At 45.0% G+C, this 130,975-nt stretch overlaps 22 protein-coding genes across 22 annotated transcripts; 12 read left to right on the plus strand and 10 right to left on the minus strand.

Annotated features, from left to right (window-relative positions):
* Positions 1-11,490: 11,490 nt before the first annotated feature.
* LRP88_02254 (uncharacterized protein) lies at positions 11,491-13,890 on the plus strand (the record flags this gene model as incomplete). The annotated part of the gene is made up of 5 exons (XM_083238921.1): positions 11,491-11,521; positions 11,804-12,327; positions 12,379-13,017; positions 13,075-13,433; positions 13,812-13,890. The coding sequence occupies 5 exons, from the start codon at positions 11,491-11,493 to the stop codon at positions 13,888-13,890; spliced, it is 1,632 nt and encodes a 543-aa protein (XP_083105516.1).
* A 1,404-nt stretch (positions 13,891-15,294) lies between these two features.
* On the plus strand, positions 15,295-16,226 carry LRP88_02255 (uncharacterized protein; the record flags this gene model as incomplete). Its single annotated transcript, XM_083238922.1, has 2 exons — positions 15,295-15,520; positions 15,583-16,226. 2 exons carry the CDS (start codon positions 15,295-15,297, stop codon positions 16,224-16,226), a joined length of 870 nt encoding a protein of 289 aa, XP_083105517.1.
* A 4,993-nt stretch (positions 16,227-21,219) lies between these two features.
* On the minus strand, positions 21,220-22,756 carry LRP88_02256 (uncharacterized protein; the record flags this gene model as incomplete). The annotated part of the gene is made up of 4 exons (XM_083238923.1): positions 21,220-21,642; positions 21,694-22,174; positions 22,233-22,369; positions 22,448-22,756. The coding sequence occupies 4 exons, from the start codon at positions 22,754-22,756 to the stop codon at positions 21,220-21,222; spliced, it is 1,350 nt and encodes a 449-aa protein (XP_083105518.1).
* Positions 22,757-28,969: 6,213 nt separating this feature from the next.
* Positions 28,970-30,067, minus strand: LRP88_02257 (uncharacterized protein; the record flags this gene model as incomplete). Its single annotated transcript, XM_083238924.1, has 2 exons — positions 28,970-29,830; positions 29,882-30,067. The coding sequence occupies 2 exons, from the start codon at positions 30,065-30,067 to the stop codon at positions 28,970-28,972; spliced, it is 1,047 nt and encodes a 348-aa protein (XP_083105519.1).
* Positions 30,068-30,908: 841 nt separating this feature from the next.
* LRP88_02258 (fungal specific transcription factor domain-containing protein) lies at positions 30,909-31,712 on the plus strand (the record flags this gene model as incomplete). The annotated part of the gene is made up of 1 exon (XM_083238925.1): positions 30,909-31,712. One exon carries the CDS (start codon positions 30,909-30,911, stop codon positions 31,710-31,712), a length of 804 nt encoding a protein of 267 aa, XP_083105520.1.
* A 2,114-nt stretch (positions 31,713-33,826) lies between these two features.
* On the minus strand, positions 33,827-35,333 carry LRP88_02259 (uncharacterized protein; the record flags this gene model as incomplete). Its single annotated transcript, XM_083238926.1, has 6 exons — positions 33,827-33,943; positions 34,005-34,227; positions 34,292-34,569; positions 34,628-34,840; positions 34,895-34,975; positions 35,091-35,333. 6 exons carry the CDS (start codon positions 35,331-35,333, stop codon positions 33,827-33,829), a joined length of 1,155 nt encoding a protein of 384 aa, XP_083105521.1.
* A 583-nt stretch (positions 35,334-35,916) lies between these two features.
* On the plus strand, positions 35,917-36,467 carry LRP88_02260 (uncharacterized protein; the record flags this gene model as incomplete). The annotated part of the gene is made up of 2 exons (XM_083238927.1): positions 35,917-36,341; positions 36,455-36,467. The coding sequence occupies 2 exons, from the start codon at positions 35,917-35,919 to the stop codon at positions 36,465-36,467; spliced, it is 438 nt and encodes a 145-aa protein (XP_083105522.1).
* Positions 36,468-44,286: 7,819 nt separating this feature from the next.
* On the plus strand, positions 44,287-45,304 carry LRP88_02261 (uncharacterized protein; the record flags this gene model as incomplete). The annotated part of the gene is made up of 2 exons (XM_083238928.1): positions 44,287-44,999; positions 45,052-45,304. The coding sequence occupies 2 exons, from the start codon at positions 44,287-44,289 to the stop codon at positions 45,302-45,304; spliced, it is 966 nt and encodes a 321-aa protein (XP_083105523.1).
* A 10,445-nt stretch (positions 45,305-55,749) lies between these two features.
* Positions 55,750-57,222, minus strand: LRP88_02262 (uncharacterized protein; the record flags this gene model as incomplete). The annotated part of the gene is made up of 4 exons (XM_083238929.1): positions 55,750-56,627; positions 56,677-56,784; positions 56,838-57,062; positions 57,117-57,222. 4 exons carry the CDS (start codon positions 57,220-57,222, stop codon positions 55,750-55,752), a joined length of 1,317 nt encoding a protein of 438 aa, XP_083105524.1.
* Positions 57,223-59,715: 2,493 nt separating this feature from the next.
* On the plus strand, positions 59,716-60,456 carry LRP88_02263 (uncharacterized protein; the record flags this gene model as incomplete). The annotated part of the gene is made up of 1 exon (XM_083238930.1): positions 59,716-60,456. One exon carries the CDS (start codon positions 59,716-59,718, stop codon positions 60,454-60,456), a length of 741 nt encoding a protein of 246 aa, XP_083105525.1.
* A 1,079-nt stretch (positions 60,457-61,535) lies between these two features.
* Positions 61,536-62,232, minus strand: LRP88_02264 (uncharacterized protein; the record flags this gene model as incomplete). The annotated part of the gene is made up of 2 exons (XM_083238931.1): positions 61,536-62,053; positions 62,106-62,232. 2 exons carry the CDS (start codon positions 62,230-62,232, stop codon positions 61,536-61,538), a joined length of 645 nt encoding a protein of 214 aa, XP_083105526.1.
* Positions 62,233-63,042: 810 nt separating this feature from the next.
* On the plus strand, positions 63,043-64,620 carry LRP88_02265 (uncharacterized protein; the record flags this gene model as incomplete). The annotated part of the gene is made up of 1 exon (XM_083238932.1): positions 63,043-64,620. The coding sequence occupies one exon, from the start codon at positions 63,043-63,045 to the stop codon at positions 64,618-64,620; it is 1,578 nt and encodes a 525-aa protein (XP_083105527.1).
* A 6,205-nt stretch (positions 64,621-70,825) lies between these two features.
* Positions 70,826-71,968, plus strand: LRP88_02266 (uncharacterized protein; the record flags this gene model as incomplete). Its single annotated transcript, XM_083238933.1, has 3 exons — positions 70,826-71,267; positions 71,454-71,581; positions 71,633-71,968. 3 exons carry the CDS (start codon positions 70,826-70,828, stop codon positions 71,966-71,968), a joined length of 906 nt encoding a protein of 301 aa, XP_083105528.1.
* A 22,349-nt stretch (positions 71,969-94,317) lies between these two features.
* Positions 94,318-95,709, minus strand: LRP88_02267 (flavin-containing monooxygenase; the record flags this gene model as incomplete). The annotated part of the gene is made up of 1 exon (XM_083238934.1): positions 94,318-95,709. One exon carries the CDS (start codon positions 95,707-95,709, stop codon positions 94,318-94,320), a length of 1,392 nt encoding a protein of 463 aa, XP_083105529.1.
* Positions 95,710-100,388: 4,679 nt separating this feature from the next.
* Positions 100,389-101,164, plus strand: LRP88_02268 (uncharacterized protein; the record flags this gene model as incomplete). The annotated part of the gene is made up of 2 exons (XM_083238935.1): positions 100,389-100,695; positions 100,797-101,164. 2 exons carry the CDS (start codon positions 100,389-100,391, stop codon positions 101,162-101,164), a joined length of 675 nt encoding a protein of 224 aa, XP_083105530.1.
* A 2,550-nt stretch (positions 101,165-103,714) lies between these two features.
* On the minus strand, positions 103,715-104,329 carry LRP88_02269 (uncharacterized protein; the record flags this gene model as incomplete). The annotated part of the gene is made up of 1 exon (XM_083238936.1): positions 103,715-104,329. One exon carries the CDS (start codon positions 104,327-104,329, stop codon positions 103,715-103,717), a length of 615 nt encoding a protein of 204 aa, XP_083105531.1.
* A 2,025-nt stretch (positions 104,330-106,354) lies between these two features.
* On the plus strand, positions 106,355-107,408 carry LRP88_02270 (class I SAM-dependent methyltransferase; the record flags this gene model as incomplete). The annotated part of the gene is made up of 6 exons (XM_083238937.1): positions 106,355-106,411; positions 106,465-106,492; positions 106,553-106,565; positions 106,625-106,714; positions 106,764-107,106; positions 107,175-107,408. 6 exons carry the CDS (start codon positions 106,355-106,357, stop codon positions 107,406-107,408), a joined length of 765 nt encoding a protein of 254 aa, XP_083105532.1.
* A 1,156-nt stretch (positions 107,409-108,564) lies between these two features.
* On the minus strand, positions 108,565-109,356 carry LRP88_02271 (uncharacterized protein; the record flags this gene model as incomplete). Its single annotated transcript, XM_083238938.1, has 1 exon — positions 108,565-109,356. One exon carries the CDS (start codon positions 109,354-109,356, stop codon positions 108,565-108,567), a length of 792 nt encoding a protein of 263 aa, XP_083105533.1.
* A 3,792-nt stretch (positions 109,357-113,148) lies between these two features.
* LRP88_02272 (uncharacterized protein) lies at positions 113,149-114,597 on the minus strand (the record flags this gene model as incomplete). Its single annotated transcript, XM_083238939.1, has 1 exon — positions 113,149-114,597. One exon carries the CDS (start codon positions 114,595-114,597, stop codon positions 113,149-113,151), a length of 1,449 nt encoding a protein of 482 aa, XP_083105534.1.
* Positions 114,598-116,628: 2,031 nt separating this feature from the next.
* LRP88_02273 (uncharacterized protein) lies at positions 116,629-117,066 on the minus strand (the record flags this gene model as incomplete). The annotated part of the gene is made up of 1 exon (XM_083238940.1): positions 116,629-117,066. The coding sequence occupies one exon, from the start codon at positions 117,064-117,066 to the stop codon at positions 116,629-116,631; it is 438 nt and encodes a 145-aa protein (XP_083105535.1).
* Positions 117,067-118,826: 1,760 nt separating this feature from the next.
* Positions 118,827-120,937, plus strand: LRP88_02274 (uncharacterized protein; the record flags this gene model as incomplete). The annotated part of the gene is made up of 3 exons (XM_083238941.1): positions 118,827-119,248; positions 119,305-120,111; positions 120,175-120,937. The coding sequence occupies 3 exons, from the start codon at positions 118,827-118,829 to the stop codon at positions 120,935-120,937; spliced, it is 1,992 nt and encodes a 663-aa protein (XP_083105536.1).
* A 5,611-nt stretch (positions 120,938-126,548) lies between these two features.
* LRP88_02275 (uncharacterized protein) lies at positions 126,549-128,636 on the plus strand (the record flags this gene model as incomplete). Its single annotated transcript, XM_083238942.1, has 5 exons — positions 126,549-127,416; positions 127,469-127,651; positions 128,090-128,239; positions 128,296-128,482; positions 128,534-128,636. The coding sequence occupies 5 exons, from the start codon at positions 126,549-126,551 to the stop codon at positions 128,634-128,636; spliced, it is 1,491 nt and encodes a 496-aa protein (XP_083105537.1).
* Positions 128,637-130,975: the final 2,339 nt, after the last annotated feature.

Raw genomic sequence — 130,975 nt, forward strand, 5'->3', positions numbered from 1 at the left:
TAGCTCGCTTATTATATATATTATCTTTTAATATAATCTTCTTATTTATAGATTATTTCTTATATAATAAAAATATTAATTTCTTTTTATAGACTTTTTATTACTTAAAAGTATTTCTTAATAATATTATTAAGTAATTAAAAGAATTAAAAGATATATTTTTCCCTTATATTATTATTATAAATTTTAATATTATTATATATTTTACTTTTAGCTTTATCTTTCTTAATATCTAAAAATAATTATATATATAATATATTAAGAAAAATATACTTAAAATAATAAAAAAATAATAAATTAAAAAGTAAAGAGGTATTTATATTAATATAAAGACCCCTCTTAATAAAAAGTAAATTAATAATATATCTAATATATATAATAATAACCTTAATTAATAAGACTTCCTCGCGGCATAGAGGTATATAATATTTACTAAGACTAAGAAAGAATATAAGATATATTAATAAGGTCTTATAATAGATTTTATATATTAAGATTATATAATATAACTCTCTCTTCTTATTTTCTTTATTAACTTTTTTTTTTAGCTTTTATTAATTATCTTTAATATAACTAAATAAACCTCTATACTTAATAAGTAAAAATAATATATATAATAAGCGAGCGCCGCAAATAAGTAAGCGCTATACTTTTCTTAACCCTCTTTAATAAGATCATAATAAAAATAAAATAAATTAATTAATTAATTAAACTACTCGCTATACTCTTCCCCGGAGGTCTTAATCACTACTTAATACGTTCTAGCATTATGACTAGGCTTACCGCATACTCTATAGTGCCAAACGCCTAGTCGCGCTAACCTTCCTTGACCATTACTTCTCGACGATTTAGCTATTACTTGCGCATTAATATCTATCTAATTAATTACTTACCTTCCTTCCTCTACCGTTATTACCCCTCTCTTTTATAGCCGGGTTCTTTTTGCCCTCTAGCGCTAGCTTAGTATCTTATTCGCCTATCAAAGATCCTATACCTTAGCCCTTAATAATGCCATCTCATATATAATTACCTTTATTCCCTTAGAAAGATACTTTAATGCCTTAAGAATTAACTCTAAGGAGCTACTTTAATATCTTTTAATTTATCTTTTAAGGTATTTAAACTAAGATTTAGCCTTAAGTATTATCCTTAGGGTCTTTAAAGCCTAAGGGGTTAAGGGCCTAGCCTCCTTCTTAATTAGCATTAAAGTCTATAGCTATATATTAAGCTTTAAGACTATACTTTCTGGGTTAAGAGAGATAAGTCTAGCCCCTTTAAAAGTAGACCTAATATTTTATTCCGTTATAGTAGCTTAATAAGTGGCATAAAAGGCTAGGAAGAACTTAGTCTTAGAAATATAGGTAATAAAGTATTTAATTAAATACTTTATTTCTTAATTATAAGTCTTTTTAAGTAAGCTAAAATACCTAATATTAAGAGGCTAAAATAGATAAGATAAATAAGGCGGTATATAAAGTATAATAATTTTATTCTCTTTATAATATCTCTTAAAGTTAATAAAGTAATAACTTTTATAGCTATTAAGGACTAAAAGATAATAGCGATTATTTAATTACTTAATTATATACCGGCTAAAGTGCTTTAGCTACTTAAGACCAGTCTCGTTATTAGTCTAGCTATTTTAGGAGGTTATAATAGTCTAATCGCCCGGGAGGTTACTTTCTTTATACTAGTTAGCGAGGTGATATTAGCCCGCACCTATAATAAACGGCTAAATCACTTAGCCCTCCGCATTAATCGCCTAAATTACTATAATTTATTCCTAGCTTCTAGGCTATATTAATTTTAGTTAACTATGCCTTTCTACGCTAATAATAACTATTCCGCTTAGAATTATACCTATAAGGAAGCTAGTCTTATTAAAGTTCTAGATATTATTTAATTAGATATTATACTTTATGATTATATTTGCTATGAGTTAAAACTACTTCTAGATTTCCTCTAAATCTTTATACTTAGCCCTCTAGTAGTTATATTTATAAAAAAAATATATCTTTAGCTTTTCTTATCGCCTAATAAAGTTAGAAGCCTAGCGCTTACTAATAGGTGGCGCGTTATAGTTAGTAAGTAGTTAATTAATTATTGCTTTAATAGCACATAGTCACGGGGGAAAACCTCGCGTATCTAAGTCGAGAATAAATTAAACTATAATCTATTCCTCTAGATTAGATAGTCGGCGTAAATTTAGGATAGTATTACGTCGGGATTAAATGCCCTGCTAGCGGCGATATAGCCGCCGCTTATTAATCTTATATATCCCTATAGCGCTTTAGATGCTTAGTTTTAGGTTATTTTAAAGGGCTTAAAGGGTAAGAAGCGTTTTAGCCTTAGTATTTAGGTTTAATATATTTAGTGGTTAATAATTAATTAATTAAATAAAAAGTTAGGTATAGGAGGGAAAAGTGCGGCGCTCGCTTGTCTATGGCGCTTGCTTATTATATATGTTATATATAAATAAATATTATAATTATAGCTATTATATAACCTCTTTTTATAAATCCTTTTATATTAATATAAAGTCTCTTTTATAATATATTTCTTAGAATTAATATTAGCTATTCTAGGCCTAGCTTGAGTTTATTATTAAATAGACTTATCCTTAGTATTAATAGAGGAAGTCTTAGTTTATTTCTTTAGCCCTTTAAAATATAATTAAATACTATAATAAATTAGGCTATACTTAGAAATCTATTAAAATAGCCTTAATAGCTACCTTAGGGCTACTAATAGACCTTATGTCCTTATAAGTAGCTTATAGACTTAGATTAAATTATATTAATTAATATTATATAAATAGCTTGAATTTAAACTTATTACTAATATAAGATTAGTTAATTAATAAATAAAAATAATAAAAGTATTTTTATTAAATTAAGAAAGTTATAAGCTTATTTCTTAATTATTATTAATAAGAGAGTAAAATCGCTATTAAAATCTATAAATTAGGCCTAGTTATAGTCTCTATATAGTAATAAGAAGATATTATATAATGGCCTAAATAGTACCCTTAAATAAAGCCTAATACCTAATATAAAATAACTAAAAATAAGTAAAAGTATATATTATATAGAGTAATATATTTAGTAATTATTAAGGGTTTTTATATTATATAAGTATTAATTTTAGATATATTATAGCTTTAATAAGTAAATAATAAATATATTATAAATACCTTAATTAAGCTGTTTTAAGATAAATCCTTAAAAATTAATATTACTTATATATATAAGGTAACGTATATGATAAGCAAGTTGGCTATGCAAGCAAGTTGGCCAAAAATCCCTCACCTAACATCTTCTCGATTTAATCAATTGATTCCTAATCACCTAGCATGTCATCTACGAATTATAAGGCTAGAATGCTTCTTGCCCTTCAGGCTTATCAAAATCAACCAAAACTTAGCTTCCAATAAGCTACAAGAGCCTATAAGGTCAATCGCAATACTCTTATTAATCGCCATAAAGGGATCTAATCTCGACGCGATACTATCTAGAAATCACGCTGGCTATTTAATCTAGAGGAATAGATCCTTATTTACTTCATTCTTGACCTAGATTCACGAGGATTTCCCCCTTGGCTTTGTGGTATTAAAGAAATAGCTAATTAATTGCTTGCCGACCGCGACGCGCTATTAGTCGGCACGCATTGGGCTTATAACTTCGTTAGATGATACCTAGAGCTTAAGACGCATTTTTTTTAGAAATATAACTACTAAAGAGCTAAATATAAAGATCTAATTATTATCTATAATTAGTTTTAGCTTATAGTAAATATAATCGCGAAGTATAATATTTAATTAGATAATATTTAGAACTTTAATAAGACTAGCTTTCTTATAGGCATAATTACAAGCGGAATAGTAATTATAGGCATAAAAAGGTATAAAAAGCTAAAATTAGTATAACCTAGAAACTAGGAATAAATTATAGTTATTTAAGTGATTAATATAAAAGGCTAGTTAATCTCGCTATTTATTATTAGTGCGGGCTAGTATTATCTCGCTAATTAGTATTAAGAAAGTAACCTCCCGGGCGATTAGGCTATTATAATAACCTAAAATAGCTAGACTAATAATAAGACTAGTCTTAAGTGGCTTAAGTACTTTGACTGGCATATAACTAAGTGGATAAATAGTCGCTATTATCTCTTAATTCTTAATAGCTATAAAAGTCACTACTTAATTAAATTTAAGAGATATTACTAGGATAATAAAATTATCTAGCTTTATATATTACCTTATTTATTTTATTTACTCTAGCCCCTCGATATTATATACTTTAGTATACTTAAGAGGGCTTATAGTTAAGAAATTAAGTATTTAATTAGATACTCTATAAATTATATTTTAAAGACTAAGTTCTTTTTAGCCTTTTATAATATATTTTAGGCTATAATAATAGAAAAAAATATTAAGGTATCCTTTAAAGGAGCTAGGATTATTCCTCTTAACCTAGAAATTATAGTCTCGAAGCTTAATATATAGCTATAGACTCTAATGCCTACTAAGGAGGAGGCTAAATTATTAAACTCTTAGGTTTTAAAGACCCTAAAGACTATGCTTAAGGCCTAATCTTAGTCTAAATACCTTAAGAGATAAATTAGAAGGTATTATAGTAGCTCCCCTGAGTTAATTATTAAGGCTATAAAGTTAATTACTAAGGCACTAAAGGGAAATATATATAAGATGGCTCTAGTGAGGGCAGAGGTCTGAGAGCTTTAACTAGTAAATGAGATATTAAGCCGGCGCTAGAGGGCAAAAAGGACCTGATTATAGAAAAGAGGGGTAATAATAATAGAGGAAGGAAGGTAAGTAATTAATTAAATAGATATTAATGCGCAGGTAGTGGCTAAATCGTCGAGGAGTAGTAGTCAAGGGAGGTCAGCGCGACCAGGTGTTTGGCATTATAGTGTCTATAGTAAGCCTAGTTATAATATAAGGACCTATTAGGTAGTTATTAAGATATCTAGGGAAGAATATAATAAGTAGTTTTAATTAATTAGATAATTTATAGTGTTTTTATTATAATTTTTAATCTTTAAGGTAAGGAAAAGTAGCTAACTTGCTTATATAGCTAACTTGCTTATTATATATATTAGCTAAAAATATATCTTATATTAAATATTATAATATATATATATAGCGAGTGCACCAGACAAGCGAGTGTATTACTTGTATTTTTATTTAAAAAGAGAAAATTAAAAAATACCTTAAAATTTAAGATCTTACTTAAATTTAATAAGATTTTAGTAAAATACTATTTATATATTATATAATCTTATATAATTCTCTAAAAAATTCTAAGGAAATCCTTTATAAGGTAGTTTAGAAATAAGCTTATTTATATTATATACTTAGCTAGTTCTCTATAAAGGGACTTTTTTAAAAATCTAAAAAAATTATCCTAAGATTTCTTAAAATATTAGGTTTATAAAAATACTTTTTTTATATTTATAGCTATTTTATAGAAAAAGTTAGGAAGTCTAGGGTAGGCTATTTTTAGCAGTATAGTATAGTAGTGCACTCGCTTATACGGTGCACTCGCTATATATTTTAACTGTGGAGGAATAACAACACAACACACAGACCACCCACAGCCAATTGAGGCTGCGAGGGCTGCTTAATAAGCAGTTGAAAAAGAGGTAAATTAGAAGGTAAAGATGAAAAGGATGGCTAGCTAAGAGCTGCGGCGGAAGATGCCTCTTTTGATCAAGTGGTCACGTGTTCAAGCACGTGACTAACAGGCTCGCCCGAGCCCCAATTTAATATATACGTTATAAGTTATTTATTAATATTTCTTTTACTATATAAATATAAGATATAGCTATATTATACCTTAGTTTAGCCTTAATTAAAAATTAATTAAAAAAGTAAATATTAATTAATTAAAAGTTAAAATAGTAATTATTAATAATAATTAAAAAATTAATCTTAGTTAGACTTTTAAAAAGTTAATTACTTTTTACTTATTAATTAAAAAGTAATTAGTTTTTAAGTTATAACTAAATTACTAACTAAATTATAACATATATAATAAGCAAGTTAGCTATGCAAGCAAGTTAGCTAAAAATCCCTTACCTAATATCTTCTCGATTTAATTAATTAATTCCTAATCACCTAGCATATCATCTATAAATTATAAGGCTAAAATGCTTCTTACCCTTTAGGCTTATTAAAATTAATTAAAACTTAGCTTCCGATAAGCTATAAGAGCCTATAAGGTTAATCGCAATACTCTTATTAATCGCCATAAAGGGATCCAATCTCGACGCGATACTATCTAGAAATCACGCCGGCTATCTAATCTAGAGAAATAGATCCTTATTTACTTTATTCTTAACCTAGATTTACGAGGATTTCCCTCTTAGCTTCATAGTATTAAAGAAATAGCTAATTAATTACTTATTAACCGCGACGCGCTACTAATTAGCACGCATTAGGCTTATAACTTTATTAGATAATACCTAGAGCTTAAAATATATTTTTTTTTAGAAATATAACTACTAGAGAGCTAAGTGCAAAGATTTAACTATTATCTATAAGTGGTTTTAGCTTATAATAAATATAATCACAAAGTATAATATTTAATTAGATAATATTTAAAACTTTAATAAGACTAGCTTTCTTATAGGTATAATTATAAGTAGAATAGTAATTATAGGCATAGAAAGGCATAAAAAGCTAAAATTAATATAATCTAAAAACTAAGAATAAATTATAGTTATTTAAGTAATTATTATAAAAGGCTAGTTAATCCCGCTATTTATTATTAGTGCGGGCTAGTATTACCTCGCTAACTAATATTAAGAAAGCAATCTCCTAGGCGATTAAGCTATTATAATAACCTAAAATAGCTAAACTAATAATAAGACCGGTTTTAAGTAGCTTAAGAACTTTAACTAGTATATAACTAAGTAGATAAATAATCGCTATTATCTCTTAATCCTTAATAGCTTTAAAAGTTACTACTTAATTAAATTTAAGAGATATTACTAAGATAATAAAATTATCTAGCTTTATATACTATGTTATTTATCTTATTTACTCTAGCCCCTCGATATTATATACTTTAATATACTTAAAAGGGCTTATAGTTAAGAAATTAAGTATTTAATTAGATACTTTATAAATTATATTTTAAAGACTAAGTTCCTCTTAGCCTTTTATAATATATTTTAGGCTATTATAATAGAAAAAAATATTAAGGTATCCTTTAAAAGAGCTAGGATTATTCCTCTTAACTTAGAAATTATAGTCTTAAAGCTTAATATATAGCTATAGACTCCAATGCCTACTAAGGAGGAGGCTAAACTATTAAACCCTTAGGTTTTAAAGACCCTAAAGACTATACTTAAGGCCTAATCTTAGTCTAAATACCTTAAGAGATAAATTAAAAGGCATTATAATAGCTCCCCTAAGTTAATTATTAAGGCTATAAAGTTAATTACTAAGGCACTAAAGGGAAATATATATAAGATAGCTCTAATAAGGGCAAAGGTCTAAGAGCTTTAACTAGTAAATAAGATATTAAGTTAGCGCTAGAGGGTAAAAAAGACCTAATTATAAAAAAAAGGGGTAATAATAATAGAGAAAGGAAGGCAAGTAATTAATTAAATAGATATTAATGCGTAGGTAGTAGCGGAATTATTGAGAAGTAGTGGTTAAGGAAGGTCAGCGCGACTAAGAGTTTAGCATTATAGTATCTACGGCAAGCCTAGATATAATATAAGGACCTATTAGGTAGTGATTAAGATATCTAGGGAAGAGTATAATAAGTAGTTTTAATTAATTAAATAGTTTATTATATTTTTATAGTAATTTCTATTATAAAGGGTAAAGATTTTTAAGATATATACTTATCTAGAATGTAAGCTTATTATATATATTAATTTATAATATTTATAATAAATATTAAGACTTTTTATAATATTTTAATTTTTTTTTAAAAAGTCTTATAATTAATTAAGATTTAATTATATTAAGAAATAAAAATTATTTAAGTTATTAATATTATAAGTTTATTTAAAAAATTATTTCTTAGAATTAATAATAAAGTTTAAATTTAAAAAATATTAATATTAAGGCTTAATATTAAATTAATACTTAATAATAGATATAAATATATAAGTTTAATTAATTAAACCTATTTAATTAAATATATTATATATAAATATTAGCTTAACATATATATATAGCGAGTGCACCGGACAAGCAAGTGCACTACTATACTATACTGCCAAAAATAGCCTACCCTAGACTTTCTAACTTTTTCTATAAAATAGCTATAAATATAAAAAAAGTATTTTTATAAACCTAATATTTTAAGAAATCTTAAGATAATTTTTTTAAATTTTTAAAAAAGTCCTTTTATAGAGAACTAGCTAAGTATATAGTGCGAATAAGCTTATTTTTAAACTACCTTATAAAGGATTTCCTTAGAATTTTTTAGAGAATTATATAAGATTATATAATATATAAATAGTATTTTACTAAAATCTTACTAAATTTAAGTAAGATCTTAAATTTTAAGGTATTTTTTAATTTTCTCTTTTTAGGTAAAAATATAAGTAGTGCACTCGCTTGTCCGGTGCACTCGCTCTATATATATGTTATATAAATATATAAATAATAATAATTTTAATAATAATTTTAATAATAAGACTTATTAATTATATAATAAAGTTATTAAATGAAATATAAATAAATTAAAATAAAATTACTTATAATATAAAAACAAGGTCTTTATAGTAAAGAAATATAACGTATATGCATAACTTGCGTGACAAACAAGCATGCGTGACAGCATATTGTATTACTAAAATCCCACTTATCCTAGACCTCTTAACTTTTTCTATAAAATAGGTAGAAACCTAAAAAGAGTATTTTTATAAACCTAGTCTTTTAAGAAACATTATAATAATTCTTTTAGATTTTTTAAAAAATCCCTTTATAGAGAAATAATTAAATATATAATGCGAATATACTTTTTTTATATTACCCTATAAGGAGTATTATAAGATTTTTCTAAAAAAATATATATAAAATAATATACTATATAATAAGTCTAATATTAAAACTTTATCTATTTTAAGCTTTATCTTAAATTTTAAGAGCTTTTTTAATTTCTTTTTATAAGGTATAAATACCTATATTATGCATACTTGTTTGTCACGCAAGCTATATATATATGTTATTAAATAATATTTTATATATTAAATTAATAATAATTAAAAAAGAGTTATAAATCATTAATAAAGCTTTAAGTCTTAAGTTCTCTTTTTAAAAAGAGGGCTTCTTAAGGTAATTAAGGAAGTATATATAATATTTATACTTTAAGACTTAACCTTATAATTTAATAATTAATAAAGCTAATTATATAATAAAAAGCTTTATTATTTAATCTATACCTAGCGTAAAAAATAAGGATATAAGAGTTTTAAACTCTAATTAAGCTAAAGTTATCTATTAATTAATATACATAATAAGTGAGCGCCGCAGATAAGCAAGCGCCGCACTTTTCCCTCTTATACCTAACTTTTTATTTAATTAATTAATTATTAACCACTAAATATATTAGACCTAAATACTAAGGCTAGAACGCTTCTTGCCCTTTAAGCCCTTTAAAATAAACTAAAACTAAGCATTTAAAGCGCTATAGGGATGCATAAGATTAATAAGCGGCGGCTATATCGCCGCTAGCAGGGCATTTAATCCTAATGCGATATTATCCTAAATTTACGCCGACTATTTAATCTAGAGGAATAGATTATAGTTTAATTTATTCTCGACCTAGATATATAAGGTTTTCCCCCGTGATTATATACTATTAAAGTAATAGCTAATTAACTACTTGCCGACTGCGATGCACTACCTATTAGTAAGCGCTAGGCTTTTAACTTTATTAGGTAATAAGAAAAGCTAAAGATATGTTTTTTTTATAAATATAACTACTAAAGGGCTAAGTATAAAGATCTAAAGGAAATCTAGAAATAGTTTTAGCTTATAATAAATATAATCACGAAGTATAGTATTTAATTAGATAATATCTAGAATTTTAATAAGATTAATTTCCTTATAGATATAATTATAAGCGGAATAGTTATTATTAGCATAGAAAGGTATAATTAACTAAAATTAATATAGCCTAGAAGCTAGGAATAAATTATAGTAATTTAGGCGATTAATATAGAGGGCTAAGTGATTTAGCTATTTATTATAGGTGCGGGCTAATATTACCTCGCTAATTAGTATAGAAAAAGTAACCTCCCGGGTAATTAAATTATTATAACCTCTTAAAATAGCTAGATTAATAATAAGACTAGTCTTAAGTAGCTAAAATACTTTAACTAGTATATAATTAAGTAATTAAAAAGTCACTATTATCTTCTAGTCCTTAATAGCTATAAAAATTACTACTTTATTAACTTTAAGAAATATTATAAGAAAAATAAGATTATTATATTTTATATACCACCTTATTTATTTTATTTATTTTAGCCTCTTAATATTAAGTATTTTAGCCTATTTAAAAAGACTTATAATTAAGAAATAAAGTATTTAATTAAATACTTTATTACTTATATTTCTAAGACTAAGTTCTTCCTAGCCTTTTATATTACTTATTAAGCTATTATAATAAAATAAAATATTAAGTCTACTTTTAGAGGGGCTAGACTTATCCCTCTTAACCTAGAAAGTATAATCTTAAAGCTTAATATATAGCTATAGACTCTAACGCTAATTAAGGAGGAGGCTAGGCCCTTAACCCCTTAGGCTTTAAAGACCCTAAGGATAATACTTAAGGCTAAATCTTAGTCTAAATACCTTAAAAGATAAATTAGAAGATATTAAAGTAGCTCCCTAGAGTTAATTTTTAAGGCATTAAAGTATCTTTCTAAGGGAATAAAGGCAATTATATATAAGATAGTATTATTAAGGGCTAAGGTATAAGATCTTTAATAGGCGAATAAGATACTAAGCTAGCGCTAGAGGGCAAAAAGAACCTAGCTATAAAAGAGAGGGGTAATAATAATAGAGGAAGGAAGGCAAGTAATTAATTAGATAGATATTAATGCGCAAGTAATAGCTAAATCGTCGAGAAGTAGTGGTCAAGGAAGGTCAGCGCGACCGGGAGTCTAGCACTATAAAGTATGCGGCAAGCCCGGTCATAATGCTAGAACGTGTTAAGTAGTAATTAAGACCTCCGGGGAAGAGTATAGTGAGTAGTTTTAATTAATTAATTAATTTATTGTGTTTTTATTATGATCTTACTAAAGAGGGTTAAGAAAAGTGCGGCGCTTGCTTGTCTGCGGCGCTCGCTTATTATATACGTTAGCTCTTTTTAATAACCTACCTTAACTCGTGTGCTAGGTGGCTCTTTTTGCCACTTCACCGCCTTCCTTTCTCGGCGCATAAAAAAGAGCTCTTACCTCTCTCGGGGATCGAACCCCAGCCCCGCCGTGATCGCGATCTTGAAGGTGCTCCTGAAGGCCGCGGCAAGCTGTTGTTGAAGGCTGTTGTTGAAGGCTGTTGTTGAAGGCTGTTGTTGAAGGCTGTTGCAGGCTTTTGCAAGCTGCCTTTGGGGGCCGTTGCAAGCTGTTCCAGGCTAGATGTGAACCTTAGGTCAAAATCGGATTCGCTGGCCTTTGACAACGGGGCTGACGTTGGCAACGGATATTCCCCAGTAAGGTCCTCGTGCTCGTCTCTGTCTTAATAACCTTATGTCCCGACGGCGACAGCGACAATATCGCATCCAGAGACGTTTATGACTTGGCAGAGCAGCAGCTGATCGGTCGCGAGGCCTCGGCTATGCACATCAGCTTCGTGACCTTCAAGATGACCTCAACCTCGACATTGGCACTCAAGACGACTCCCGCGTGACCTGCGACTCTCACGACTCTCCCGACTCTCCCCCGCCCGCCGAGTTCCATGTCCATCGACAGACACTGCACCAGACTGGAATCAAGTTCTCAGTCCAGACGGGCCCTTACGTCGATCCCCTACCGCTCGAGCTCTACATCTCTCCGGACACCCTCAACGACTCTCGAGATGCCATCGACAGGAGCCAGTTCACCCGCATCCGACTGTACTCCCCCCTCGCTGTCTCCTCTGGCCGCGCCCTGAAGCGCCGCACACCGAACGAGCCTGATGACGACCAGCTTCCCGCCAAGCGTCGCCATCTTGACACTCCCTACGACCTCCAAGACTCTCCCCCGTATACGAGTTCGGAGCCGCAACGTGAGACTTATGATAGTTTCGAGGGCGCCCCAGAGTCACCGACCAATACCTACATGGTGGACCTTGGGCTGGTGAGGGCGTACCTGCTGGACCAGCAAGAGGACTAGCAAGAGGATTATTAGTCACTGGCCTCTGTTGACTCACCCGCATCCCAAGACTCTCAAACTGATAGCCAAGCCGATGCGATAGACACCAACAAGGCCAATAGCGATGCTGACACGTCAAGCACCGACGAGCTCTATCCCGAATTCGCACCCGTGGCTCCGTATCCCTCCCGCCTTGTCATCCACAACACGGTCGTAGTTGCAACTGTGGCCATTGCTTTCCTCTTGGTTGTGCAGCTCGTCGTCTTGATCGTCGTTCTCATTCTCAACTCGGCCACAGACGCGCTCTTTGCCTCCAGCTCTGACCTTGCCCAACTGCCCGATTCTTCCCTGCGACCCGTCGACTGGTTCCAACAAGGCATCGAGATCAACATCGCAATTGCCACCATCCCGGGCATCGTCTTACTTGTCCCGGACATCGTCTTACTTGGCGAGGTCTCTCAAGAAGAACCTGCCTGGCGATGCCAGCCGGGACTTCGGCCTGATTCTGGGCCTCTTCACTCTTTGAGGATGCCCAACAACCTCACGCATGACAATGAAATCGTCATGCCCTACGTCGACTTTGATTCTGCTCTGTGCCCTCGCTATAAGCCCTGGGAAACGGCTGCTGATGGTCTCTACGTCCCGGAAGAGAACCTTATACAAGATCTTCGTCGGGTATGTAACTCCGCCCTCTCTGCCAAGTGTCTGCTCTTGCGGTCTAACGATGGATAGATTCTCGAAACGACCTTGAGGGACCTCGACATGATTGCCGACCACGGTACGCCCTCATTTCGCTTTACTCGAGGATCCAGCACTCAATTCCGCTGGTCTACCTCGTCTAACCGATTTATGCCTCCTCATGCCTCCCCCTCGACGTTCCAGGCTGCCATTGATGACTTACTCACAGCGGCATCTACAGTTCCTGGTATGCCCTCTATGACTGGTGACCAACATCCATCTCCCACTGCTCGTCCTGCCTCCGTCTTTGGTATCTATAACCTCGACCCAGCTTTGACCAGGCTGGGCCGTGATATTACCAAGTCTCTTGAGCTCGTCTGGATGACAGAACTGAGTTTTGTCAGAGATCTCAAGTTCGAGTTTCCAGGGGCATCCAGAATAACTGCCGCTGTAATAGTAGCTCACCTCTCGCGTCTCCGTGAACAACACCGAGATGGGAACGGCACAGAAGCGTGGGGGTCCGATCAGCAAAGAATCGACTGTATGTTCCCCCACATCACGATCGACCTTGGTAGCTCGCCCTCGGCTACGCGGTCGACACGCCTTCGACCAGCAGGGTCGACAGACATTCCCTCAGGGATCCCACGTCAGTATTTAGAGCGGGTCTTTGAGGCTCATGAGGCGGGGATTTCACGATCTCGAAGCTTTGCCGAGTCCGCTTCAGCTACCTGTAAGTTGCTTGACGTTTCTTCCTTTGGTTATATTTCTCTCTAACGTGTCTCAACACATAGCCTCGTCTTCGTCTTCTTCCCCGGCATGCGCCTCCCCGTTACTACACACAGCTACGGATTGGTCCTGGGCACAAGCTGATAACCAAACTGCACGCATACTCGCTAATATCCTCGACATTTCCCTCGAAATGGACCTTCGGAACCCGGGCAGGGTAGGAGAGCCTGATGACTCTGACTACTCCTCACATCTCTTCCGGCTTGCCCCTTACACCGACGCAGTGGAGGATGTATGTCGGAAGCTGGAGGAACTGGACGAGCGAATACAGCAGGTGCTAAGGTCGATGAAAGACCATGACTGGCCCCGGACGAGGAAGGCGGTTACTCGGCTCCAAGACGTGGCACCGTTCCTGAACGAGATCGCGCGGATTCGCATCTGCGAGATGGGTCGAAGGGCTAGGCGAGGACTGACTCTTCTCCAAGAGACTGACTTACTACTCGAGAGACTCTGCAACGAAATTCAACAAGTCTACTTGGATGGCTGGACCGGTCCCCTTATCGACGTTAGGCGGGCCGGCCGGCAGCTCAGCCTGTTCCATTTTCCACACTTGGACAGTTTGATCCAACAGTGGGAGACGGCTTTCAAGTGGATTGAGGATGAGGCCCTGAGCTTGCGAGACACGCATCGCGCGCGCAGCTTCTGGTTCTATCACTTGCGGGATAAGAGATGGAAAGATGGCACGCCGGATTGTGTCTGGTCACGGTGGGATATGAGGGATGCTAGGAAGGATCCCTTAGGTTCGGAGGCTTTTTGCTGGCAGCGGACGGACTGTGGTGGTGATGCTTCTCTGCGGCATGGGAAAAAATGAGATTGCGACGCGTCCGGAAGAAGCATATTGGGTCATGGCTTGACTGATGTCGATGCTAGGTCGTCATCTCCCAAGATCATGTTTACGCTTAGCCCGGACTTGCTCAATATAGGCAGGAGAGATCGATCGCGGCTGTCGGAGCTGTCCCAGATTCTAATCCATGGATCTTGGCGCCGGGGCCATTATACTCTGGCTGAGAATATGCTCTAGGCTCTACCTGGCATTCCGCCATCATCACGATCACGGCATTGCCTGGACTGACTGTGTGATGTTTCAAAACCCTGTGGCCTAAGAAAGGGGAGCTCCTAATGCTGGCTGACGATACAGGTGTTGGTGCCTGGTTTCTTTGTTCATTCATCTTGTGCAACAGTTAGTTGCCTGACATGCGTGGCGAATGTGACTCTGCGTTACACGAGGAGGTCGGTCATCTTGAACAAAGGGGCGATCACAACACGACGCTTCTCCTCCTCCTCCTCAGAACGATCCGATCCTTTGTTGCGCTATAGCTTACTACAGCCGACGAATTCCTCTTGGACGACCACCCTCGTTCGGATTCACTCAACTCTGACGCCACAACCTGCCTCCCTGCCTACCTACCCACGTCTGGCCCAACTTCTCGCTCGGAGCTCCCGACACTTTAGCCTGACTCACCAAGCGCACCCCTCACCGAAAGCGCCATGGACGGCAACGATATGGATGGCAACGATCTGGATGACATTTGGGGCATTGGTGAGGAATACGGCATGTCGCCGAGGCGGGCCGCTCACGTTCGAGCTGAACGATGGTCGAGCAACCATACGAGCCTTCATGACGACGACCCATACGGTCCAGATGGCAAGCCATCAGCTCGCCCGAGAACCAGTCGGCACAAGCAAGACAAGCAAGAGTCCAGCCCCTCAAATGGTAATGCATGTCTATAATGCTCCGGCAATGTCCAAACTCGCTGACAAGTCTTCTCTTCACAGACGACTCGCCCAATGTCGATACCAACCCTCCTCCAGTCGTTGATACTTTCGTACAGACAAAACACGCCATCTCAGCCGGCATCAATGGGGCCTGGCGAATCCTGTCGGTCCTCCTTTTGAGCCGCCCTTTTGCGTACATCATAGGCTTCCTAGCGCCTCCGGTCCTAGCCTCCTTGATTCTTAAGTATCTCATCATCTTGGGCCCCGTCGTCCTAGTCAACAAGGCCGTTTCGAGCATCGTCAGCGGCTTCGCCCACGTAGAGCAGTCTGCATCCCAGTGGCTGAGGACCGGTGGCAAACGCGCCGACGACCTGCCTAGGCTGATCTTTCGTCGTCCCGTCACCAAAGCCGAGTCTGAAGTCTTGCCAAAGGCTCTGGATAAGGCGCGCAATAGTCTTGTAGGCCTACTTCCGCGCGAGTCGTACGACTTACAGGCCGACTTTGACCATGCCAACGCCGTGGTGGGCAAGCTGGAGAAGCTCAACCAGGACTCGATAGAGCAGCTAGAGGCACATGCTACCAGAGTCTATCAACAACTCATCGTCTTGATCGAGGACCTATCTGAAGTCCCTGACGACGACGGCCAAGGCCCATCGGCCACGCATTGGTGGCCGTTGCCTTGGCACGACGCCTCGTGGTTCTAGGCCAAGAAGGCGAAGCGGTACAAAAACAGACTCTCGTCTATCATCTAGGGCGGCATGAAGGACCTGGAAAAGGACCAGGATCGCATTGCCCAAGCCCTTGGTCATGGCTAGGGCCGAAATGGCGCGGTGGCGAGGAAGACTCAGGTATTTGTCGATCGAGGGAGGCTCTACGTGAGTTTCCCGACGCGTCATGGGCTATTCGAGATATCATTGCCATAGCAGATATCACGTGTAGCTCTCAGGGCCGAGTCCAAGACCATTGGAAAGACGTATTCATCATCATCGATCGCGTAAGTGAGGATTCTACCTTTTGGATGATAGTACTGACCTGCTCCTCTCCTCGTGCAGTTTCGAAAAGAGCTCAAAGCCTATCACATAGATATCGACGATCCAGATGCTGATCAGGCAGACGCCGTGCTCAGGCGGATCAAGCAGAGGGCGGTGGAACTGGCCATGGCCTACCAGAGGTTTGCAGCTCTGGAGCAGCTCTTGTGTCAGGGTCTCCGTACTACAGCAAGTTGGAGGCTCGCAGATTCCTCAATCGCGATTCATGGCCAAGCCAGAAACAAAGCGCTCACGGCGCGAATGGTATATTTTTAACCATCTTATGACCTTGTCATTGTACCATCTTTACACGCAATGTGCCCCTGTTGCTGACATTGAGCCTCACAGCACCGCCTGCCGGGCTCGTCATCTCAAATGTGAGCAGATACTCCTCGCCTGCCCATTCCCCAGCTCCGGCGCCGTCGAAGCTACAGCTATTAACGGTTGGGTAATTATCTAGGCGATGAGGTTTCTCCGGTCTGCCAGAGATGTCGTGAGAATGGCAGGGAGTGTGAGCAAGCTCCCCCGTCGGAGCCGCAGTCGGTACCACAAGAACTCCCGGACTTATCAGTTCTCAGCCACGGAGAACCCTCTCCACCTTCCAGTGCTGAAGATGACTCGAGCCTCTCTCTTAGTTTGGTACCAGTGTGGCCTTCTGGGTGGAGGCAATGGGCTGGTCCACAATGACAACATCCTTCCTTGATCTACAGTCACTCGATTGCCTGGCATCCTTCGACAATTCATCTTACCTTCCGAGCGTGACCAGTGACGACGATATGCGTAAATTACGCCAAGCCGCAGACAGCAACGTCTATGAACCCACAAGAGCCACCGTGCAGCATGCTCCAAGCGACACCTCCAACATAGCGAATGACAAAGGCAGTGGAGGCTTGAGCTACGACGGCTTATCGTTGGTCAGAGACAGAACCGAGGCTCATTTACTGCGACATTATCGCCAGACACTGGCTCCTTTGGTATGATTACTAGTCTTCCGTCCCGTCACCGTGGACACAACTAACTCCCTGAACACCTAGTTCGATGGAACGGACGCAAATAAGCATTTTCAACTCGGGGTTACTAAAAGAACTTCGAAATGCGAAGTGCTCCTCAATTCTATCTTTGCCTTGGCTGCTCTACACCTTTCCCGCACATGCTCCTTCGACGCCTCTATAGCTAATAAGTGCCATTCACGGTGCGACTCCATGCTTGATGCTTTGTTGAGTAGCGACCAGCCAGTTGTAGATGAGAACCTGCTGGCGACCGTGATGGTTCTTCGAAAGTACGAAGAGATGAATCGTATGTCTAATTAGCTGCTTACGCTGCTACCTTGGCTGACACAGTACCCGACCCCAGTCACGACAACCGGAAAGGATTTCGAGCGGCACTTGGCCAAGTCTGCGGCCCTCTTCAGCTCTCCAAACCGCGAATTAGGCGGCGGTCTTGGGAAAACCGCCTTCTGGCAACTCGTTCGCTAAGATGTTTACCTGTCACTGCTAAAACGAGCACCGCCACAGACGGATATCTCTATCGAGTTGCCCTTGACCATCGAGGCAGGAGCGCCTGATTGCGTGTGGCAAGCCTTTTAGTTTTCAGGCGTCTAGCTGAAGCCCGGCAGGACATGGATTACTTGTTGATCCGAAAAGTATAGAGGTCTCAGGATGTAAAGATTTCTCTCGACAAACATGAGACCACTAAACTAGGTGCGATAGCAGTACTCGCAACTAATATCCGCCATCCCATTCCATTTTGCAAAACCTGACTGTTTCAAAGCTCCAAGCGGAGCCTAGGATGCTGCCTGAGCACCTCGCCGTACTTGAAAAAGACCCATATCATAGGAGCCATAGCGACTACGAGGGCTGCCAACAGAGTGTTTCCCCAGCCAAGACCCAAGGTCTTACAAACTACCACCAGCCAATGGGATGAACACTCCGCCAATGCTACGAAGGACAGTCGTGGCGGCCGTTGCGCTTGCTGCATAGCTAGTATAGGCATCAACTACGTAGATCCCGATCGGCAAGAAGGTCCAGATCATGCCAGCTCCGACAAGCGCCGTGCCAAGGATGGGGACCATGAAGTGAACCTGATACTCGGCCGACCATCCGTAGACGAGAAAGCCGAAGGGAATCAGCACCGCTCCTGGCCAGAGGAGGGGGAGACGATACTCAGGTTTCATCTCGCCAAGGGAGGCGAGCTTTTGAAGCAGGCTGTCCGATAACCGGCTGAAGATGGCAGGGCTGATGAATTGGCCGATCCCAAGACCAAGAAAGACCACACCAACAAGACTGCGGTTGAAGCCATACTGTTTAAGAAAGACGTTGGTAATTTTGTAGTGAATATGAGATACATATAGCCATATCCAACAGCCACATAACCAGAATACGAGGGGCGACAAGAGCAGAAGCTTTATAGGACGTAGGATGGAGACTAGTAGCAGCTCTCGAGCTGTCTTTGCAGTGAGCTCCAATGCCGAACGGAGGTTTTTGTCGCCCATCTCTTTCTAGAGACGACGGACTTTTCTCTCTAGTAACAAGGGTGGGAAGGTTTCGTCTTGGAAGATGAGAGCCAGGATGAGATATATTCCTGTCTGTAGAGCCTGTTAGTTACTGCCGTTTACTCTTCTTGTCACACTTGACTCACACAGGCTGCTAAGATATAGAAGTCGGATCTCCAACCGTATGCTTCAGCAACGTAGGATCCTGCTACCGGGCCCAAGCTATCATGTCGAGTTTATCGAGGCCAGAGATGAGAGAATTGGTGGGTGCAAGGGTCGACCTGGGTCGGAATAGGATCGAAAAAGGCCATAGCCCCATGACTCTGCCTCGCTCTTCCTGTATGAATGTATCTGCGATTGTGCCAGATCCAACGGTAATGGGGCACGATCCCGCGATGACTGCAAGAAATCGGAAAAGCGTGAGCATCCAAATATCGATTGACCAAGCGCACGCAAGGCTGAAGACGAGAGATAGGAAGGATGTCACGAGGTATACGGGTATTCGACCGTACAGCTCGCTCATGGGCGCGATGAGGAGGGGTCCGAATGCGTAACCAAGGACGTATACCGAAATGACGAAGGATGCAAGGTATTTACTGTCGATGCCGAATTCTTTAATGAGCTGGGGCACTCCAGGCGCAAACATGGACGAAGCAAAGGTCTGCCAGGAAGTTGGTCAGCGGACGGATGCGCTCCAAGCAGTAACTTGTGAACCTACGTCAAGAAGGTCATGATGGACAGAAGAACAATGCTGATCCATTTTCTGCCGGTACTCCAGTTCTGAAGATTCTCAGGGTCGCCAAGGCCGTCCCAGCTCACCACCTGCCGGTCATCTTCACGGATGCTAGCCAACAACGGCGCTGTTTCGACATCGCCATTGCCAGGCCTGGGGCATCTTGTCGCATGAGACGCCGGCATCTTGGACTTAATCACAGGAATTAATCGCTGGAAGCTGGTCCTTTCACTGTTGTCGTCACACACAAAAACGCCTGACGTGAAGATGGAATTTTGGTGAGAATACTTTGAGAGAGCATGCTGGTTTTCACAAGCACATTAAAACAAGACCAAAAAGGCACCAAGAAAAGACAGACTCCACAGCATGTAGCCGGCAATTTCTCTCCATCCGGATTGACGCGGACTTAGGCTTCTACAATGGTCCACTGGGCTTCCATTCCTGGCTTATTACCCGGGTGGACGTGGCCTCGGGACAGGACTAGTACCTGGCATGCGTCACCGGTACGCTCAGCCATGCCGCCGCCGCTGCAGTCAATTCTAGGCCTGAGGGCCAACTTCATGGTCAGGACCGGACATGGCTCTTTCAGGTGACATGGCGGTATAGGTTTATCCAGAGGCTCTGCAGCTCCGTGAACGCCAACATTAGTTCATATCGCCACGGATAAGCTTTGGTTCTAAATCAATCTTTGGCATGCTGGCAAGTATCACGGGCATGAATCAATTTTATTGGGCCAAGTTTCTCACCGAATAGGAGGTCCAGATACCCCTCAGGTCAAATATTCAACAGACGAGATTCTAAGAGGGATCAGATGTGATTCAGTTTATCTCACAAACAAACGGGGTGAACCGTCGCTCAGCGTCTCGAGACGGCTCACCATCCGTTTCCGTTCCAAGTGGTTGTTCAATCTATGCATTCGCCGTCTTTCTCTGGTGTTTAACCAGCTCCCTGCCTTCAAACGCCGGAAGTGCTGCCTGACTTGATATGCCTCGGGTCTTCTGCCTCGGGTCTTCTGCCTCATAACCTAGTTCTGCAGCGCACTCTTGCTTGAAGCTTTCCTTGCTGATCAATGCCTGCACAAGGATCTCATCAGCACGCTCGATGAATTGAAAGCCCATGCCGGATTCTGAGTGCCAGATGATATGGCAATGGAACATCCATACCCCCGGATTGTCGGTTTTTAAGCCGAGCACCAGAGACCCTAGTTTTTCGTCAGATGCCAGTCTTCTTTCTGCAGTACCTCACCAGCGACTCAACTCCTTGGTCGTGATGGTTGATGTTGCCAACCACTAGTGCTATATCTCTCCGTTGGGGGTTGTCGAAATTCAGCGTTGAGATATAGGCTGGATCCCAGTTGTCCGGGCTCTGCCCAAGTGTAGCCATGCTTCAAAGGGGGAGAGTTAGTGAGACAAAAAGAGCGTAAAAATAGTCAGATGTGCAGAAACTCACTCGTGGCCGTGTACATGCATGGGATGAGCAGCGTAGAATAGGTTCTGGACAATGAAATACACCCAATGGCTCTTTTGCGGAAGAACAATCTGGTGATCTATCGACTGATCGTAGGGAGGAACGCCGTCGGCGAGTGCTTGAAGCGTAGGTTGAGTATAGTTGACCACGACGCCTCCCATGTTCAAGCGCCAGCGCCAAACGGTACCGTCGTTGCTGAAGGTGACACGATCGCGGTCACCGCTGGGGAGGATCGAGACGGTAGCCTCAAATGCGGTACTAGATCCGGCGCTCTTCTCGACCCACGGTCGGAGCGAGCCCAGTGGCTCGTCTGCGCAGTACGGGAAGTCGGCGGTGGTCTTGCCCGCAGTTGTAGTAGGGCGAGTTGACGGCGCGTCCTTGTAGTGCAGGATCCCATTTGCCTGTCCCAGCCCATCGTTTTGGGTCTCATCGGGACAGCCTTACTGGGCGACGGCGCGGAGAAAGTAGGTATCTGATGGCTGGTTCATCTCGATAATCACTTCGTATCTCTGTCCATTGCCAATATTGAGCCAGTCGGTCTTGTACGGAGCTATGGGGACCAAGTCGGCTGCGATGACAGTCATGTCATGGTTGTCCAAGTGAACCGCCCAGGCGGATTGTACTGCAGAGTTGATGAATCGGATGAGGTACTTTTTGCCTGGTTCAACAGACCACAGAGCCTGTCTACCCAGTTTGAGGTCGGGAGAAGTATTTGCGCCATTTAACATGTAGTTCCAGAAGCCCGTCCCGTTCACGTGGAGGACTCGGGAGGCGTATGCCGCGGTCGAGATCGGATGGGAGCTGTTGTCGAAGAGGTTGTCGATCATGATGGTGCCCATATCCACGTCGTAGTTGGCCGTGGCGGGCCCGTGAATGATTATAGGGCCACGCACACCGTCACCGAATTGCGACAGTGCGTGGGAGTGGTACCACCTGCTGAGAGTGAGGGAGCTGTTCTGGACTGGAAGGCCATAGGTTCAGGTGTACTTACGCTGTGCCGTACTGGGTCAGCTTGAACTGATATCTTCGAGTATAACCCGGCGGGATGGCGCACTCGGTTACTCCAGGCACACCATCCTGATCGTTCGTACCGTCGCGCTGGCTAAGGCCGTGCCAAGGCATTGCCGTCTGGTTATCTTGTATGCTGTCGGTGACATTGACGGGGAGGATGTCGCCCTAGTTGCATTCGATCGCAGGACCGGGAACGTGCCCGTTGGCAGCAAGAGCAAAGAGTTGCACGCCGTCGACATCCTTGGTGGTGTTGGTTATGGTCAAGTGGTAGTCGCAGAAAGTCCCAGTGGTCGGCCCATCCTCATCATAGTCTGTGTCTGTCGAAAACCCATCACACCAGATGTTTCGCTGCCCCGGCGAGTTGCGGCTTGTCTCTGGCAGAGGCTGGAAAGGAGCAGTAAGCTTGGGAGAGGTGAGCCGGTGTCCGTGGGGGGATAGGCCAAGCGTCGTCTGGGGTGGATCGACAAAGCCAAAGTAGAGCAGGAATGTCTCAAAGAGGTTCATCTTGACAGTTAGCTTTCACATGTGATCAGGAGGATACGAGACGACCAGGTTTGGCATGATGGTGAGGAATCATGTTTGCTTACTGTAGACTTTGTTAATACCGAGACTAAGCTAGACCTTCTAGCTAACAAGGAGTGGGAAGTTTTGCCGAACAGCCAGATAGGCCTTGGTCCAGATTGGCAAACCTTCCGAGCGCACATACGGATTATTCCCGCCTTGGTTACTCCGTAGATATGCATCAACGGAACTTGACTCCGAGCGAGCCGAGGTGACCTTGAATGTCTAATTGCCATACACATGCAAAACCAAGATTCTCAAAGACTTTCTAATTTTCTTGGGCTGTCTAAGTCATTAAGATTGTATAGATCTATCCAGGTATATGCTAGGAAGCAACCTTTTGCATGGAAGTGAAATGGTCGAGATATAGTAACCGTGTGTGCTTCTGCATCCTGGGCGTGCACCTAACATCTCGACGATACGAGGACCCAATTCCGCTTTCTTGCAGTGCCGAAATCTACCCTTGTGCTGCCATTTTCAGCGGCCCCATGTCCTACATGCCACAGTTAGCTCAACGGCTATATGACAAATAGAAAGGGGTTGGCCTGCAATATAGATGGTGAATAGAGAGGGCCTCCCTCGGGCTTGTTCCAGGAGTTGATTCGTCCACCACCACTCTCGCAGCGAACATATTGTTCACAGTCTGGCCTTTCTCAAACTCAACGACTCGTTCCCCTACAAAGATGAGGTTGTCGACCTTGCCAGTCTGCGAATAGACCCGAGAGATGATGTGATGACGGCTCTTGGTAATTCGGTTGCCAGGCGGTTTGGCCCGCTTTAACACTTTAATATCGCTGCAACCAAGGCTCAGCGTACTAACCCTGCACCCGGTTCCTGTCGAAACCAACCTTCTCTGCCCTCAAACCTGTACGTGCAGTGGTCAAGGACACCGCCGTGGGTAAAGATCTTCTGGGCCATCTTTTCACTGGTATCAGGAGTATCTGTGTCTCCAATTTCCAGAAGTCTCGCAATTAGTTGCTTCGTGACCGTTGGCACTGGATCATCTGGCCAGATTGTCTCTTCGATCACGTAACTTATTTCGCTTGGCGTAGATGTCCTGGTTAGCTCTGTTAAAGTATCAATTGATCCGTTGATACACTCAACGTGAAGAATATGGAGATCAGGTTCGGATGCTTCGCCTTTAGACAGAAGATTATGAAGGAAGAAAGCCACCCCAAGGAAAGCAAAGAAGGGGCAGGCCACGTAGGTAGGCACTGAGACCATTAAGGCAATGGTTCCGAATCAAAGAAGTTTGGCTTTTTACGCGCTGCTATGGACTTGGGATACCCACATCTTCCAGTGATGGGGTATTTCCCTATCATGTTTAACATTCTGGATTGGGTTTCTAGCCTCCAGCGTCTGGCAACAACAGTTTGGTTTCGGAGACATCCACCACTTAACCCCTTTTCACGGCCAGTCAGATGTATTTAGCCGTTAGTCGTGATATCCTTTCCTTAGTGACAATGGCATACCTGATCCATCTTCTAGCGGCGATCTTAAGCTCCAAGAGCCCATCCTAAGAGTCCCAAAACTGGCGAAACCCACAAAGTAAACAAGGGTTTAAATGAGCGTAGTCGCCAAAATCGCAAGCCAACGAACCCTCCCGCTGCCAGTAAAATCCAGAAGATGAATTTATCAGAAGCATTTTCAGGCCCTCTGGTATGGCTCCAACGCCAGTTTAAAACAGCTATTGCTTCCGCTCAATACTGCCTATGCATGCACGCATGGTAGGTGGTTCTTACCGGCGATCAGAATTGTCGCATTCATATAATCCCAACCAACTATAGCGCTCTGTTCGCCGATCTTTAAGTTGGGGTTTGTGCCAATTATCTGAACCGCAGGATTGAAATGTTCAATCCCATATTTGATGTGGCCTGGTACTGAGATGGCATTCAAAAAGGCGGCAGCCTTGAATAAGATGGAACTGACTGATTGTGCATTGAACATATTGGGCAAGTCAAGTTCTTATGACATGAACGTACAACATATGAGGCGGAAAGTCTGGGTTGCGACCTTGATATATCTCATTGTCAGCTGGCGCTGATTAATGCCCTGCCGGAGAAGCCGAAGGCAAATAGACCCGGACATCCCGGTCACGTCCTGAGGAATAACTCACTCTCGACTGACACAGGTAAATTTAGTGGGGCCTGTTGATTAACGTTATTTGTTGTAGATTTATAAGGAGCAGACCGAACTGGGGAGCCCACACCTTAATCAAACCCCTTCTCGGCCAAGGTCCCTGCGAGAGTGGACCTCTCAAGATCCCTATCGACGGATCCTCGACCCTAAGATCACGAATACTCTCCGTGGCAGACCGAAGAACACTACATGGGCTGCTCCGACGCGGCTAGCTATCGGTACATGCAGCCAGTCCAGTACATATTCAACCAGTCAGTAAGCTAGCAAGCCAACCTTAGCCAGGCGTCGGAACAGGTCGAGGCTTGCTAGACTTGCCCTAGATGAGAGCCATCAGGTGAGAGATAATTGAGCCAGGAATGATTGTAAACCCCTAGACTTATATACAATGATAGAGGCCCCGATAAAATTTTCCAGGGACAAATGAAGCCGGTTTGACCGACTATCTGACTACTCGCTACCAACCTCGCACAAAAAAGCCTCTCGTCCGCCGGCCCAAAATAAAACCCATGGTTTTAACTGTAGCTTCAAACATAGTGGCGAGAAAGGGAGTGGACCTTAATCTGATTAATCAGAAGAGTAATCCTACGCTTTACGGCTCATGCTCACTATCCATGCCAGTGGGACATACGATGCCCGGTTTTAAGCCCGCCACTCACGGGTAGCTGCGGTTGACCAAGATCAATATCATTGACAAGTTTGGTCAGGTAATGCATGCCATTGACCCCTTACCAGAGGATCGTCCAGTAATTTACCCAACAGTGGGTGAGTTCTATGCTATTGACAGAGTCTCAAATGAGCCTGGTCAGCCAAACGTGGTTAATCCAAGTCGCTCGACACTCAAAGCCACCGAGTATATCCAGCTGCCGCCGGCCATTATCCGGCCCGCTCGTATCAACGCTCACTTCATCGTCAGTGATGAGCATATGGTTAGAGTGGAAGACAAATGGCGACCAGCTACCGAGTTCGACGAGCCTATCTAGGCATGGGCAGTTATCAACTATGTCGACCAGGACCTACGGTTCTTCTTGCCCAACGGTACATTCTATCGTGAGATCCGAACGACCAAGAGTGATATTACTTGAATATCATTTCCAAAGGCCGATAATCCAATTCAGAACGAGTAACTTGATACGTTGATGAAGCAGCTGATCTCCTCTCCTAAGTACTTTAGGGCATTTATGGACATGATCATGTCGGCTCTCCAGAATACCGTCCCAACTCCGAGTACGTACAGCCAGTTTCTAAACTCACTCGTCAGGAGACCCTTGGCACTTGAAAACATGGGCAGGTCATCAGAACTAAACGCCTACTCCAAAAAGAACGAGTCCACTGTCGACAGCCAGTTGAAAGCTGCACGGGATTGGGGGATTTTAGACGGTGACGCTGAACGAACATACCCATTCCCTCTCAAGTTTGGGGGCGCTTCAGCAAACTACGATGGCATCGCGGGGTATTTCAAGTGTACTGGCAAGAAGCTAGAGCCCAAGAACCCCAAGTATGAGTGACGCAAAATTGACGTGAGCAAAGTCCAGACCTACTTTCACACAAAGTCCAGCTTGGACAGTAATCTACTGACACCGACCGATGAGCCAAGCTACATTCACCTTCAAGCATTCTAGGAAGATTCCAAAGAATACAAGATAGAGACCACCAGCCCCACGAGCAACAACATCTTGGCGGGTAGTTTCGAGCGAACGAGAAACAATAGACTGGAGCCCATCACCGCCATCTGTTACCCGTCCGCCGCCGTCACAGGATACGCCTGAATTTTACCCATTCGCAAGCTTACTCTCCTATCCTGCACGTGAGAGTCGGCCTGGAAACGAATCACGACGTTTTCCCACGCTAGGCCGCTCGTCATGGCGGAAAACGTGCCAGATTTCGACTCACAATACAAGCTTGAGAAAGGCCCGTACGAGCTTGAGAAACATTCTCAGGGACCCGCCTCAGCATGCCAGCACTTCAGACGGCTGACTAGGCTTGTCTGCAACCATATGACGTGGGCAGCACATCTGAACCCCTGGCAAACATGAGTCTAGATGTGGCGGGAGATGCCGATGAGAAGCCAAAGTGGAAAAGCGGGCCATTGACAGCCGTAGACGGGTTTATGCAACTGAAGAAACCGACTGAGGCCCGGCACAGACTAGAATTCGTTAGTATATTCCCAGTTTTTGGTGAAATTACACATCTGGATCAATGTCGTGTTCAAAGAGGGCTGGGGGACGGGTCACAATCTTGTCCGCTCGGCCTAGACTATCGCAGTTCATTGGAGCAAAAATCTTAATTCTTTACGGGGCAATGATCCGAAAATCGCGTTTGAAATGTGATTGATCATGGGATGACTGATCACCGGGGCTGTCGGAACTAATTTGCCGTCAGCTGAAATGCCAATTGCGGTATTCCGGCGCAGCAGAGGGAGATCCTAAACCATCTTGGACACGTGCCAAGGCGTATAGATACTAGACTTTGTCGTTGGCTGCGTCACTAGGACTTCTAGAGTACTCTTACAGGTAGATTGCAGCCTGGTCTCATGGCATGTAAGCCCATCGAAACCTGTGAGGGTTTTACAACGACACCGCTGCACCCGTACACAGCGGTCCTGAACTTGGCCTACCCTGATCAACTTGAAAATCTGTCCACCCAGATTTCACCTCCGTTCCATTGCTTCTTGACTGTTGTTCAATATGCGCCCACCATGTCCCTCCCTAGACGACGATTCGCAAAGCCATTAACTACACAGCGATATCTCCCATTACGGCATAGGCGGGAAGAAGCTAGGAGGCTCGACAGTAAAGATGTTCAGCTAGAGTGGAGGTTCAAAGAGCTCTTCTCGTTCGAGAGGCTCGGCATCTTAGCTAGAACGCATGTCATCCAAGTGACACAGAAGATTTCAACAGACCCAAGGGACGACAATCTTCGAGCTCAGTTAACCCATCGAGGGCCTGAGTGCGGGCCGGCAACCCACAAATTCATCTTGGCCGATCTGTATGTCGTAGCTGGTAATCAAACTATTTTGCCAGATTAGTTGGAAGGTGAGTCTCCTCAAACGATCTCGGTGCTTGCTCTGCCAAGTTCCTTCTCTCGTATGACCCCAGCCAACACCCTCCCAATTCAATCATTAAAGAGTGAGTCTCCCACGACAGTTAAAAATGACAGCGCCTGTTCAATAACAACCCTGAAGAGCCCCCGGAACAAATCAAAGAGTGGCTGACTCGACATCATCACGATCGAGTTGAGGAGCTTCTGGATGGATTTGTAGCTTCGATTCGCTCTGCGGAGCCAACAATTTAGATCCTGGCAGTCTGGTACTGTTTTGGCGGAAAACACGCTTTCCATATGGCGAAGAAACATGTGGTAGCTGCTGCTTCGTTCTGTCCGGTAGGCTGCCGACAACTTGCTTGTAGAGTGCAACTGACTGTTTGGGCCTCAAGAGTTTCGTCGTCGAGGATGACATCAAAGAGATCAGAGCTCCCGTCTTCATTGGTCTGGCCGAAGAGGATGACATGGTGCCGGAGACTCTTGCAGAAGACACGGAGACTTAGACGACAGAGGAAAATGTTCAGGGTGCCTTTGGATCGTATCCAGGTGTAGGACATGGCTTCGCTGCTCAGCCTGCTATTCAAGGTACGGTTAGTCGCAAGCAGTATGAACGCGCTTTCGACGCAGCTCTGACATGTTTCTAAAAGTACTAGGTAGCCAGCAATATAATGCTTAACTACCTTACCAATTAATAATACTTGGCGATATCGATTAGTTAATGAATATGTTACTCAATGTAACCCTTCTTACTTCGACTTATAAATCACCCTCGCCTACTAACAAGAAACTCATAGTTTATCCACGGTTAGAACCTAACTGTCATATATGCTATAGTTTAATACCCTCTGGCAAAGCATCTCTATCTAGAATCGCACCATACTCTCGTAGGATGCGCTGGACCTCCTTTGCCTCCGGCAGAAATCCTCGACAAGCAATAAGTGCCGCGGTAACCCCTGCGGCCTGGCCAGTCGCTAACCCCTAACCCATCGCCCTGGCTGCGCTGCCTGCCAACCGATCGCCGTCGAGACAACGTCCCGCAGCCAAAAGGTTCCGCGTATCTATACTCTTGAGGCACCGCAGGGGATTCTCGAACACGCCATGCGGTGGCAAGGCCAACATAGAGCCCCAGTTCTCCGCCGTCTCGTCGTGCCACTCCATGCCCCAGCCGCAGATGGCGATGACGTCGTCGAACCGGGTGCAGTTGTTGATATCTTCAACGCGCAGTTGGTACCGGGTGTTGATGTGGCGTGATTCGCGGGTGCCAAAGTTGGGCCCGCTTGATACCAGGTGCATGTTCTCGTGGCCCGGGAGCTTACGCAGGATCTTAAGGTACTCAAACGTTTGCTCCTTTCCGAGCTGCTCCGCGCGAGTGATGCTGCTAGAATCTCTGGCGTCATACGGGGCGGAGGCAGGGCAGGTCGTGACATCTCCGGACTGGGGGAGGCACAGGTGCACACTCGAGACCTTCGGTATCTTTTGCTTGAGCTTGTGGTACTTTTCCTTGGCGGCGAGTGTGGCCTGCTTCCACAGCTCGGCCGAGGGATTGGCGTCTTTGAGGCCGCCGAAACGCGTTGACAAGGTGCCCAGGTTGATCGATCCATTGTTCCCATACCGTACACAGACGCCGCCATGGAAGCCCAAGTCGCCATCGCCCGATGCGTCGACGAAAGCACGGCCGATGAAAGTTTTGGGCCCCCGGCGCTCCTGTATCGTAACGGATGTGATTTCGCCCGTCGCAGACCTGGTGGTAGAAACAACAGGCGAGTGGAGGAGAGCGTCGATCTTATGCTGAGACAGTAGCACATCAAGAACATGTTTCATGCCCTCAGGTTCGAAGATCTAGATCCCCAGTTAAGCGTCGCTACCTTGCGCCGGACCAGAGGGTCCTACCTGAAAGACTTCACGGTGCCGGGTGGGCTTTTCATTGCTGGCACCGATCTCTAGCAGAGGAGTGCGCAGGGTATCCCATATTTTGCCGACGGTGCGTTGGGGGCGATCCGTACAAGTGAAGAGGCGGCAGAGGGAGTAGACGCCGCGATGGGTGCCAGCACCTCCTAAGCAGCCCTCGCTCTCCAGGAGAAGGATGTTGCGCTCTGGAAAAGCCTGCCTCGCCACGATGGCCGCTCCCACGCCCGCAAACCCTCTGCCAACGATAATGACGTCGTAGCTAGGGGGTTGGCTGGGTGCTGTTGATTTGGCCGCCTCTGCCGTCCTGGTCGAAGGGGAAGATGTTGAGGCAGTTATACTGAAAGGGATGATGAATCCGAGGGAGGGTTATGAGTCCGGTGAAGCTGTGTAGCTATTGTTGGTATTCAGCCAGGAGACTGGAGTCCTCCGAGGGGTCAGAATAAGCAAGTCCTAATGAGATAGATATCCTGTGCAGGGCCGAAAATGTCGAAGGGAACCGCCCCTGGGTTGATATCCACAGTCTGTCCCTTACAGTCCATGGCCAATTGGTAGCATATCCGTTCGAAATAGGCGCCATTGACCAACCAGGTCTAATTCCGCCAACGGCCCCGACTGAACCTCGGACATCGCCACCACCAGTTCCTCGGTCTTCCTTGTTCTCCTTCCACTGTGATTTTAATCACCGAGATCTGCCAAATCCACACGGGACTCCCTCCCCGACAGTGCCACTTCCCCCTCTTCTTCCGACCGCCATGGAGTCTCAGGTGACGGGAATGCTTCCGATCAAAATACTGAGGGTTACGACGACGCCTTTCTGCTTTCCCCGCCCACCAACACAGCTTCACACAGCTCACGTCTTGGGGACGACTGCCCTTCCAGTCCCGCAAAAGAAGGCTGGTCTCATACGCCAACCCTCCTGCCAAGTGTCCGGCTCCCTGTGCTTGGAGACGATACTTGGTACGGAGATGTTGGTCGGACTATTGAACAAGCACTCGGACGACGCGGGCAGTTGGGCTTGCTCGGCACCGCCAGTGTCGCCCCCTTGGCTGCCAATATACAGAACATAAACTCCCAAGACTCTGACCCGGATCTGATTGCTCAAGATCAGTCGACAGATCCATTCCAGAGCACGACAATCAATCGCCATACCGATCTCATCTTTCGACCCACTGGTCCATCATTCATCAACGAATCCGACTTCGAGCTTCCCAGACGCAGTAAGGCCGATGATCTTTTCGCCATTTACTGGAAGTCTTTCTACCCTATCTTCCCGACGTTGGAAGAAACCGAGACTCGAGATGCCTATGCGGGCCTTTGGGCCAGTGAGGGTTCCGCTGCTCCTAATCAGATCTTTCTCTGCATCGTGAACATGATGTTTGCTCTTTCTTCCCGCGTTGACCTTGCCGTCGAACCTGATGCTCGAGAGGAAGCGTCCGCCAGATACTGCGGCAGGGCTTTGGAGCTGTTCAACCAGCGCCGCGCACACACCGTATCCTTTGCCTCCATCCAGGCCGCACTACTCATCGCCGAGTACCTCCATACAAAGTACCCCGAGCAGTGCTGGATGTATGCCGGCATCGCGATCAGGATGGCACAGTCCATGGGCCTGCAGAGGCTCCGCAGCAGCAGCTTTCTTCCAGGCTCTCGGGGGCTCCAGCTTTCGAGGAGGGTCTGGCACCTATGGGTGGCATGGGATAGGATCCTCTGCATGACCTATGGCCGCGCCATGATGATTAGCCAGAGAGAGGCGGCCGCGGTTCCATTCTCGGAAAATGCCGATCCAAGCGAATTGACCAAGCTGATGCAGTCATAAAGAAATTTCTCAACAAATCAATCGAGTTATACATGGCCGTAGGCCGCGCTCTGCAAGACTTTTCAACCTGGGACCTTGAGGCCCCCGACAACGACAATTCTCCAAGGCTCCATGGGTCTCTAAACTGCATCACGATTGATCGCGTGCTAGCCCATGAACGATCTGTGTCGGAGCTCCAGTTTTCGTTACCCGCTGTCCTTGCAATACCAGCCGTCTTCGGCATCTCCTTAGACCCTCTTCACCACCGGCACGCCGTCGTTCTACACCAAAGGTCCAGAGTCATCGAGATGACCCAATAGCGTTTCCGAGCTGACTTTCATAGATTCTTGCAGTCGCGCATCATAATCCTGCGACCACTACTCTCTTATCTCGTGAGGACTCGCGAGCCCCGACGCTCGATCGAAATACACGCGCTCACCTACCAAACCATGATCCAATGCTCTATCGTCTGTGTGACAGCAGCCAAAGAAGCCATCCAGACCCTACAGATCTACGGCACTGATGATGATCTCACCAACGCTTGGCGGAACAATGCTCTGTACCTTTATAGTGCGGCAACCGTCTCGGTAGCAGCCCGGGTTTGTAGCCAAGTTGCTGACTCTATCGGCCGCGAGGAATTGGAAGCTTCTTGGGCCCTAGCAGTTCAACTGTTGCAGGGGTACGAGGGGAATGGTCCCTGGGCGCGCCACCTGTATCATCTCCTGCAAAGACTGGCACATACGGCTCAAAAGGCCCTGGACACTACGGCAAACAAGCAGAATGAAGATCAGGTATCTGGAGGCGGGGAAGTAGGTGACCAGTTTGGGAATGACATTTCGACACAAGACCCTGGCTCCGTCGTACCGGAAAACGCCTCGTTCAACGACAACGACTTGAGGCTTGCTGCCATGTTCTACTTTGGGAACGATCCGTTTGCTACTGTAGGCGAATGGTCTTTCGGCGTATAACTTGGTCACAAAGCCGAGAATAATACTCTCTCTGATTACGTGACAGGAAGTATGCACAAAGTACAGCGCAGCTCGAAACTCAATTTTGCAAAAGAGGAGGCTTTACTAGCCTGATTATGTACTTGATTACAAACAGTCTTTTAGAGCAGTGAACAGTCTGCTAATAAAAGGGAGTCACTGCCCTGGGCATCTACAGTTCGGCATCGATATTGATTGACTGCTTGTTAATATAAAACTTACAGGGGCTTGAGTTGACTCGTAGGCTCTCGCAGGGTAGAAGCTAAGATACTGATCTTATAATAACTGTAGGCTTGTGGTTCTGGGTTGTTCTACTGTAGGTAGGCCTTTTCGCGCCTGCGCATCCTTGTGGTAAGGTACAAGGAGCCCGATGTGTGATTCTGAGGGTAGCGGGACGGATGTACTGCCAATTAACTCTACGGATTCCGGCTCCGTAGACCCTCTAGCGAGCAGATACTCTCCTAAAACGGTTCCCTGACCGGTGCCCAATCTCCTGAATTAACTATCTTTTATATACCTACATCCCTGGGACTGTTGTCTTGTCAAGGACCACAGACTCCTATCAAGTGCTAATTGACAGAGAACTCTCCCTAGAACGTTACGGATGCAGATTAAGGCGAAGAAAATAGTCAAAGTATGCCGAATAGTAGTTTCACACACACGCATGATGATATGAAAATAATTCCGTGGGTGGAAGGTTAAAGAAGTGTAAGCTAAGGGCGCCTTGTGCATGTGTACAAGACATCTCGCTCCAAGCGGATCGGATAAATAGATGATAGTCCAATCTCAACAATGACACCAGCAGTAGAGATTTCTTCGCAGACGAAATTTGGACTAAAGACCAGAGAATAAATGCCCGAGGTAGACATGGAAGTGAGCCCCCGAGCTTGCTATTGGCCAGTTCTAGATTGTGTACCTGAAGCTGGGATCGCCCTCAATCACCTTCTTACCTTGCTCTGCTAGTTTATTTGCGCGCCGAAACACTATGGTGTTGATGACGACAATGGTAAGCATGAGAAGGTTGCAGGCAATTCCCGCGTACACGCCTGGCCTGTAACCCGGTGAGTCTTGATGGCGAAAGACGAGGGACCCTGCGATACCGCCGATGCCACCGAAGCTAATTAGAGTTGCCGAGTAGAAAGCGCGCTTCTATTGGCCTCGAATGTTGTTTGCTTGATATGCCATGCAAGTCGGGATGCCTCCGGGTCCGCTGACGCAGATCAGGAAGGTGCTGAATAAACGCAAAGCCGGATTCGTGGCAAAGCCCTGGGAAAGCTTTAGCTTGTGACAACAACTATGCGAGTAGAGCAGGATAATGGGATCGTACCAGAAGAGGTAGGCCGATGAGTCCAAGTGCACAGTTGATCAGAAGTAGTGGGCCTCTGATCTTGTACTTGTCGCCGACCCAGGCTATCCCGTACATGAACGCTGCAGCAAGGAAGTAGGGAGGAGTGGAGAGACACTGGGACATTGCCACCGACATGCCCATGTTCTCCCTGAGAATGATGGGAAGGAAGAAAGAAAGCGCCGAAGTGATGGTAGTGCAGCAACTAGACGATTGTTTTAGAAAGCGGCCAGTGAGATGAATGGGTTGGAAGACTTTGGGTCACTTACAACAGACAGAGCGCAAAGCCCCAGATCTTCAAGTCGAGAGCCGAGGACGCCCAAGCCTTGAAGCTCCAAGGCTCACCATCGGCATCGCCGCGGTCCTGGTTGATACGGCGGATCACAGACGCAATCTCTCTCTCCGAGATGAAGCGCCAGTACTTCTTTCCCAGCGCTCTGTCGGGAAAGTCGACCATGAACACCCACCCGGCAAACCCGATGCAGATGGTGACGATTCCTTCGATGATGAAAATCCATCTCCAACCCCTGTACCCAGCTAAACCATCCTGCAACATTCATCAGCGGATCTTCATGCATCGGATTTTGTGGAAAGCCACCACTCACCATCTGCTGGAGACCATATGCCAGAACGCCGCCTAATCCGGAGGCAATGGTGCCCATAAGATAGAAGACGGCGTAGCGCTTCTGCATATCGAATCTGGAGTACCAGGTCGAGATCAAATAGACACATCCTGGAAAGAAACCGGCTTCAAAGATGCCCAAGACCAGGCGCAGGGCCACGAAGTGTGACCGGTGCTGGACGCAGCCAAAACCAATCTGAAATCACATTAGTAAAGAGATATTTGTGCATTTCAAGTTGCCCTCACGCACCATGACGACGCCCCAAGCCACGCAGAGGGAAAGGAGGAATATTCTAGGGCCGATCTTCCTCATAAGAATAGTGGCAGAGGGCTAGAAGACGGTATATGTAATGAAGAAGACGAGGGTGGTGATCGACTGCGGCACTGTTAGTGACTAGAGAGTGACTTCAACTGAACTAAGGCCAACTTGCATATCTGAATCCCACATTGAGCTTCAGCTCCGGCGTCATCCCGGCGATTGCAGCGTTCGAGAGGTTGGTCCGGTCGATCAAGCTGACGCAGTGGATGAGGCCCAGCATGATCACCAGGCGTCGGTCGACACGGTGAATGATTCGGCGCTGCTCTTCATGAGAGAACTCAGGGTCGTCGAAGTTGGCTCCCGGTCGCATCCCGGCATATTCGACATTCTCCGTGCTGTGTGTGCCAATCTCAGTCTCCTTGGATGCCATTGTAGTGGTAGTGGTTTGAGGCAGAACAAAGGATTACGTTGAGATGGTCTCAGTCGCAAGCAATGACTTTGGGCCAGGGAGATACGGCCATGTTTATACCTGGGGAGGTCTCTCCGACCAAGCCGCGCTGAGTCGTGTCTCCTCAAGACTCTCGTGAACCCCAGGATACGCGGGGGAGTTCCCCAGGTTTCCCCACAAATGTGCTCCAGGAAGTCAAGGCGAGATTGCTCAATCGGATCGACTTCCTGGACAGGTGCCATGGGGAACAGGTATTGGTGTGCAGCCTAGTGCCATCCTTGCGGTTAGGGGCTCCAAGATGGGCCAGAAACTTTGTTATTTGTGATCATTGATGGAAGTGCACTTAGACGAGGCTCTAGCGCGTCGGATATTCCGTTCATTGGCTTATTATCGAGGACTGCGGGCTCGGACATCGGATATCTTTCCGATTAGTCCATTGGAGATTAAGCCCTCGCTGCTCTTTCGTACAGTACCTCACGTCAGCGCTGGGAACATAACTTAATCCGCCATCCCCAAGGCTTTTATCCCACTCTCGCATGGGGAGCTTGAGACCCTGGGCGGGGAAATGATTGACTATGCTCCTCTGCTCCAGCCTGACAAGGATATCGCCATCCGCATCGCCGACTTCGGCGACGGCTTTGATGACTCGTGTGCTATGAGCCCACGGGCGTGCTTGTCGAGACCAATGTTGATTCCCGACGGCGTGCTGAAACTATGGCTAGCTGCTTGGTATGGACGTGTGGCCAAGTTCGCGCCGCTGCCTGCTAAGGATCCGGGTATGTTGGTGAACTTGCCCTTCCTCCGAGTCCTTCTTGCTGTGTGCGAGAATTGGGAGCTATGCTTTGCCATCGATAAGGAGAATGAGATTGAGGTGTGCGGCTCGCTCGAGATTGGTACCACCGTTATCGTGGATGGCTTATACCGCTTGCTCGCGGTGTTGCGACTACTGGCAAGCTGGATGAACCAAGAGTTCCGTGGATGGGTTGAGGGGTGTGTCTCGTTGTGATCCAGCAAGACAAGTGCATGATTGGTATCAAGGACGTATATGTCCAGGAGGAAAGGTCGAAGACAATATTAGAGAGCAGACAGCTAATCCGTCATAGGGTTAACGACTAAGAGGCGAAGAAGACAATGTGCTAGACGATAGAGCTCAAAGATGGAAATTATACCGAGTTTGCATCTCGCACTTTTCATTTATATTGCTTGTCATCATGGCCAGGTGAGTCAATTAGTAATCTGAAACACTTGGATAGAATCAAAAACAAGGCAGGCCCGGATGTAGGAAAACTTGGGGGAGCAAACGTCAAATCACAGCGGTAGTTGTGAAGCAGTGGCGGCACGACAGTCTGCAACCTTTCTGGAAAAGGAATATTAGTTATGGACAGAACTCAGAGGCGAAACGGCTTGATTATATGAGGGTTGGAAAGATATTCTAAAGGTTTGATGAAGCTTAAGGGGACAGTCATGTCGGGAAAATGCGAAACGGCTTGATTAATCTGTTGCTATAAGTAGCTAATATGCTCATCAACACAAAGTTTATGTCCGTGATAGAACAATGTCTACTAGTATACATGACATAAACTTAAGGGCCGAGTAAGAGAAACAAATGTGAAGTTTCATCATTCTCATGATTTAGCACAAGTCCCCATCAATACATTGCGAAACGGTCACTTTTACACGCCCACGGCTTTTTCCTCCATTACCTGCCGCCTCACGGCCAGGCAGTTTTACCTCATAAATTTGCAATAGCCCCTGCACGCTGGACCATGTTTTAAAGGCTTGAATGGTTTGGGCTTAAGGGGGCTAGCATTACACCCGATACAGGGGTTAAAATCGTCGAGCGCACGCTGCCTATATGTACCTAGCTTGGACAATGCTGCAGTTGAACTCAATGACGCGACAACTATATCTACTACAGTATATCTATACGCTTTTGATTGCCCCAGTACTCGATCTCTTTCAGACCGGTCATGAGCCTTAACTAAGTTCTTTCGGACCGACCATGTAGATATGCACCGTTCAGCGTTTCCTTTTCCTTTTTATTAAAGCCGTGTTTAATAGAGGATACCAGCCATAATAACAAGAAATGCAGTCATAGATACGCGACGGCGTAAGATCTCCATCGCTATTTTTCCTCACTCAGAATCGTTCCAAAACATGCCAGATCGGCCAGCTTCTAGCCTAGTCTTATTTCCTATAGAAGCTATACTACCTGATCACAATCCACTACGCGCAGTCTTTCTGATTCTTTAATCCCGACACTTTACAGGTGGGCCATTTCCAGAAGCAGGATGAACTGGTGACTCTAAAATAACTGTGTTTGTTTTCGGCGGATAATAGGGGGATCGGACCGGCGTGTCGACAAAGCCAGGGCCGATGATCTTGCCTCTGCAGCTGACGAGCTCGGTGCCGGCCGGCGCGACGAGATCCCTGCTGATCCTGGCGATGCGGCTGGCCTGGATCAGGATGTCCGTATTGAGGAGGGGGTTCACGTGATCCTTGTCGTTGTGTAAGAGGAGGGTGCCGCCTCGGAAGAGGATTCAGGGTGATGCCCCCCCCTGATGCAATGTTTGCTCGTCTGAGATCGTGTCAGGCTGTGGCTGCGTTGAAGGTTGCCCGTGACACTGTCTACAAGATGTAAGAGTCTCCTCCGTTAAATGGGGACTTGTGGTTAACTCCCGAGTAGATGATGATGGGCGTGTTGGGGAATGGACACAGTAGCTGAACAGACCTAAGCAGCGTCCACGGCATGCTAACTGGGCGGTAACGTAAGTGGACCAGGGAAAGTGATGAGCTCTTGGTTTTCTTGGCGGCGTGCAATGGGACCTACAATTGGAGGACAAACTTGTGAAATCTCGGGATTTTGTAACCTCCATTTGAGGGCATCAATCAGTTCAGAGCGTGTTCTAGCACTCTCATAGCTTTAATCAGCACAGCTAAGTAAGCTGGACTGGAACATGGCTTCGGAGTTATCATGGCATCATCAGAACCCTAATAACTGTCGCAATATCTAGAGCGAAGCCCACTAGGCTAATTTCCGATTTCTTGGCTTCCAAACTAGGGTTATTGGTTTCTTCCCCCCCGCAACCTGTAGCCCAGCATCGCCGATCCATGACTTTGACGGGCCGCGCGAAGGAAAGGTGGTCAGTGTCAACGGCCAGCTGAGAGAGGAGACGAGTCTGATCTACCCGCTGGAAGATGGAATTCTGGAGCCCAGTGTGGTTTCTAAGCCGGTCATGTGGAACACCCGGGATGACAAGAAGCGACCGGCGAGTTCCAGCGCGGAAGAGATTTACCATCCAAGGTACACAAGCTAGGTCTACGGATTTGAGGTTAACGTGGACATGTTCCAAGAGGTCTTTGATTGGTATAGCAAGACGTTCGACATGAAGAGGACGGATACCTCGTTCCAGCTGCGGAGCAACAGGACGGTCATTATCTTCATTCACCTCGGTAAGGGCAAAGAATATGTCAACAACCATATAAGTTGCGCCAGTCTACTTCTGACTCATGATTCACCAATAATCCAGGAAGAATATTCTCATAGCCGGCTCACCTGAACTCAAAGAGGGCATCAAAGCGCACCACACCAGCTTTGAACTTGACGATGCGGACAGCCAGGTCATCGGCATCATTAGTTACGCCGCAAGTGCTGCATCAATGTTTTCGGAATAGGAAGACACGTTCTTGACTGCCAGAGTGTTAATTACTAGTACGGCGAATGCCTTTGGAGAAAGAATTCCAGTTCTAATGGTGATGCAGGCTTGACACATCCAGATTCATCGTGGAGCACTACGTTGAATTCGATCTGGTCAACGAAGACTCGCCATATGCGGATGAAACTGCCGTCGCTGCTACGGTGTCAAGATGCAGTTCAGAAGTTTCGTGTGCCTTCAGTGCCAAGAAGTCGGAAAGTTTGCCTAGCATTACAGATATTGATTGCAGTTGTTCTTATCGAGGCTTGAGACGTACGCAGGACACATCCATTCCTGTGCTCTGAGTGTGATACAGTTCTGCTGGATAAAGCGCTACATATAATTCCTAGTGATAGCTATTTCATCACCAATAGCGGTGCAAGAACTATCTTTGTTGCTACGCAGTAGGCCAGGTGTTGTTGCAAGCTATTATCCTCCAACCCCAAAGAGCGCTTCGGCAAACTGAATCCTTGCCTCCTTTGGGCTCGTAATGTACCCCTTACGACGATCCCAGTCTACCGCAAAAATACTAATAAAGTAAAAACATGACATGATTGTTCCTGTCGCCCAAGCCTTGCGGTTGAGTATTTTATATCGGGGATTCTCTGTCCGCGCGGCTCTTGCGCGGTCACGCCGACTGCTTCGAAAGCAACTTCCACAACACATCTCCATCATCATAAAGATAAGGGGGTTTGTCCACATGCAAATTGCAACCCAATGCCGTACTGTGTGTTGTGCCATGAAGGAGAATACTGTCGCGACAAAGGCCAAGATTACAATGCCACCCAGAACAAGAGTAGCTAGGATACGCTTCCAGCTCCAGTCTGACGATGCGACTGGACCTACTTCCCGGGAAGTTGAGATTTCTGCTTGAGACCTTTCGCCATCTTGCAAGATTGGTGCTTGGGTGGATGTCCTTTCTTCAGTAGTGGTAATATGTCGAGAGTTATATTGCTGCAGGCTCCCTAGTCTCGTCGTTTTCAAGGCGTTTGCAAAGTTGGTGTAGTCAATGGGGAGTTGAACGAGAGACAGTGTCAGTCTAAGGGACAAGGTGTGTCTTTGAGGATGCCGAATAAGGTTCACGGAGGAGAAGACCATTCCAGCCAGTGACCATAGCCCGAGTACCATAGACGTACAGGCAACAAAAACACCCCATCTAGTGACGGGCTTGTCGACATAAGCCCACCCCCGCCAGTAGAATGTCAAGTATTTGAAGGGCAGAGGACCAATGGCAAATGCGATATCGAGCACACAGATGGTTGTGGGCAGCCAGGATGGGATTTGGTTTGCCATGGTGAAAAGCGAAGGTGACAATAAGAGGGAGCGGATATTGATTGGCATCAGCTACCGCTTTCAAGTCAAGCTCCCCTTTTTGTATATTGGGCTCGGCTTATGAGGGGTCTTTCTCGGGTGCCCAAGTGGCGGAGGCGCAGTGCAATAGTGCATCATATGGTAATAATGAGAGCAAGTGATTAGTCGCCTCACTTTCAAATGGCTGCATGCATAGGTTGAAAACAGGCTGAGCAAAATTATTTGTCATAATTCTAGGCTCTGTTTAGCTCTTGTGTTCTCATATCATGTCATTTCATAATATCCCATGTTGGCTTAGGTTTATTTGTGTCGTTGAAAATGGACCTACTCGCTGCTATTGTTGGCGTCGCCCATGTCACGGCTCGCACCAGCACCGGCTTCTGGTAGCTTTGCGAACAGTGGCGATATGACTTGATTTAGGCGAATGCCGTCGTTAATCAAATTTAGAAAAGCTTGACTTTACAACAAGCCAGGGGAGTCATCACATCAACATGGCCTCCAGAGTGCATCCGCGAGTTGGAGTGGCTCCTGCAGGACGGTCAAGCCCTCACTCTGGGGGTCAAGAAGATGGTGGATGAGCTGTTGAACCAGGGAATTGCTGCAAGTGAACAATCTTACCAGTCTCTGCACTATGAGGACACGTTTCTTCACTTGCAATGGGCGAGAGTGACTTGAGAACAAGGTTTATTCAGGCTGTTGCGATGATTCAAGTGACTCTAGGCTATGGTCACAAAGGCTAGCGGCCAATGCAATATAAAATAAATGTGAGTCCACGACATACCATGTTGGAACTACAAATTAAGGACTAGTAGTGTGCATATGCTAGATTCGCCCTGAATAAAGGTATAGGTCGGATCCAAATCCTCAATTACCAATCCAACTGCCCAATAAACTCGCTCCAGCGTGTCTGCGCCCATTGCGAGCCTTTGCGATGTTAGTTTTAGCTTGGCTAGGCTGAACTGCCTCTCGCAGTCGGTTGCCATAACCGGAATAGCAAAGACATTCAAGGCAAAGCTGCTTAGCACTGGGAATGAAGGCTTGTGCTCCCTCCACCATTCGATTGGCTCTTGCCCATCTTGTGGCTCAAGACGGAGGTATATGTCCATCTCGCTAACATTGTTACTCATTGCAAATGCCTTTTCCGTTCTGCTGATGATCCATTGGGTGTGGTGATCATCCTATTTACCCCTGTTTCTTAATGATGAAGCAGACTTCGACTAGAAGTCGTCCATCCGCTTGTTTGATTGATACCACCGCGCCAAGTAGTCATTCATTCGTGCCTTTGCATCGCGAACCCGGCCAAATTGCTCCTCAGTGGCCTAAGTAGCCTCCAACCAGCTAATGCCAAATCTCAGATGATGGATGACAGTTGCCGCAATCAAGGGAGACTCTCCGAGCTTGCTGTAGTACTCATCTAGTTTTATCCAGCCGTTGTTGATCGATGCCCGAACAGATGCTCGGTTGTCTGCTGGTGATGAGCGCTTCTTGGATGTCGTAGACGCTGGTGACTTGCCAAACGCCGTATACTCAGCCCGAGAACGCTCTGTGAAAGTTGGCGCTTGAGTTTGTTGTTAGGATACATAAGCCTCTTCCCATCGAAGCGAGCAAGGCGACGACGGTAACGGGCCGACCGGATATTATGTCCCCCTCAGAGGTGCAGATACTCTTCCAATTAGTTCAGGTTCCCTTAGATTCGCGTCTCATTCCACTCACTAAGCACGCGCGAATCCTCGCCGGATCAGATGCCATAAGCAGAGGTGCGTTCCTCTTCGTCTTTCTCACCTTTGAGTGTAAAGATATAGGCCCTAATTTCAGTCTACTCCCGCAAAGCCCTCTCCATCATCATTTAAGTAGAGTTCCACTGCGTCTCGTTGTTCAAGATGCCCTGAAGCTCGGCAGCTGATTACTCGCAAAGATGGTACACTTCCTCCTACTCATGAGCGATGTGGTGGAAATATTCGCTGCGCTGAGGTGAGGATCTAATCAACTTGACAGTATTAGGCGGCTTCCCAATTGGGCCATTCGAACGCCCCATGTCGAACATCCAGTACCTGAAGACCTCTCATGCCGTTGACTTTTGACTCTAGCTCGAAATATTCGGCGTCTTTACTGAAAAGAAACGCGCGGGTAATAAAGTTAACAATGAAGCCGTAGCAACGCATGCAACGGGCCTTGATATCAGCAGGCTGGATCGAAGGGTCGATCTGCCGGTAGGACTAAGAGAGACAGGTATAGTTCGCGGTCACGTTGCCAGAGATGACAGTGCCAACCTGTCCTAATATCCCATAGTTGAACGATTTCGAACAGTGACTCGGCAAGATTCTCCACCACTGTGAATACTTAGCTCACGGCGTAGAGCGAACAGCCTGGATTGCTGGTTGCCAACTTTGTCGATGAAGATGCAAATACTACTATCATCGCAAGACGGTTCAGTCATTTTCCGAGATCAAAGCTGACGTGTATTGTCGTTAGGGCACTGCCCAGCTCTGTCTTGATGATATCCGCCTTAGACTCGAAGGTCTTCTACAGATCTCTGGTGACGCCATTCCAAGGTATTTGGAGTGCTAATTTGTGGTCGAACTGATAGAAGAGCTCTTTCAGGAATTGCGCTCGGATATTGGGGAGGGCACATCACTATTAATAGCAAACCGAACACTAATTTCTTGTACAGCCTTGACCTTTGCCTTTCTTATCATGCTCTGGTTACGCCGCGGTCGTTTTGGGGGTTACATGGGACTGAAGATCGATCGCGTCATCGTCGCTGGGGCTCGATTGAGTCGCTGGGGTGACCCGATAGGCTCTGTGCAAGTCAGTATGTGGTATATGTTCATATGGAAGACGAGTCTACACTTGTGAAGATGATCTGTTGCAGAAGATGTCGCTTGTACTGAGACTGATTCTGGCCGATCCTTCGTGTCACATTGGCCGCAGCACCACATATGAACGATGGGCTGAGCCTGGTGATTCAATTCAATGAAGAACGTGCCGTGCGCTCTGGTCCAATTTTTTGTGCCTTTCATGCCTTTCCGGCCTAGCGAAGGTACTTGAACGAAGCGGTGAGGTTATTCCAGACGACCTTTAATAGATCGACACAGTCTCGAGACCGCAGAGGGAAAAGGTGGCGTGGGGCAAGGTGTCGAAATCACTGGCGAAAAGCTCACCAGTGTAGCCATCTTGTCGCTGGTGCCATGTCTTATTGACAACGAATTTGACGCGTCCCGGTATGGTGTAGAGGGGGCGCGTCAAGGGCTGGTAGGAGTTAGGCGGCGATAGCAGGTACCAAGGAGGCCCCGGCTTCAACTAGGGCTAAGGAGTATCACCTATCTGTGGCCATCTTGTACAGGGTAGGACAAGACGGAGGGTCTTTGGGCAGTTCAAATATAACATGGCATACCTACGTATGTTGGGTTTCTGATGGTAGAGAAAATATACTCTCGTGTCTTTTTAGCAACTAAACCTCTAGAGAGGGTGGTTCAAAATAAGGAATCTTGGCTGCACTGTTGAAAGCCCACGCGCTGGTTCCCCCGTGGAGTTGGCCGGGATTTCAAATCTCGGGCTGCCTACCTCTAACGGGTAATGGCAGAACCAACACACATCACCACCGCCACGCCTTAGCGCCAGCACAGGCACAGCCCTCTGGGGCTTGCTGGATTTGGGTCTCTTGTGACATGGTCCAAAGGCATGAGATAGGATTGGATACCCGGCAAGAACGGCAATGAGGATGGGGCTGAGTTGGGCGGACTTGGACGAGATAATACCGGCCCGAGCCTTTTTCCGCCACACAGCCCAGTCGGAACATAAGATGCCAAGAATCGCCTGTTATCCATTCAAGCTCCAGCTCAGCTCCATCGTCAGTAACAGTGACAGCAGCAATTTTCATTACAAGACAAGTCATCTTGCCCGGTCATTTTTAAATACCATCCATCATAATGTCCGAATTTAACGTGGACGAGCTTCGAGAGCACATCATGATCGCTTTAGATGAGGAACAAGCCAAACGCCAAAACGGCTGGTTCTCAGCCATAACGACACGATTGAACGATGGAACAGCCAGGGAGGCCGCTGAATGGACTGCATTTGCTATAATGGCGACAGCTGCCCTCATATCTTTCAACAAAATCCCCTGGAGCAAGAGGAGCAAACGCCGCTTTCACATTTTCCCCTTCATCGCTACGCTCACTTCGGCCATCTGCTACCTACTTCTTGCTTTGGGTTATACGGGAGAACACACATGTAAAGAATACCATCTCGCGAATCCCAATGCCACAGATGAGCCAGATGACTGGCAACCCGGTTCTCTTGAAGGCGGGACGAATCTCAAAACCTGTCGCCAGTCCGCCGGCCTTGATCAACCCGAGTGGAGCCTTCTCCTGATGCTCTGGATATGCCAATTTGTCACTCAGGCTGTAGGCTCGCTCTCCAGCGGCTCAGCTGCATACAGCATCATGACTATCCTGAACAACGACAGATCATCGGACTTGGACGAGTGGAATCTTGTCCTCAAGTTCTGGCCATACGCAACAGCGGCCTTCTTCATTGCTCGGAGCACCTACCAGATGATTACGCACAGAAACGCCGAGGCGCGCAGATTCTTCTTTTCCTTGGGTGCATATGTGTGCGCACTGTATGGCATACGCATGGCGTGAGTTCACTGCCCCTATCCATCTTGCGAGCGAAGCTAACATTCTAACAAGCGTCTTCTGGTGGGCAAACAGACGTGTCTTTCCCTCAAACATTGAGTACATCATTTACACCATCATTGATGTTTTGCTCCATTCTGCCACTTCTCTATGGCTCTTGGAAGTTGAGGTGCCCAACGTTGGAATCGATTATGATGTTGACGTGATCCAACACGCTGCGCCGGCTTTTGACCTGAGCCAGGCGTTTTTGTTCCTGCGTATGGCACAGGTCGCGATATGGTATCATAACCAGGGTTACAAGTCCTGATAATTGCACCAAGACTGACCGTGTAGAGAAATTGAACCACAATAATCTTATTGAATCAATGATGGTTGTAATGTTGAATAGCAACCCAGAGGCTCTCATTGCCATTCACACCGAGCCACACTTCCACATGACCAGCATGAGGTCCCTGAGGGTTTGCATCTTCTCCAAGTGTCTGCTATAGATTTTTAATTCGAAAACATCAGTGTAGCACGTTGTCTCTGTGGGCAGGGCGGTAATCTGTCCATGGGTATAGTCTAGCACTGGCCGAACGAGCTTGGTGATCAAGCCTTGAAGATTTTAAAGCTTTACCTGTTTGACCGATGCTTGGATGCAGTTCAACTCGGCTGGCTGAGAATCGAGCACAATCTAACCAGTGCTGAACTTTAGGCCATGGTTTCGTGTAATGAAGTTAAAGATCGGCGGCGACACCATCTTGTCAGGGCATACGGCGTAGTCCGGCGATGGTGCTAGTCGGCTCATCAGTGCCACCGAGCGATATCTCAAGTTGCTCAATTACCACGGATGGGTAAGTAGAATGGAAAGCCCAGGAGTCTTGAATGCATGTTTATCGGAGCACCACTGGAGTGTTGCCACTAGACCAATGTAGACCAACCTCAGCGCCTCGAAAGAGAGGTCGCCGCCAGTTAGAGTAGGGACAACGTTTCTCACTTCGCCATAAACAACATCTGGTCCAGTATCAATCAGGTCGTGAAGGGCACAGCCAAGACCGCCTAGTATCATCCCTTGCTCATCGCTAGGGCTATCATACCACGCAGGAGAAAAGCTGCGTAGACCAGTCTGTACCGCGCCCAGGCGGCCAAATCATGCCAGACTCTCCTGCCAAGGTCTGGATCGAAGCTGCCAATCGAGTAGTCATACATGAGTCTCGCATTCATGAGATCCCATACACCGAAGACAGTTCCGCCGTAGACTCCTCTACCCTAAGAAAAAAACATGGCGAGGACGCTCGTGTTACGGCTTGCTCTGCAGACACGCTCACGATAGCACATGCCCTCATAGGCAGCCACTGAGCTTTGGTGGCAGGATATGAGCCTTGAAAGTAACCTTGGGAAATTAGCATACCTTATGGATGTTCGTTGCCCGCCGACTTTGGTATCGAGGCCAGTGGTCATGGTCTCATCCCTCATCTCCAGCAGTCTAGCTGCAGTATAGTAGAGCTTGATGCAACATATGACGACGCCCAGGACCCTAATCTTTCGAAGTGCTGCGATGGAGAACAGCTGAAAGTCTTGGGTATTCCCTTGGATGGGAATTTGGCCCTGATACCTGAAGGTTCCCATCATGCCGTCGTCCGAAGACGCTTGGTGGCATTGAGGCTCGATGATAGTCTGGCTGTCTCCATATTACATCTCAACCTGGCGCAGATGCCAGGCAGGAGCAGTCTCGGCATGAGACACTGTGTCTCGAAGTCTTTTTCGGGAGTCGTCTTGTCTCATGTGTCCATGAGGACGAAGTCTTGGGATGGCGGGCGTGCGAGGAGCTTGTAAATGTCGGGACTGGGAACTGGCGCCACAAGGCGTGTAAATCACAAACTTGGTCGCTATCGCGTCCTAAGCAGGTGATCAACTGCAGCCACCTGATTGTTAAACGCCCAAGAAAAGCACCTGCGTCGCTAAAGCTGAGCCTATCACCGCACTCCTCTCAGGTGAAGTTGCTTTCAACTGGGATACCGATTCAAGAAGATGCTTAACACACGAGTTGGAAAGACTCCTGCACTCTCTTATGTACTTGAATCGCTAGGCGGCTCGAGTTCGGGGCGCAAGAGCACCGGCCTGCTCAACCGCTTTGGCAAGAGTCACAGCATCTGCACAACTGTTGTCGTTCAAGAGAACGGCTTGCTGTCCGTCAAATATGGAGGCACTTTCTACCGTAGTAGCGCTGTGGAATTTCTAGCCTTGGCTATCATAAGTGGTTGCCATTGGTAAAGAAAGGTAGAAAAGGGAGTAAAGACAAGTAGAAGAATAAGCACGCGTGGATAAGCCCGCGAGTTTCTCTACTCTTATTAACAGAGCCAAAGGAGAACAATGCTCGATTCTTTTTATTTTTTTCGTTTCTCTTCTATAGACGATCAAGGATTCAAGTCAGCTCGTATGCTAAGCGCTCAAGCTGATCTAATCTGGTTCCCCAGGCGTAAAAGCGCGTCGATAGGATCCATGAAGACCTGGAAGACAGATTGACCGCAGAAGCGAACTGCTTCGCGCACTGGAACATATTACAAAGGCACCGTTAAATGCCATATAACCTTCACCCTCAGGGGCCAATTTGAGCTTAATCGAGTTCATATGGCTGCTGATCGAAACTTGACCCTGAATCTTACCAGTACAAAGCTAGTAACGATAAAAGTGTTTGATTTGCTGATTGGGTTGCTCGTTTAGGACTATGACGGCTCGCTACTCGTTCATGTAGTGTATCATTATGATATCTGCTATCGTCCGTCGACTACTCGTTGCCATGGCAATTACGTCGCCATCCGTCACTGAGATCGTCTTGCCCACTATTTTATTGTTGGCCTTTCATAAGACAGGTTTCGTTCGGAGCAATAATGTTTAAGTTCCTCGCAGAACTCCCATAATGTATTCGATCCAGGACTGTGGTCGCTAAGATCAGCCCCCCCTCCATGTATCACTACCACACATTTTATTCACTGCGAGCTATAATAAGCCTGGCCGCCAGGGGGTATTGATTGCAATGACATTCTCTGCCGAATCTTTTGCTGCAGTTACCTAGTAGAAGAACTGAAAAAAAAGACGACTGTGTTAGTATTGGGATGTAATCCTATGATCTATTGACATTGGTATTATCTCTTTCTCATGTAGTTGAAGGCCGGCCGTTGATGGGACATAGAGCTGAGCCAATAGATAGAAAGATCTCTTCAAACCTATTATCAAGACAAGTCCCCTGGGAGCATTCAAAAGTGTCGCAAGCGCTCTGGCAAACGCCTCTGACTATCATCCCGACATGGTCCCGCTGACTTGGGGGTTAGTGCAGTCCCCGCCCAGGTATGGCTTCACCCCAGGTCAACTAGAATGTGTGCGACGAAGTCCAGTTGAACACGAGTAGAATTCCTTTATGCACGAAAAGCTTCAATGTCTCAGAACTAATTAGACGAATGGGAAGGTGGTGAGTTGTGTGGTTCGAACATGGCCTCCAACTGAGCCTGAAGATGTTTTTTAACCGTCTAAAATTAACTAAATAGATAGGTTCAATCCATTTCGTAGGTTCACCTGGTCTGACGCTCCTCAACAAAAACTAGCAAGTGACAGGAGGGACAAGAAAAAACGGTTGATCCTCCAGATGCTGTCTAGTTTATGTAAAACTCTCTAAGTGGGTTTGGCACAGCATCCTACGCGAAGTCATGACCTTTGGTCTTGGAACGTTATTCAGAAGGCGTCATGATTGACACTGCACCACGCTGTGGTCTAGGCCCATGCCCATGCGAGGGCTTCCGGTCGAACCCCAGAGGAACACATTGAAGAGGTCTATTCTTGACATGGCCTCAATGTTATATTACTCACCATTCGGCCCCGCACTCCCTCTAGTCGATATCATCGGTAACCAACAGTGTTGAATAGAAAGCCTAGAAAAGGCCAGTGGTACATTGAGAGGCTAGCTGGTTAATACCTTGACATTCGAGGGCGTGCTGTCGAGTAATTAAGCAAAAGAAATACAGTATTCCAGCTCACCACTAAACCATGCTCTAGTCAAACTTATAAGGGGTCAAAGGTAACTTGGCTTTAGTGAGCTGTCCATCTCGCTTCGATTCTGGGACATGTAGATTGCGAGATTTGTTCGAGGCAGGGCATCTAGTTTTGAATTGTGTAAGGAGTGATTTGTGCCATTTGCTGACCGGACAATAAGACGACCCCGTTCCCTCTGTACGTGATACTTGGTCCCACGCGCTCATCCGCCTCCACCCGAGCAGGATGTAGATTATGTTATTATTCACGGTGATGGGTGGGATCATTTTGATTCCCTTGGGCGAAACGCTTTGTTTGAAGTAGGTCATATAAACTTACATCCTGCTAGAATTAAATCGTCTTAATTTACATTTAAGATGACAACATTGTGAAATCTCTGCTTATTATTGAGGGACTTGACCCAGTGTCATATGTCGGTCTTCGGGCTCAGTTAACCCATCAAGGGCCGGGTTGCAACTATAATAAAGAACTGATCTTCAACACATTAAAACATCGTAAGCCGATGTTAACACAGTGGCCTAGGTCTCATAAATCAACTATCTAGCAAGGGGTTCTGCATCACCAAATTTAGGCCTACAAGAGGACTCTATGTGCCGTCAAGGATTACAGTAAAGAGGCACTAAAGGTGTTGAAAGTCACTAACCAACATCTTGAGGCACGATGTACAGAGCACTAGCCCTTAGACGAACTTAGAGTAGGGTCAGTGGATTCATTTAAATACTAGCAACAACTTGACTGGGTTGAAGCTATGGTTAGCTCTAATATCTTGCCGTGAAAGTTGTGGACGACAGGCGGCTCACCACTCTTGTTCACTAACCGGGAATGGCTCGAGCTGCTGGAGTTTGGGATACCGTCGCCATCGATCACAGCTTGTGATTCATAGAGACGACCTTTTAATAAACCAACCCCAATTCTGGGGAAAGCCCCTGCGTAACTCCGTTCATTCTGGGAGGAGTAAGAGACATACAATCATTACGGTGTTTTGCAGCATTGGGTTCTGATATTGTCGTGTGTCTCAGTGTGTTTTTTTATTATGTGCTTGACAAGTATGCTATTGAAAAGAAAATAGAAAGAGATATAAAATGTGAAGTCCCGGGGCAGTTGGTTAATGGGGAATGCTAGCTTTACATTGCACTGATCACCTTGTTCTAAAGCCGGACTCGTGAAGTAGTCTCTGATTGGGGGCGATGTTCAACGGACAGGATTTAAACATGTGACTCTCCTCTGAAGATAAACAAAGCGGCACATTGTTTATTGCAAGAACGATGACTGTGGCTCCGTCACTGTTGGACCCCCCACCGCGATACTCGATAGGGAAAAAAGCGAGCCAGACTAGTCTGGGCGTTTCTCAAAGTGGTTTGATTGATAGACTGCGTCACCTCCAGTTCAGGGCTCAGCTGTACAAAATACATTCGCCATTCCCTTGGACAATGCCAGAGGTTCAAGATAAAAGTTTACTGTCAACACATATGCTCTATGACTTCAGATGTGGAGGCAGCAAGTAATAGCACCTTTAAATTGACATGGCAATGCATAAAATTGGGAACTTCAATGGGATATTGAGTTAGAATAGAAGATAGAAACTATATCAAGGGTAAGCCAGACTGGCTCATCGTAGTCTGTTCATATGTTTGGTGAGTTGCTTTGGATCGGCCATGGTGAGATGAACTACCCGTTGAGTTTATTAGTGTCGGGCTCGAGTTTGTTCACCGTCTTGGCGTGGGCCTTCCATATAATATCTGTGAATACGACAATCGCCATGAGCACTCGAGGCCTTTATATAGCTCTAGGCTGTATGGCCTTTGTGCTGATCTAACTTTATGGCATTATTGTTATTATTGCAATAATAACGAGTTCACCAGAGACCTTCAGCCACAGCAGCAAAGACACAATTACTGATACATGACAGTATTAAGGCACCCTAGAGCCTCATTAACTTTGTATATACCGTATTTAGTACCGTCGACCAAGGTAGACCCAGCCTTGATGGCTTCAAATGCTCGTTGCGTGTAGAATCCCGCTTAGCTGTTGCTGCAATGGTCTCCTTGTCCGCGTGCCTATGCCGTCAGCCACTTTGATAAGATCCATTCCCAGCTTGGGATTATCTCTTACAAAGGACATGTAATTGTAGATGCTATTAACCATTAACTGTTTGTCATCGACTTTGGGGGCTAAACCGATCTGTGAGATTTCGTAGGAGATAGATTAGAACCAGTACCGTCTAGATGATGTTCCACTCATCTCAGAGCATGCACATTCACATTTTCGGGCTTCCAATAGTCGTTGAATGATATGGCACCACCGCCTCTGAAGCTGTGCAATCACATTAGCAGGGTCCGCGTCCTCAGTGGCCTTTGGCTTCGGAGTCTCCCACTTGATGGTCCTGGGACTTGGGCGAGGAGACTCATCGATGTCCACTGTACACGTATCGTGAGACCACCCGCTACCTGGTTTCTATGCATGCCTTGAGTGTTGCCTGTGGGTAAACAAACCAGTTTAGTACTAGACCAGCTCTGACGTTCACCTTTCAACATTCTCTCTTGTACTATAGTCGATTATAGCAGATTAGAAAGCTTCCCAAACTCAACTGTACCTGCTGGATTGTTCCTGGCATCGGTCAGTTGAAAGGTGCCGCTGTTGTCAATTTATGTACTCTCAGGTCTTGGTACCATGAACCGGGGAGTTATCTGCCGTCTCTTACCATACTGAGTGAGCTGCGCGACCCAGTGTCATTCCCGTCTTCATCTTCATTGAAACTACATCAAGAGACATAAGCCGACAGAAAGTACGCATCCATGATGGCACAAGCTATATCATTCACCCATCTGCTGAAGCTAAGTCCCAATCGCAGTCTTGCAATCCTGCTGTCATGACAAATGATCGAGATGACGAAGTGGGGAGGTATATTCCTCAATGAAAGGGATTGACAACACAAAGTTTACCGTGCTTTGCAACATTGGGTTTTGATGCTGCTGTACGTTTTGAAGTGTGTTTTTTAAAGACAGTGTGCTTGTTGATTGTGTGATAGACACTTATGCCATTGAGAAAAATAAAATAGACGACGCAAAGTCAATCCAAGCTTTTCTAAAGCCAACTTTTCCTCTTCTGAACGCCTACGAAAGTCTGCCATACATCTTACGCTCAAGTTGAACGGCGCTCCAGCCCAGCACACTCGAGAAATCCGTAGCAATATGGTCTACCCTGATGCTGCCGTGGCACAGCGGACGTTAAGTACGAAGAGATCTTTAGTTAAAAACAATATACTCTCACATGAGAGTTCTTTAAGAGCTTTAGATATCGGTATTCTGTTGAGGACCCTGAAAGAGTTGAACGCAACAAGATTGCACTTCGCCGAATATTGTTCCGCTGATCTGGGCATTGCTCGTAACGCACATCCATCTTTTGGATCAGTTGTCCCGTCAAGGCCGGGCTTCAACTATGAAAACACTCAAACGGATCGTAGTGTACCTCTTATGACGTAGTCGCACATGATAACACCGACATACGCTTCCCCGATCGCGAAAATTATGCGGCTGTGGCTGTAGAACCATGTGCTGCCATAGCCTCTCGCTAAAGACACGCTGTGGAGCTATGACTAGAGGACAGATAGGTATACGCTGTGAGAAAGTGAAACTTCAATACCCATTACACCGTTATATCTAGGGGCGTACAAAAGTTAGAAAGACGTTGCATCTTGGTGTGATGAATCAAAAAGGTTGCTTTCATCCACGTGAACATGACAACTACCATTACCACCAAGACAAGTTCTATAGTCATTCTAAAATCTGGTAGGTAGTGTCAGTTTACTTGAATGATACACTTTGAATGACCTTTTAGATAGAGACAGGTGCAATAGTATCATGTAGAAAAGTAACTTGACGGGGCCAGTTTCATTTACGCAGGGATACACCAGCCGCAGGCATTGACACGCCGCACACCAATGCCGCAATCTCGCCACGCTTGTGCCAACGGTCTTTTGTACCCACGGCAAGCCCTGCTGCTGCCGTCGCTTGAACTTTCATGTCACGGTCTTCTGGCGTAGTTACCTGATCAAGGGCCACACTATAGTTCTGATAAACAATCTATAATAGCCGTACATCAAATTATTGGCATACCGGCTTCTTCTTGGCCTTTTACTGCCTATAACATAAATCTTATCCCTACCTACGTGATAAAAGGCTAGACGCTTTAGGGCGTATTTAAGTGCTCTAACCTTCGCATAAGAAAGAGGACGGTGAGGGTGAGGTTGAATAGGTAGCTCGAGTGTACTATACTGTCGAGTTACCAAGCTTCAGGTTGCACATATCAGCTTTCAACACAACACTTCCATCTCAAGCTATTTGAGCCCACCACATATTTACCTGAATACTCAAATATCTTCGGGGTGTCCTCTTTGAGATAGATTTACGTGGAGTAAAATAGCACTCAATAGTCATATTCGGGTTGTTGAGCACTCACCAGTAACGTACATTGCTCGACCTATGCACCCGTCACAGAGTATATCTTCATCTCTGAGGTCAGCAACGTCATCTGTGCATACAATCTGATCAAACGTGGTTTCATGTAGTGCGTGTCAGCCTGCAGCAGTCTTGTAAAGCAGGCCCAACATCGGTTTACTCACCATGAACGGCATTGAAACCACGATATCGGGCACCACCGTGCCACCATCTGACAAACGCATCCAAACATGTTGTCGTAAGACGCAACAATAGCCACTGCCTCCCGTTCATGCCTGGTAGACAGCTTATTTCCTGTGTGAAACAATGCGTTCGTTATCATAGTTAAAGCCCAGCCCTTGATGGTTAAACTGAGCCAGAAGATCTAGAATGTTTGAAATTTTAGGCTTTGGTGCAGTGCCCACCTGTCTTTGTTTTATGGTTTCTCTCTAACGAATCGGCGATCGGATCACGTACCGAAGAGTTCCAATCCGCTTCGAGGATCAGGTACGTAGATCAACAATTACAGTTGGACTTGCTTTATTTACTTACACGATCTTGCACGCATTGGTGAGCTGATAGATTATATGGTTAGACGCAGAGGATGTATACATGTACGCAGACGTGGTGGCAAACCCATCATCTCCGCGCGACGCTGTAAAACCATCAGGGATTGTTCGTAGTAGAGCGCAAGATTTTCGTATATACCGCTGGCATTCTCGCCTACAAGCTAGCATATGGCGTCCAACGGATCCTTCTAAGGTGTGGTAGGCTTGGCATATTGTAGGGCCATTCCGATGGGTTGTTGTAAGCTAATGGGCAACACTACAGTTCTTGTGGGATGATCAGGAAGACAGATAGCCTGCATGATATGAGCCGCCGATACTGAAGAAGGAATGACCGAGTGTTCGACGAAAGGTGTGAAACTATAGCGAAGAAATGATGCCCTCCTTGAAGTATCATTACTCATCAATGAGAAGTTCCATGAGATACGGCGGCGATTTCAGACCATATGTATTGAAAGTTTCTGCTCACACGTGATTATTACATTGTTTTGTCGACAAACCAGGTGGAACAAGTACCACGGAGGACTTGCCATCAGAGAGAAATAATAATCTCACACCGACATCACTACATGTAGGCACTATATGGAAGTATACAGACACATCGATCACGGCCGTATTTGAGACTCAGTACACAGATCAAGGCAGTACAAGTACAGTCCGCAATCGGGTGCAGTGTCATCAGCGCATGATCATTGAGAGTGCTCTCCTATAAGTTTTTGTAGTCTATAAATTTGTTTCGCATCCGACATAAAACATACCCAAACCTACCAATATTATATGCGTGGGGTACATGTCCTGCTATATCGCCAACGCACTTGTTATTCTTCTTATCATAGTCATTTCATCATGATAACTTTGTCATGATAACTTTGTCATGATGACTCTATCTTGATAGCCTTATCATGACAACTTTATCATGACGACTTCATTATACCATTTCATTATTTTCATCCTTTCATCATCAGCTTCGATGTCATCGCTCTGTACTTCTCAATATCTACTGCAACCCTAGTAGCGGCTTCGTATGCGTGACCAATTAAGAAGATATGTTCATAAAAGATTCATCTCCATACGGCCAGGCCTCCAGGTCAGGCTCTTCGTCTTTCTCATAGACAGACATGTCGATGAAATGATTGTTCTGCTCCGAGCATGCCTGGAGACGGTTCGTTGCACGTGGGAGAAAATGGGCGTGTACAAATCCTGAACAGCACTTCATGTAGTGACTCTCAAGTTCAGTGTACACCGTGCAAACAGTCAGTGGCCCAAATGACAATGGTTTTAGGTATACAAACGCTCCCAGATATTCCTGTCATCCCGAAGCTCTCCCAAATTCACAGATCACAAGCCCTTGACATCCCCAGGGGCGCGCAAACACAAAGCCGCTTCGCTCGTCAACGCCTGGAAATAGGTGGGAAGATGGAGGTTTGATACGAGCCCTAACCTCGTCCTCGTTAATAGCACCCAATTTCATGATTAATGTCTCACGGAGGAACGCATCCCTCATCAACTGTACACCAGGCTTCTGCGTTGATGAGTTTCCTTCACATTTTCCTCACTTCTCCAGAGTCGTTCTCTCTCAACTTGAATGTACTATCGTCAAAACTAGATTAAAAAGTCTATCAACACTTTGAAGAGCTAAAAGAACGGCCAGGATCACTCATATCCAATTATCTTCCTCTGCATGCCAATTCAAACCCCTTCCTCCCTGCAGGACACCGCAGGCTTCATCCAAATCGTGACCTTCCTGCCGCCTTGGCCTCTCGTCTTGCCTTCTTCAAAGCCTCCATGGGTTTCAAAAACATCAATTCCCTTGCCAAAGACACAGTCTGGGTTCTGGTGGCAATGCCTGGCTGTGTTGCCCGGGCCCCAACCACAGGTAATGGTGGAGGTCGATCACGTCGGTAGGCCTCTTGGTTCTGGGCTGGGGCGATGAAGGTAGGCGACTTCTCCTGGGGGGCCTGATAGATAGGAACTCTGTGCGCCACCTGAGTCATCTTTGGAGGACAGGTACCAAGCCCCCGTCCTTGGTCATGAGATTCGCCATGAGAGCCCAACACTGTTCGAGGAATCGTAGCAGGATAAGCCACAGTACGAGGCGCAACAGTCTCGATGATGTGAGACTTATGTGTATGATGCGCAGCAGAGGGTATGCCTGGCTTGTGTGGTGCCTCGAACTGAATCCCTGCGTCGGTCAGGGCAGAGCTTTCTCGATCCAATGTTTGGCCCCTGCTTCTTGGTGCGTGGCGCAGCACAAGATTTCCAACTGCAGTCTCTTTTGGGGAGGCCTCAGGTGTCTTGTGGGCCCCGGATCTCTGAATACTCGCGGCTAGAGGAGCTTCCTTTGCCACTCTATGAGGTCGGCTCGCCGCGGGATTTTCATCTGAGGCCTCTTGGATAGATGTCTCAACGGCTATGCGACCCTCGGCTCCCTGAACGTTCGAAATAGGAGCACCTGATTGTGTCTTCGACCTTGTCTTTCTCGTTGAAGGGTTCGTATCTCGGGAGACAGGAGCGGGGAGGGGTGGGTGCTCGATATCGATAGCATACTGGACGACATACTCATGGTCAACGCTGTTTTCCGGAGAAATAGCGACCTCATGATCTGAAGAGTTAGTATTCAGGTAGCAGCGAGATGACACATGGCAACATACTTGTTTCAATTTCTCGCTCCATGAGGGCTCCATCGGTGTTGAATTCGTCCTGCATATCGGGGTCGGCATCCGGTTCCTCTCGTATGTCGGAATCATCATCTTGATCTTCTGTCCCAAGGGTCAGTCAGGCGATGCAGACTCAGTCTTGCAGGTAAACTCACGATCCACAAACCCAAAGCCAGCAACCTCTTCCAAGCTCAAGTCTCCTAAATCTTCGGACAAGACCACGTTCCAGTTTTTGCTTTCTTTCAGAAACGATCTCCAAAACTGCGGCCAGCTTTGTGGGTGTACCCCCCACTTCGACATCCACTGCTCCTCACCTTCGGACGTCTCCTCTAGCGTGGAGATCTTCTCGGCGATCCGGAGGTAACGGTCGGTAAGACCCACTGGGCAAGGTCTTTGATTGATCTTGCAATCAGTTGCGTATCTTTGAATCTTACGGCATCGTGTTTTCCAATGGTCAGAGACCTCAATGCTGGTGGTAGCTTCGGTGGCCGGAATCTCACTGGGACCGGGTGTTGGTTGCTCAGAACCGTGATCAGACATGCTGATTTCGATAACAAATACAGAGAGTGGTATAAAGGACAAGTCGGTTCCATCAATTGATGATGGAAGGAAATCCGGGAACCCGAGATTATATGATAGCTTAGAACGCGGGCCACCAGAAGTGATTAGATATCTTTCAGCACCAAGGGAAAGTCATGGATGAATGGTGCACCGGAACAGGAGCATGCATTTGCCGGCAGAACTATTGATCTGATAGATCGAATTACAGGTCTATGACTCATTGGAGTCATGTGGCTTAGCTCTAGACCGTACCGTGCTCCTCGTCGAAAGGGTGTTGACTATTGGCAAGGAGGCGGATCATGTGCCGCAGAACAGAAAATACGGATTGCCAAGCCGGATTTGCAGGCAAAGGCTTATCGTCAATAAGAGCATTTCCTATTGTCCACGCCACATTCAATTTGGGCGGCCGCCAGTCCCAACGACGAAACCTGGTAAGTGATGAACTTATTGAACACTCAACTGGGAACTGCATCCGTAGTCGATGTGACCCCTCACCTCACCGGAACAATAGGTAGAAGGCCCAGTAATTGACGCATGCATTGAAATAACTTTGCTTTTGGTCGTAATTTCCACTTCTCTATTGACCAGGCGCTCAAATTTCGCACAATATTGCCTTGGGCCAGTAATTCTTCTCTGGCCAAGCAAGGTCTTGCATGAAGCTGCTTGGTACCCTACACCGGCGAATGGATGCCACTAAATGGCCCAGGGTCCAAAGTCACAAAGTGATCACCCCCTGTCAGTTTGTTAGCATAACTTCTGTTGGCCCAGAACTGCGCTATTGGTTTTTATGGACCGCCAGACTCTCTCGCCCCGGTGGTGCTCGTTCCTGTTAGCCGACATTTCGCCGACTCCTTTTCAAAGTGTGCCTCTGGTGCATGTCATCACCACCTGGGCTCATCCCCTGGGCTTCAGGGGATGAGCCCAGGTGAAGATCATTGCTCAAACCCGTTCTCCAAAGGAAAGGACCCGTGGTCAGAATGAGACGTGATTCAGTGTAAGATTCTCAAACTACAGTAAAAGACACCAAGAAAGATGACCAAGGTCCCCCCGTCGAGCTCCTATTGAGCAGCATAAATGCCCCAATTATCTCCATGTTCATTAAATGTTCCTCACTTTGCCTTTTTCATGGTGATTTATTGCGCTCCACAGTTTCCCTTCTCCACCAGCTGTTGAATTAATTCATGGTCTGCCTCCACCTCAAGGTCAAGCTCTCTCAGTCGTGAGCTTTGAATGACATCGTACTGGCCCGTTGGCGGCTCGACTCTCTCAGCCTGAGGCCTGACCTGCTGGGTGCTCACTTCCACAGCAACTGTCGGGAAAACGGGCATTGGTTGGCTGTGTGTGGATGGAGGATGGCAGGGCGCTTGAGTTGGTATCTGAGGAGCAGCCTGATCAAAGCCGCTCCCAGCGATGGCTGCAAAGAGCCTGCCTTTGCATGTGGAATGGAACTTGACCTTCGTAGACTTGTCGGGGCTGTTGAGGTAGACGTTGGTTGGGACGCCGCAAATGAGCTGATGGGTTAGCTGGGGCGAAAGACTTGGTAGGAAAGGGACCATACGGTGGACGAGTTTGTTGGGCACATGATAAAGTGAGAATGGTGTGACTGTAGAGATAGCAGATGCTAAGATCAGAGGATAGGTGTGGTGGTGAAAATTGGGGAAGAAAGGAGGCTGTTCAGGGCGGATGGGTGTCAGGGTTGATGAAGGGGGAGACAGAGAAATATTGAGCGGCAGAGAAGAGGGATCGCCGGAATATTGGACCATGGAAATGAGCTCAAACGCCTGTTGCCGGGATGACCCTGCCAGTTGTTAGTGACTGCTCCTGGGCCCGAAAAGCGGTCTGGGAGGAGCGGCAGGAAGGCTACAACTGTCCAGTGGCTTTTCCGTCGAGCTCTCAGCTCGCCTCTTGAAACGACTTGAAATGATTTGTTACATATGGATGGTCTTGTGACGAAGGACTTACGACAGGCCTCAAGCTGCCAAGGATCCCAGCTTGTGTGTACCACTCTAGGGAACAGACAGGCCACACCTGTATATGATCCAGTTCTCCCCAGTCTTTTCAAGACAAAGTCACATCACCAGGAATTGGTCATCACCAGTTCCATCATAGTGATATTCTTCACAGCCATGCCTCAGTCTGGCCACAACTCCAACTCGGCAAGTCACCCATGGACCCTCACCACCCCTTTCCCATCTTTGCTAACCATCTCAGCACATTTGCGGAGTCCCCGTTGGCGAGTACAGCCGGAAGGGTCGCAGGGGCCTTCAAATCTGCCACTCATGCAAAAGCCGCATCGTCACCGAGCTTTTCTCCCTGGTCGCGCCGAAAGATATTCCGATACGGGGAAAACTGTCCACTGACGTTCGGTCCCTCGCCGATGGAACATTTCTGCCGTTGTTCGAAGGCGAACTCTGGAAAAGATGTGGTCTTGACTTCCCTGGTCTTGTTCACCTGCGCCCAACCTGAGCCAAGTTGGTGGTTCATATCGCAAAGGAGCTTGCTGCCAATGTCAAGAATGAGGAAGGTGTCATGGCTCTGCTGCCCACAGTCCTCACTGTGTGGGATACAGACGAGACGGCAGCCTACCGGTGGTGGAAGGAGGGAAACGCCCAACGGGCGAGGCTCAGGATGGGCGGAGCTGGAGCATCAGTCAAGTCTGAGGTTACCTCCCAGCCCTCAATCAAGGCTGACGTGCTCCGTCTCGGTGTCTTGCCTGAAAGCGGTGCTGATTTGGGCCGTGAAAAGACCCAATCTCAGCAAACTCAGGCGGCTGCGGCTTTGCCAACCCACCAAAACTTGAGTGCTGACAAGATGGTCGGCTCAGCCCCTGTTGCCCCAGCTCCAGCCCAAGCCCCCGCCCAAGTCACTCCTCGGCCAGCCCTTGACCTGGACGCCATTGAAAATCGAATCCTCAACCTCATGCAACACCACAATTCCGTGCAGGAAGCAACCACAAAAGCCATCAACCACGAAAAGATCAAGCGATGCGCGGAAGTAGATCTGGCTACCACCACGGCCCAGCTGGAGCGCGCACGACAGATCGGCAGTCTAGATGAGGTGGAACAGCTGGAGAAAGAGGTCAAACAAGCTGGGGAAGAGGCGGTCTGTGCTGTGAACGCGTACAGACAGGCGGTGGCGGAGATGGCGGAGAAGCAGAGAGAATTCTGGGAGGAACAGGACAAGCTTGGGGCAGAGATTGGTAGGGAGGATTGAAGAAACTAGCCAGGAATAAAGATCCACTGTAGCTGAAAGACGGGAGGCCCCCAACCCAAGACTTGCTTGCCAGTGAGTGAGTGGCGTCACTAACGTTAGTGTTTTGTGGCTGGCTGGTCGGAAGAGACACCCGGTCACTTCTAGCGGTCGGCTGTGACCCCTGTAAAACGGGAATGCCTGTCGTTCCCCTGACATGCATGTCCCGAAAAGGGGCAGACGCCAGGGCTTCATGTTTCGCAGGACATGACTGACACATGCACGCCATGCCCTCCACTGAGTTCACCGTGGCTCCGCTTTTAAGGCTGATGTAACGAACGCATTTGTCTCAGCTGAGTTTAATTCTGACCTTATTCTAACGTCGTCGCTGGCGAAGGTTGAGTTAAACTTGTCTCCGCCAGCAATCGTCACAACCGATGAGCCACAAAGAGTACGACTGGAACGGCCGGAACAGTTGCTCCAACAATCCACTTTTACCGCGACTGGCCATTTTTCTTTCGCAACGAATTGGTACGTACACTTTCACCAATTAATTCGACACAGTGGCTGGCTGGGTTGACCCCTGGCGGGTGCACGCCGAGCTGACCTGGCCCTTTTGTGGTCATGTGAGCGTCATGGTTGGAAATTTGAATAAGGCGGTGGTATTGTTCTTGCTTTTTTTTTTTTGAGGCTGTGCCTGCGAAGAGGCCAGGCACTTATGGCTCGTATTGGGAATAGAATCATACAGGGGACCGGCTGACCGTCTCCCCGAACCCCTTGTCGTGTGACGTGATGGCTGGAGAACTCTTGTAGAGTCATTTCGCAGTTGCTTTGCATATCAATTCTGAGTCACTTCAGTAAGCACTCCGCGACACGCTACCATGGACCGCATAATGCATAAGACCAGTTGTCACATTTCCGGATGAACCAATTGTGAATGTGGGCAGGACATGTTTTGCCTGACGAGGCATAAATATTAGGCTAAGAGAATGAATGAACAGAAGAAGAAACCCCCTTGAACCCTTTGTGTGACAATCTTCATTTCGCACAAACCAGTACATAATTCCAAACATACCAACAACCACAGCTCAGCTCAGCTCAAGTCAGCCCCATATCCAGCCTGATTTCTCTCGGCAGTGTCCTTCTCTCGCATACGCTCCACACAGAGAACACATGGATTCGCGGATTTCCGATTGTAGTCGCATCATTTTCCCCATGTTCCTCTTCCACTTTTGCAGGTTCGACTTGTCCGCGACTTTGTCACCCATGTTCTCAGCTTCGTACATGACGGTCAAGAAGTGAATGTCGTAAAGCGTTTGTTCCTGGCCCTCATCAAGCAGGACGAGTGTGGCACCCGTGGCGAGCCGCATCATCTTGTCGGCCAGGTAGTACTCATCAGTCTGGCAGCTAAGTGGGATGCCGTCGGTGATGCGCTCGCCGTCTTCGCTAAAGATGGAGCCCAGACACGCATCAGCCTTGGCACCGAAAGTCTTGGTAGCCCGTTGGTAGGCATTCCAGATTTCATCCTTCTTTGCATTCGTCTTCAGGCCGAGAAAGTGGTATAGCGTGAGATGCTGTTTGCTCTCGTCGTAAATGTCCCACTGCATAGGACAAACCTTGGCTATTTGTAACTGATTAGCTCACGGAGGGGCGAAATAACTTGTGAAACCTACCAAGAAACTCCTGGGGGGGAGCGGCGGGTTTACCACCAAACCAATCGGGGGTCCAAGTCTCGGGCGTCCAAGCCAGGAGACTCCCGGCGACAAGGCAAGAAAGACCAAACCAGACGTTGAAAACCATGTTTCCAGATGGGCTGGCGGTTTGATACAAAGTTGAAGTGAAATGTCTTTTTAGTGTGGCAAGGAAGCGATGATGAACTGGCAGGATGCTGTGGAAAAGATTGTAGACTACAGCAGCGGCAAAGGTGCAGATTGACCTCATATATTTAGCAACCGGCAATGGTCCATTGCCATGTTTAGCCCGTAAGATTCATACAAGAAATCAAAATGAAGCTGCCTTCGGGGTTTCGTTCTCAGGGGCAATACGAGACTGAGAAGTGACAGCACGCGGACATGGCAGTCATGAATGACTTGCCTCATTGAGAAAATCGCATGGCCCAACCTCTGCAATTTCCGGGCCTACGCCTACTTCAATATTTGTTGTTTATTTGTTCATCCATCCATCCAGACACCCACACCAAATATCAACCTCGGCAGCCAATAGGAGACAACTCTCACTACCCACACCACCAACTCGGCACCAAACAGCCAATCGCAGTCTGACGCTGCCGAGAAAAGAAACAACAATAGCAAGCCGTCCTTATCCACAACCAGCCACGGCGAAACGACAATAGCAAGCGAAGCTATTCAGAAGCAGCCACTTCGGAACGTGCACCTCACATCAGATTGCTCAGTGAGGCCTCCAAAAAAAAAGATGGGAGGGACGGATGCCCAGTCTGTCTTGTACCGACTCTGTCCCATCTCTTCTTGCATTCGTCTCAACGGTTGCCTCTCCCGCCTCTTTCCTCCTCTCCTTGACATCGCTCTCAGCGCCGCTCGCTTGTACTATCATTTGCAACCTGTTTACGATTGTTTAACGCTTGATTCCATCATGTCTTCGGCACCTCACTCTCCGAATACCACTGAGCCTCCCAGCTCACCTCCTGACTCGCCTCCTCCCAGCTCACCCTCTGGTTCACCTCCTCCCAGCTCACCTCCTGACTCGCCTCCCGGATCTCCTGTCTCAACATCCAGCCACAGCTCAGTTGAGACCGATGGTGAGCGCGACAGTCGCTCTGTTCGTGCTTTTTCCAACCATGTAACCCTTCAAAACCCCCTTGCAACTTTGATTGAGACCATCTTGTACGGTCTTGCTATCTCTGTCATCGGTTGGGCGATAATTTGCTACCTTGTTCAACCCCCCGTCATCCCACTACCCATTCACCGCCCGCTCATCGATCTCGCAACGACCCTACTTTCTCTCGCCCTTTCCGGGAACTATACCAATGATCTGCATTTCCTTCAGCGCCAGTTACAGTCGAATTGCACCTGCCCGCTCGAGTGGATTCGCAATCGTCGCCGCCATTTGCCCGAAAACGCTGATGATCTCTGGGACAATGATCTCTGGGCCGACATACCTCCCAATCTTCCAGGACGGCTTGATGGCTATGATGAGTATCAGATGATGGATATCGCCCGGCGCTGCGAGAAAGTGTCAGAGGATATTGGGGCACTGCACGCCCAGGTCCTGAACTTCAACCTGGACATCATCCAACCAGCCCATGACGATGTTTTGAACACAATCTCTGCTCTTGTCGGCCATCTTCACCAGGCCCACAGGTATCAGCTCCATCGCAAGCACAATTCAAGCTCCAGATATGACGGCTGGATAACTGAGGGCTACCGGAATGAGCTCGGCGCATCAGTTATTGATCATTGGTATATCGAGATCCAAGTCCAAGATGAGATGCTGGGACCTGCCGTCAACAAGAAGGGCTCGAAATACAAGAGAAGGAACCCAAGAGCATTCACCACCCAGCTTCAGCAGATTTCTCATCGTCGGCTGCGTCTTTCTTCATCTGTTGCGGTTACTTCAACTCTGTCTACTCTTGCCACCAACGCGTCACTGCTTCTGGACAGGGTCAGACTCATCAGTGATGAGCTTGGACAGGTGCATCACAAGAACAACAGGTGTCGCGGTTGGTTGAGTGAACGTGATTCGAGGAAATCAGTTCTCGAAGACATCTTTCGGGTGGCAAATCACAAGGCGGAGACGGCACACCAAGCTATTGCTAGGATTGACGCCCTTCGCCTTAGTCTGCGTGGTTTCTGGGGGACTCGCACATATGGCAAGAAGGATGAGGATGATTACCTGCGCCAATTTGATCCTAAACTTGACCACTTGTCTCTGCTCCGAAATGAGACCACCCTGGCCGGAGATATCTGGCAGGCTACATGGACATGGCTGGGATTGCAGACTGCATCGCCAGCCTCGCACGAGTCTCTTGGCAGTTTTCTTTCCGAATGGCTACCGATGAGACATCTTGCCAAGTTGCCAGAGTTGAAAGAACAGCATGCAGCCTTCACCGAGTTATTGAAGCGTGAGGACGTTAGGGAGTCATTTTTGGACGGCGTCCCCACACATCCCCAGATGTTCGATCTGAACTGGGCTGGTTATTACAAATTCTAATTTAGCCTTGGAGCTATAGTCATGGTTCATTATGTCCGCACTCATGCCCAAATGATTTACTAGACTACTCACTCTTGGCTCTCTTTCCGCGTACCGTGCTTCCTTTGTTCCCTTGCTACTATTTTCGGTTTGTTTCAAACACAAGCGTTGTAATAATTTCCAACCTGAGGGTCGCTTAAAGCACTGATGAAACGGCCTTTGTGGCATTTCAGAAGAGGCCAGAACAGTCGCCAGGCTCATGTGTTGAAATCAGGTCAGTACCAGTTAGTGCAGCCACAACTGGTGTCCCGTCCCTGAACCCTCCGACATTGAATGCTCCCCCTCTGCAAAGACTGACAGGTATTATGAGAGTCTTACCTTAGTACGGAGTTAGCAAGGGTTCCGTTTCATTACCCACGCCCGTGGCTATTCTCTGACAAGCCACGTAGAAAAAGGGGCAAGCCATTATTGTAGGCATTGTTGCTTATAAATAGCCAACTCTCCCCTTCCATGATTGCGGACTTCTCTTCCCTTCTTTTATACTCCAGACTCCTTTCCAGAATTTGATGATCCTTCAAGTTGCTCTTCTCCAGTAACGACACCCATCTGTTATTACTTCTTCATTCGTTTAATCACTTTTCCTCCGTCATGAATCCAGGTTCTGAATACGCATCGTCTGGAGATGGCTCTTCCAGAGCATCATCGAACAAGTCTAGGTTCACCAAACGAACGCGATTCGTGCCTCGTGAGCCGGGCCAAGGCACGGCGCCAGGATCTACGAAACCGCCAGACCCGCAGCCTCAAGGTTCAAACACTGCGAAAGGTGACCCTGGCACACACGCTCCGCGAGGGGCCAATCCCACAGCCCACCGACCCCAGTCCGAGTCCGAAAGGTTGGCAGAGGCGGTCCGCCGCGCCAGGGAAGCCAACATGAGGGCTCATGGCGGTTCTGACAACGCCAAAGCCACGGACGACGGTCCAAATCATTTTGAAGGCGCGGAGCCCAGTTCTCAGTTCCGCAGTGGCCATCAGACCCCCCCACCGGCCACAGATGATGTCCCTAAGCGGCCCAAATACTCAAAGCCCAAGTCCTGGTTTGACAGTGACGATTGGGCTCGACCGCCGCCATCTTCTGCCCCTGAAGACACTCGCACCAATGCCCAGCCCGACCTTGCCCAGCCCGTTAATGACGGCCCACCCTCTTGGCAGGGCCTTCTTCATCCACCCATCTATATCCTCAAAGCCGTCTGGTCCATTGCTTGCTGGTTCGCGTCATACCGCTCTCTCAAAAATCTTGCCTGGCTCTTTGTAATTTTGGCTGCTGTTTTCATCCTTCCCCAGTGTTGGCTGCAGCTCGAATCCCTTCTGTCAGGTTTTATGTCACTGCTTCCTTTCAACATCGGCTTTGGCGGACTCTTTGGTAGCGGCGGGAATGCCAAGACTAAAGTTCCTCCGACCATCTTCAACCCACCCAGGCATGGCGGTGTGCTCGAAGGATTGTCCTCACAGTCATATGTTCTCCGCCAAGCTCATTCCTCCATCTTTTTCGCCACTGGGGGCGATTTGCCACCCGGCATACCGTATTGCCCAAGGGGTATCGCGTGAAGAGATCAGCTGACCGTGGAGGGCGGGTGGTCAAAGGTGGAGCCGACCCAGAGAAGCCGGGTAAGGCCCGGGTAACTAGCGACCAAAAGGCGCCAGGCCCAAATTAGGACAGTCTTCTCGGACCTTCGGCGAAGGCGGAGATAACCTCAAGTTGAGCAACAGACCGCACCTATATCACCGGGTGCACCCCTGGGCAAACCCAGCTACGCGTATTTGCTGTCATCTGCGTCCTGGTACTTGGGGCTGCTCGGGCGTCCCCTAGGCCATTGCTCGGTCCTTGCTGAGAATCGCCTTGTTCAAACCCCCGCGTCTTGGCGGTACTCGCTCACTGGTCATGTTGCCCTCGAACTTTGGGTACCTATCTCGCCTAACACTCAACGCTGAAGCGTCCCGGGTTGCTAGAGAAAGATTATGGTACCAAGACTCGCGGCGAGATAGGGGGTCTTTCCCAGGAAGTACATGATCGAAGGGGAACAGAGATTTTCTGAACTATCCCCTCAATAAGGTCAGTTGCCCTTCGATACGTGTTACTGAGCAGGATGGAACATGTGCATGTCCAGAGGTGAGCTTGAAGCGATAATTCATCCAGCATCTTCTATCAACAGCAAGATCTAGACCATCTCTAGTGTGGACGCGGAAGCCGAGATAGCCCGCAAATGAACACAGCACAACAAAGGTCACACATCTTCACCAGCCTCGTTCTGATAGATCTTCCCCCATTCACATTATCCCGAGTCTCTCTCCTGAGTTATCTACTCCATCTCGGTGCCGAGTCTCAGTACTCCATCCAGGAGGAATCCCCAGACTAGCTCCAGAAGGCATCGGTCAGAGTGCGGCTAGTCCTCCTCCCGCAAATAACTCCTCGCGTGCGAACTCATACTTGTCCTCCCATTGCCGCGCGGTATCTTTTTTCTCTTCAAGTTCTTGTTCGATGGCCGCGATTTCGGCCTTTATCGATTCGTGATTCTTATGCGCACGCAAGACCCGTCCGAACTTGGCGTCGAGTGTTGTGTCTTGGCGACCCTTTGGGGCAGGTGACTCATTCAACTCGTCGATTTGGGGTCGAGGGCGCTTCATACTAGTAGTTGTCGGAGCCCGAGGAGTGGCTTCAAATAGGGACTTACATGGCTTCGCCTCCCAGCTGGAGAAGGGGGTACTGCCACTGCTGGAGGAAGTTGATATGCTGGAACTGGATGAGAAGCCCCGAAGACGTTTCTCCGTCGGTGACAGGGAGAACGAGCCGATCTTGGAAGCGCCCATCCTGTGTTCCGTGGCAGTAGGTCGGGACGATTGGTCGCTTTGATGCTCCATTGCTCGGAGAAGCAGATCCAGAGGGGTATCCTCTGGGGCGCTCTCACTTGGGGGCAACATCGCTTCATCCTCCTCCATCGCCAGCTGCTGTAACCCATCAGAACCGCTGCCTTGAATGGTAGCCTCCTCGCTACCGCGACCCGTCTCTGTTAAGAGAGATGCGAGGTCCATCTCCTGCTAAGCGCGCCGATAGTGGAAGGTAGGGTCGACACGGTCGAGTTGGATCGCGTGCTTGTTTGGGTCGGGCTTGGCGGGTTATCATGGATCTGTAGACGAATGTATTAGTGAAGAACGGCCATGGAAAGATGGGCAACGAACTGCGCGTCGACGGAAGAGGCTTCTTGATGAGTATCGATGACAGCGATCGAGACACGCCGCGAGGCTGCGACTGTGACAACAGTGGTGGAAGACCTCTAGTTCTTCTGGACGGCAAACACCACACGGTGTCGCACGTTGGAAATAACCAAGATGAAGACAGTATCTTCGTGGGGGAAGTCGGCAGGGAATGGTCGGGGCAACGGCTGTGTTGATGGTCGCGGCGATCAAGGTGAGATTAGAGACAGCCTTGACACAACAAGGTGAGGGAGGAGGCAACAAACGACAGGCGACAGGCGACAAACGGACTGCCAAGGGTGGTATTTCACAAGGCAGCGGGGATAGTGTGAACAACCGTCATCAAGCACATCTCCATGCACGAGACCGCAAGCTTGGGCAGGGAGCGTCATTTTCGGACGCTTCGATAAAGATGGTCGATGGCTAGATATGCCTGAGTTTTAGCTTCACACGGCTTCGCCCATGATGAGAGGAGATGGTCTTGGCGAGTGAATGCCAATCAAGCTGCACCCGTGGCAGGTGGAACAAATACAGGGTGCCATGATCGTGCCTCCTCTCTAGAAGGGAAAGTGAGAGGCGAGGGGAGGATATGACACAGAGAGAGAGAGAGAGAGAGAGAGAGAGAGAAGTCCAGGGCGTGGATCTATCTCCCCTTTCTCTTCTCTTCTCTTCTCTTCTCTTCTTCCTATTTGTCTCTTTATGCGAGGCTGATCCCGAATCCTCGAATACCTATCAGCTCTCGAAGCTAACCTACCTTTCTGTTGAGCAGCAATGTAAGGCCCAATTGCCTCTGCAAATAGCAGAAGGTATCTTCTACTTTTGCTTTGGCATAGTGGTCTATTGTGTTTGACACTTTCACATGTTATAGTTGTCGTGGAGCCTCACCCATCTCCTCCGGCATCTTGTCTCGTCTCGTCTCGTCTCGTCTCGCGTGCTTGTCGTCCCCTGCACCTCGATAGGGTTCCTGACTCCCACCTTCAACTCGACATAATCCCCGAGACTGTCTACATCTTCGACCGATCGTTCTCTATCGAGCCGATGCATTCGCGCCTGTTAACTGCCCTCCATCCGTTACCATGGTGTTAAAAGGATATGCGATGCTGAAGAATTAAACAAGGCCATGGGGTCCATGTCAGTTGGTTGACCTCTGGTCACTGTACCTCCTTCGATCGTTTTCCCGCTCTGATGACCATTTCTGCATCACATGGCACACCGATCCCCGGTCGTTCATACAGCCCCGGAACAGGAGACGATGGCGGAAGAAGGTCATGAGTCCTGGCTCGATAGAAGACAACAGCGACTGCGTTGGCGTCTGGTGTTGAGCCTCGAGGCTCGTGCCTCGCTTCGCACTCCAGGCATGAGATTCCCGTCGTGAAGCTGCCGAGAGCTGAGCATTGTCTCACCGAATCTCGTCACCTATGACTTCACAGTAGCCATGAGCCATCCTGCACTAGGTACTTGAGAGACCATGCCCACGCTCTTGGCCACAAGCAAGGCGTTGGCTTGGATGGGGACATGGGTAGGAGCACCTTTTCTTGGAGTCGATAGGCCCTGCTAGATTACCGCGAGACAGTCGCAGAAGGATCGTGAGGGCCATGCTCTGGTGATCTGGACATGTCATTCACTTTCTCATGGCTGGGTGACTTGTTCACCTGCTTGTCTCTCTTCCCATTCTTCTTTATTACAGCGTTGCTTCTCCCGGCTCTCTCGCTCATAATACTTGGCCGTGGCTAGGAAGGTGTCGCGCGGCCAGAGAACTTGACGACGAGGGATCACCGCAATGGGAGAGTCTCCCCACCCCTCGTCGATAAATGACCGAAACTAAGCCAGTTGTGTCACCGAGTTCTATATAGGTAAGTGCCGTGTTTTATGCAATGGTACCTTTGATACCGACCAAGGCATGTCTCACCCAAATATAAACATCTGGAACATGGATTGTTTGCACAATTGTTTGCTCCAGGGCCTCTCTCTTATCTGGACTCACTGTTCACACTGTTGACCAGGTTCTCTTCATACCTTACCTCCATCCATCCAACTTGTAGATCTTCTCCTGTTTGCACGCATGCCAAATGCCCCCTGTCATACAGCACCGCGCCACGCCACGCCGCCTGCAGCCTTGGCTGAAAATAGGACACGGCACGGGAGGAGACTTCCCCCCTTGTGCTTCCTCAGACGTGACTGAGTGGGGAGGGCAGAGCCTCTGGACTCTGGAGCACCCTCCTTGATGCTGCTTGCCGCGTGCTCAGGCAATCTTGCCCATTGCTTGCGGGTCTGTGCATTGCATTTGTCTTGATAGACGAGGTTTCCCAGGGCATGAATCGAATCAAATCAGGCTGGCCACCCCTTACGTAGCCATCTGTACCCACTGTGCAACCCCGAGGCTGGCTTCCTGCCGTCTGTCACGCGCGCGCACGCTCCCTCGCTCGCTGCAGGCGGGATAGGGGGTGACGATGGGTGCTCATGTCTATACCAATGCCGCCACTAGCTATGGACCTAGATCTTTCGGTCCCAACTGCTCCCTAACTCATCCCAAATTGAAGAGGCCTGCATCACCACCATCGCCTGAAGTAACGTAGAGCCCTCTCCATTCATAGGCCCTCAAGCAACTCGCCTCACCAGCCTCTCCTAAAGCCTCGAGTTTCACGCCACGCTTCTTAACCAACCTGCACAAGAATCACTCAACATGGCCAACGAGCAGACCGAGTCCGGCGGCAAAATAAACACCCAAACCCTAAAAAACCTCAAAGAGTTGAAAGAGCAATTCGTGGATGGGAAATAGTACCCGGAGGATTTAAAGCCCCAAAACCCCTAAGGTCAAAACATCACACGCGAGGTAGTCCTAACCGTTAGAATCCTCAATGATCACGGGGTGCCATTAACCTACCTTTACCGAAAAGACGGTCTTTATCACAAAGCCATTAAGACCCTCTATAGTCGTGGTAACCCCAGGTTAACGCAACCGGTTACCGCGTCCGTACTGAAGTTTGTCGAGGAAAACTTCAAGTCCGGCCTGAAGTGGAAGATCCCCGAGGACACAACCGAGTACGGGCCTAGGAAGAAGAAACGCGACAAAGACGGGTCTGAGGATGAGAAAGAAGTGGTAAAATCCGAGAAGATTCAGGGGGTGAACGACGTCTCAGGGGTCATCAACCCCGACGCACCGGAGCTGGAGCTCAGATTTGAGAGGGTAAAGAAGGGAGTAAAGAAATCGTCATCGTCGGACTCATCAACGGACTTGGAGGCCGCCATTCAGGGCGGCGAGCACAAGGCTCCCCTTAAGGACTTTGAAGACAACAATGACATCGCTGACCTTGAGCCCGAGACTCTCCTTGAGGGCAACGCCTTCAGCGCACCGTGGAAGACAGTTGAAGCTCTTCAAAAAAGGGGCAAGTGGCTGTCAAGCATCGACATCTTCAACTGTATGAAACTGCATAAGCCACTTGTAGGGCGGAGCTGGTTTGACCCCGGCTTCCCTTTTACCAGCAAAGCTTGCAAGATGTCGAACAAACTGCCAGCAAACCTTGTATTCATCCAACACTTCGACCAGCACTGGCTGGTAGCCCATCTCGACTGCAGCAGGCCCTCCATACATATGTACGATTCAGCGGAAGATCAGGATCAGGCCGTCAAGGTTTTCGGACGCTTCAAGGCGTGGGCAGTTGAGAACATAACCAAGCTTGACCGTGATGGAAAAGGGGCATCTCATTTCAAGTCTATCGCGTGCCAGAAAATGGTATGGTTATCCGCCCTCTCGTTCCTTGCTTGTTTACTAAAATTGCCAAAGCCGTGCGCCCGTCAGGAGGACGGTTTCAGCTGCGGCATTTTCGTCGTCAAGATCGCTTCCGCCTTGATTGAGGGCAAGCCTACACCTCGAGATGTCGATCCTGAACACGAAAGGGCCTATTATGCGAGTGAGCTGAGTAAGATGGCCTTGATGGCCAGTGCAGACATCGTCGACGTCGACGTCAAAGTCGGTGAAGCACCATGTCCGTCTAGCTCGGGTATGTTAAGATTAGATCGCTATGGCACGGCTCCTATCTGTAGCTGCCAGGAGGGGCTGCTGAGCTGGAATGAGGCTACAGCCGAAGTGGCGCACGGTTCGGTCAACCAGTCCGGGTGAAGACGGTTCATCTCCAGCTTCAATGTCTGATACACATCCTCTGTTATCTTTTCGACTAATAGTAGGCGTATGTCATTGGTAGTTTCCGTTGTTCCCCAGACAAAGAATGGACTGCGAAACTTGCCATCTGGGTTATGATCTGTGCGAGTTCCCTTGCCATTTCGATCCCAGTGAAGGGTCGTAATCGGTTGATTACGCTGGCGATTGGGCTTGCTTGGATCCGGGGGATCATTGGGGTCAGGCATGGTGAATTGCTTCTTGTAAGACATCTCGCATCCCTGTCTGGTGATGAGGGTGGCCGCTGAGAAATAGCTTTGATGTGGAGGCAGCTCGAAGCGCAAGCCTTGGAGGCCAGTTTTCGGAGGCTGATCACTGAAGAAGGCGAGCATGGTCTCCTTGTAAACGAGATCATGGCGGAGAAGCATTGGAGCCTTGTCTAGGTCTGTCGCTATCGGATCGACCGATACCTTGAGGTCTGGAAACTGGGTGACCACCTGGGATCGCAAGTAGAAACCGAAGCGAGGGATAGCGGGCCTCTTTTGGGCGCAGCCGGGCTCGTTTTAGAGTCGGCTGAAAGCTTTCTTGATCGAGCGACGAACTGGATCATCAGCCGCGGCCCCTTCAGCGCCTCTGGAATCTACGCCCCTTGATTACCCAGGCTTAAAGCCCCGTCTACCAAGGCATCTACCCAATTGTGATCAATGAAGAAGAACCGGAGGCTCTCTCGAGGGAGATGACTCTAGTCCGTCAAGAGATATTGCGACGGCACATCGACCAGGTAGTAGAGGTCCGGCACGAAGCGGAAGACGGTCATCCAATCGGGCGATGCCGGCTCATTGAATTCGTCGTAGGGAGGCTCATATGACAAGGTCCAGTCAGGAGGCTTCGGATCAAGACTGGCAGCCACTTGATATGCCGCCTTGGTCATGGCTGATTCTATCAATAGAGCCACCGCAGCGTAATACAGATCTGGCGCAGCGAGTAAGAAGACATGTTCACACCACCGGAGCCCCGGTGGCATTTGGCGGCGGCCGACTGGTGTCTTTTCTATAGACGAAGCCCGTTCATATGTCGGTGTACACGATGCTAGGGCACAAGTGTCGCACGCCGTTGAACCACAAGAAACCAGGGTCAAACTGAGGTGTGATGCGTGCCTAGGCTCGCGCAAGTTTTCACCACATAAGGCTTCTGAACACTGCCCATAGCAGTGAGACGGTGGGCTTCTTGACGTTGCCATGAACACCCACATAAGGTCCTAAAGCGATCCACTCTCCGCTTATCAAACCCCATCAGGCCAAGTTACAGTCATATTGAGTCTTCAACCTGCGGCGACAAAAATGGAACTGGCTTCCTAGCTGTATGGATGGTCTGATACTCTATAGCAAAAAAACAGTCAGCGCTATTCTTTCAATACACTTTCATTGAGATAGTTCACAATTTCACGGAACCCACTAGCTAGCACTTCCTTAATCTTGCCGGGTTATTTAATTCGCTCCAAAATGAAGCAGAAAAAGATGACATACACGAGTTCTTCAACCAACATCCCTCCGCATCAAATTGGAACGTCTGTTTTCCAGCAAAATATCAGCACACGAGAGTACAGGGCCAATACGACTGCAACAGGGCCTGTTCTCGTTGAAACGTCCTTCTGGATGGAGGAATGCAAATTCAGTCCCCTTGCGGTTATCAAGGTTTTACAAGTCGGTATCTCCTGCGCCTGCTGGCCTTCTCCTTCGGCTTATGCTTGTCTACCAGCCCAAGGGCGAATTGGCGAGATAAAGGTATCAGTTACCCACATCAAAGTTATCAGAGATACCGCGGGCTTGGTTCTCGTGTCATTGGAACCAGGGAGTAGAAACTATCGCCGACTTGGGTTGTGGACCGTCGGCCTTGATGACCAGGAATCAGCGGAAGGAAGGGATTGGCCTGAAATTGGAATCATTAAGCGTCTTTCTATAAACCTAGGGAATATAGCCACGCTATCTATGGTCCTCAATGACGATTTTCGGCCATCTAGGCGAGATCTTTAGTATCCCTTGGCCTGTTATAAAACTTGTATAGTTGCACTTAGGTATGAGGCTATAAATATGAAAAAGTGCAATATAGCGTATTAGAGGGAAAAGTAATAGATCCCTTACCCTGGGCCGGGCAAAGTTATAGTAATCACATTAAGATCCGGTAGATACGTTAATATTATAGGGTGATGTGAATGATGTGTAGAAAACTATAGTCTTTCTTATTATGGAAGCAACCTACCCTTAAAGGAGTAAAAGTATTTAGACTGGTATTAATATTTCAGAAGTCAAACTCGATATATATCAACTAATAGCTCTATATGTACTCGCGCAAGCGCGTGTTTACACCTAAAGAGAAGAACTAAAAACAAATTAAAGGAAAATATAGTTTCTAACCCTAAGACTCTGATTTCCGCCCACAGTCTGACCTCTTACCCCTATACCCAAACTCTTAGATTCCCTGTAGGCAGTCCTAACCTTAGAGATACCTAATATATGATTCTCCCTTATCCTAGTTTAAACCATACACACTGTTTAAATCGGAACACTAAGTCAAGCTTAATAGTCACATAGTGAAGAGATGTGGCCTCTATTCATTAAGAGCTATTCCGACAGACTATGTTAGTAACTCGTGCGACTCTTAAGGGAAGAAACATAACATACCTTAATCCCGAGACTAGACGGTATTATTAGAAGGGTTAGAAGGGGGCATTCTCTTTAAGGTGATTAAGATATTATCTAATAAAGCATCATCGCTTAAAGCATTCTAACCTAACGAGTATATACCGTCGATATTAGAGGGCATACTATACCAGAGAGACACTAACATATTATCCTCGTCTATAAAGACAAAGGAGCTATAAAAGCTAAAGCTCGTGACGAGGTCGCCAGTATTAGCTATTCTGTTAATTAGCGTAATATTATGGGAAGATAACAAAGGGCCAGGGATAGCAAAAATTAGGTTTGATTAGGTAGGGCTATGGTTATTAGCGTAGCCTTGGGGTTGCCTATACTACTAAAGTTGCTAATAAATATATCGCCTTAGGAGGAAGTTAATTATTATTTATAATAGTATGCCTTATAGATAAGAAGTTTAGATTAGGTCTCTTACTGCCCGTAGAGAATATAAGAAGGCTACTAATGCTATTTCTATAGGCAAAGAGAGAGAAGCTATCCGCTATATATGCCTAAGTTATGAAACTTAATAACGCGATAGTAGTAAACTCGTAAGAGCGCATAGTTCTAAAGTTTTAGTTTAAAGGGGAAAAGAAATATTAGAATAGGTAAATTATATATTAGTATGCTTTCATTAAACTGCAGTATATCACAACCTAGCCAGTGGGAAGGGTTAAGGGATATAATAGAAATGATACCTAAGTGAAATTTCTCTGGAAGCCAACGCGGCCTCTTTGTTATACGCGTAATTTTGGGATTGCCAGTGTAATGCAAAACGAACTCAGCCTCTTTAGCAAGGGCATGCCCGGAGTGTTTTCGATCTCAAGGGCCTGAAACAATACAACCTTACCCGGGGCTACATACCAAATAAGCGTTAGATTGCCGAGAATTGGATCTTTCAGGGTTCATTCAATGCGCAATGACTTGTTAATTACCCTACGTAAGCCCAATATAGAAAGCCCGGGATATGGGTGGATGAGCGGCTGAGCGGCAAGGACGGATGGCGATCATTCATATACCAATGAACGGAGTGTCCGTGAAACGCGACTACATAGATACTAACAACGACATCGTAAGGCTATGGTAGCTAGGCTGCATTTGGCGATATGAGTTAAGGGGGCAGTCTATTAAGGCTGAATTATAGGATCCACGTATGCTAGACTATTAAGGTCTTCTATTAAAGAATATATTATTTAAAGGTATTAATATAGACTTGGAATATGAGAGATTAGTTATAGATTTTTTTTTTCTTTACCTTACCTATAAGATATTATTATATTTCTTCTAGGTATACTTAGGTTACTCCTTTTTAATATTATACTTTTTTTTTCTCTCTTTATAAGCTACTTTGCCTTTTAGTATGTCTAGGCCGCTAGATTTTCTTCCTAGCTTAAACCTCGCGCTGCTTATAGCGGGAATATAATATCTACTAGGTCAGAATAGTATGACTACTTTATTAATACTAATTACACGACCGAGGCTATTAATACTAGAGTTATAAAGAAATATTAGCTTAAGTTAACTGATATTATTATCTCCCCTGATGGCGTCTCTTGCTTAGTAATAGCAGTTAATAGCTCTATTTCTAGGCTAATAATATTTGCTAACTAGGGTAATACTATTATAGTATATATTACTAACTCTCTTAGTACCTCTCTTAATAGTACTTGCATGCATTAGCATGGTATTCGTTAAAATTATACTAATTAAAATGATAGTGTTATATTAATCACGTAGTGTCCCCTAGCAATTAGGGAGATGATAACTTATATATAGAAGGCTACTTAGTATAGGTCGAGTTGGTATTACTTATACTTTGCGCTTCAAGCCTAGCAGGGTATTTTCAGTGGTATTATTATTAATAGTCCTACTACGGCCGATTACCTAGGAATGGTTTTTTTAAACGACTGGGACTATTAGACTGTTGATGAATTATACTCTATTGCCTAGACTAGCGAGCTACCCACCCTCGATAATGGCTTGATTAACGGAATGAATGTCTATGGTGATAATGGCAGCTCGTCCCAGACTGGCTCTCGTTTCAATGTCTCGTTTAACACTGGTATATCCTACCGTATAAGGTTGGTAAACGCGGCGGTTAATACTTATTAGAAGTTCTTAATTGATAACTATATTATGATAGTTATCGCGGCTGATCTGGTGCCTATTAAGCCGTATGAGACGACTGTTCTAGATATAGCTATGGGTTTGTGGCCTATTATGCCCTAAAACGCGCTTCTTACTAACTTTCTATCCCAGGTTAGCGCTATAATATTATTATAACTACTAACTAAGCTGATATTGTTAATAACTTCTGGATGAGAGCCATCCCTTAAGCCGCATGCTCTAATAATGACTTAACTAATAATATTAAGGGCATTGTCTATTATAGAGATAGCCCTAGTATGCTATCCATAACCGCGTATAACTATACTAATAGCTGCGATGACGAGACGGACATAGTGCTATATATCTCTAAGATAGTCGATAATGCTAACTAGAGTGATTTAGATATGGCCACAGTTGGCAGAAACATGGCCGGCCTGTTTAAGTGAATGCTTAATAGCACTAACATGCTTGTTAAATGGTTGGATCCTATGCTTATATAGGTCCTTAATAGGTTAACTAAGTATAAGACTAATAATACTATTATTAAGCTAAGCGAGGCTAATTAGTGGGTTTATTTTATTATTAAGATTATTTTACTAGTTTCTTACCTTATTTAACATACATAATAAGCATGCCGGACTATAACGGTCCAGCTAAGTATATTAACAACTAGCTGAACGACTCTAACGAGTATCCTAAAGCTAAGGAAGAAAGGAAAAAAAAGTAAAAAAGGAGAAGCGAAAAGAGCCCCTTTTAGCTATTAAGCTTATATGGGTCTTAGTCGAGAGTGCAAGCCGAGACCCCCACGGGCTTAGCCCGTTATAATACCCCCCTCCTCTCCTCTTCTAGGGGGAGGTTTAGATCCTATCTTGCTATACTAAGCCTCATAGCGTGCTAAAGCTACTATATCAACTATTTAATTAAGTAGTTCCTACGTTGGCTTCATATAGCCCGTCTATTTCACTAGGGCTTTTTATTACTTATATACCTTCTTAACTTATAAGATCTCCTCAACTTTATATTCCTCGCTATTATCTATTAATATGGTAAGCGGCCGATAATTATTAGACCACTGGGAAGGCAATAGGTTATCTATAGCTAGCTATAAGAGGGAAATATAGAATATATTATAGATCCCTAGGGAGGTATTAAGGCGGTAAGCATATAATCTAATAGTCTTAAGGATAGTATACTTAGCTAAGAGCTAGTTAAACTTCCTAGAGGGTTAGTCTAAATATATATAATAGAGTTATAGCTATACCTTATCTCCTAGTTTAAATTAATTAGATAGTTATTATTAAGTATTTGCGTTCTCCTCTTATTACTTTTATGCTAAGGCTATTACGGCCTATGCCTATTTAGTAGCTTCTTTTAGTCTTTAGATAATAGACTTAGCCTGAGCTACTAGTGACTTCCCATCTAGTCAGAGCCGTTTATTAATCTCGATAGGTTCCAGGTTATAGCCATGCATAAGGAAGAATAGACTTAGTCCTATAGATATTACTAGACGGTTATTAATAGCCACTGCTGCTATAGGCAAGAGTTCATCCTAGTCATCCTATGCATAGGTAGCGAAGATATAGATATATCTCTTAACCTCCTGATTGGCCCTCTCTATAGCTCCATCGGTCTCGGGGTGCCAGGCTATTAATAGCCTCTATTAGATGCAGAGCAGCTTATATAGCCTCTTCTATATTCGGCTTATAAATTAGGTCCTTCTATCTATTATAATTCCCCTAGGGATGCCATAGTATTAGATAAAATACTATAATAAGGTCTTAGTAATAATATTAATTATAATCTCCTTTATAGGTTTAAGGATAATATTTTTTAAGAGATAATCTATAATAACTATAAGGTTTATAAAATTATTTAATTAAGTAAGTAAAAGGTTTATAATAAAGTTAATAGATATCTCTAATTAGATCTAGTCTAAGATTAAAAGTAGCTTTAAGAGGCCATAGTATTTCTCTCTCTAGATAGTGCTCTAGCCGTAAGTATTATAATTCCGCATAAATTGCTATATATCTAAGTTAAGTCCTAGCTAATAAAACTATCTACTAATAAGGGACTTTAATATATCCCATCCTAGGTGACTAGTAAGCGCCGAATCATGCGTATCTTAGATAATCCTCATATAGAGCGGCTCGTAGCTCGGGACCTATATCCGCTCACGCTAATAAAGCTATTCTCCCTCATTAATTAAGCATTTAGATAGCATAATAAGAAGTCCCTACTATAAAGGCAGCTACCTTTCGCCTTATTATATAGCCTTATAGATTAGCTAATATTAGTTATATTATTATAATCCTTAGTCCCATAGTTATTATAATTAATTATTAGCAAAAAGGTTCTTAATTTATTTATCTTAGTCTACTTCTTAATCTCTAGGTTAATTTATATTACCCTTTAAAATATAGCCTACTTTTCCCCTTATAATTAAATACTTCTTATCTTTCCTTTCGCTTAGCTATAAGAGCTATAAGTACTAGCCTCTAATCTAGTCATCCTTATAATCCTCTAGTATATCTTACTCTTATTATAAGAGGGCATCTAGGATAATAGCCTCTTTGCTAGGTTAGAATTAGATTATAAAGTTAAACCGTGATAATATCTCTACTTAGCGGACTTACCTTTTACTAAGCTATTACTTCTTTATAAAATATTAGAGGTTAAGATAATCTATAAGGATTAAGAAGGAGGCTATACTCCTTAATTCCGCGTCTTAATATTTTAAATAGTAGATAATTATAAGTAGCTTTTTATTATAGATTAAATAATTATATTTAATAGGTAGGTTTTTCTTTAAGAAGAAAGCTACTAGCTAGAGGACTTTATCCTCCCCTACTTATAAAAAGATACCCCTAGTAATATATCTAGAAGAGTTAGTCTCAAGGATTATCTCTTAGTCGGGGTCCTATTAGGCCAGCATGGGTGCGCTAATAAGGAGCACTTTAAGCTCCTTAAAGGCTATTTAGTAATTATTTAACTAAATAAATATAGCCTCTTTCTTTATTAGGGCTATAAGAGGTAATGCAATAGAGGAGAACCTCGGGATAAACTATTAATAATAGTTTATAAAGCCTAAGAACCTTCTAACTTCCTTAACTAAATAGGGCCGCTCCTATAGTTAGATTACTTTTACTTTCTCTAGGTTAACTTAAATTCCTTGCCTAGCTTTAATAATAAATCTAAGGTATTTAATGCTTATAGTCTTAAATTTATATTTATTAGTATTAATCTATAGGCTTGCCTCTTATAACCTCTATGTGACGATCGTGTGTTTCCTAAGGGATAAACCGGTCGTGCTAGGTTTATGTTAGTAGAGAGTGCTAGGCATAGTCTAAGCAATAGGTTATAAGTTACGTCTAGTAATATGCTTAAAGGTATTAAGTATAACTAAGTTATATTAATAGCTGAGGTAGCTAGTATATAAGAAAGTGTAATAAGTATATTTTATATACTTGATCTGGCTCATGGTTTATGAGTCGGGGCTTATAGTGAGTCATGATCTAGATCGTGAGTCCCATTCTGAGGCTCACGGTATGTACCCCCTTGGGGCGTGAGTCGCGGGGTAATTAGTAGGTATAGTAGGTTATATATAATCCCAGCGGTTATTATAATTAGTGCCGTGATATGATATCCCCTCTTTATTGGTTTTATCCTTAAGACTACTTCTTGTGACTATATCCCAAGGTGCGTTAACCTAGTCTTATAATTATTCTTTCGTCCTTACTAACGCTATATTAGATTCTAAGGCTATATATAACTGAAAAGCCTAAGCTCTTCTTATCGAGAATACTGGTTTCTTAATTATGCCTTGCGGTTATTATAAACCGCGATAGCTAAAATGCTAGGTAAAAAAGGGCTATAAGCATTATACTTAATATACTTAATGTGGTCAGAAGTATAATAGTCATGGTATTACTCTTCTTTTTAATATATTCTCATTTTTATCTTTCCCTGCGATGCTTTTTAATTCCCGAGGTAGCCGATCGCTTAGTATAAGAAAAACGCCGTCTAGAGTAAGAAGAAAAAATAGCGAAGTCAGAGTTAATTTCTTTGTAGCAGCAGGTAAATAAGCGGCTTAGTTATTTAATATATCTTCGTCGTCAGAAGCATTAGTTAATTAAGCATAGAGCAGAGATGCTTCGTCGGAATAGTAAGACGCTAGATAAGTTAGAGGCTATAGAAAATGCGGAATCCTTCGCAGTAGCTAAGGCGCAGCTAGCTAGTGCCATAGATATTATTAACTAGGATAACCTCTTCGCGCCTATTATTACTAATAAAAGTCCTTTAATAATCGCTATATACTAGTAAGGTATTCTAGGGGTTCTTATATGTTTTCTAAGTCTAGGTAGTTTTTTTATTTAATAAAATATATTATTTTTCTATTAATCTTATTTATATTAAAGATAGCTTTTATAATATATTTTTCTAGTCTATTAACTTCTATATTAGGTTTATTACTAGTTTTTACTTAGATAGTATCTTATATTAATTTAAGTAATAAAATATAAAAGATTAAATAAAGCTTAACCTTAGGTAATAAGTCTAGTTTATAGTTATATTTTAAGATTTTTTATTTAATTTTATAAGGTCTAATATATTTATAGTTAAGCTTCTTATTTTATTATTTTATTATAATGTTTTTTATTATAAGGTAGATTATATCTCCCTCTAAGAAGATTAGTCCCTTGATTTATTTTTTATTAATATAGCTTATTATTTTATTTCTAATAAATTTAAGTTTTATATATATTTCTTTATATAGGTTTTATAGCTAGTCGCTAATAAGGATTACTTTAGGGTTAATAATAATATCTCGAGATTACTAATATATATCTAATATAAATCTAAAATTAGTATAGGCTAATATAATCTTTATACTTTTATTTATAGCTATATTATAGGCTAGCTATATAGCTAGTAGCTTTTTAACCTAGTTAGTTTATTTATAGTTAATATAGCATTAAAGGTATTATTTTAGTATTTAATTTATATATTTTATTTATTTATTTATTTCCTTATAATATATAATAAAGAGTTTATAGTTAATTCCTAAGTATCCCGTGAGGCTTTATTAGAATTTTAATATAAATAGCGGTCCTTAGTTTATAATAATCTTAAGTAGTAGTCTATATATTTTAGTAATATAAAAATAGAAGAGATAGGTAAATTCTTTAGCTATTATAGATTCTCTATAGGGTATAAAGTAAGAATATTTTATAAATTTATTTATAATAATAAGAATGCTATTATAGAAGTTTCTAATAGCTAGTTTTTTTAATAGGGGTAGTTTAATAATAAAGTCTATAGTAATTAAGTCCTATAGTTATTATATAACTAGGAGTAATTATAGCTTTCTATATAGTTTATAGCGTTATGCCTTGGTTTTTGCGTAAAAGTTATATTAGTTAGCGATAATTAAAATAATTTTTTTTATATTAAGAAAAGTAAATATTATTTTAATTTATTCTAGGGTTTTATTAATTTCTTAGTATCTATATAATAGGTATTTATATATTTCGTGTATAAGGTTATATTATAGTTCTTATAATACTTATTATTTATTTATTTTCTTATTATCTAAGAGGTATTTATTATATTCTAGGATTTCTATAAGTAATAAATTACCTTATCTTATTATATAAGTTATTATAATAATTTATTATATAAGGTATTTTTCTTATATAAACTATAAGAATTATTTCTTTATCTTAGTTCTTCTTATATCTAGGTTAAGGCATCGGCTAATAGTATTAGCTTTACTATTTTCTATTCCTTTAATATAAATAATAATATAATTAAATTCTAAGAGGTATTTAGCGTATTAGAGTTATTATCTACTAAGTTTTTATATTTTTGCGAAGTAGGTAATATTCTTATAGTCTATATATACCTTAATCTAGTATTAGCTTCCTAGGAGGTAATACCTAAATTCTTTAAAGGTATTAATAATTATAAGGAATTTTTTATTATAAATAAGGTAATTTAATTCTACTTTATATAGCTTATAGGAGTAGAATGCGATTAGGTATAGGAGTCCTTTATTGTCTTATTATCTAATCTATGCGCCTAGGGTAAAGTCTAAGGCGTTAGTTTTAAGTTTAATTAGTTAAGATAGGTTAAATATTTTAAGCACTGGTTTGCTTAGGATGAGTTCCTTAATTTTATTAAAGGCGTCCTTAGCTTAGTTCCTAAATATAAAGGTTTTATCTCTTTTTATAAGTTTTATTAATAGTGCAGTTATCTATTTAAAAGCTTTAAGGAATTTGCGGTAGTAATTAGTAAATCTAAGGAAGGCTTATACTTCCTTGATATTAGTTAGTTCCTTCTAGCCCCTAACTATTAAAACCTTCTTAGGGTTTATTTATATCTTATTATAAGAGATAATATATCTAAGGAATTTTACTTCTAAGGCATAGAATTTATTTTTCTTAGGTTTTACTAATAACTTAGCGTTTTATAGTATTTATAATACCTTATAGATATATTTTATATATTTTTTTTTTATTTTAGAGAAAATAAGGATATTATCTAGGTAATATATAATAAATATATCTAAATATTCTTATAATATATTATTAATTATTTATTAAAATATAATAAGTATATTAATAAGTCTAAAGGGTATAATAAGATACTTAAATAATTTATACTTAGTATAAAAAGTAGTTTTTTATTTATATCTTTCCTTAATCTAAATAAGGTTATAGGCTCCTTTAAGGTTAAGTATTATAAAATACTTTATACTAAAAAGCTAATCCTTTAACTCACTAATAAGAGATAATAGTATATAATCCTTAATTATAATAGTATTAAGTATTCTAAAGTTAATATAAAGTTAGAGCTTTTTATTTTTCTTTAAAATAAACATAATAGGGTATCTAATAAATAACTTACTTTCCCTAATATATTCTTTTTATATTATATCTTTAATATATTTCTTTAATATTAGTAATTATGCTATATTAAGTAGGTAGAGTTTATTAAAGCCGGGTTACTTTTTATTAATAAACTTAATTTCTAGGTCATAATATATATACTTAGGTAGGCCTATTTTGAGTTTTTCCGCGAAGAGTTTCTTATAGATATAATACTACGATGAGATATTCTTAAGTCGCTTTTCTTCTTTTGGGTTATCTTATAGTTTCTTTTATAGAGCTAGGTCCTTTTTGAGTTTATAAAACTATTATATAACTTATATAATTATCTTTTATTACTATTATTTTTATCCTTTTTAATATTTATATCTTATTCTTATAAGTAGAGAGGTATTTTATATTTACCTCTACCTAATTTCTCTAATTCTTTTAATAGAAGTTTAAGATCTTATATTATATTCTAAGTTATTATTTACTATAGAAGGTATCTTATTATTAAAAAAGAATACTTAGCTAATCTTCTAGTTAAAATATAAGTTAAATTATTATAACTATAGGTACCTAAGTATAAGATTATATTACTTATTTAATATAATATTAAATAAAATACCTTAGTTTTTTCTTTTAATAAAAACTTTAAGGTAATTAATCTCGCTATTAATAATATTATTATTATAATTAAAAGGGGTTCCTTCTAGGTTAATAACTAAGTAAGGCATCTATTTATACCTCTATAATAGCTTAAGTCTATTTATTATTATTAGGTTAAAGTAGTTTTACTTAGCTTTGCTATTTACTAAAGTATTTAATTATTCTCCTTTGACTTATACTTTTAGTTCTAGGTATTATCGCCTATATACTCTAGTAGTAGAGTAAAGGGCCTTTTAGGGTAATATATTCCCTTATTTATCTACCTATCGCCCTATATTAAATAAGGTATTTAGTTTTTTAATATTACTAGAGCGTAGTTAATATAATTAAATTTATACTTACTATTTGCATAGGCGTTATAGTTATATGTATTATTCTAGCTATATAGCTAGTCCTAGTATTGCTATTCTTATTTAGCTCCTGGGTTTTTTTTATTTTCTTAGCTAATTATTTTCTACTAGTTCTCGATCTTATAAGTAATTTATTTCTTCTTTTAAGTAGTATAGTAGAGTTTTAAAGAATATTATGCGTTTATAACGCTAATAGATTTATACTAATATATTACTTTATACTCTTTTATTTTATATTATAGATAGGGTTTATTATTTAGTTAATATAGTAGTGAGATAAAGAAATAATCTTATCCTTGCTTTTTTTCTTAGTAGGTTTTATACTAATAGTATTAGCATAATATCTAAGAGATACTAATATGCTCTTAGTATATTAGGTATATCTTTATATTATCTCATAGATTAAAAAGTACTTCTAGATATTAGGGGTTTTTAGCTAATTTCTAGTAATAAGCTTAAATATAAATTTCTTACTTATTTATTATTTTTATATATTTTTATATAGTCTAGATATATCTTTCCCTTAGGCTATTTTAGTACTTATTATTATTTTTATTATATAGTTAGGGGTAGTCTTTCTCTTCTTATAGTTTTTTATTACTCTTCCGGGGCTTCTTAAAGCGCTCCTAGCATAGTTCTCTCTATAGTTTTTAAGCCTTATGCTTAAACTTAGTTTAATTAATATTATTACTACTTATTTTAGTAATCTAATTATTACGTAGTAGTCTATTATATTAGTTTATTTTTTATTATTTATAGATTTTATTATATTCCTATGATACCTTAATCTAGTATTAAGGGCATAGGGTATAATTATACCGCGCGGGGTTATCTTATTAGTAGTCCCTTTAGTGGACTATAGCGGGCACTAGAAGTTATTCTTTTTTTTTATATCTTATAATTTATTTCTTATAGTTAAATCCTTTTTTGCGGCCTCTTAGAAGTTAGTTTATTTATTTAAGGGTTATTATGCTGAAGGGGATATTATAAGTTCTTTAGTTTTAGGTTTAGCGCGTCTAGTCATGGCGATAGTATGCTATGGTATTAGGTTGCCTAGTTGCTATCTTCTCTTATTAGGCTCTAAGAGTGGTTTTTATCTTATATGTTTTATAATATATGAGTGATTGGTTTTTTAGGGTTTAATTAGTTTATAGAGTTATTTCTTTGTGATATTATTAATTATATAGTTACCTTCTGCTTATTTTTCTAAGAGGTATACTTAGCTATATAGTATATCTAGCTTATTTAGTTAGATATTAGTTTTATTATATCTTTATTAAGTTATTCTAAGTGTTTTAATAATATAGATAGCTATCTAAGGTTTAATATTTACCTAGGTAGATCTTATTTATTTCTTACCTTTTAGGAGAGGCTATTATAGCTTAGGTTAATAATGCCCTTCCTTTATATCTCGCTGCTTCTTTTAGCATTTATTTGCCTTATAGCCCTTCTTATAGTAATAGTAATATTTAATATCCTTATTATCTTTCTAGGCTACTCTAAGTTTTATAAGTCCCGTGTGGGTTTTATAGGAGGTATTACCCCTAGTTTATTCTTATCTTTAAGATTAATTAGTATTATTCTTATTGCCTTAGATTTATCTTTTATTAGATTTCTCTATGCGTTATTTAAACTATTAGTTATTAATCTTAATAGTTATATTAATATAGTCTTAGAGGTTATTAGGTTTTTCTATTTTATAAAGTTTATTTTTAACCTTATCTTTAAGTCCTTTATAAAAAGTAATCTAAAAGGCATTTATTTCTTAATTAAGGAATAAGGTAATTTATATAAACTTAGCTATATAAGTTAAGGTAGTCTTTATTTATTATAGGTTCTTAAGTTTTTATATAACTTATTATTTTTTATTAATAGTTTTAAAGTTATATTTAATTATATCTTTAAAGTTTTTATACTTAGCGAAAAGAAGTTATATTTCCTTAGTGGGTTTATTTCTAAGAAAGTTATATAGCTTAAGTTTAAACTAAGTAAGTATATTACCTATAAGGTATTTATTAATATATAAGACCTTACTTTTAGTATTAGCTATCTTAATAGGAAAGTATTATTAATATACTCTAAGGGATATAAGAAATATCTTAATATAAGTAGCTTACTTATTAAATAGCTCTAGGTCCTTAGGTTTAATAATCTCGCTAATATCTTTATAGGTAATATTAGCGGTAGTATACTTAAATATTAAATTACTAAGATTATAAACCTATTATTATACTAGGTTATTTTACTAAGCTTAGAGTATAGTAAGTTAGTTAATCTAGTTTTATTATTTATTAATTATCTATTAGTATTATTATTATTACTATTTTATAGCTTAGTAGAAATATTCTTATATATTATTTATAGATACCTCTATGCTAGCTAATTATTCCTAAGTAATCTTAGTGTTATTATATGCGCTATCTAGGAGGTTATTATGCTAGGTGCTTAGGTAATTATACCTATTTCTAAGCTTATGGACCTTATCCTTATATGAGGCCAAGACGATATATTCTTTGCCATTGTCATCTGTATCTATTAGGATATTAGGTTCCTCTGGTTTAGTTACGGGCTATCCCTATTAGGGGGTGATAGGCAGCTTACTGCGAGGGATAGAAGGAGATCTAGTATTAGGTGCTATGGTAATAGTATTGCTTAGAGTATATAGTGTATTACTAAATAAGAGCTATTAACGTGTGATAATTATATATTTCCCAAGGGATAAACTAGTCGTGCTAGGTTTATATTAGTAGAGAGTGCTAGGCGTAGTCTAAGTAATAGGTTATAAGTTATATCTAGTAATGTGCTTAAAGGTATTAAGTATAACTAAGTTATATTAATAGCTAAGGTAGCTAGTATATAAGAAAGTGCAATAAGTATATTTTATATATTTAATCTGGCTTATGGTTTGTGAGTCGGGGCTCACGGTGAGTCGTGATTTAGATCGTGAGTCCCGTTCTGAGGCTCACGGTACGTACCCCCTTGGGGCGTGAGTCGCGGGGTGGTTGGTGGGTATAGTGGGTCGCACGTGATCCCGGCGGTTGTCATAACTGGTGCCGTGACACTCTAGAGGACTAGCTTTACCTTCTTCCTATGGTCGGCTAGGGACCTATTTGAGTAGATAAGGATATCATTGATATAGGCCGAGCAGAACTCATCTAGGTAGTCCCATAGTGTAACGGTGCACCTTAGCCGTCACGCCACAGGGCAAAAGATTGGGCTATAATCGCTATTGTAGCAATCATAGTGGTGCTTCAGCTGCCTATATAGAGGCTTACAGCGCCGTTACGGGTAACCAAGCCGTAACACATAGCATATAATTAATATATCATTAGAAGGTCACTAGGGCGCCCATAAGGCTAAATAATATAACTAGCTATTTATAAAGGCTATACCGGGTATAAAACGCTGTTTTTTACTTATCTCCCTCTTATACCTATACCTTATGAAAGGCAGTGATTATATCTAGCTTAATTAACCACTTTGCCTTAGATAGGGACCTCAAAGTCTCTTTAATAAGCGGTAATAGGTATTAGTCCTTCTTAGTAATCGCATTAAGACCTCGGTAATCTATATAGAACTATAAGCCGCCCCCTGGCTTTTATATAAAGAGGACAGGGGCTAAGGCAGGGGAGCTACTAGTATATATAAATCCCTTATTAAGTAACTCTATTAGGGTTTTTCTAAGAATAATTAATTCCTCGCGAGATATTTTATATAGGGGGCTCTAAGGGGGCTCTTTCTCCTTTCTATTAGGCCTTTATTCTAATAAGATCTTATAGTTAGTATTAGGTTAATATAGTAATAATTAATTAATAAGCTTCTAATTAAATACTCTTAAGAACTCATAGTAGTACTTAGGGAGCTTTTCCCTTAGATCTAATTTCTTCTTTAATATAAGGGCCTTTTTAATATCTAAGAGGCTTATAGAAAATACTTTTAAGCTATTATATTTTCTCTTTTATTTCTTAGTATATTAAATTAGACCTATAAAGACTATGCTAATTAGGCCTAGTAGATTAGGTTATTAGAAGCTCTTAGGGTCTCGCTTATTTACCTAGTAGTTATATAAGCCTATATATAATTATCCTCTTATAAGCTAAATAGTAATATCCTCTTTATTTATTTAAGTTTATCTAAGGATAACTTTATCTCCTTAGCTTATTATAATATAGAGGAAGACTTATTTCTTATAGTAGCTATTAATATCTATATCTATATATATTATATGCCTAATAATACCTAGCGAGGATATATTTACCTACTTAAGTATTTATAAGATAATAAGAATATGCGACAGGCATAGCTTATAGGTAAAGGCATTAATAATTATTTCATAGCATAGATATCTACTATTAATAAGGGCTATTAAGTAATATTCTTAATTAATCCTTATATTAATATAAAAAGGTTAACTATCTATTTAATCCTCTAGCTCCTCCTACTTAGCTTAAGCCTATTAATACTCCTAATAGTAATTTTAATTAAGAGCTATTTATTTTCTAATTCCTCCGCCGAGGCTACCTTTCTTAGGCTGCTAGCTTTATCTTCATCGCTTAGGTCTTAGTCCCTCTTCTTCCTTAGCTTACTCCTTATAGCCCTAGTTTTACGCTTAGGCTTCCTTACCTCTTTTAAGTCTTACTGGCTTCTTTAGTATTAAGTATAATAAGCAATAATATAGCTAACCTCGCTATATTAGTAGTATTTCCGCCTATCTAGGAGCTTTAATTTATATCTCCTAACCTTCGTGGGTTCCTAATCTATATAATTAGATGCCTCCTTTAACGGCGGTGACCTCTATCTAGGTTATTCCTAGTTAGGGCTTAGGCCTCGTCGCTGCTCCTGCTAGTTATCTAGCTTCTAGTTATAGAAGCAGAGCTCTTCTAAGTTAGCCCTAAGGCTTTATAGCGCGTTAATAAAGGAGGGATATATCTTCGGCAAACTAAGCTGGCCTATAAGGTAGGAATAGAGCTCTTAGTTAATTATACGCTTAAGGGCATTAATCTATATTAAGTCTACCTAGCTAGCTTCTCTATTATCTATAAGCTCCCTCTTAAACTTAGGGAGGAAAAATATAAAGCTCTTCTTATCTCTTTATCTTATTATCTCTAGCTAACTAAGAGCTTATTACTTAATATTTAAGTCCCTATAGTAGCTAGCTAAATATATTATAAATTTGCTTAGCTTAAATTACTAGTTTAAGCTTTCTTTTTTAAAGAAGGCTATTACTATTACTTATAGTATTTTAGCTAATCTAAAGTAGATATAGGCGAATTAATCTAATAGTTTACTAAGAGCAGGGTTATTAATATATAGTTTACTTTATATTTTAAGTTACTAGGCCTAAAACTTTTATTAAGTTTTATTAAATTATAGGAGGTCTAAGAGGATTAATTTTCTCTTTATTAATAGTTATTCTAGCGAGGAGCTTTATTAAGGTTTAGGTCTAGCTATATTTAAGGGCTCTAGCGGTTATAGCATTAAAGCTAGTATTATAATCACTAACTAAATAGCGCGAATCTAATTCTTTATCTCCTCGCGGTTGGTTTCTTATTTAGCGCGTAAGGCTCATAGTTCCTCTAATATTTATATCATTATTTGCATTATTATCTAGGAGGCTTAGCTAGGGGAGCCCCCGTCTTGGTTAAGAGCTTCTATCGTGGAAGCTGCTTATATTAATCATTTATATCGGTTTATCTTATTAGGCAGGGTCGATTAATTAAATACTTATCCCTTTAGGGGATCTTCTATTAATCGCTCCGGTAGCGAGGTCTTAGGGGGGGGAACTTCTGCTACTCGTGATTTATATAAGGTCTTCGCAGGGATATACTTAGCTTGACCGCCACATAGGTAAGAGCCTTCTACTACTTGTGATTAGCATGAGGTCTTTATAGAGGTATATATATAGCTCGACCGCCATATAGGTAAGAGCCTTTTACTCTTCTGGGCTTAATTATATAAAAAGCCAAGTAGGGACTAGATTAATTAACCTAATTAATTAGTCTTCTTATTAAAGAATAGAGCTTTAAGATAATATAATAGTCTAGCTAAGTATATTAATAACTAGCTAAATAACTCTAATAAGTATCTTAAAGCTAAGGAAGAAAGGAAAAGAAAGTGAAAAAGGAGAAGCGAAAAGAGCCCCTTTTAGCTGTTGAGCTTATGTGGGTCTTGGTCGAGAGTGTAAGCCGAGACCCCCACGGGCTCAGCCCGTTACACAGACAGACAAGTATGCCAGACAAAAATCTCAACCTATAAGATAGAAATCGCTATAAAAACACTATAAACCATTTAATCAATTAAAACTACTTACTATACTCTTCCCCAGACATCTCAATCACTACCTGACAGGTCCTTACATTATAGCCAGGCTTGCCGCAGACACCATAATGCCAAACCCCCGGTCGCGCCGACCTCCCTTGACCACCACTCCGCGACGATTCGGCCACTACCTGCGCATCAATATCTATTTAATTAATTACCTGCCTTCCTTCCTCTACCGTCATAACCCCTCTTTTCTATAGCCGGGTTCTTTTTGCCCTCCGGCGCCGACTAAGTATCTCATTTGCCTCCCGAAGGTCTTTATTCTTAGCAGCTAGTAAGGCAACCTAATGCATAACTGCCTTTGTCCCCTTCTCAAGAGACCTTAGGGCTTCAAGGATTAACTCTGGGGAGCTACTTTAATGCCTTCTAATTCGTCTTTCGAGATATTCAGACTAAGATCTGGCCTCAAGCACGGTCTTTGGGGTCCTTAAGACCCAATGGGTAGAGGGTTTAGCCCCCTCCTTAACCGGCGTTAGCGTCCGTAGCTACATATCAAGCTTTAAGATAATACTTTCCGGGTCAAGAGGAATAAGCCCGGCTCCTCTAAAGGCTGCCTTAATATTCTTTTCCGTTATTATAGCCTAAAATGCAATATAAAAGGCCAGAAAGAACTTAGTCTTCAAAACATAGGTTATAAAGTATCTAATTAGATGCTTTATTTCTTAACCATAAGCGTTCTTAAGCAGCCTAAAGCACCTAACGTCAAGGGGCTAAAGTAGATAAGATAAATAAGGCGGCATATAAAGCTAGATGATCTTATTCTCCTCGTAATATCTCTCGAATTCGATAGAGTGGTGACTTTCGTGGCCATCGAGGATTAAAAGATAATAGCGACTATTTATTCGCTTAGCTATGCACCGATCGAAGTGCTTGAGCCACTCGAGACCGGTCTCGTTATCGGTCCAGCCATTTTGGGTCGTCGCAATAGCCCAATCGCCCGGGAGGTTGCTTTCTCGGTACTAGTTAGCGAGGTGATATTAGCCCGCACCGATGATGAATAGCGGGATCGCTTAGCTATCCGCATTAATCGCCTGAATAACCGTAATCCATTCTCGGTTTCTAGGCTACACCGATTTTAGCTTTCCACGCTTATCTATACCTATGACGACTATTTCGCTCTGAATTATACCTATTATAAAGCTAGTCTCATCAACGTTATAGATATCATCTAATCAGATACCATACTTTGCGATTATATTCACCACAACCATAAACTAATTACATATAACGATTAGGTCTTCGCACTTAGCTCTCTAGTAATTATATCTCTAAAAAAAATGCGTCTTAAGCTCTAGGTATCGCTTAACGAAGTTTAAAGCCTAGCGCACGCCGACTAGTAGTGCGTCGCGGTCAGCAAGTAATTAATTAGCCATTTCTTTTATACTACGCAGCCGGGGGGGAAATCCTCGCGAATCTAGGTCGAGAATGAACTAAATAATGATCTATTCCTCTAGATCGGATAGCTTGCGTGACTTAGGGATCCAATCACAGCGCGCAGTAATGCTATTCTCTCGATCAAAGAGAGTATTATGATGGACTTTATAGAGCTCTGCAGCGCGTCGGAGACTTATTTTTGGGTTATTTCGATAGGCTTGAAGGGCAAGAAGGATTCTAGCCTCATTATTTGCCTGTGATATACTGGGTGGTTGAGAATTAATTGATTAAATAGAGAGGATGTAGGATGAGGGATTTTTGTCCGGCATACTTGTCTGTCCGGCATGCTTATCATGTACGTTATCTTTATAGCTATAACTTTTTTATCCTCGCGTAAGGGATTAATATTTATTTATCCTCTATAACTTTTAATACTATTAACCCGCCTTATTATAATATAGCTATATTACTAGCGGCGGGGTACCTTATTATAGCATAGGAGACTAATAACCTTAGTATATAGCTATGCTATTACTATATTAGTATAAATACCCCTATAAATTATTAATCTTATTTTTAAGCCTCTATTAAATAATATTTTAGAGTAATATATTTCTAAAGGGTTTACTTTATAGTTTATAGAGCGGGCAAGTAAAATCCCTAATATTTCTAACTTATCTTATATTTTAGATGTTTATAATGCCTGGAGTATCTTTAAGGAAGAGCACGAGATTAAGCAAGAGGATTTAGGTATATAATAGGGAGATACTAATATGGCGAGCTCTAATAGAGAGTCTCTTGAATTTTTATTTCTTTAGAAGCAATAGCGTTAAATAAATGAAATATAGCGTATTACGAAATAATCTCGATTTCTATCTATGAATAATATAAATGCTAGAGAAATTTGCATCTAGTCCCTCGCAATAAGATCTACTGCGGGAAGCCTTCCGGGTAGAACTTATCTTGCCTAGGGTAGGTGACAGAAAAGATAGGTTTTGTTTGGGAACTTGACAGCTGGTAGGAGAAGACAGATATGAACGGCATGGAGGCGGGTCGATTGCAGAAAAGGAGCTTTCTGAATTAATTGAAGCCACCGTTCAAGCGCGTCTCCATCTCAGAGTTCTGTCGGTTGAAGTAGAGAGTAAGGAACGAGGGCGTCTGACAAGGCTGTATGCATTGCATGTCTTAAGGCGGAAAGGAACAGTTGTCTTGTTTCTCGTACGGCGGTAAGAGCAGTTAAATACTCCATGAGAGGTTTAACCTTTCATGATGATGCAGCTAGGTATGACTTTTCTACTGCAGGCAGGAGAAGGCTAAAAGAAAACGACTATGTTAGCATTGGGTCATGATGCTATGATGTGTTGACAATGTATTTTTTTGTCATAGTTGAAGCCTGGTTCTTGATGGGTTTACTGAGCCACAAGATCGTATGCATTGCATCCTCTCGAAATGGCGACGAACAAGGTTTATCTGCAAACTCGAACTCGACTTAACCGCATTCATAGATAGCTATCTAGGAGTTACAAATCAACAAGTTTCCTTGATTGCGCGATAGCGTTACACCATAATGCACGTCAATGATCTGATGCGGGGATATTGCAGCCCACGGCGGGGTCAGTATCCTGATGTTTCCTCAGATCCTAGTCACGAGGGGCTTCAGATACCGTGGATGCTTATACTTATCAAGGTAAGAAAGGGCTTTATTATGTAGGCAGCAAACTCGACTCTGAGGTTGGACACCTCGCTAATGAATGTACGGCTTCTGACAATGCTGACAGAGGGTAGGCCAATCACGTTGGTCATAATCCAAGACTATATGGATGTGGGATGCGGCATGAAAAGGCGAAAGGGTGTGGCTGTCACTAAAGAAGTATCGAGAATTAATGGCCTTGAAAAGGCAGTTGCGTGGAAATGAAATTTGGTAATGTATCAAGAGATTTATTTCTCTCAAAGCTATATATATATCATCAAAGCTTGGAAAGAAGCCCACCCTTGCCGGACGAATTCACGGCTGGCGTGATCATCAGACCATCGAGTGAGCCTTCATTACGCCATCCCTCAATGTAATTCATGAACGATTGCGTTCCTTCACCCCAGGCGCTGGCTTTGGCCCTCTTTCTCTTCTCGTCAGGATCCGTAACCCTAGATGCTTCTCCATGTCCGTTAAAGTAGCCCGGCGTGCAACCTGCCAAAGCTGAGTAGTACGGAGCTCGTTTCAGAATCTCGTCTGTATGAGCCTGCTCAGCCCGGCTAGTTACCTCGATGATGGGACGTTGACCGGGTCCGACTCGCTCTTGGGCCTGGGTTATCATGTACCTGATGTGATCGGCGATGAGACCGAGCATGAAGACGTTGTTTCCCGTCTGGGTTGCCTGGTTAGAGCTTGAAAAGAAGAGGTTGGGGAATCTGTTGGTGGCATATCCATGTAACGTAGCGGGGCCGTTGGCCTGCCATTTGTCGTCTAGGGGGAGTCGCTCACGACCGATGATGGAAACGCCAGTTCTCGACGTAGGACTCCCCAGACTAGAAGCTAGAGTCTTATATCCGGTACCAAAAATGATGATGTCGAGGGGATACTCTTTATCGCCAACGGCGAGACCCTTTTCGGTTGCCCTGGATGGACCTCGGCCATCTGTATCGACCAGATGAACATTCGGCTGGTTGAAAACCTGTAGATATGCGTCGCTGAACGTCGGTCGCTTGCACCACGATGGATACCAAGGTTTGAGCTTTTCAGCGGTGTCGTCATCTTGAACAATGTTCTCGACTCTGGCACGAACGTCCTCCATGTGTGGCAGATCAAGGGCGTGGAAGTTGGTGACGTGCTGTGCAAGATTCTCAGGGGCAGGGTCAACAATACCATAATTGGGCGACCCGACAACAGCAGAGTAGCCTGGCATAGTCGTCCAGGCATCCCCAACCAAGTTGGCTGTTCCAGGCTCGGCGGCGTTGTTGACGAACGTGGCAAAGTTGGTCTGCCTCTTAAACTGCCATCCACTTCCCGTGGCGACCGTCTTCTCAAAGTCGACGGAATCCGTTGGATGCTGGTCACGGGGATTGACGCAGGCTGGTGTTCTCTGGAAGACGTAGAGTTCCCCAGCGTACTTGGCAACTTGGGGAATAACTCCAACTGCAGTTGCAGCAGTACCGACAATACCAACTTTCTTGTTCCTGAGGCCATCCAAACTTTGGTTTATTGGAGAGCCTTCAGAGACCTTGTAGTCCCAGCGTGCAGTATGAAAGATGGACCCGGAAAATGAGAGCAGACCAGGAATGTCCGGGATTTGAGGCTTGGTGAGTACGCCCGCAGCAAGGTAAACATACTCAGCCCGGAACTCGATGTCGATCTTTGGAGTCAGAGGGCCTCGTCGCTGCGTCAACTTTATATTCCAAAGTTGCGCCTTGTCATCCCACTCAACCCTCTTGACTGAAGGTCGTGTTGCTTGATGGGCGGATCTTGGGCATTGAGCGCTTCATGGTCTGCCCAAGGATCCTCGACCAACGCGTTGAGCCGTTTGTTTTCCGTCTCTGTCAGTTGGATAAACTGAGGAGAGCCCTCAGGCCTGAGGCGTTTCCTGGCTTCTTCTGCATAGCGTTTCCGTATGTTGCTCAGGTGCTCACTGTCATGGGCAAGGTTGGTTGCATCTGCCGTCATCTTGTTCCGATAATATTTATTCGAGGGAGGTGGAAGTAGTATAACGTATTGACGTAGAATTGTGATGAACAACTAGACAAGGCTAGTTACGTAGGTGGTATTTAAATCTAAAATGAATAGCAAGCCCTGTGTCTTTATTGTATACTTTACACAGACGAGCTAGGTTAAGACGCAATTCATGAGCTAAGATTAAGCATAGGAGACGTAATTGACCCCCGCTGCGACTGGCTGGCAACCCCAATCATTGACAGGATTGTTAATTACCCCTCACTTGCAAATCTAACCTATCGGAAATAGACTGTCTTTTTCTTATCAAGTGTTGCTCAGCAATATATAATTACGCAAAAAAATACATTGAGGTAGTCCTTTTTATTATAAATCTACTATTAGATTAAGCCTTACATATTTGCTCGCTAATCGCATGCTTCAAAGGGCTATTGACGACGCTCTCAAGGAGAAACCAAAACTGCAAAAAAAGGATGGTCGGCCAGACCCAAATCCACAAGGGCTGATTACGACGACAATCCAAAAGTTCACCATGGACTTCTTGCTTCAGGAAACCAGTTGATGATGGACGCTTCGATTCGCGATCTACTCGCAGCAGAAAAGAATGTTCTTTGTTTCGAGATGGAAGCAGCAGGGTTGGTGAACCGGTTTCCCTGCTTGATTATCAGGGGTATCTGAGATTACTCTGACACGCACAAGAACAAAGTTTGGCAGGGATATGTCGCTGTGGCAGCAGCTGCATACGCAAAACATCTTCTCTTAGAAATTCCTCCAAGCCAGGTTGAAAATGAAAGGAGACTCGGCGAGCTTCTTTCAGGAGGTCAGTCATCTTAAGAAATTTGAGATAGTTGCTCATTTAATGTTAGCGCATGACACCCTCACAATAATCGAGGCAAAGGTCGACACGTTGAAATCCCGCTCCGACCTCAAAGCAGACCTGGAGATTCTGAACTAGCTATCCACATTTGACTACGGTTCTCAACACGGCGATAACTTGGAGAAAAGACCACCAAACACTGGCCAATGGCTTCTCGTCTCAGAAGAATACCACGCCTGGCTCACCGGAGACGATGCCAGTTTGTTTTGCCCGGGCATCAGTGGAGCAGGAAAGACGACACTTGCATCGATTTTGATCGAAGATCTGGGAAAGAGACGAGAAATGAAGTCAAATTCCAATGTTGGGATCGCGTTCATCTATTTTGATCACAAACAACAAAGTCAGTAGACACTCAATGAGTTGATGGCAAGCCTGTTGAAGCAACTTGCTCAAGGACAGTTTCCGTTGCCCCAAGCTGTGCGAGCACTGTATGAACGAGACCAACCCTAACAGACTAGACCAAGGCTCGAAGAATACATTGCAACACTCCGATATGTGATAACAATTCCTTCCAGGGTACTTGTCGTCATTGATGCACTTGATGAGTGCCGGGGAGCTGATAACTGTCCAGCACGCTTTCTTTCAAAAATCACCGAACTTCAGCAGGAATCTGGAGTCAACATTTTCGCAACGTCAACTCCATTACCTGAGATTACAAGAGATCTCCAGGATTTGCATTTCATTAGAGATTCGTGCTCATGAAGAGGATATACAAAGATACTTAGACAGCGAGTTGTTGGTAATAAAAAGATTCCTGAGAGGCAATCTTGCCCTACAAGAAGAGATCGAAACCGGGATTATCAATTCCGTAGATGGAATGTGAGGAACTGGAAAATGCGCAACTTTATCATGCTAACTCTGCTTACTAGGTTCCTACTTGCAAAACTCTACATTGACTCCTTAGTCGATGCAATGACTCCGAAGGCCATAAGAGCCAAGTTACGTCAATTCGAAAGTAGGGCGAAGGCGAACCAATATCCATACGACGACGCAATGAAGAGAATTGAGGGTCAGAAAGCCGAAAGTGGAGAGGCAGCCACGCAACTTCTACTGTGGATTACCTGCGTCAAAAGACGTCTTACGATAGACGGACTTCTAACTAGAAGCTCTGGCGGTAGAAGAAGACGCTCCAGAAATCGAGCCGCAAAGCATGACGAATATCGAAGACGTGCTGACCGTATGTGCCGGCTTGGTCATCGTTGATACGGATAGTGCTATCATCCGACTACTCCATCACACCGCGGAAGAGTACTTCGAATCGAGGAAAACTACACTGTTTCCGAATTGCGAGGACCAATACTGGAGGCATGTGTCGAATATCTTTCATTTACTGCGTTTGAGGAAGGATGTCGCGAAACGAATGAGGAGTTTGAGGATCGGTTGGAGTTCTATCCATTTTACGACTATTCCTCGCATAACTGGGCACACCATGCCTGGGAATCGAGCAAACTTAGTAGTAAAGTTTTGGACTTCGTAAAGAGCGAGGGAAAAGTGCAGGCTGCTGTTTAGTCATTGTGGGCATTCAACGGTTTCCGTCAACCTCTGCGATACAGCCAGGTGTTTCCGAAAGGAATGAATGGGTTGCATCTTGCGGCGTGCCTTGGAGTTGGAGAAGTAGTCACGGCTCTACTTGAAACCTACGATACCAATACTACGGACGATTACGGAGGCACGCCGTTGTTGTATGCAGCAGCCAACGGGCATGTAGCTGTGGTGCAACAGCTGCTCGCGGCAGGCGGAGACGTCAACTGCACAGGCTTATACGGGGTAACACCACTCTGGTGGGCAGTGTACAACACACACGAGGCGGTGGCCAAATTGCTGCTTGAGCAAGACGACATCGACCCAGATCATATGAGCAGCGAACCCTTCTTTCCTCCGGAAGTTCACAAGTCCTATCTTTTCGCTGGTTGGATCAGATACTCGACGAGAGATTATGGAAATGCTTCCATTAGCGAGGATTTGTATCAGCGCACACCGTTCTCTTTGGCTGCAGGAGAAGGACTCGAGGAAGTAGTTAAGTTGCTGCTTACCACCCCTCGTGTCGATGTCAACTCAAAGACACCTGGGCCACTTGAACATAGTGGCTTGACCCCGTTATCATATGCAGCCAAAAACGGTCATGTAGCGGTTGTCAGGCGGCTCCTAAAGGCGAAAGGTATTGATTGTAACTCCAAGGACCCCAGAGGCTTGACAGCGTTGTCGCTCGCAGCAGAGAATGGACATGAGAACGTGGTCAGTCTGCTACTGAAGGCTGATGGGATTAACATTACGTCAAGGGATTCTCTATGGAAATTCGGGAAAGGACCTCATCCCTTTCATGCCCTGCGTAATCCGGATAAAACCATGGTTGCTCGAGCTCAGCCGGAACGCGCACCCTCCTTCACAGAACAGACCGAGGCTAGACGCTACCACTCGCGGTTCTGAGGCGTCTGCGCAACCTACTGATACTTAGGGCTTTAAACAGAAGGTGATTAACCTCAGCCACGGTTTCTTTCACCCAAAAAAAGGCGCGGATCGGAGCCGATACTCGAGCCACGGGTTCACCTGGCTTTTCCGGATCCTCAACCGTCACGCGCTGCCAAAGACCTCACTCAATTAACGGAGAGATACTGTAGAAAAAACTCGAAAGAGCCTATGTTTTGATAATGGTCTTCACTTCGCCATCATGGGTGCCCGAGCTGCCCTTCGGTTCGTACTCAGATGTGACTGACGGCTGTTCACTGACTCGAGGCTGCAGCCCCCCGACTCTATCGCCATCGCAGATTTCGTCAACAGCGACAAATATAGACCCGGCTCACTCGCCAAGGCTCGGAATCCCTTTACCTACGGCCTGACGGGCCAGACCTACATCACGACTGAAGTGGCTCGGCGAGAGGATTGGCTTGCCTGAGGGATCGCGAAACAGGTGCAGTTTGATCATCTTGATGGAACTGAAAGGGACCGAGTAGTTGACTTATTCTCGCTGAATACGGTGCGTAGGCTCTTGTCATGTTCCGCACTCCGACTAATATGCATCCCCTAGATTGACTACATCCCCCTCACACATGCCATTTATCGCCTGTCCCGAATTGTCACGCCTGCCAGTGCCGCGTATGGGGTCGTGGAGCTCAAACACTAGCTCCGCGCTGCCGAGGCTAAGGCTGTCTTTACTTGCCTGCCGCTTCTCGAGACTTGTCTTGGCGCCGCCAGGAGAGTCGGGATACAGGATGATCATATCTTTATCCTTCCCATGCCAGGCGATTAGAAGAAAGTTCCCTTCAAGACAGTCAACTCTTTGATAGAGGAAGGGAGGCACCTCCCTGAGTTACGGCCGTTGAGATGGATCCAGGGCCAGGGAGCAAGACAAGTTGCTTACTTATGCTTTCCCAGCGGAACATCAGGGCTACAAGTCAGTCAAGTCTCTCACATTCCGAGTTGCCCGTGCTTACAGAAGGCTAGAAAGCCGTCATAGTTCACACATCAAAATGTCATCGCCAACATAATTCAGATGCACGCATATGAGAGCGTGCCTACTCGTCCTCGGTAGTCAAGTCACCCTTAGTCTTCTGCCCTTCAGCCACATCTATGGGCTAGTTCCAGTAGCGTATCTCGGTGCTTATAGCGGCGGCGAGTGCATTGTGCTTCCTCGATTCGAGCTGACTGCCTTCTTGAAAGCGGTCCAGAATTTCATGATTCAGCCGATCAGCGTCGTGCCCCCGATCCAAGTCCAGATGCTGAGCCGGCAGGGCGAGTGTGCCAGGTATGATATTAGCTCGGTTCGGTATGTCTACGCTGGTGCTGCGCCTTTGGGCAGTGACACAGTTCGTGACCTGTCGAAGATGAACTCGAAATGGAGGATTGGCCAGATTTACGGCAAGTATAGGCCCCTTTAACGAGCAATAGGCCTGATTAACGTGGACTAATAGGCTTGACGGAAACCACCGCAGTGGTTGTATCGACATCTGAGTTGGATATCCTCATTGGCTCATCCGTCTCGCTTTTGCCTGGCATCAAGGCCAAGGCCAAAATTATCGATACTCAAGGAAAAGAGGTGACGGAGTATGAGACCCCGGGAGAATTGCTGGTACAGAGCCCCGCGATTGTTCCTGGCTATCTCAACAACGAGAGAGCCACCGCCGAGATGTTTGTGACCCATGAGGACGGCCAGTGGATCAGGACTGGCGATGAGGTGGCGGTGCGAAAGTCTCCCCAAGGCCACGGTCACTTTGTAATTGTCGACCGAGTCAAGGAGCTCATCAAAGTCAAGGTTAGTTCTCGCACATACGTCAGCTAGGATACCTATTCAGCGATACACAACTGGGCCATCAAGTTGCTCCCGCAGAGCTAGAAGATATCGTTCTTGCTCACCCCTTTGTCTCCGACTACGCCATTGTACCGGTTCCTGTTCAGCGAGCCGGAGAGATCTGCACCCTTGATGGATTCTGAGACCGGTTACATGTGAACGGGCCGCGTCTCGGAAGTTAAGGCATATCTGGGACTCCTTATACAAAGGCGTCCGGGAAGTCAAAAGATCTACGTAATTAGATCCCTCCCAAGCAGAGGTAAACATATTCCAGATCGCTTGATCCGAAGCCTTGTCTGGTGAGAGTGAAAGAATACAAGGCGTATGCTTCTTGAAGATAAAGCAAATGATTCCGTCATTCCCCTCCCTAGCCGCGCTAAGGGGCAAGCACAAGACCTTACCTGTGTAGTGAGTGAGCTGGGTGGCTCGTTGTCCAACCTCAATCAACAGGAGGAACTGAGCGAGGAGTGTTTACTCCTGACAAGGGAATCAAGGTAGACTTCACGCATTGTTGATTTTCATTGCTTTCATCATCCAGCTAGTCAAACTCGTGAAAAGTCATTCGACATGCCTTGGATTCGAAATCACGACGAATTCGCATTCATCCTCGGATACATTCCGAGAGGAAGTGAATGTTAGGGACAAGCCCGAGTAGATATATACAGTGAAATCGAGAGCCGTTTTAGGACACTTCACAATGAGGCGGAAAGGAGAGTGGTGCTTGACTCAGTGGGATCTCGCCCCTGTCCGGGGAAAGAGGAAACTGTGTCGATCCATTGCCGTTTTCGGTTTTGATGGCAACCCTTGTCGAAGACCCCCTTGACGGCTTTCTCTAAGGGGGGAAACTCGCTGCTACATTACAGGTGCTGGTTGTAACCTTGGCTATCGACAGCAGCCAAGGCGGACAAAACCGGCAGGATGCGGGGTTTCCTCTGCTGCCTGATGCTCAAACCTGAACCAACACCAAAACAGTCATGCATGTTGCCTTGGTCGAGATGAGGTGGCTTACTGGGGGTTGTGGGGGTCGCTTGATCGGCCGTGCTACCCTGGAAGATACCACGACGACGACCAGCAGATTCCTCACGAACTTCGTTTCTAGCGCTCTCTACGAGATGACAACAAAAATTGGGATTATGTGTATTGGGCTAGATCTCTCTTGTTCTAGAATATATCTCACTTTGCCTGAAGTTCTAAGAGGCTTTGTCCCCTGAACTTTCCTGGTACCCTAACCGCCATCTCTCGAAATGAGAGCTCCCAAAACCATTTCTTGGCTATCATACCGCGCAATGCTCGGATAACTGCACTGGCAGAACGGCTTCGCCAATGATGGGCTCCAAGCCTACTCTGAAGTCCCAGTGACAACAATGCGTCTCCCCTCGAGACACTCGCCACCACCTCTGACCAGCCCTAATCGGTGTCAATGTTCACACTCCTGTTGCTCAACATCGCAGGATGTACAATTGAAGCAAGCTTACTTTCAGGATCAATAAGCGCATTGGTTTCCACAGTCGCAATGTTTGACGAGGGAGAAGCATAGAGAACAGGAGGGTCCTGTGAACGCGGGTTGGAGCAGGTGCAGATCGTTTTCTTACAAGTAGCGCAAGGCATTTTTTTGCTGCAGACTTTATAAAGACTGTATTTTCAATATGTTCCTATGTTGAGTCTTGAAGATGGAGGGGAGGAGTTGTAGCAGAAAAACGTTACGTTGGGTTGAGGGAGTGTTTCTCTAATTTGTGAATGCGGACTTTCCAGGTACGATCAGCTGCGTGGATTACAGTATTCTAGCTTCCTGCTCAACTGTGTTTGACACTTCAGACTCAGTCAGACTGCGTTGGTCCTGCGATGTGCAAGTTACCGTATCGACTCAACACATTGATTAGAGCCTATGGGTCTCTTGACCCCTGTTAGGCCAGAACGTTGTAGATCAAGCTGACGAGCAATTCGTTTGTAGGGGTAGCAACCTGAGGGCCTCAAAACGGATACAGAGGGCGGCCAGCCATGTGGTGCAATTTTATTGGCGAGTGTTGCCGTGGCTCAAGTCCTGGCAGAAGCAGGCTGTCGGCTTTCATCCCTCAATACCACCCAGATACATCAAGGGGGGGTGGAGCGCAGGACTTCTTCTTCGCCTCTCTTTGCCATGAGGCTTGTGACAGCCATGGCATTCGCATTACCCATGGGTCGATTTACATAGCAATTATCTGGGTATCCATGTCCACCATGGCGGCCGTTATACTGGCATGAGCGTTGTGATCTGGGCTAAGCAAGGATTACATCTCTGCCCTACTTGGTTACCTTTTGCCTTCAATACAGACGCTACTTTGCGAAAAGGCTACTTGGAGTGCGCCGTCAGAGCTGATGTAGGCCCCAGGAGAAGGACCATGCACATTAATACCGTTGCAGGCCTTTCACCCTCCAAGGCTAGCACTGTCACTAACTTGCGTGTGAGTGAATCTACTGACTTGACGACTGGCTGGGGGTGGTCCCGGGCTGGAAAGCTCTGATTTCTCGAGATAGCTTTATACATACTCTTCGCACTGATACCTAATTCTGAGCTACTACAAAAGGGCCACACCTCCTCTCCCAAAGCTGCCTGGCCCTGTTCGCAATCGCGTGTGCAACTTCACCACTACCACACATAGAATTCGTAATGACCCAGGCATGCGCTGCCATAGCTGCCCGCGGCGAATTGACTAGACCCGGTCGCGCCGTGGTGTCCGTGGTAATGAGATTGTCGTCGGCAGCGTCATTCGTCACGTCTCGAAACAAGGCTGCCCAACCGCTGTTGTCCTTGGGCTCAGGCTCAGAATTATACCAGACTTGGTACAGATCCTGACCAAAGTATGAGTAGAGATCAGTGGCGGTCTGAGGACAATCCAAATCGTCCAAAACAGGACCTGAGCTGAAAGCCCAGATGCCTTCGGTAAACGCAGTGAGGACTTCTTTGCCGTACGGGTTAATGTTGGCGACGTCTTTGTGATCGTTTTTGGTGAATGTGCCTTCGGGAAATTTGGCGAGGAGTTCCATGATAGGTTTCCACGCTGCAGCCATGGTGCGTGGATTTTTCGGGCCCGTTCGATACGTTTCCCGAGCCTGTAGTGCGTTGCGGATAAGGGCGTCAATGTCCCTCCAAGCTTGGGCGTCAAGAGCTGTTCCCATTGTTGAGATTGGAGAAACGATTGGAAGTGATGAAATTTGAAGCGATGTTATCAGGCTCGAAATGAATTGCGCTCCGTCATCCTTTTTAACCCAAGTGTTAGCCGCAACTGGACGACTCAGCCGCAGGGAGGCATACCCCGTTGGGGAGGTACAGCTTTGATGACCGCATACATATGATGGCTACGTTACATTGATGTTCCCGTCTCTGGGGCTAATTGCTGACGGGCTTGAAGATTCGGGCTGAAATTTGTCCCCATCAGCCTTCTTATCATGTTGAATTTCCTTGTATATGTGTGCGGAGGCTGCGGAAGAGGTCTGCCGACGAGAAGAGGTTATCCATAAGACGTGATATGTCGCTTTTGGTAGTGTATTTGCTAGAGCAACAACGACGCCCTGGGTCGAGTTTAAGGCGATAAGCTTGTCTTCTTCTTTAGGCTCCTTCTTTAGTGCTTGTGATGCCCTCTTGCCGCGACCTCGTGAGGATGACTCCGGCTTTGGAAGCTCAATACTAACGACACCGTATTTTTCACCCTTGATGTGCCATACCTAGCCAGTGAATAAAGAAGCCCTGTTGTGCTATGACCTAGGTCTTGAACCCTAGGGGGATAGGCTTGCCCTTGATGACTGTTGTCTCGTTTGATCTACCTGTAAAGCAGATTATATATTTATCTATAGCTAGATGAGAGTCCGGGAAGAAGATCTCCGTAGACGCGGCCTGTATATGATCAGACTAATTATTATAAGCTTGGAGTTCCTTCCGAAGAGGCCCGGTCTCATCGACCTTGGTGTGGTTAAAGGGGCGAGGGGATAATGAAGGATCTGAAACTTCTGATATGGCATGAATTTGAGGATTGAGTGTTTAGGGCGTTGCTGCCCTGGCTTCGGGGTATTCTAGTGGCTCTTAATTATCTTTTCCTTATGTATACCTATATAAATTAGCATTCGAAGCTAGATATATCCTTTTGCAATAGAGGTCTCTTGCTAAACTCGTAGCCTTGCGTTCTTCGTCATCGGGTCCTTCCAGCTATTAACGTCATTTTCCTTCGGCCACGAGATCTAAGCCTTTGGTATATTAGACCCATTTCTCAACGAGGGAAATAGGAATGAAAAGCTGGAATAGCTGCAGAGGTGTTGGCGGCAGTGTGCTGATGCGAAAATTACGTGTTTCTACGTGGAAAGCCTCGAAGTTGGTGCCGCGGTCAGTTTCGGCCGGAAAAACAGCTCCCTGCGATCACGCATACATGCCCCATTGCTTGCTATTAGTTCCTGAAGAAATACTGAAACTCAAACCCCTCTTTTTCGACTGTCGGTGTTGTGTGCTATGATCGATGACTCGTCATAGAACCCAACTTTTTCAGACCACAAACCCCTGACAGCAGACGATCGCGAAACTCAGAGGGGATATTTACGCGAGCCCAGAGTCAGAGCCTGAGAGCCAATGATTGTGGTCTTGGCGCACAGTTTGAAGGAGGGGTCTACAGAAAATCCCGCAACCTCTTGAGATTTGACATTGTAACTATTCTTAATCCACTTAAGAATTCGTTTGGTGGTGTTTCATAATGTCTGGCACCGGCGGGCCACAGCCGAGCGACGACGGCGTCACACTACCCCAGGCGCAAGCGTTTCATCCCGCTGAGCATTGGGTACAACTCGCACAACAGGTAACAGGCTACTGATTTCTAGTCTCTTTATGCGACATATTAAAAGTGTGCCTAGGGAGATGATGACGATGGCGTTGATACGGAGTCGGCTCTCGGGACACATGCAGCCACCTCGACGGCGTCCTTAAGCTCCAGTATTTTGCGGTATCGAACTATCCACGGCCGCACATACCACTCTGAGCAAGGAAATGCCGAATACTGGTATGGCAGGATCGAACTACTGTGGATGAAGCCTTATTCACCGAACGGCGGCATATAGGGCCTCCAACGATGAGCAGCAAAATGAATCACAAGACGTCAAGTGAGCGGCTCCCCAAAGCGGCAGGATGATTCTAACATCTCATTAACCCACAGCCATCACGCCATGCTTCTCGTTCTTGATGACAAGCTGTTCTTAGCACCCTTGAAGAACGATATTCAGGTACCAGCATGTCTTTTCCGAGGCAATCTTTTCGCTCTAACCCGACTCTTTAGAAAGTTTTAGACGTGGGAACCGGAACAGGTATGGCCTCAAGATCGGACAGTCGGGGTGAGAAGAACACGGCTAATATCAGCACCTTAGGCATTTGGGCAATGTATGCTTGGCCCCGAGACTTCTCGCTTGAGTATTTCTAATATCCGTTCTTTACACTAGCGATTTCGCCGATGAGTTCCCCTCTGCAACTGTTATTGGAACAGACCTCTCACCCATCCAACCGAGTTGGATTCCACCAAACCTAACCTTGTAAGAGTCTACTGTACACTGACGTATCTTGGAGACTGACCCAGCCTAGTGAAATCGAAGACTGCAACCTAACGTGGACATTTGAACCCGATACGTTTGACTACGTGCATTTGCGCTACTTGTTCGGAAGCATCACAGACTGGAATGCGTTGTTTAGCAACGCATACAGGGTCTGCAAGCCTGGTGGTTGGGTTGAAAGCTACGAGCCAACAGTCGTGGCGGAGAGTGATGATGATACGATTCCGCCCGGTAGTGCCCACAGCGAATGGGGCAAGTTCTTCATCGAGGGTGCCAAGAAAATGGGTCGTTCCTGCACTGTCGTTGAAGATGATCTTCAGCGTAAGAGCATGGAAGCCGCTGGATTTGTCGATATTCAGTACGTGGACAAGAAGGTGAGATTGAAAATCTTGGTTTTTGCTCCTGAGAATGTGAAAGGGCTAATGTCAACAACGAATTCAAGGTCCCGATTGGGGGTTGGCCCAGAGACCCTAAACAAAAGGAAATTGGCCAATATCTGCAGGCCTCTCTTGAACAGGACCTGGAGGGATACGTGCTTTACATGGCGAGCCAGCTTCTGGGATGGACCAAGGAGGAGGTTTCCGTGTACTGCGCTCAGTTTCGACGTGAGATCCGTTCAGGTAGATACCATGCTTTCTTTCAGCAACGAGTCATTTGGGGAAGAAAGCCAGAGTAACATAGCTGTTTGCTGTCTCGTCTGGCTTTATTTTCCACATATTCCTTTGCCGCCTGGGCGCGGTCTAGTTGTCGAATTTGAGCAAGGAATTTAACGAGCATGATGAGCATGTATGTATGCATGTATGTTTATCGTCCGGGAGGCCGTGAGGCTCCATAAGTCTTCAAAACACTTGAAACTTGCTTCTCCTGTCTTTCGGGCAATGTTGGATGGGCTATGGAGAGAAGGGACTGCGTCTAATGGGTCTTGTCGCTCGATATCGGCTAGCGATTGGAACAAAGATACTCTTCTGATTCTATAGTCCATCGCGCTGGGGGGCTTCGCGGCGTGCGTTGCTTCACGGATCGAGTCTCTGACTTCTTGCGGCAACTCTGTATCTATCATGAACCCGTTAGTCTTTTCATTGAGAAGTTGAGTCATCTGAGAACGTTGTGTATCCATAGATAGATAACGTATATGATAAGCATGCGGCGCAGACAAGCATGCGGCGCACTTTTCTTAACCTTTAAGACGGAATTGAAGATAAAAACATAATAAAGCATCTAATCAATTCAATTCAATTACTATCTTCTTCCCTAGACTGCTCAGCAACAGTCTGGCATGTTCTTCTATTATGCCCGGCCTTACCGCATTTCCCACAGTGGCCTTCCTTTGGTCGCGCCCGCCCGCCTCGACCACCACTTCTCGACGATTCACCCTGTATTTGCGTATCAACATCCATCTGATCAATTGCTTCCCTTGCCTCATCTACAGTCATCTTCCCTCTATCTTATAGCCGGGTTTTTTTCGCTCTGCGCCGCTTGCTTAGGGCCTCATTTGACCGTCGAAGGGTCTAGACCTCAGACTCTATCAAGGTCATCTTATGCATTATTGCCTTCGTTCCCTTAGTCAATGACTTAAGAGCCTCAAGAATAGACTCTGGAGAGCTACTTTGATGCCTTCTGATTCGTCTTTCGAGGTATTCAGACTGAGAGCTAGCCTCGAGGACTGTCTTTGGGGTCTTTGAGACCCAAGGGTTGGGCTGGCTATCCTCCTCCTCAGGGGGCGTTGGGGTCCGTAGCTAGATATCAAGCTTTGATATAATACTTTCGGGGTCTAAAGGAACAAGCCCGGCTCCTCTAAAACCCCCCTTGATATTGCTTTGCGTCATAGTACCCTAGTAGGCGGCATAAAAGGCCAAGAAGAACTCGGTCTTCGAAATGTGGGTAATAGAGCATCTGATCAAATGCTCAATCTCCCGACCGTATGCCATTTTTAGCGGCCCAAAGCACCCAATATCAAGAGGCTGAAGTAGGTGAGACGAATGAGGCGGCATATAAAGCGTGATGATCTTGTTCTCCTCGCAATACTGCTCGAAGTCGACTGAATGGTGACTTTCATGCCCATCAAGGATCAGAAGACGATAGCGACCATTTGATCGCATGCTTGTATGATGATTGAAGTGCTTTAGCCACTCGATGCCAGTCTCGTTATCAGTCCAGCCATTATGAGTCGTCGCGATAGCCCAATCGCCCGGGAGGTTGCTTTCTTGGTACCAGTGAGAGAGGTGATATTGGCCCGCAACCACGATGAACGGCTGGATTGCCCACCCTTCGGCATTAATCGCCTGGATGACTGTAACCCATTCCCGGTTCCCAGGCTGGACTGATTTCGGGTTTCCACGCCTTTCTGCGCCTGTGACGACCATTCCGCTTGTAATCATGCCCATTATAAAGCCGGTCTCATCAAAGTTGTAGATATCGGCGAGGGTGATACCGTATTTCGCGATTGTATTCGCTACGAGCGTAAACCAATTGCGAATAATAGTCGGATCTTCGCATTTAGCCCTCTGATAGTCATACTTGCGAAAGAAACGCGTCTTGAGGTCTAGATGCCGCTTGACGAAGTTAGAAGCCCATCGCTTGCCGACAGGTGATGCATCGCGGTCAGTAAGTAGTCGGTTCGCCATTTCTTCAATACCACGCAGTCGCGGGGGAAAGCCTCGCGAATCTAGGTCGAGGATGAATTGAACTATAATCTCTTCCTCTAGATCAGATAGCTTGCGTGATTTAGGGATCCAATCGACTCGAGATTGAATGCCATTCCGTCGGCGACGGAGCCTTTGCTCCTTGATCTTATAGATTGTTGCAGCACGTCGGATACTTAGTTTCGGGTCATTTTGAAGGGCAAGAAGGGCAAGAAGCGTTCTTGCCTCTATATTTGATTGTGGCATCCTAAATGGTTGAGAATCAATTGATCAGATGAAAGGAGGAGAAGTTGAGGGATTTTTGCGCCGCATGCTTGTCTGCGCCGCATGCTTATCATATACGTTAGTCCTTATTCTTCCCTGTGTGTTTAAGCCACTTCTTGAACTGTAGCTTCTTCTTCACGCCGTTAACGATGACTTCCTTATTATCTCGCTACTCTTCCTTGAGCCTCTCGATCTCCCTGAGGAGTACGGAGCGCATAGAGCGAATCTGCCGCCGATTCTCCTTCTCATGGTCTGCGGCGATGACTTCTGCTTGCTGGTCACGGAGATCCTATAGACTAACGCTATGAGTGAAGTCACCGACGGGCTTGGCCCTCTTTCCCCTCTTTATCTGGTTGTATCTCTTCTCGATGCGACTTCGCCGGTTATCCATATATATAGTTACTGTCTCCTCGAGAAGAACGGCTTCTATGACGACCTTGCGGACTTCCTGCAGCCCCGCATGCGTTGGGGAGGAAAAGATATCGAGATACTCCTCTGTGACGCGTTTTGCGGTATTAGAGGCGCGTTGGAAACATGTATCTAACGGAAGAAGGGAAGCAAAGGCAGGGTTGACTGCTTTCTTTGCCTTTATCTACTGCCTAAGGAGGAAGGCTACCGCGGGGTTAGGGTTAGGGGGAAAGATGCCAGATTTCTTAAATCCTAATATGATATTCTTTCTAGTAAATCCTTTATCAATTATCTCCTAAAGTCACGCCTTAATTAGCAGGTCTTCCCGTTAGATATTAATTGACTTGCCTATAGTCCTTTCACGAAGTTAAGGCGCGAGAAGGTAATATTGCCTTTGCGCAAAGCTCGGCAGAGAATCTTCTAATGTGTATTCTTTATCGGCTAGAAGACTCCTATATCTATTAGCTAAAGAAAATGCGTAGAATAAGGAGGCAAAGGAATCACGAGAATCTAGAATTTAAGGTAATACTCGCGGAAGGGAAAGAGGCCATATCCCGTGAATCTATTAAGGATAAGAAGTCACTAGATCTCTTTACTTAGATTATAAGAAGTAAGAGAAATATTATATTAAATATACTACCTTATGGGATCACGAAGGAATTTATCATAACTAAATTACTCTACGAAAGGCTTCCCGCGGCTCTATACCCTCGCAGACTTCTCCTAGCTATGTCAGTTAAACGCCTACGCCTACTCAAAGGTAATCTCGCCGTTAAAGAAGGTAGTCTCTAACTTAGTAAAGCATATCTGCGGATCGGCATTAATATAGGCGTAATCTAATATAGGGAACATCTTAAAGATAGCCCACGGTAGCACCGTATCGCCCACTGCATTTCCTATACCGATAAGAGAGCAGGTCTCGCAGTTTAACGGGTCGAGCACCTAGGTATATGTCTTCTTCCTTATGCGGACGATGAGGCACTATATCCGCTCACGTAAGTAGCTAACTCGGATCCTAGCCTAGTTGGCATTCTAGCATTTAGAGGCATAGATATTAAATCTCCTGATAGCCTTAGTAAGTCATTTAAACCATTCCTTTAAGTCGGTAATGCCGCCTACTTCCCAAGACTCACGAGACTTGTCGACGGCCTTTAGGAAGGTCTTCTAGAGCTCCGGATGATCCTCACGGAAGGTTGCGTACTATGACTTGCCCATAGGCTTCGCTTCTGGGTCCCTATGGCGGCGAAGGGTATTAGCGGCGTCCTTAATCTCAGCCTTGGAGGTAAGAAAGCCGGCTTTTTCCATCCAGGTGACGAAGGCAACGATGGCATCTTCTTCCTCGCTCGTTAGGAGGCGCGGGCGGCCCGGTGGCCTCACAGAATCAGGGTTCTCGAGCTTCTTAATAAGGCGATTAACTGCAGAAGAAGAAGAAGCCTTATGCTTAGCCGTAGCGGCCCTAACAGAGATTGGCTTAGTGACGCCGGCAGCAACGCGATATAGCCGGTTAGCGAATCTAGCACGTAATGCGATCACTTCCCTCGCAGCCTTAAGGTTATTTATGGCACTCATAATAAAGATAGACGCGAATACACTAGATTGCACTATCTTGTGTCACTCTTTTTGGTGTTTTCAGGTATAAAGTGCATATAAATTCAGACGCGTCACGGTGAGGGGCTATCCCGGGGTTTTCGGCCTGTCCCGCAGTTTTCGGGCCAACCTAGCTTGCTAGGTTGGCTCGCCTGGGGCGATAGCCCCACATGAGCCAACGGGTAGATAAGAAAATACCCGAGACTTAGCCGTTCGAGCAGAAAAGCAGCCTCTGGGACAGGACCAATAACTTGCTCCCCCCGGCTCTCGAACCCTCCATGCTCAACGTGCCGCGAGGAAGAAGCCGGTCATGCTTAGACTGTCTCGGCCAGGGCTGCGGTCAATTCAATTTTCAATCAGGATTTTCGTCAATTGAATTAAGGCCATTCCAAATTGAATTGAGAGGGTCAAAACTTGAATTGAATTGATAAATTGAATTAAATTGAATCACGTGTCTTCTCACGTGTCAGCCCTCCAGTGTTTTAAACACTCAATGGCTTCCAAAGTCTCGTCAACTAGGCTCAACCGTTGCGGCCCCATTGTAAGCTTGGCTTGGCTAAATACACGCTTACATTCTGCTGATATTGAAGGTATTGAGAGGATATCTATCGCCATTCGAGTTAGCATAGGGAAAGCTTGTTCTTGCCGTTGCCAAAAGGCGATTGGGTTATCAAGCTTTTCAGGGGCCTTGCCAAACCACGCCTTCAACTCCTATATAGCCGGCCCATCCCCTTCAGCGGGATTTTCATAGAAATCCGTGGGAAGGAGGTCTAGCAGGCGACCCTCCTGCTTCTTAGGCTCCTCAGGGGTCTTGGGGCATAAGACCGGTTCCGTGACAGCCCAACCGTCAAAGAAGAAGCGTTAGAAGCGTTCAAGGATGAGATTTGCCTTGAACGGCTCCACACGATTAACCCAACGGGCTGACAGGGACGGATGAAGGATAGCAGCAGCCCAATAAACGGGGGTTTGGCCTAGCAGCTCCTTATACCGCTCTAGCTGATTCAGGGCTAGCTGGCAGCAAAGGCATAGGTATTCCCTCGTATCATTGCGTGGCCTAGCTAATAAGGCAGCTTGACTGTGACTGTGTGATCGTTGTGACGAATACTCAACCTCATAGTCATCCAAATGGCCCGGCAGCTTGCTAACACGATGTGGTCGTCGAGGTTCATTAGCGGTAGGGGAGTCAGGGGAACGGCGATCGCGTTGATCTCTGAACCAGGAAGTCAGGCGAAGGAGGCTCTGCATTACCCACCCAATATCGCCCGGGCGGCGGGATTGGAACCGCATAGTCTCTTCTTGAAAGGGAATAAGAAGATCGTGGACCTCTGACAAGACCTCCCAGTCTTCCTCGGTCAGTCTCTTCTCTATTGGCAGCCTCCGGTCTTCTCTCTCCATCGAGTTAATCCCAATCCATGACTATAATGGCTCCTTAAGACGAAGGGCCCATTTAATCATATAGAAGGTTGAATTCCATCGTGTGTCATTATTATTGCAAAGCTGTATGCTATTATGGGCTTAGAATAAGGGGTTATCATCAGCTGAAGAGTCGGCGCCGGCGTTAGCAGCCGTGTGTTGAACCTGGAAGGAAAATGCTTCCCGGCGTTGAGGGGACCGGCGGATGAATGTTACCACGTCTGATAGCTTAGCCACAGGACCGTTCTTTAGCCAACTAGCTAAACGCTCCTTTTCCTTAGGACTGAGCCGTATGATATCCTCATCATTAGGTACGGTCAATCGAGACTGTTCTGAGGGTTCAAGGAAGGCTTTAGCGGCAAGGTTGATAATATGACCCCAACAGCGTAATCGGACCGTTGTGACATCTGTGAAGACCGGTGGACTCGGAAAAAGGTGAAGGTGGTCAGAGAAGAGATAATCGAGGCATGTATCGTTGACTATTGCGTTATCCAAAGTGAAGAATCCGGCTTTCTTGATATCAAAGGTATTGATGACCTCTATTACCAAAGGAGCGATGTTGGCACCTGAATGAGGGCCAATGATGCGCTTTAACGCAAGTAGCTTGTGCCTTTGGAAGCCGGCAGAGTCAATGAAGTGACTGACGATCCCTAGGAGGGCCTGCTGGCTAGGGGAGGTCCACGCATCGAAGCTAAGGTGGATAGCTGACTTAGCAGCCCGAAGCTGGCGTTGGATAAGCTTCTGGCTAGCCTTAAAGTCATCCATGATCCAAGCCTTCACAGTTGAATGGTGAGTCGGCAAGGCGGCATTGATGATGTGATTTGGAGTCCGTAGGAGGCGTTGGAAGGTGTCATGCCTGACGGCACTCAAAGGGATGTTCGACTCGACGACCCAGTGGATAAAAGCGGCCTTGAATTCATCAACAGCACCGAAGGCGGTGGTATCAGCAGCTGGAGACTTGGCATGAGCCTGAAGGGAGGCAAGGACCGCAGAAGCTGCTGATGATGACGAATCCGGGCTGCCCGCCTTTGTGACTGAATGTTGAATCCGAAGGTGAGATATCGCTGCTGATGTGGCCCGCTGAGCAAATAAGCAGCCTTGGGTCCTCCCACGCCTATCACAATGACCGCATAGCCAAAAGGCGTTTCCAAGCGTGTTGCCATTGACTTCAATAAGGCTGTGGCCGTGATCGCCAATGAAGGACCGTAGCTTATGCCGGCGTGGCAGCCAGGAATGTAAGAAGAATCTCTTTCCGGCAAATCGTATTCGAGGGAGGGTCTCAATTGTAAGGTGCCTTGTATCGCGGATACTGAATTCTTCGATCTGTGCGGCCACAGACTGCGGCTTCGATAATGATCGTAGGGGGCCAGGCGGGCCAGGGGTCGATGAGGAGGTTCTTGACGGCGTAGGAACGGTGGAGGGAGACTCAGAGAGGAATAGGTCGTCTCTCAATGGGGTAGGAATGGCGGCAGAAGGAGAATCGGGAAGGTAGAGGTCATCTTCATCATCATCAAGAGGGGTGCCAAGGACCGTTATTGAAGTCATCTTCATTGCCTTTCGTTCCTCGGCTTACTGCCACGGATTACGACGAGAGAGACGCAGGCCCCTCTCTGCAACGCGAACTTAGCGGCGATTAGATCGGCTAGAAGATGACAAAAATGACGGAAACGATGATAATGATGATAATGATGATAATGATGATAATGACGAGGCAAAGGGCAAAAGAACGGCTTCCGAAATAGCCATAAAAGTCGGGCTTTTGGATGGTTGAGGGAGGGAAGTTGTATGTGTGATGTGAGAAGGAAGGAGGCGCGGCGCGATGAGATCGCGAGGTCATGTGATTAAGCTATGCCTATTTGGGATGCTAACTTAGCAGAGTTAGGCAATTAGGGTAGCACTTTGAGAAAACCATCAGAAAATGCTATCTTTATATATTTCAGCAGCATCACCACCAAAATCCCTATCCGGATTGAATTAATTCAATTAATTGAGGGTCCTTGATTGGATTGAATTGAACTCCTCTTTTCCTGGATTGAATTGGGTTGAATTGAATTGAATTGCGAAAAATTGAATTGACCGCAGCGCTGGTCTCGGCCATACCAACCTGGGCAGTCAGCCGGATTATATCGCTCCAGCAGTCCGGCTTATTCTGCCACTATCCACTACCAGAAGACAGAGGAATCGCTTGCCTACTGTTTGATGAGGCTAGGCAGAGTAAGCCTACGATAGATACTCGAGAACAACTCCGGGAGGAGGAGCGCCTCCACGAAACCATGCCTCCAAAACGCAACACATCGCAGCCCTGGAGCTCAAATGAAGGGCGCAAGGTGCGTCACGCACCTACCGTCAGGTAGGGTGCTTCACATGCGACGTCTTTACAGGGGAGCGGAAAGCTGCATGATCCTAGTCCACTCTGCTGGCCAAGTGCAGCTCAAGGGGGGACCAAAACAGGTCCCTGGATACACAAAACTATAAACTAACAACACCAACATGGCATCTGCTAAAATTGGCGACAATAAGAGGAACTAGTTATTTATACACCGCCCCCAGGCCATATTACAGTCCTTGCCTCGTCGACCTTTCACAATGGCAAATGGTAAGCACACCCAAGGGGCTAAAAGAGACCGAAGCAATGAGAACTTCAAGAAGAAATGGAGCACTCTCAAGAAGAACGGCCTCAATATCCATCAGACTTACGATGCTGAGGTATATATATGCATACGTCGGAGAGGCGAGAAATATGAGTTCAAGTCTACTGAGAAGGCTTTGCCGCTGTCGGACGAGGAAAAGGTCAGAACGTGTCTAAGTGACAGGCGGATTACTACTAACAGAGCACGACAGAATGAAAGCTTCCCGCTGCCAGTGCTCGTGACCGCTGCAGATGTTGCAGATGCGAAGAGTTGCCTAAAAATTTCTACGTCGGGAAAGGAACGGGGGCGGAAAATTGATCGAGAGTTGCGTATAGGAAGCCTTATTGACACCTGTCATCTTGGTGTCTCCCTCGTAGTCTCGTGTCTGACCGGGACCTTGTGGCCGTTGGCGGCTGCGATTTGGTTGGTTCCTTTCCCTGGGGTAACGGCTGCGACGCTGCGACCTCTCTGAGACTGTCTCTCTTTCTGGGCCTAACCTCTCGAGCTTCCACGCCACTTCTTGAACTCGTTTGATCCACAGGTTGTAAGTCGTTGGGAGCTCGACGGTGACTAAGCTGCGATGCAGCCGCTCGTTTAAGAGTCCTTCTAAAAAGGTAATCTTCACCTTGTCTTCCCAGGTTGTTCCTCCTGCTTCTGCAATGTGTTGTTCGAACTTCGGTAGAAAGGTGGCGAAGGACTTATTGGCCTTCTGGCGGCGCTTTAGCAGCGAGCTCGTCGCGCGTGCCTGTATATTTCGGTCTTCGTTGGATCGGTCGAGATATTCTATAAAATCCTCGGGGTCGCGGCGACCCCCCGTGCCTCCCGCTCGATAGAACGCTGCGACTAGGCTTTGGGCTTTTTGTGATAAGCATGAGTTGATTAGGTAGAACCTCTCTTGGCTTGTTGGGTAGAACTCGGCATCTAGTAAGAGTTTATCGCGCATTTGCTGCGACTACGAAGGGTATTCGCGGCGATTTCCCGAAAACTTAGGAGGGTCTGGGAGGGGTTTGCGTCGGGGTATGGTTCTGGGCACCGCTGGCGGTTCAGGGGTGATTTCGTTCGTGATAGGCTCCTCGGGAGGGTCGTAAGGAGGGAGCTGCGTGTTCGCTTCGTTCTCGATGAAGGGGGGCTGGTGATTGGTAGGTGGGTGGGGCTGTTGAAACGCCTGGAACTGTGTGGACAGGTGCATGACCTGCTCTTGGAGTGGCCCAAGAGTATTGGCCAGCTGTTCGCCATTGGCTGCCCGCGAGCGCTCTGCTTCCTCGATGCGTAGTGATAGGTTATCGAGTTGACTCTGCAGGGGTGCCATGAACTGGCTCAGTCGATCCCCGATCAGGTTCATAAGGGCTATGTCCCTCACGGACATGCCCCCGGGGTTACCTTCTTCCATTGCGTAGATTCGCAATGAGCCCTCTGCTACCGAGTAGCGAGCTATGGTTGAGTCTTAGATAATGCTAGGGTCGGACCGGAGCTTATGCAGCTAAGGTGAACTGGTTGATTGAATATCTAAGACTAAGGAAGGGAGAGAAAAGGAAAAGAACTAGCTGTGACTTCGCTGCGGGTTTTGTGCAGGGCTCGCAGCGGGGCTACGGAGAAGGATTTCTCCGGTCTTGGTTTTTCCAGGGGGAAACAACCTTCCTCACGGGTTCGCCCGTAACACTTCGGCCATCAGCATCATCATCACTGTCGTCATGGTCAACGAGAAAGGAGCAGCTTTTGGGCTCTTTCTCTGACCAAATTTTCATTGTTATCAATTGATCAATTGCCCTTACTATTTTATATTGTGTTTACCTCACCAAGAAGCGTGTGAGATCCCTATTTTGAAAATCCCCCCGAAGAAAGTCACGAAGCGTTCAACCTCGCTGTGGTTGGTGTGTTCTGTTTCTCTAACAAAATAATATAGTTAGTAAAAGGTAGCTTAAAAGGCTTAAAGTAAACTTATAAAAGAGAAGCCTAAGGTAATATAAAAAGTTATATATTAAAATATATAATAAAATTAAAGAAGAAAAAGAAAAAGAAAGAAAGTCTAAGGCGAAAAGGCATTTTATCTATAAGCATTAAATATAAATTATAAATAATAAACGAGTAAATTAATTATTTTTTATAATTTATAATTAACTAAAAAGGAAAAAGGGCTTTATTTATCTAAATAAATACTTTCCCTTTTACTTTATAACTTTAAAGCTATTTATAACTAACTAAAGAGGAAAAAGACCTTTATTTAGCTAAATAAATATTTCCTTTTTCGGCTATAATATTAAATAATATAATAATATATATTAGGCAAAAATGCCTTATAAATAAGGAAAATAACTTCAAAGATATAGAACGTATTTATATATAATAAGCGATATTATTTAGAGTATTAAGACTTTTTACTCTAGGGGGGTATATTAAACTAGAGTAATTATATATACGAGTATACCTAGAGCATTTTATAATGCGTTTTGCTTAAATATATCTTAGAACTAGATAGAGTAAATTCACGTGATATAAGTAAATCTTAAATAGGAATAGCGCAAGGCATTAGCCCAAAAGAGGGGCAAGATACAATCAGACAGAGTAAATTAAGCACAATTCACTCAGTCACGGTTTAACATGCATGATAGGTTCGGTTCAACACAATCCTACCGCCGGTTAATGCAAGCCACAGGGGTTATGCTTACTTTGGGGCGGTTACACTTTGTTTCAACCCCCTTGATATGATTGTCTCAGCCCCAGCTCAGCCCCGGCTAGCTCCTCCTTACCCCGTTATTATCCCTCTCATCATAACCCATTATCGGAGACTTCCAAAAGGGGATACCATTCACCCTTATCTCCGTTTTATGCCCATGATAGTCTCAGAGAGTTCTTCCATGTCGGGCGATGGACACATACCGTGGCATGTGAGCTAAATAAAGCAGCCCTATTGCGAGCCTGAACAAGATGTCAGATTCCCACCAGGCGGCGTGCCCTGCATGTTGCCAACAGCGCATCCGGGGCACCTGACCTTGGCATGACCATTAAATACCCATGCACAGGTTGCTCTCCCATTAGCTCCATCATCCATGTGTATAACCTGTCTTCACCATGGCGATGGAGCTGAGTGAATGGTCCCAGCGTCGATCAAGCCGGGTATCGCTTCATTCCAATAGCACACGCGAAGAGCCCATGTCTCTCTTTTCCAAGCTCAAATCCAACTTAGGCTGGAGGTTCAGTCTCTTTGCCGGGGCCGCCAGCTGCACCGCCGTCTTCATTGTCAACCTCGTCGCCACTATTTTGGCTGTAACGCGAAGCAACAAGAATCAGCTCGGCCAGCCGGTGTTTCAGGAGGGCAAGTGTTCGGACATGCGCTTTCTGAATGCCGGTCTTCACCTTGTAATCAACGCCCTCAGCTCCATCCTCCTGGCCGCCAGCAACTATGGCATGCAATGCATCTCTGCTCCTACCCGTGCCGACGTCGACAAGGCGCACTTGAGGGGGAAATGGCTGGACATCGGTGTACCGAGCATGCACAACCTAAGGCGTCTTCCTACAAACAGAGTCATTCTCTGGGGTCTCCTTATGCTTTCATCGCTTCCTTTGCATCTTCTGTAAGTTTCTTTTTATCCCCTTGCTATTCAGTCCGATAACCAACGAGACTTGCTAGTTATAACTCAGTCTTGTTTTCGTCCTTGGTAACAGTCCCCTACCGCGTCTGGAGCATAGAGACGGCACACCACAATTTGAGTCAGTCCGAGCTCTTTTCACGTCCTCAGAACCTCAGTAAACTCTACTACGACTTCTACCCTGAAGTCCACACCGAGCTCCTAGAGGAATGGAGGAATTTGACAGACCTGGGTACTTCTAATGGTCTCAAGAGGCTCAGCAACTTGGAGTGCATTCGTCAATATGCTACGGCGTTCCAGACTTCCCACCAGGATGTGATACTCGTCACTGGAACCAAAGAGCTTAAATCGAAGGACTTAGTTATGGAGCATTGGTCTGCTTCCGTCGACGTTTACTTCCCTGAAGAAAGCTATAGCTGGGTGTGTCCCAGCACCTATGCCTACCCCTGTCGTGATCGGCTGCCGGCCTTGGAGAAAGCGGCAGAAAACTGGGCGCCTTACTTTGACAAGGTCGAATATTGCTACAGCCGGCCGGCTGAAGAAGCATGCCAGCTTACCTTCAGCCCTACCTTTATCGCCTATGTACTGGTGTCAAATGCTCTCAAGGCTGCAATACTCCTGTACATAGCTTTGAAGCCGCCAGCGGAATCCTTGCTGGTTCTTGGGGATGCGGTGGAATCCTTCCTGACTGCTCCAGACGCTGTTTCGGCCGGTGGCTGTCTGGCAGCTGTGAGCGACATCAAGAAGAAGGACAACAATGAATGGACCAGGCCTCGCACCTGGGCCCCAGTAAAGAGACGGTGGGCATCAGCCATCAGTCGACGTCGGTGGACGGTTAGCATCCTTGTGTAGGTTTTCCCACTCACCGTGGTAGAGAAATCGGATCAAGATTAATAATGCGGGTTATCTAGGTATTCGGTTTCTCTTTCAGTGGTGCTCTTCTTTCTAATCTTTGGTATCATCCGACTTCGTGGTTCGAGGGATTTGGGATCACTCTGGAGACTCGGTTTCGGAGCCGTCACAGGAGAGGCCCTCATCTCTACAAAGGGCAACAGCATTGTAAACAGCTTCACCATGACCCAGGCCGTCCTGCTTGCCAACCTGCCTCAATTCATCTTCTCGGGCCTATACTTTCAGTACAATGGCCTCCTCACCGGAATGCTAGCTGCCAATGAGTGGAGCGACTTTGGGCGAAAGAAGAAGGGATTGCGAGTGTCATCAGACCCAAGGGGAGAGCAGAGGTCTCGCTACTTTTTGCAGTTGCCCTATCGTTGGAGCATCCCCTTGATTCTCATGTCCATGCTCATACATTGGATGATTTCTCAGAGCATATTCATTGTTGCCATCGACTTGGTCGACGAGTTTGCAACTACTTGTGGTTATTCTCCCGCCGCCATCGTGGCGGTAGTGATAACAGCAGTCGTCATGGCCCTAGCTGTTGTCATAACAGGCTACCGCAGGCTACCCACCGCCATGCCTGTCGTTGGGAGCTGCAGCCTGGGCATAGCAGCAGCTTGCCATGGCCTTGGTGATGCTGACAGGTCGGATGAAGCTCTCGTCCCATTGATATGGGGCGCCATGACTCATCCTGATGAGGTTTCAGGAAATACAGGACACTGCGGGTTTTCCAGCAATGATGTTGACCAGCCTTATGAGGGCGGTTTGTACTCATAGAGTACGACGTCCATTCTATCAGCCAACAAAACTCTGCACAGGTACTGGGCCTTTCCCCATTTATGCTTGGCATACTGCTGTCGGGGCCGAACAGAGGAGGACATGGAGACGGCTTTTTTCGATGAGAACCCTACTGTACCAATTACCACTGGTAATGGCCCCAATACCACTTTTTGCGGCCCGTGCACCTTCCCCTTTCGTTTTTTTTTTTTTGGCTTTGGGTCGGAATACAAGAATATTTGGTCCGTGCGTCCTCTCCAACTTCCCAGGACCCCGGCGCTGATTCCCTATCATCTATTAAAACCGTCGGTTGAGCTACCGACAGTTTTTTTATATGGGAGATTTTTTTTACGCTAGCAGACCATGGGGCAGCCGACAGTTTTTTTCTCGACCAGCCGACGGTTTCTAAAAAAGAGGGTTCTAAGATAGCTACCCGTTGGCTCATGTGGGGCTATCGCCCCAGGCGAGCCAACCTAGCAAGCTAGGTTGGCCACAAAATTGTGAGACAGCCACAAAATTGTGAGACAGGCCCCGCACTTGATGATGTCCTCATTTTCATGTAATCACCACCTATTTTGGCCATATTTCACGACACCAAGTGGTAAAAACTGCCTCTCTTTTGTCTATCTTCATTATGCCGAGTGAAGCGAATCTCAGGGCCGCCCGGGAAGTCGTGGCATCACGTGCCCGGTATGCCCGGGGCCTCCACCGAACCTCTTCCTCCGGCATGACTCAACCTCTCTCACTTCGTGCCGCCAACCCACGCCACCCCGGGTCCTCTGTTGCCTCTATTCAGAGGATCGTGACGAGGCTAGAGACCGGATTTACGCCTCAGCAAGTCGGCAGACTGCGGGTCCTCACAGACGAAGAAGAAGAAGCTATCGTTGTCACGACCTGACAAAGCACTTGTCACGTGAGCAGAAAAGATACCCACTAAATCCTCCAATTAGGAAATGATCACTCACGATACTATGAACGATCACCGTGATCACTTCATGATCACAAGTGATCACTACCATGATCACTATGACTATACTACCGGACACAGTGATCACCTAAGATATCCCGAAGTATATAGCATACGCTCATTAGCACTTTCTTATATACTAGCTACCTCAGCTATTAATATAACTTAGTTATACTTAATACCCTTAAGTATATTACTAGACGTGACTTATATACCTACTCCTAGAGTATGCGACCTGATTTACTGCTAATATAAACTAGTACGACTGGTTTATCCCCTTAGGACCTATATAATTATTATATATTAATAGCTCTTATTTAGTGGATTACTAGCGTCACCCTGGGCAATACTATACTATCGCAAATATGTCTAATAATAATACTCCTAGCACCCTAGGCAATAACCAAAGCTAGCCGCCTACGTATAATATACCCCCTAGCACCGCGGAGATAGTTATTAAAATCTATTAGCTCTATGCTATGATTAACTAGCTTAGGGGATAGATATAATAGTAATAGGCCGCACTACTACTACTGCCACCACTGGTGGTTAATAGTATTCTTATTATTATAGATAAACTTATAAAATTTTCTTATTTTATACCCTATGAAGAATTAATAATAGCTAAAGAATTTACTTATCTCTTCTACTTTTATATTACTAAAATATATAATATACCACTCGAGATTATTACTAATTAAGGATTACTATTTATATCTAAGTTTTAGCAAAGCCTCATAGGATACTTAGGAATTAATTACAAACTCTTTATAATATACCACAAAGAAACTAATAGATAAACTAAACGCATAAATTAAATACTGGAATAATATCTCTATTGCTATATTAACTATAAATAAAATAACTAGGTTAAAAAGCTACTAGCTGCATAGCTAGCTTATAATATAGCTATAAATAAAAGCATAAAGATTATACTAGCCTATGCTAACTTTAGATTTACCCTATCATCTATTAAAAACGTCGGTTGAGCTACCGACGTTTTTTTTATATAGGGGAAATTTTTTACGCTAGCAGACCATGGGGCAGCCGACGTTTTCTAGAAAAGAGGGTTCCTATCATCTATTAAAACCGTCGGTTGAGCTACCGACAGTTTTTTTATATGGGAGATTTTTTTTACGCTAGCAGACCATGGGGCAGCCGACAGTTTTTTTCTCGACCAGCCGACGGTTTCTAAAAAAGAGGGTTCTAAGATAGCTACCCGTTGGCTCATGTGGGGCTATCGCCCCAGGCGAGCCAACCTAGCAAGCTAGGTTGGCCACAAAATTGTTAGGGTTAGGGTTAGGGTTATGGTTGGGGTTAGTATTGACTATCTAAGCTATTTTGCCCGGAGGGTTTCTTCTAGCTAAAGATATAGCTTATAGACTAAAGAGAGGAGATTTTTCTGAGATATAAAGAGATAAGAAAAAGGAAAAATAAGAGTATAAAAGAGATATAAGAGGTACAGCTAAGAAAGAGAGAGATAGCTAAGAAAGAGAGATATAGTTTAAGAAAGGGAGATAGCTAAGAAAGAGAGAAATAGCTAAGAAAGAGAGATATAGCTAATATGAAAAGGCAAAGAGATAAAATATAAGAAATAAGAGATAAAGAATAAGAGGTAAGAGATAAGAAATAAGAGATAAAGAATAAGAGATAAGAGGTGAAGAGTAAAGAGGAGCTTTAAGGAGCCCTAGAAGTGTTCCAGATTGACCTAGCTAAGTTGCTAGAGGGATCTCGGGCTATGGAAGCCGCTGAGGTTGCCCTAGTCCAATGCCTGACCCAATGCCTGACCCTAACCCTGACCCAATATGTGACCCTAACTATGACCCTAACCCCTATAGAAAGCTCTAGAATCTCTATAGAAGCCCGAAGGGCTTCTATCTATAGCTGACCCAATGCCTGACCCAATGCCTGACCCAATGCCTGACCCTAAGCCTGACCCAATGTGTGACCCTAACCCCTATAGAAAGCTCTAGAATCTCTATAGAAGCCCGAAGGGCTTCTATCTATAGCTGACCCAATGCCTGACCCAATGCCTGACCCTAACCCTGACCCAATATGTGACCCTAACTATGACCCTAACCCCTATAGAAAGCTCTAGAATCTCTATAGAAGCCCGAAGGGCTTCTATCTATAGCTGACCCAATGCCTGACCCAATGCCTGACCCTAACCCTGACCCAATATGTGACCCTAACTATGACCCTAACCCCTATCATCTATTAAAAACGTCGGCTGAGCTACCGACGTTTTTTTTGTATGGGGGAAATTTTTTACGCTAGCAGACCATGGGGCAGCCGACGTTTTTTTTCTCGACCAGCCGACGTTTTCTAAAAAAGAGGGTTCCTATAGGGTTAAGGCTCTATAAAAGAGATATATATAACTTTAAGCTATAAGGATTTTAGAAATAAAGTCCTTTTTCTTATATCTTATTTCTTAATTTTTTTAGAATTATTTAAAGATAAAAAAGAGGAATTTTGATGGGGTAGTTAGTGCAATTAGCGCTACGCTAAAAATCACCAACCACCGCCACAACTTAGCTATCTAGCCACACTAACCACCTCGCCAGCCACAATTAAGGCAATTCCTTAGCCAATAAGCTTTAACCTCTATATTTTTTCTTTTTTTTACTCTTTTATATAGACTTAAATTCTTCTTAATTATTTACTTTTAATTTCTATCTTTATTTCTATCTTTATTATCTAAAAGCCTTATCTATCTATATCTTAATTATCTATAAGTCTTATAATTATGGATTATTTTAGTTATATCCCTGCTTTTTCCCTTCTAATTTGCAAGACTTGCAAAACCGCAGTTCTTTTTCAACCAAATTCAACAACACCTCCGCCAACAGCCTCATCAGCTTTCCCTCCAAGAGATCAAGCCTACCCTAGAGCAAGCTACTAAGCTTGATCTTCTTCAGGGCCAGAAGGACCTTATAAGGCTACCTAAGCCTATTCCTCCAGGCCCTCCTATCTCACAACTTGGAGAGCCTATGCAACAGGGCTTCCGCTGTACCTTTGAGCCTAGCTGCTTCTATATTGGCTCCCAGCTACGCCGAATTAGAGAGCACTTACGGGCCTTTCACAAGGTCAAACAGAAGGGTCAAAAGGGCCGGCCTTCTAAGGCAGCAGCCTCGCAGCCTTCTATAGCTACTGAAAGCTATTGGCGAGCCGGCATAGCCTATCAGCAACTCTTCAAGCAAGGGCCTCGCAGTGAATACTTTGAGGTCTTGCTAGAAAGTGACAGCTCTAAAGCTCTCTCTCTTCTAGAAGCCAAGGCTGCCTTTGAGGCCCAAGCCCTAGCTATCAGAAGCAAGGAGGCCGAGGCTATAGAGCAGCTAAATGACTTTACTGCTCCTAACCCTTGGCTTCGAAGGCTAGGATCAGCAAGGCACTTAGCTGACTTTAGTGGGGAAAAGGATTTCCTAAGAGAGCTGCTTTCTCTTGACCTTACCCTAACTAAAGAATCTCTAAAAGAGACCTCTGAGCTAGATTGCTTTTTTCTCTTGCAGGCTTTTGAGGAGCTTATTCAAGAAGCTATAGGCCTTATAGCTTCTAATGAGATTCCTCTGAATGCTCTCTTTGAGGTTAACCGGCAAGATGCCTCGCAGCCAGCAAAGAAGCCCTTTAGCTATAGGTATAAGAAGGCTACGCAAGACCGCTATGCCATAGTAGCAAAGCAGCTTCTAGTCTATACCTTCCGCTGCCTTAACCTTGAGCCCGCAGAGAGGCCACCTTTCAAAGCAAGCCAGCAGCAGCTAGCTAGCTATAAGGCTCTATCTGATAACCTTGATGACCTAGAAGAGGCCTGGCTCTCAGCTAAAGGCAACTTCTCTAGCCATAAGGTTATAGGGCTTTATAAGGGGGTAAAAGAAAGGACCTTGGCGCTTTTCATCTCGATCCTAGATCATCAGACTAAGGATAGTGAATTTAATAGCGTCATGGTCTCCTTTCTTACTGTGCTTAGTATATCCCCTGATGGCTCTTGGCTAGGCTTTGAGACCTTTACCCTTTTCTCTCTGCCTTAGTATCTATTTCTAGGCTACTTATCCTGCGGGAAGTAGCTAGAAAAAGAGACAAGGCTATCCAGCAGCATGCCGAGCTTGGAAGCTCTCTTCTAGAAGCTCGAGAGGCGAGCCCTGGTTATTTTGAGCTGGTGCAACAGCTCGTAACTAGGTGCATGCTAAATAGCCCGGCTGGGGCTGATACGACCCCTATGCAGTTTATCCTTCGGCTGCGTAGCTATGGAATAGCTGCCAAGGCCAACACGGCCCAGCCCGGCTATATCAGCTGGGAAGGGGAGACTATCCTCTATAGAGGCAACCGGCTTAGCCTTCCTAGCCTGCAGCATATACTGCAAGCGGCCTTAGATGAAGCCCGGCTTCTTCTCTTCCAGGGGCTTCTTATGCAAGAGAGCTATACCTTGGAGGATAGCCAGCCAGCCCTAGTGCCTTCTATCCCTTGGGATTCTATCCAGGATAACCCTACTGATAATTCAGTGGGTTATTCCTTTTAGATAGCCTCTATGAGGTAGCTAGGGGAGGCACTAAGAGCTGGCTTTTTTCCTTTCTCTGGGAAGACCCTATTCTCAAGGCCCGCTGGTTTGGAAGCTCTAGTAGCTCTTCTATAACCCCAGAAGCTAGGGCTATGTCTTCTTATAGCCAAAGCATCGAGAAGCTGCTTGAGCTGCTAGCCTTCTTGATCCACTTGAGCAGCGGTCTTCCGGCTAGGTCAAATGAGCTCTTGACTCTTCGGCACCGCAATACCGCCGCAGGGGGCATCCGCAATATCTTCCTAGACCAAGGGCTAGTTATGCTAGTTACTGGTATTCACAAGGGCTTTTCTAGGTCAGAGAGACTCAAGGTTATTCACCGCTTTCTTCCTCAGGAGGTTAGCACCCTTTTAGTCTATTATCTCTGGCTTATCTTGCCCTTCTGGGAAGCTATGCAGGCCAACTTTGACCCCAGCTCTCAGGGCTCCTTTTCCCCCTTTCTCTGGAAGACCTCTGGCCTAGATGGCGATGAGGGTTCTAGCAAGAAGGTAGAGGCCCTAGGGGATAACCCCCAGCTGCAGCAGCTGCAGGCCGAGCTAGGCTTCTATAGCCCTAGAGACTCTCCCTTTGGGGCCCTGAGAGGCAGCCAGGCTGATAACCCTAGGCTGCATATAGGGCTTGCAGCAGGCTCTTGGAATTCGGCTAGGCTTAGCCGGGTCCTTAAGCGCTGGGGCAAGCTAGCCGGCATTGAGTCTCTTACTATCAGTAGCTGGCGGCATATAGCTATCGCCCTAGGCCGCCGCTATATCCGCGATGCAGCTATTACTAGCCAGGGGCTATATAGCGAAGTCGACCACGGAGATAGCGAAAGCAGCTCTGATGAAGAGGGCCCTGGAGAAAGAGATACTATTCTCCATAGGCAGACCGGCCATGGCAGCATGACTTCCAACCTCGTCTACGGCCGGCAGCTTACAGAAGCCCACTTTGAGACCTATCAGCGCAGGCAAAGCTTCCGGCTTCTTAGTGAAGAGTGGCACTTCTTGCTTGGTTTCCCCTCTGCCCCTGGCTTCTCAAGGGCAACTATCCTCGGGCTCAAAGAGAGGCCTAGCTGCCGTTGACCTTGAGCATTTCCAGCAGCTTCAAGCAGCCCGCTGGAAGCAGCTGCGCAAGGTTGACCTTGACCTTGAGCTGCAGAGGCTACTCGGCTCCAACGCCACCTTCCGGCAGGGCCAGAAGCCGATTCTAGAGGCCATTATGGGTAATAGGAATCCAATCCTAGCCATCATGCCCACTAGCGGCGGCAAGAGCCTTCTATTTCAGTTGCCGGCTGCTAGCTGCCCAGATGGCATAACTATAGTAGTTGTGCCGCTGGTCTCGCTGCTAGGCAACCTCCTAGACCGCTGCCAAGCTATGGATATCCCCGCTGCTCAGTGGCAGGCTGATAGGGCACCGAGGGGGCTTCCATTATCTTTGTGACGCCCGAGTCAGCTATGACAAAGCGGTTCCAGGCCTATCTAGATGGCCTTCAAGCCCTAGCCCGCCTTGACCGCATAGTTATAGATGAGTGTCACACGATTCTAGAAGGCAGCCCCCGGTTCAGGCCTGTTAAGGCAGCTAGGCCTATTGGCCTTGCGAGGCGTGCAGATAGTATACCTGACTGCAACGTTGCCTATAGCTGAAGAGCGTGAATTCCTAGGTCTGGTTTATACCAAGGCCAAGGATGCCACTATCTTCCGGGCTCCCACAACCCGGCCTAATATCAGCTATAAGGTAGTTGAGTTCCCTCTGCTTCCCAAAGCGGGCTATCTGCAGTCTGCTGAGAATGCCCTGAGGCAGCTGCTTGATAGTAAGCTTGCCTTTACCCTCGCCCAGCCAAAGCTATAGTCTATTGCAAGACTATAGCTATAACCGAAGCCCTAGCCCAGGCCCTGGGGTGTGATGCCTACTATAACGAGGTTGATACTCGCGATGGCAAGGCAGAACGCCTGCAGGCCTGGATGGAAGGCTCCCGGGAGACCCTCTATGGCAACGGCAGGGTTATAGTTGCAACCAATGCTCTTGGCCTCGGTATTGATATCCCTAATATCAGGTTATTATACACCTTGAGATGCCAAAGAGGCTTGCAGACTATGGGCAGCAGAGCGGCCGTGCCGGTCGAGATGGGCTTCCTAGCGAGGCTATCACCCTCAGGCCCTTGCAAAGCTCGACCCAAGAAGCCCAATCTTCTAGGCTCCTCAGCATAGGCAGCAGAGAATTCCTCTCTACTAGCCAATGCCGCAGGATAGCCTTAGATAGGGCTCTAGATGGCCGAGCTAGCCGGCAAGCGTGCGAGGCAGGGGAGGAAAAGTGTGACTTTTGCCTGGAGAACCTACTCTAACCGCAGAAGAAGGCTATGCCTTGGAGAGCCCTGAAGAGAGGGATCTTAGGCTTAGAGCTATGCAGGTACAGCAGATGCGTACTACAGCAGCTACCCGGGCCGAGAGGGAAAGGGCAGACTTTGAGACCTTTCAGAGGCTGCTTTCTCAGCAGCTTCTTCAGGGCTGCCTTTTCTGCAAGCTTGATGGGCTAGATAGGCGAGACCATCTGCCATTAAGCTGCACCCGGGCCACTTCTTTCTAGCCGCAAGGATATACGCCTTGGCTTTGAGCTAACTAGGTCTATTACCCGCTACCCAAGGCAGCGGGATAGACTAGGAAGCTTTGGAGCCTGTGCCTATTGCCTTGTGCCCCAGGAGCTTTGCAGCCGCTGGGAGGAAGATCCTCATAATGGCGGCTGGCAGCTAATCCAGGGGGAAATTGCCAGTTTCCTGGGCTTATTGCTACCCTCTGAGCTCTGCTTATTACAGCAGCCACAACTAGCTAGCCAGCTATATAAGAAGCTTGGCTTTGAGGGGAAGTTAACCCCTAGCTATGCTCCTAAGCACCATCGGGTCTTATGGTCCTGGCTAGGGGAGAGGATCTCTTGGGCTAGCTATGATGCTATCCGGATCTGCCGTATCTATAAAGAGCTAGCAGAGGCCTTAAATATGCCCTAGCATAGCTTAAAAGATACTCTAGGATAGTTACTAGGTCTTTCTTTAAGTAATATTATAATAATAATACCCTTTGCACCTAATAAAATAGCACTATCCTCTTAGCCCTCTTAGCTATTTTCCTTAGTAGCCTATAATAAATAATATAGAAAGAAGAATACCTACCTCTTACCCTTATAACTGCCCCTAGTACCTAAAAAGACCCTTAGAACTCCGTATAAGTCCCACTATAGCCCAGAGTACCGGCCCTAACCCTTATAACCCCACTTATGCCCATGCCCCCTGTAGCCCAAATAGCCCCCTGTAGCCCAAATAGCCCCCTGTGGCCCAAATAGCCCCTATAGCCTAAATAGCCCTAAAAGTTAAATATAGTTTCCCCTGAGCCTATTATAATAGAAGCTTAAGCCTTAAGTTATCTATTATATATAGGGGCATAGAAACTGGTTTAAATCATTGCGGCGCGCCCCAGTCGCTATGTGACTCCCTGTTGCCCCCCCTATAGCTATAAATAGCATATAAAGTTAATAGGCCCATCTAGCAGCTAGAAAAGAATGGTCCTTTAGCTGGCTATAGCTAGGCATCCCTAGTAGCTATGCACCCTGGAGGAGCCAGGTTGTAGGGGCTGATTACAGCTATATTGCCCCCCTGGTCATGAGGCACGAAGCCTATAAGCATATATATGAGGGATATATAAAGTAATCTAATAAGATATAGTATAGTGGGGCTAGTTTAACCACATAGCCTAGGTGGATTATAAGTTATTTTTTTACCTTAATTTTAGCTATATGTAGCTTTATTTTTTACTTATTATGTGGTAGCTTGATTCTTATTTATTATTATAAAGTAATTAAGAATTATAAGTTAGCTTTATTAAATATATATATAATAAAATATAATATAAATATAATTAAAAATAAGAATAATAATAATAATAAAAAATATAAGAATAAAAAATATAAAATGAGAAAATAAAAAAAAATATAAAAATAAAAAAAAAAATAATAATAATAATAATAATAATAATAATAAGAATAATAATAATAAATAAAAATAAAATAATAATAATATTTAATAATAATAATAATAATAATAATAATTATTATTAATATTATTATTATTATTATAATTATTATAATAAAATAGTAAAACTAATTAGTGCGGCTAAGGTACTTATTAGAACCTGTCTTACGATTATAAGGTTCAATGCCACAAGGCCTATTCCCAGATAATCATGGTTTTTTACTAGGAAGCCCATATGTTCGGCGGGGAGCGACTGTATTTTCCAAGGTGAAGCAGCGCAAACTGCTTCTAGCCTGGAATTGAACCCTAGGTCTCGGGAGAAGGTTGCTAAGCTTAACTGTTGAGCTATCAGGCCGCTCTTCAAGACCGGCTGTGGTTGCTATATGGATTCTAGGAAGTGATAGATAAGGTTGCAGGTGTAATTGGTATAAAGTAGGCAGCTGCGATACATTGAGGCAGCTGCAATAGGAGCAGCTATGATAAAGTAGGTAAATATAGCAGGGCAGTAGCTACTATAGGGTAAGTAGGTAT

The sequence above is a fragment of the Fusarium phalaenopsidis genome, assembly GCF_050370095.1.
Source record: "Fusarium phalaenopsidis strain FUZ10S chromosome Unknown contig_32284, whole genome shotgun sequence".
NCBI lineage: Eukaryota > Fungi > Ascomycota > Sordariomycetes > Hypocreales > Nectriaceae > Fusarium > Fusarium phalaenopsidis.